At 46.2% G+C, this 144,179-nt stretch overlaps 2 protein-coding genes across 3 annotated transcripts; both read right to left on the bottom strand.

The window, feature by feature from the left end:
• Positions 1–10,295: 10,295 nt before the first annotated feature.
• On the bottom strand, positions 10,296–18,417 carry LOC142774411 (uncharacterized). Its single transcript, XM_075874772.1, has 4 exons — positions 18,269–18,417; positions 16,754–16,825; positions 15,735–15,845; positions 10,296–12,651 (listed from the first exon to the last, which is right to left on the bottom strand). The coding sequence occupies exons 1-4, from the start codon at positions 18,361–18,363 to the stop codon at positions 12,231–12,233; spliced, it is 699 nt and encodes a 232-aa protein (XP_075730887.1). The 5' UTR covers positions 18,364–18,417; the 3' UTR covers positions 10,296–12,230.
• A 47,494-nt stretch (positions 18,418–65,911) lies between these two features.
• Positions 65,912–143,962, bottom strand: LOC119180764 (uncharacterized). 2 transcript variants are annotated; one of them, XM_075875688.1, is made up of 14 exons: positions 143,673–143,962; positions 139,016–139,077; positions 130,144–130,267; positions 128,661–128,704; positions 127,182–127,311; positions 126,189–126,250; positions 123,733–123,841; positions 108,290–108,339; positions 107,624–107,753; positions 106,665–106,726; positions 104,100–104,208; positions 73,530–73,600; positions 69,230–69,344; positions 65,912–66,903 (listed from the first exon to the last, which is right to left on the bottom strand). In XM_075875688.1, the coding sequence occupies exons 1-14, from the start codon at positions 143,780–143,782 to the stop codon at positions 66,483–66,485; spliced, it is 1,599 nt and encodes a 532-aa protein (XP_075731803.1). In that variant the 5' UTR covers positions 143,783–143,962; the 3' UTR covers positions 65,912–66,482. The 2 variants fall into 2 exon arrangements, with proteins under 2 accessions (XP_075731803.1, XP_075731804.1); XM_075875689.1 differs by lacking the exons at positions 65,912–66,903; positions 69,230–69,344; positions 73,530–73,600 and adding an exon at positions 91,519–92,624.
• Between the last annotated feature and the right edge of the window lie 217 nt (positions 143,963–144,179).

Here is a 144,179-nt window from a genome sequence, read left to right as displayed (position 1 = left end):
CCACGCAGAATGCTTGGATTCAATTCCTGCTGAAACTCTGAAATTTATTATTTGCATTCGTCGAGGGGTCAACGCTGCCTATGTCAGGTTTTTTGAACACTGACATTTACTCTATGCCTTCGCAGGGTCGAAGCTAGCGATGACGGGCATTGCTTAACACTCATGCGTTACAATTGCCCATGTGTGTTCTCGTCAGTCACCTGTGGCACCTACCCACATACCAGCGGCACATACTCGCCCGCGGGTATGTGCCACTGTTTGGCGGGAAGCGTTTGACGACGTACGCGGCGACGGGTTTGTGACATTATTCATGCCTTGACTGGTACGTCATACTCGTCAAACCATCTTACCCACCCATGAAAATTTTGGTTCACGCCAAGTAAAGGGGGTGACCACGAGACCACCCAAACGTAAGCGGCTAGATAGATAGATACGCTCAAAGTCGCCAACTTACACTAAGAAATGATTTGCATTAAAAAAAAAAAAAACAGGACAGCAACGCTATAGTCAGTTCTCAGACCAGTTGAGTATACCCTGAACTTTTGGCGGGAATGATTGACCGATATGTGGGGTTTAACATCTCAAAACCACCTTATGATTATGAGAAGCGCGATATTTTTGCTAGAGGTGAAACTATAACTAACCCAATATGCAGGAGCAACTCAGCATTATTTGTGCTAAACTATCGTCACATTGTTTGGGGAGTTGCTCTGTAAGACACTCAACAAGTCACTTTCAAGAGAACAAATTAAATTTGCTACGATAGCAACGTTAGACATTTCAAGTAGGGCATGGTATGTATCTATGCATGACGAAAAACGCTTCTGCCTTTTTCTTTGCGATTGAAAACTCTCGCAGTTTCAAATGTGATGTCACGAAGCCCTTGCAGAAGTGACCGGTGGGCCCGTTTGCATATGTGTCGCTGTAGTGCAGTGTATACCATTATCGGTGTGAACACGTCTCTGTAAACGCCTGTTTAAGCAAATTCGACAAATCCAATTATCCAGGCAGGAATTTGCAGCTGCTTCGACGGAAACATTGTATGAGTAAGTTTTTTATATCGATATTAGTTATACGAACACTCGAGAAGCTTTTGACAAGGTGATGGTTTGTATTAAGTCTAAATAAAACAAAAACATTACCCCAAGTATCGTGTATTTCATATACTTACGAGCGATAGCTTGCAGAGCGTACAGGCTGGCGCGCCAGAAGCAAAGATGAAGCATGCAGGCCTGCTGTCGGGCAAAATAACCTGAAAGGTGTGGTCAGCTGCTGACCCGCAAGTCACAGATTCGATCCCGGTTGCGGCGGTCGGATTTCGAGAAAAAAAATCACATCATATTCAAAGAGTGAATGATGATGAGTGGGGTGAAGTGCTGGATTGTTTCATTGCTAAACCGTGAACTATCCACGAATATCCTCCACTACATTATCAGAGACGGGACAAACACTGTATATAATACAAGAAATTTCATAATTCGTAAGTGGTAGCTATACGTCGCTTCCGTTCCTCCTTCATTATAACGGCTTTTTGTTCCGTTAAGTGGTGGATCGGTGATGAGGCGTAGTGTGATGTTTGCAAGGTCGAAAAAGTGGGCAATTTGCAAAGTTGGAACTACAAGCGGTCACGTACAAACAAGCGATGGAAACAGTGGGACAATCTATGGTTTTTTAACACGCACCTGGATACAAGCACACGACCATCTCGAATTTCATATTGGCTACTTCTCAACAGTAGTTGCTTTATCGTTGGCGAAGGGATGAATCGGTGATGGGGCGTAGTGAGATGTTTGCAAGGATGAAGTAGTGGGCAGTTTGCAAAGCTGGATCTATAAGCGGTGACGTACACACAAGCGATGGAAACAGTGGTACAATCTATGGTTTTTTAACACACACCTGTATACAAAGCACACAACCATCTTGGATTTCATATTGGCTACTTCTCAACAGTATTTGCTTTATCGTTGGCGAAGGGATGGATCGGTGATGGGGCGTAGTGGGATGTTTGCAAGGACGAAGTAGTGGGCAGTTTGCAAAGCTGGAACTATAAGCGGTCGCGTACACACAAGCGATGGAAACAGTGGGACAATCTATGGTTTTTTAAGACACACCTGTATACAAAGCACACGACCATCTTGGATTTCATATTGGCTACTTCCCAACAGTATTTGTTTTATGGTCGGTGAAGGGATGGATCGGTGATGGGGCGTAGTGAGATGTTTGCAAGGACGATGTAGTGGGCAGTTTGCGAAGGTGGAACTATAAGAGGTCACGTACAAACAAGCGATGTAAACAGTGGGCAATCTATGGTTTTTTAACACGCATCTGGATACAAGCACACGACCATCTTGAATTTCATATTGGCTACTTCCCAACAGTATTTCCTTTATGGTCGGTGAAGGGATTGATCGGTGATGGGGCGTAGTGGGATGTTTGCAAGGACATAATAGCGGGCAGTTTTCAAAGGTGGAACTACAGGCTGTTACGTACATGCAAGGGATGGACAGACCCACACCTTTAGGAGCTTCGCCTCTCAAAAATGATGGAAGCTCATATAATCTTCAATGTCATTGTGCGTTAAAGGACGCCACAACAACACTTTCCCGAATAATTTTATTAGGGGTACATCATTTCCGTATTAGAACTTGTGTTTGAAGTGGGACTTGAGTATCTTATCGGCTTATTCGCTTCAACGCCATTCTTTCTCGCTATCGCTCGTTATCATGCGAAGCCGTAAGCGAGCTAGATGCCAGAATTCGACGTAAGGTTAAGACCGGGGGATTGCTGTGTACGCCTCTCACGACTGCCTAGCACCCGCCGTTCAGCCACGTGGTTGACTATAGAGGGATTTCATTTTTTCACTGTCAGAGCACCAAGTCAGTCCAATAAATTCTTTTGCAAGTTATCGCCGACGTGGTCTCTGCTTTCTCTTTCTCGGTGCCTTCCAGCTTGCATTCATCTACGCGACAATATCAGGGCTTTGACACGTAAAGCCACGTGTGTACTGCAGGAGCGTGAAAGGGCGCCAGTGATGGCTATGTCGCAGCTGTTGCTAGCGTAAAGCTTGATGAAAAGGGAGCAATCGCGTACTCTATCGCGACAGACATTAGTAGACTGCTCCCACACTTGCACCTGTCACGCTCACGCCCCTTACTTCAGGTACAGGATTCACGCAGCATAAAAACCACTTTGCTCTTTGGAGCGGTTGCGTTCAAACACAACCTGTGCGCCGCCGGTCTGTTGTGCTCATGCCGCTCGCACCGCCATTATGACTTTTCCTTTAACATGAACGGGAAATCTGGACATGAAATACATCACTCCCCCATGCGAGCTCTTTCGATGTGTTCATGTAAGGCAATTTTCATTTCTCCCTCCGCTGATCGGCGAGAGCATGGCGACGAGCACACCTCTGTTTTCGGTTCTTCTGCAGCGTTACTTTGAAGTCACGAAGCTTTCTAAAGTGTCGACACAAATGAGAGTGACGGAATGCGTATTAACAATGTAGCCGAGGTTTGAATGAGCGTGCCTAGTCTCTACAAGCCAGCGTCCACGGAATCCACTACCTAATAGTGTTCGTGTTCTTATTCCCGCCATACTCCTGTTTCATTTTCTTTGTTTTTTGTAGACTCCCGAAACAAAAAGAATAATTGACCAGCACGCGCGCCCAGTTTCATAGACTTGTGAGGTATTGAACACGGGGAAACGTAGAAAAAACCGACATAAAAAATAACCTTGAACACACTATACGTAGCTGTCAAGCCATCCAGCATATAAGCTATATAAGCTATTGAACGTTTATGATGCGGCAACGAGCAACTAATAGGGGGGGGGGGGGGCACTTGCAAGGGGCATCTCTTCCACTCTGACCACAAGAGTGGTCAGGACGCTCATGAGCACCCATGATGGATGCCCCTGCAAAACAATTCTGTGGAGACGATCAGTGCCATCCGTTGCATACACAATTCAATAACGGAAGGAATCACCCTGCTACTGTGGCAGTATTTGCAGGGTGTTATGCCTGCGAGTCCACACCGAACGTCCATGCCTCTGAAAAATGCAATCTGTGTCAAGGTCAGCACGCGAGCCCGCCTGACGCGAACAACTCAACGGCGTCATCACGCGGCGGCGCCTTTCTGTCGCACAACGCACAGAGAGCCCCATCCGCCCACGAGCCTGTTGCAGCAATAGGCGCCTTCCTGTCTGGCGAGTCTTACGCAATGCGTGGCGACGTCACTCATCCTTGGCTGCAACCACGCGCAGCGGCTCCGGATTCGATGAGAATGACGCGGCCCAGTGGCGACCCCATTGGAGGATTCTGACTTCATGGCCAGGGGCGCTTCTAGTTGGACATTTGGTTACTCAAGGAATCATCTCAGTGCATTTAAAAGAAGCCCTGCGGTGCCTCGCGAGCAGTAGACCTATGAGTCAGAGAAGAGAGTTCGGCTCTTCGAGTCTCGGAAACTGTCGGTCCCAGTGCCGAGTTTGTAACGCCTCTGTATATATGCTGTACATAAACCTTGTTTAACTCACCGTCGTCTCGTCCGCTCGTCTATCAGTTCTGCGCAGATGCAGTCGCGAGCTGAGAAACCTACACTACCAAACGGCTGGTGACCTTCCCGGCGGAGTTAGAAGTAGTGGCGCCTTCGGGACCGTGTTGGCGTCGCCGTCTTTCGTAACAGTGGAGGTCAGCGGTGGGATTCGTAGCACCCTTCGTAACGTAGTCGGAGGCACGCTTCTTAACAGTGGTTAGCAGCTGCGGGATCAGCCGGCGTCAGCGACATCGATGCGGTGAGTGCCTGATGTTTTCCCCGCAGTTCACCAGACTACTCTAGCTCAGGGTATAGTAGTTTAGAGAAGGGATGTGTGAAGCATTGGAGAGTGAGCTTTGATCGTTTCAAGCCAAGTCAGAGCGCTTCGAAACCAAAGTTAATGCGGAGGGTGTAAAACGGCAGTGTTAAAATTGCTTGCGCGTCATGCTAGTAGACTTATATTAGGTACGGCAAGTAAATTCTTAACAGGGGCAAACAGCAAGAGGCTAGTGTGAACGATGGAGAACCTTAAAATGAAGGAAATCATCAAAATTTGTGAGGAACTCGGCATTACTTTGGGCCGTGCGAAACGAAAGCAAGCGATCCTTGAGAACATGAAGGATGAAGGAGCGTCGGCTGAGGAAGTCGATGAGACCTGGGTGGATATCAAAGCACGCCGCGAAGAAGCTGAAAGGCGCGAACGTCGCGAGCGTGAGGAGGCCGAGAGACAGAAGCGCCTCGAGTTGAAACGGATAGAATTGGCAATTCTACAGTGTTCGTATGCACCTAGCGTATCTTCTCCGACAGTTCAGGTCAGCGGTTATAGTATTCGGGACCAACTGCCACCGTTTGTAGTAGGCGAGGACATGGCGAAGTATCTCGTAAAGTTTGAACACGTCTTTGAGCGAAATGCTTTGGAGCGGTCTCTTTGGGCACAGAACCTGTTAGCTTTTCTTCCCGGTGAAGTGTCCGACGCGATAACTTGCTTGTCGAGGGAGCGTTTGAGAGCTATGACAAGGTTAAGGAAGTGCTCTTCAGACGTTATAAGTTGTCACCCGAGGCTTTCAGGCGAAGGTTCCGGTATGCTAAAAAGGGGAATGAGTCACACGTTGACTTCGCGTTTTGTCTTAAAGCCAATTTAATTGAATGGCTCAAGGGCGAAGGTGTTTATGACGACCACGATAAAGTGGTGGAATGCATTGCATTGGAGCAATTCTACCGCTGCATTGAGGAGGATGTCAAGCTTTGGCTGCAGGACAAACTTGATAAAATACAGCTAAACAAGGCAGCAGAGTTAGCTGAGGAGTATTATACTCGCCCAAAGTTGCATAGCAGGGCAGTGCGCGTTGAAAAGGATGAAAGGAAAGAGGGCTTCTCAAAGAAACCTGACCAACGGAAGCCACGAATCTTCTACTACTGCAAAAAGAAATGGCACATCGCGATAAACTGTAAGCAAAAGTTTGCAACTATCTGAGAATCGGAAAAGAACATGCGGTTGTTAGAGCCGTATCTACAAGAAATTAGTGCGAATAGGAAAACGTGTCGAGCACTTCGAGACTCAGCGGCAACCATGGACGTTGTCCATCCTTCATTGGTGTCTCCGGATGACTTTACAGGAGAATGCGCGTGGATCAGGCAAGTCGCCGAGGAGCAGAGTGCTTGCTTACCAAACGCTACGGTTGTCATTGAAGGCCCGTTCGGTAAGCTTCGCACCAAAGCGGCTGTGTCTGCCGCGCTTCCCGATCATTTTCCTTATCTTTTTTCTAACAACTCAGAGCAGCTTCTCAAAGAGCAGGGTAAAAAGTTCTTCCCCAACTTAGCGTACATGGCCCTCACGCGAGCGCAAGCGTGGAAGCTTTCGCAGGAGCTTGATTTTGTTCAATGTGGTGAACTATCAAGTGACCTTGGCGGCCAGTCGACGGAAGCTCAGAGAGGAAATTCTCCGTGTGAGTCATGTGAGCAGTCACTCGAGCGGCCCGTCGCCGAAGCGACTGGCGCGGTTTCCGTAGCAGGGGGAGACGACATGGCGCCATTGAGTCAGAGCGAGAGGGGTGCAACGCTCTCGCCTGTAACGGATAGTTGGAGTGAGCTGTCGAGGGTAGATCGAGAAACGCTCATTCGGGAGCAGCGTGATGACCTCTCGAATAAAGCACTAATGGAAAGCGTAAACTTGGGAAAAGAGAAAAAGAATGTTTCTTTTTTTTTTTGAGAAAACAGGGCTTCTGTATCGGAGCTACACAAGTGCACAAGGTGGCAAGTATGAGCAGCTCTTGGTGCCACAAAAGTATCGTCGCCAACTATTGGAACTGCCGCGTGAAAACGCATGGGCAGGACATCTCGGCATAAAAAAGACCAAGGCTAGAGTTTTCTTGAGTTTTATTGGCCAAAATGCTGGAAGGATATCGAAGACTTTGTACGCTCATGCGACACTTGTCAGAGAGCGGGGAAATCCACGGACAAGTGGAAGGCACCCATGAAGCTTGTGCCAGTTATCACAGAACCTTTTCGGCACCTGGTAATTAATATCGTCGGGCCATTTCCAGAGTCAAGGCAAGGTTGTTGGTACATCCTGACGGCTCCCTGTGTAGCCAGAAAATTTCTGGAAGCGATACCACTTAAGGAGCTCAATTCCACTCATGTCGTGGATGCACTGCTATCCATATTTGCACGCGTCGGATTTCTTTCTGAAATCCAATGCGACAATGGTAGTGTTTCACCAGCTGCTTTACCTCTACTTTTATGGATAAATGTGGAATAAAAGTATTGCACAGCTCGATCCATCACCCGCAATCAAATCCGGTAGAGCGTATGCATTCCGTTCTGAAACGGATACTGAGAGCTCTTTTCTACGAGCCTAAGTGTGACTGGGAAGCGTGTACTCCTCCCGCTATGTTCGCTTTGAGATCAGCTCCTCATGAGAGCACTGGTTTTAGCCCTGCAGAGCTTGTGTATGGCAGGAGTTTCAGAACGAGAACACCATTGCGAATGCTACGCGAGTCCTGGGAGGGATTCGATGAGGACCCTAATGTAATTGCGTATGTTCTAGACCTCCTTCAGAGGCTTGGGAAAACGAAAGATCTTGTGGAAAGCCACATGAAAGCTGCACATGTGTTGTCGAAGGAGTACTACGACAGATCGGTGAAGAAGCGCGCTTTTGAAGTAGGAAGTCAGGTAATGCTGCTGCGGCCGTCCAAAAAGAACAAGCTTGAGGTTCATTGGGAACGGCCCGCCAAAGTAATATCGAAGCTTTCTGATACCAATTATGAAGTGAAATTAGGAAGGTGGCCGAACAAAGTTTACCACAGTAACTTGATGAAACCATACGTTCAACGTCAAGCGGTCGTAAATCTGCTGTTGAATGCTTCAGAGGAAGAGGGAGCAGAAATTTTGAGTTCTAGTGATGTAATCGAAAGGGGATCGGAGGTAATCTTGGAACAGTTGAACCTAGAGCCTAGGTTAAGTGAAGTCCAGAAGAAGGACGTGAGAAGGAATGTTCCTTTTTATGAGAAATCTGGACTCCCCAATTGTAGTTACACAGATGTGCAACGTCGCAAGTACGAGCAGCCCTTAGTACCGCACAGGTATCGTCGCCTTAAAGTGGCCGGTCACTGAGATGGAGCATGATGCTCCAACAGCACAACTTTGACGTTTGCTACAAAAAAATAAAGGAAAGCTAAACGCTAATGTAGACGGATTGAGCCATGCGTTTTATCTAGCACCTTTTTTACCTTTCGGTTTCTCGCTGGCGATTTGGGGCAAAATTTTGTCCTCATCACGGCCTTAGCTGAGCGCCCTCGTCCACAGTGATCTCAAGAGGCCAACTTTATGTTGTATTCTATTTCGTGACGTTGTTGTACGTGAAAGAAATTTGAGTTCTCATTTTGAGAGTCTTGTGTCCACATGTGCCTCTTGATGTAGAGGGACCGAAATTCCGATAGACACGTAGCTAGGTATATGTTGTAATATACTTTGTCTGGTGTTCTGTCGGGTGACCGAGGGCACTTGCTTGTGTCGTGTGCTGTCTGTTGTCGAACCGTTCTTGAAAGTTGCAGAACCATCGACAAGTGCAGAGACCGAAAGTCGTCAGAAGAGACGAGCGAAGCTGGCCGACAAGTTGTGGTGACAAGCCAGTGGAGGTGGGATCTGTCCTCAAGAATTGGATGTGTTCCCGGAACAGAGTCTGGAGCTGCATTCTCCCCATGTCCCTGGAGGCGAACCTGGAGGGACTTGGCGAACGAGCGCGCCTGACATCCGAGCCACGTGGAAGCAGCTCGTCTTTCCGGCGCATTGTCTAGCGGCGTGGGTGCTGTTATGCCTGCGAGTCCACACCGAACGTCTATGCCACTGAAAAAGGCAATCTGTGTCAAGGCCAGCACGCGAGCCCGCCTGACGCGAACAACTTAACGGCGTCATGACGCGGTGGTGCCTTTCTGTCGCGCACGCACAGTTAGCTCCAACAGCCCACGAGCCCGCTGCAGCAATAGACGCCTTCCTGTCTGGCGAGTCTTACGCAATGCGTGGCGACGTCACTGGTCCTTGGCTGCAACCACGCGCAGCGGCTCCGGATTCGATGAGAATGAAGCGGCCCAGCGGCGACCCCATTGGAGGATTCTGACCTAACGGCCAGCGTTGCTTCTGGTCGGACATTTGGTTACTCAAAGAATCCTTTCGGTGCATATAAAGAAAGCCCTGCGGTGCGTAGCGAGCAGTAGACCTATGAGTCAGAGAAGAGAGCTCGGCTCTTCGAGTCTCTAAAACTGTCGGCCCCAGTGCCGAGTTTGTAACGCCTCTGTATATATGCTGCACATAAACCTTGTTTAACTCACCGTCGTCTCGTCCGCTCGTCTATCAGCTCTGCGCAGAAGCAGTCGCGACCTGAGAAACCTACGCTACCAAACGGCTGGTGACCTTCCCGGCGGAGTTAGAAGCAGTGGCGCCTTCGGGACCGTGTTGGCGTCGCCGTCTTTCGTAACAGTGGAGGTCAGGGGTGGGATTTGTGGTGCCCTTCGTAACGTCGTCGGAGGCGCGCTTCTTAACAAGGGCCAACAATTTTCCACTGCTCGGTGCCATTTTTACATGTAAAAGCAGTCGTATTTTATACTTAAGACTGTACAATGTGTTAACCTTTCCTTTCGCGAGTGTGCTTCTCAAAGAAAGCACAAATAAATATGCAGTTGTAGCTTGTAAACCATGTCAGAGGACACGAATGCAAAACCTCAATTGCAAGATAAAATGAAGGTGAGTGTTGGCGATTCGCCGTTTATTCTCGCTTTAAAATCGGCAATTTCGATCATAACTTACACCAGCGAATTTCCCGATATATCTACAAAATTGAACCACAAAAAGGTGTCGCTCAGATTGAACTTCAGCGTTTGTGGTGCCCTGATTTGTATCTTATGCCCGTGTTTGTGAAATTACTGTCAGCCTCTCCTTTTTTTTCTTCTTCTCTTCCTTCTTTCTCATATTTCTTATCCCCTCCCTTAATGCCCAAGTGTAGGTTAAGCAAACCGGAATTCTTTCTGGTTAACTTTCTTCCTTTCTCTCTCTCTTTCTTTCTCTCTCTCTCTTTCTTTCTCTCTCTCTTTCTTTCTCTCTTTCTTTCTTTCTTTCTTTCTGTCTCTCTTTCTTTCTCTCTCTCTTTCTCTCTTTCTCTCTCTCTTTCTCTCTTTCTTTCTCTCTTTCTTTCTCTCTTTCTTTTTTTCTTCCTTTCTTTCCGTGTTTGAACGCCCAGTCATGAATAAGAATGCAATGCATGGAACACATGTATCTGGATCGTAATTGAAGTCCATTTTATTTTTCTGTTTGTACACACTCGGTGTCTGTGTCGAATTAAAAGCGACGTAAAACAGTGTGACGAGACCCAACGACTACAAAATAGAGGCCAGTAACGACAATAGTCCTATGCAATAATGAGCACGGAAAAAATAAAGAGCAGGGAACAAGTACAGGGGGAAATATCACAAGTTACCCCGGCCATTCTCCCAAGTATTCTATTGGAGTGTGGCCTGGAAACTTTTGACAATGACTGCACATGAACAGTGGTTTACACAAAACTCCAGCAATAGATGCAATCGCTCAATAGCAGAAATACAAATACAGCAAATATGCGTTTTTACAATACCTCTAAAGCGAGTATAATCTGGAGGCATTTGCCTACGGTCATGAACACAGCTTAGGTATCCGTACAGCAAAATCTCGGATAGAACTCCGAAACTCCTTTTGCGAAGCACAACTGTAAAAGTGAGGGGGGGGGGATTTGTCTAGAGGCATTTGCCTACGTCCATGAACACAGCTTAGACATTCGCGGAGCAAACACTCAGATAGAACTCTGAAACACATTTAGCAATGCACCATTCTAAAGACTGAGAGGCCTTGCCTAGAGGCATTTTCCTACGTCCATGAACGCAGCGTGGACATCACTACAGCAAACACCGCGGAATGTTACTTCCAAACTCTTTTTGCAATGCACAACTCTAAAACACTGGGGGGGGGGGGGGGGAGGGGGGATTTGTTTATAGACGCAATTTCACACGTCCATGAACGCAGCGTATGCATCGGTACTAGATATAACTCCGAATCTCTAGAATATGACTCCGAATCTCTAGAATATAACTCCGAATCTCTAAGATATAACTGCGAAACACTAGGATATAACTCTGAAACACTAGGATATAACTCCGAAACACCAGGATATAACTCCGAAACCTTTTTTTTGCAATGCACTACCACCACCACTGGATAAAAAAAAGGAAACAAAGTCTAGCGGCCTTGGCACAACTCTGAAAAGAGGGGGGGGGGGAATTCACCTAAAGGCACTTGCATATGTCCACGAACACAGCGTAGGCATCCGTACAGCAAATACCGGGATATAACTCCACAACGTTTTTTCAATGCACCATTTTAAAACAGAGGGGGTTGGGTAGTGTAAAGGTCTCTGCCTTTTACAATGAGCGCCGCGTAGGCATCCGTACAGGAGACACTATAAGATATATTTCCCAAGCCCTTTTTGCAATGCACAACTCTAAGAACTGGGGAGATTTGTTACAGGCATTTGCCCAAATCAGTGTACAATGCTTAGGCATTCGCACAGCAAACGCTTAGATAGAACACCGCATTTTTTTTCAGTAAACATTCTAAAAACTAGAAGGACTTCTTTAGAGGCATTCGCCTACGTCCATGAACTCCGCTTATACATGCATAGAGCTACGAATTTGTTTGCATTAGTCTAAAAAGTGAGGGGGGGGGGGGTGACAATTGAGCCCGTCATTTCAAAAATCGAGGCAATATTGGCTTACTCGGTGCAGCCATTACAGCCGTTTATAAGGCGATGAGAAGTTGTCTTTTCCTACTCGGGCTTTTAAATCGACTTCTGTGTTACTTTAAAGAAAGAAACGCAGTATTCTTGGTTATTCTCCACCGCTTCTTTCTCACGTTCTGAAGTAAAACTCGAGCTATCTAAGGACTATCCACTGTTGCAAGAACCTCCGTATATTCATGGCGCATAATTCAAGAGGCAAGTTGGGAAATAAATAAGAGCACTCTAGAATAATAAATACCTGTCCAAATCACGCATAAAAAGTCAGCGCGCGTGTGACTTCACAGTACGTTTGAAAAAAAGTAAACTGTACTGTACAGGCTGCAAAGGCGGTTCAAAGCGATAACTGTTTTTTTATTTGGGGGAGGGGGGCACTTTTAGTGTTTTCAGTCTCCATGTAAATGTCGGTGCCTTTTCAGAGAAGGCCATGTCACGATCAAATGACGCCATACTTTACATCTAGGCGGCTTCTTGTCTTTATGCGTGCGTTCATGTTTGCGAAGAGTTGCCGACTCTGCGAAGGATTTACTGCATGTCGCGCACCGGTGGGATTTCTCGCCCGAATGAGTACGGCGATGTCGCGCGAAATCGTACTGCCGCGCAAACAATTTGCCACATGCATCGCAATGGTAGGGCTTTTCGCCCGTGTGAATACGGCGATGTTGAACGAGATAACCGTATCGTGCAAAAGATCTCGCGCATATCTCGCAGGTGAGGCCTCGTTCCCGGGGTGGTTTCTCGCCGTGATTGAATTCACTATGGGCACCGCACTTGCACTGTTCTCTTTGCGTGGAGCCAGGGGCATCACTGCGAGTAACCGAACAACGAAATACATGCGTTAATTGTTTGGGAAGACGGTAGTCTTTTTTTTTTTGATAAATCTGGAATCCCGGTCTGTCTGCTGGTCTGTGTCACAGAATCCAGCTACCCGGCAATAGTTTAAGCACACCCTGAATAGCCAGCCATCTTTATATGCTTGCTGCGTTCGTACTTGTGAACACCGTCCATAAAAAAGAAAGTACGATGCACATTTGATGGAAACATCAATGAGCAAGTATTTCGTAGTGCGTTTCTTTCTAAATTACAAGGATACGGAATTCTATAAAGACTGCAATGCTTATTACGCTGCACTGACAAGGCGATGCAATGAACGAAAAGCGGGTGCTTCTCACGCTTCACTAAAACGACACGGTGCTGCCACCTACAGTGGCTGTGTGTTAGAGAAATCACTACCAGATGGTGTTCATATCCCACGCCGCTCAGGTGCCGGCGACCATGGGATCCCGGACTAAAGATCCTACTTACCGATCTTATCACGCAGAACGCACAATTAAGGTTTTATTTTTCTCTCTCTTTTTAGGCACAATACTATAGTCTTTTGACGACCTTTGCTCGCGAAACACGCAAATACGCAGTCAATTCGTTATATATATAGAAATTGTTGGTTCATATGTAGGTTTAACGTCCCAAAACCATAATATGATTACGAGAAACGCCGTAGTAGAGGGCTCTGAAAATTTAAATCACCTAGGGTTCCTTAACCTGTACCCAAAACTGAGTAGATAGCAATTGTATGGACACTCTGGGCGTGTCTTTGCCGTCTCCGTCATTCGTGGTGTAAAGTCAAAATTGGTAGCATCATCCCACACATTGAATGTTCTACCTGCGAATAAAAAGTTCTCAAGCCCTGACGACGAACGCAGTGACAGCAAAGATCGTGAAGTGAGCCGGATATCTACTCTTCTTACCATAGTATTCATAAGCGGACGATTCAGGCACATTTCTTTTTGCCTGAGTAGCCACGTTGTTAGAGCATTTGATAATGCGCAACGCACACCTGTGGTATTCACTAGACTACGGCACAAGAGGCGAGAGGAAAGCACGCCGCTAAAACGAAATCAAAGTAGTTGAATACACTTACTTTGCTTATTTGCGCCAACGCCAGATTTAGGACAGACACCGTTTACGATTACAGCATTGGCAAAAGCATACCTTCGTCTCGGCCCAACTGCACTCTATCCGGTTGAAACGCTACAGAATACCCGAGTATGCTTCATGTAAGGCGTTTACTCATAAATGCCAGCATCGGTTTACTGCTATGCCTTCTTTTGCAGAGACGATCACATCATACGAATAAGAAGTACCTTTACGATAAATGGCAGCGGACACCGGGTTAAGACTCAAACAGGAAACACGAAAAAGACGACGCAAGGGCTGAACTTCGAGTGGTCTTTATTGACGACCATATTTCATTTAACGACATCTGTATGCGCATGCGTACCCGACGGCCCTTCTGGCGTCAGTCGCGAAAACATTGCGTAAAGACTCCAGGAGCGGTTACGCCGCAGAAACCGGTGGCAACGATGCTGGATTTCACCCAGGAAAGGTCCTAGCAAGTCTCTATAGGGTCCATTCGTTTCACCTGCACTTCGTGAACCGGTACACGGAGGCTCTGCACTTCGGCATTCCCTTTACGAGTTCAACATGGCGGCACCGCTGTATTAGTTTCGAAAAAGTGCAGCTGTCGTCAACGAATTCCCTGCACCTGCTCGGGAGGTAGTGCCGAGTCCGTGCAGCACAAGATGGCTGCAGCTGCAGCAGACGACACAGCCGATTGCGTTCGTGTCTGTTTTAGTGGCGTCGAACAAGTACGATAGTTAACACCTTCCAGTAGACACATGCCAAGCAACGTAAGCGGCACCGTCTTTTACGAATCACAGCCTCCACAACCCTCGAGACAGTCTACGAGTATAGCATAGGGCTTGCACATCTGCACTCTCGCATTCGTTTCCGCGTTTCGTCGCTGCTGCACTTGCTGAAACGTCACCTGCACGAAGACAACACCCAGATGGCACTACCGTGAACTAGTCCTAGAAGTGCAGCATGAATTGAATGGACCTTATGTTCACACCGTGTCACAAAGTTCGCAATTCTGGCCAAAAGGTTGGTTTGGATGCGGTGTTCTCTGCACCTGCCACTCCTTCGCAAAAAAAAAAAAAGTGAATTCGCAGAGCAAACAGAAGGAAGCATGTTCGATGAAGCACTGATACGCTTACGTCACCTGCACCGAGTCTGCCGTATATTCGATACCGATGACGTGTAATAAGGTGTACGTAAGTTTAACAGGTTGATGCCTCAATGCGAGCCGTAAAGGGCACAATTATTGCTGCTGCTACAGCAAAGGTGCAGGCCACCTGGCCATACACTGCAGCAATTGCGGCTGCGCACCCATACTGGGTAACACGAGGTTGGTGTAAAAGGGAAAAGGCAAAATCGCTCGTGAATCTTTAGAAGGGGCAGAAATTTTTGAAAGGAAGTAAGACTGCATTAGCAGCCTATTAGTTGCTCTATCATCGAAAGAGAGGAAGTCTTTAAGTTTTAACACGTAATGTGCTTTATCTTTTCGGCGCTTGTTCTAGTTTCCGTATCTATTTGACTTCCAATCTTGCATTGTGAATTGACTGTGGCTTTCGGTGCTCTTGAAATGTTGTATGGATTTCCTTCCAGAGTTTTGACGTACGCATGTTACTTAGGCAAATGTGATGTTACTTCAATGCAAATGCTTCAATGCAATACTTCAAGGCAAATGTAGATGTTACTTAGGCAAATGTGGTATGCAAGAAATATCAGTTAATGTCCGTCGCTTGCGTCGTCCATTTCGTGTTTTATCTTTGTGCCTTTAGCCGGTGTGCACTGCCATTTATTTTAAATACGACCAACCAAGTAGGCCACAAGTTTATCTTATGCAAAAAAATACCTGCCTTCTATAATCACCGGTAGTCTGGAAACTTGTGCTACCACAATCCTTAAATTAGGCGAGACAAAACTAAAAAAATACGTTCAGAAATGTTTATTTGGTAGCACATCTTCGCACTTAGACAAACGCTTACCTGACATTGTCTTGAGACGTGTCTGCCTGGTGTTTATCCTGAACTACTTTGTAGCTCCCGCTATGGAGAGTGGAGTATCGTGGTAATTCTTCATCAGCGACGTCCGATAGCCTGCACGAGCAGTTAGCAGACACATATCGTAGTACCAAAGCTGCCGAAAGAGTATCAGTGTATAGCGCCGCGCCCTGTGCCAAAAATAATTTGTTACGAGGTGACACACTTCGCGCGCATACGCTCTTGCGCATTCGATGGATCAATAAATTTCACGTGACATTATGTTTTGAGAAAAGTTTATTCTGCTCACACGTTCCTGCATTACGTATGATCCTGTTTTGAGCTGTGTTGTCAAATTTCATAGTGGTTTCACACAGTTCGTTTTGAACGAATATGAATAGAGGATATTGAACAAAGTAGTTTTTTTGGATACTATGGCTATTTCCACCCCTTTGCAGGTGGTGCAGTTAAAAGACAGTGGTGCTGGATGAATCGGAAGTTATCAGGATGTTCATTCGTGGCCCTGAAGCTACGTACATCTACGGGCTACCATTTAACAGTGCGCATTCCTGTAGTTTGAGTCGCTTTAGACATAATTCATTTAAACGAAGTTGAACCTCATGACAAGCCCTTGTTGACGAGCTGTGAGCAAGCAAAACGATGACTGATTGCAACTTAAACTGTAGAAATCATCCTAAGTATTAAATCTGGCAGACGTAAGGCCTCGTGATATGTGTGCATGCGTTAAGGTCGGAAACATTCTCTGATGTACCTCAGAGGGACGCTGCAACGCTGCTTTTGCTAGGAGGGGTGATATCCTCTGAACCACGCCATCGCATTCTTCAGAGACAATGCATCTATGCGGTTTACGTGACAGTACAATGTATTTGCCCATGATTGTGCTAGTATCGCTGAGGAGACGAATCTCTTGCACACGTTACACGGTATTTTAATTGAATGATAATATTACTGGCTTATGTAATTCAAGATATGGTGAGAGTGTCCGAAAGACATGTGACACATACTGCGGACTTGGAGGGTAGCCAAAGGTTATTTTGTACAAATCCTTCAGTATATCTGTCCAGTCTGCGTCGGAACTGCAAAATAGAGAGAGAAAGAACATAACAAAGGTAAGAAGGTAAGTAGAAGTCCTGTTTTCTACCCTAAATGTGGGGAGAGAGGAACTGCAAAAATTTAACATAAGTATACAATGCGAAAAAGTTTACCAAGCACTCTATTGTAACATTTCAGAGAATGTTTCTGAAACTGAACATTTAAAGCAGAAAACAGCTTCATTATTCAGGATTGCACTACTTTTATGGCGTTCTTTTCTCAAAAGTTGCATAATTCTGCCTGGCAACCGGCTATTGACACACATGAAGCACCCCCTGTACGAAAAAGGACTGTAACTCTGTGCGTTAGGTTACAAATATGATTAGTCTGAAGATCAGTGATCAGTGTGGAAGAACCACCGCACGTGTGACTTCATGAAACAAGTTTCGTAATAGCTAGACAATCACCCCACACTCGCACTCTGCTGCAGAAGCGCTTCCCTGCATGTACTAGGTTGTGCTGTGTCACCGCTGTCAGCTGGCGCCATACTACATGGGCTATCTGCTTTCAAAGTTACTCTCACTCACAGTTGGCTGTGATAACGGCAGAATACATTACCGTGTAATGAGGAAACTAAAAACATAGCACACACAACATCGAAAATTTGGCGCATAAGGGGATGTTTGATTCACAGCAGGCAACTGTCGACGCGAGTACAAACTGTTTGCTTTGTCTTAGATAGTTGATTGCTAAAACCACATTGCCGATGCACTGCATACTTACTTCACTCGATTCGCTTCAAATTGTTCAGAAGTTTATTGAATATGCTGAGGTATTCTCCATTGAAGGATGCAAAAAGGTCAGCAATCAGGATTTCTTTCATATAACAAGTACATGACGAGTGTCATTGCAATAAGCCGGCATTCTCGTCCCTAATTTCGTTAAACGAAGCACGTTGTACTCCTATGAACATGCATGTTATTTGTATTTATTTTTGTAGTGGTCATGTGCTGTTTCAACACATTCCTAGCATTCCATCTCTATGAAAATGTTACCACCGTGGCCAACACCAAAAGCGTAATGTTCGTATCACCAAGGCGGACGCTGTCATTCCTTCCTTTGCAAAATCGATGCCGTAATATTTAGTAAGATCAGCAGCACCAGCCACAGTAACGCGCCAGAGGCCTCGTAAGGCCGAAAGTGAGTGCTGCCACATTCTCACAAAAACAAACGAGCCAGAGGCTAGCGCGTCTTGGCTAGCGTTTTAGGCAGCATTATTGATTGCTAGTGTTCGGCAAGAAGATTACCTTACGTTATCTTGAGTCGGGCTTCAACTTTTTGTTTCCTTAACTATTTTGTAGCTGCCAACAGCATTCGCTAAATGTCGCCCCAGCTAATTTTCTTTGTCCATGCTCGTTCTAAGTGGAAGCTTTCGAGAAACTTCGGGGGCGTACAAATAAATGAAAATTTTCTGACAAGAAGCTCACCTGGCATTGTCTTGACATGCGCTTGCCTGGTATGTTTGCGAGTAGCTACCGCTATCAAAAGTAAAATGCAGCATTTCTTCGTCAGCCATGTCCATTGTTCAAATTGGGCACCCTGCCGACAGAGGCCACGGTTACAAATGCAATGCAAGACATCGACTGAAATTGAGTAGCTATGCAACCTGTGCCTAAACCAACGCATGGTGTCGAGACATGTCACGGCGCAAGCGCGTCCTTGCATGCCCTGTGCGTTGGAAAATTACTATCACGAAGCTCTCTTTTTTATTAACAAGCGTAACCTAAAGTACTAATCTACTGCTATATCACGTACATGTCATGTATGCGCACGGTGCTTTATTCGATGATCAATTTGTATAACTATATCGTACATCATTGCAATGCAGGTAGAAAAACGAATGCGTTTGAGGAGCGCTGCTGAGGTGACGCTGGCCGATACGATTGGCGATGATCATGCGCGATAAATTTAAATACAAAACGCTAACATGACGTGATAGATAAAGACAAATTCGATACACCCATAGAGCGAAACTCAGGGACTTCATCGGCACCTTCAAGATTATTTTTCCAGCACTGCGAAAGTTGACAAGAAAGCTTAGATTATGATTAGGTGAAATGCAGCACTAAATCGCCAAACTGGAATGCTAAGTGCTCTCAAAGAAAATGGAAATCTGTTTTCCAGTGGCAAAATACAACTATACCAGGAAGTGCAGGCGAGGTGCCACGTTTTGTAATTAAGTGTTAAGTCATAAGCAGGTGTGTGCGAAATGCGCAGAGAGACACCCTCGTAAGCAATCCACAACTTAATCCGCGTTATTCACACATTATACTTGAAGTTAAGCGGCTGCACAATTCGTACGGTGACGTAACAACGGCTGAGGAATAGTCACCTCCACGACGGGCCGGGAACTTCGCAATGGTTGACGACAACGACAGGTGAGTGGCTTCGCTTTGAATACGGCATCTTGAGAGCATAAACAACATGCACGACACCGATTATTTATCTTATATCTCAGCGCTTCTTAAGAAAGTGGTAATACGCACTTTCCCCGTTATAGATTTATGCATATATCGAGCGCGAGTTAGCAACTCTAATGTCACCACGTGTGTTAAGTCTGATTGAAGCAAGCAAAGAACTTGAGGAAACGAAGGAAATACGAAGAAAACTAGACAGTATAGCTAAGGCTTAGACAGCTGCAGTGACGAAGTTATTGTGACGTGTGAGTTGCAGATTAAAAAAAAAGTGATGATTGATTGATATGGGGGTTTAACGTTCCAAAACTACCATATGATTATGAGAGACGCCGTTGCGAACGGCTCCGAAAATGTCGACCTCCTGGGATTCTTTAACGTGCGCCCAAATCTGAGCACACGGGCCTACAACATTTCCGCCTCCATCGAAAATGCAGCCGCCGCAGCCGAGAGGATTTCATCCCATGACCTGCGGGCCAGCAACCGAGTACCTTAGCCACTAGACCACCGCGGTGGGACAGATTAAAAGGGGCATCAGCTGTAGCTCATTGTCAAGGCTTCACTACAAGAAGTATGCGCAAGTGTTACAATAAAGACAGACAGAACTTTGCACTGTATCCGCGCTGCGCACAGACGGCGTCTATACTAGCGCAAATCTATGTCGAACTTTCTTGAAACGTTTGCCCGCACTGTTCCGTGGGCTAGATTGAGAGCGCTGTACTAGTTACGCTGCATATTCGAAGGAATGAAGCCAGAGGATGAGCTCATTTGGCTCGGAATTTTCTTGTAAGACTTTGCGCATGAATACGCGCAAAGTGTTGCGCTTAACACTGCACATGCACTGCGATAAGGAAGTGCACTCGGGAAAAAATGTTGGGCGAGAAACTGTTGTAAAAAAAAATGAAAGGTGTACAAACTGAGGTAACGGCACTGAAAAAACTACACTGGTCTAGTGATTTCGGGGGAAGCCTAGAGTGCGTTTTTTGCCCATATACATAAAAAAATGATTCAATAATGAATATCGTTTGCTTGTTACCTGCGCTTGGCAACCGACTTTGTGTGCTCCTAGATTTTAGGTTTGCTTTTGGACGTCAGTTTTTAGGTCTAGATGAGCTATCAATCACGCCATCATACAATCCACTAAGTCATTTAACAGGGCTTTCTTAAACCACGTAGTGACAAACAACGCTGCTGTCCGGCAAATACGGCTTTCATTGTAAAAAGTATACAGCTTGTTTGCATCTTTATAGCATTTATACCAGAGGTGCATTGCGCTGAGAGAATTCGCATGTGATTTAAGCGCCCATCGTTTGACTGCTATGAAATGAACAGATTTTTATTATCGCCTTATTTTACTGCAGTGTTAAGGTCACAGTAGGAAGAGCCATTAGATTGTCGAAATTCAGAACAGAACATGAAGCATCTGTTTCTTAAGACAAAAAAAAAAGGATTTTTTTGGGTGAGTAATATTTCCACATCAGACAGGTGGTCTTTCGCAAGAAAGTCCATAAGGTTGGCGCATGGTGTCTGCACATATTCAAGCAATCTGAACTTCAACAACCCTTCTGTTCTTTGGAAAAGAAAAAAAAAAAGACGCGTAGTTGCGTTTCACTTCTTTGAAGAAAACCCAACGCAACACGAAGTACGCACCACGATTATTGCTGCGATAATAACAGCGCGCGAGGCAGAACCTTTAAAAGGCGTGAAATTTCTATATCTTATCGGAATAATTTTTTCTTTGATACAATCTTCAACTTCCTCGTGACGTCGCAACTTTTTAAATGTGACAACGTTAAAAAGCTAGTTTCGCGGAAATTCCGTTACTGGCGGCGGTGTCGTTAGTTGTGAGCAAAAAATCATCTTATGCATCATTAAAAAATTGAGAAAGATGCAGATAAAATAAAATAATGATAAAAATTATGTTGCAGAGGGGGATCGAATTACAGTTATTGGGGTCGAACCGGGGTCATTTGCGTGGTAAGCGGGTGTTCTACCACACGGTCATGCCTTTTTTTTCTTTACTGAATAAAATTATCACCAGTAAATTACACAGAACATACTTCATCAGAATTCAGGCAAACACACACAAGCGTCAAGAACTGGAAGCCACTGCGGAACGGGGTCAAAAGTCTCGACAACACTGCGCACTTGAGCAGCTGCTTCTCGGAAGACAGATGTCGTCGACCGTGGTGGCCCGGCGTGTCTATCGATCATGCGACTTTTCCATAATGAATAAAATCCTAACAACATAAACAGGTCGTAAAGAGTACTATCAGTCAGACTCTTTTTGAACAGAAGGAACCTTATACCATGGGCTGCGATTGGAAGTTCTTTTCTTAACGTTATTTTTAGAATGTCCCAAAAATAAAAAAGCATCACGACAATGAATAAAACAATGCTCTATAGTCTCAAATTGGTTGCAAAGTCTACAAGTCACTGTCCAGGGTACGTATATTGATTTCTCATTCAGCCACGTTTTCACTGGCAGCGTGGAAGAGTGCAGTTTAAAGAAAAATGTTTTCGCTGAAGGAGATATACAAATTCTACGTACACGAAATAATACATCGTGACCAGACAGAAGTGAATATGGCTTTCGATAAACAGGTTCGGGGAAAAGATTATTCACAAGTGCAGTGGTTAAATTTGTTCTGTCAATAGTATACAAATACTCTAAGGTAAACCTGGCTTTCAAAAAACTGACAGTATCAACAATTTCTTTTAGGAATCCCCGCCACGGCAATTCCTTAGCAACGCTTGTTGTGACATGAATAAAAGGGAGGTGGTAACATAGACGGTTACGAATAACCCCTAATAAAAGTGGGTGGCACACATCCTTGAGGTAAACAAATCGCAACATCAACTGTCACACGAACAAATGCACAAGGCCGAGGCCACCCTTTTTAAGTGGAAGAAAAAGATTGTCTCTTCTCATTAGTTCTCAGGAAGAGTTCCAAATAAAGCAGGCAAATATCCTATGAAAGGCTTGTTTGATTGATTTGTGGGGTTTAACGTCCCAAAACCACCATATGATTATGAGAGACGCTGTAGTGGAGGGCTCCGGAAGTTTCGACCACCTGGGGTTCTTAAACGTGCACCCAAATCTGAGTACACGGGCCTACAACATTTACGCCTCCATCGGAAATGCAGCCGCCACAGCCGGGATTTGATCCCGCGACCTGTGGGTCAGCAGCCGAGTACCTTAGCCACTAGACAACCGTGGCGGGGCCCTATGAAAGGCTTGAATGTGCACCTGAGAGCAATGCAACACCTGCAGAATATAAATAAGCTTTGATACAAGGAATATAATGCACGCTTTCGCTCTGGCAAAAATAGAAAGCTCCCGTCCGTGTCATGCTGCTACCTTTCGGCGGATCTTATAGCAGCGGTCCAGTGTAGGTCGCTGTTACGATAGTTATCGAGAGGCACACCAAGATATTTCATAGGAGTCGCATTCCAATGAATATTTGCGAACACCGAAGGAGTTTGGGCCCACATGCCTAGCCAGAATCCACTACTTTATCAAAATTTATGCTGGCGCCAGCGACTTCACAGAAACGCAAAGTAGTGTTGACTGCTTCTTGAACGCTGGGTTTATCAGCGCAAAAGAAGGCAATGTCATCTGCATAAGCTAGAACTTTAACTTCCTCAGCATCATATTGGTAGCCTCTTATGCTAGACTTTAGAAGCACACTTAAACATAATGGTTCCAGATAAATTGCAAAACAAAAGGTGACAGTGGACATCCCTGACGTGCAGATGAATTTAACTCTATTATATTGGAAAGTGTGTGATTTACAATTAGCCTAGTTGTGCACATCTTATAACATAGTGACTTCTTCTTCACAGGCCTATATTCGTTAACTCTCTTTAATTGCGTCAGGATCAGCACTTTTTGGAATGAGTGTTGTATAGCCCTGATAGAAAGAAGGAAGTTCACCACGGCCATAATCCTCTTTAAAAAGTTGCTCAAGGAAAGGTATCAGAAGTTCCTGAAAAGCTATGTAAAATTCGCAACTAAGGCCATCTGGGCCAGGAGTTTTGTTTTTCTGCAACGTTGTTATTGCAAATCTAATTTCCTCTCTGGTTATTGGCCCATCTACAGTGAGACTATCATCATCTTGTAACTGAGGCACAAGGGCAATGAAGTGGTCAGCTTCTTCCTCAAAGTTCTCCTGAAGCTCAGCCACGGTGAACAAACATTTGTAATCATCTTCAAATGCGGCTCTTATTTCACATGTCTCTGTGCAAAGGGAACCCCGCGACTCAATTTGCAGTATCTGTTTAGAAAGTGCATATCTCTTTTCAGCCCCGAGGGATTTTTTAGTGGGTTCCTCTTCAGGAAAATGAGTAACACGGGAACGAATCTTTGCTCCTCTGTATAATTCTGTATCATGTTTATGTATCTGTGCTTGAATCAAATCTATCTCATCCACGTACAATGCCGGCTGTTGACTTTCAAACGTATGAGGCTTATGAAGTAAATCAGAAAGATAGCGTTTTTCAGCTTTTTTTCTTTGCGCTATTTCGCATGAAATACTAATTGCCTGATACTTGACTCTTTCTTTGAACCTTTTCCATTGAGCGAAAATCGGCAGCTGTCGACACTGTGTTACCTCTTGTACCGATTCTTTTACTATTTTAACAAAACCATCTTCGCGCAACAACTGTACGTTAAGCTTCTGTAGCTCTCAGTTTAGAGGGGTTTTACGAAAACTTTCAGGACCCCAAGAAACAGTGACCAAGCAATGGTCTGCAAAAAATAGGGGCTTTACAGCATAATTATGAATGTGCGACCATAAGCTTAGACATACATATACATAGTCAAACCGAGCATAAGAGATGCCTTGAAAGTGCGTGAACCTCACTGAGGAAGGTGCATGCGCTCCCACATCTATAAAATTGTGGTCATTCAATAATTTCTGCAGTATAGCTGCACTTGCATCATAACGATTTGTTATATATGAATGATCTCTCGCGTCACAAACACAATTAATGTCTCCAAAAACTATCAAAGTCCTGTCAGTGTTTATCAGCGAAGTTAAAGAGAGGAAAAAAAGAATTCTTTTCATTCACTTTGGGGGGAGCATAGACACAGATAAACCTTCAATTATGGGAATGAAAAGATAAGTCGCAACAAAGGAGGCATCCTTCCCCATCAGCATGTAATGACGTCAAAATATAATTCAAGTGCTTTATAACTAATAAAAAGCATCCAGCGGATGCACCACGTGCTGGGCTGATGTATAAATTGTAATCTCGGAAAACTTCCAGTGCAAGACCGGGGTCATGAGCAGCGGAAATCTTAATCTCTTGCACTGCAAGTACATCAATGTTGTACTGCTGAAGCACGTGGGGCAACTGCCACTGACGCCTTACATTCCTCAAGCCACGTACGTTGAGTGTCGCTACACAGATGGGAAACGTTAGCGCGGTCGCCATTTTGCTATCTTAGAACTTTTGTAAGTAACCTTTAGCCACAGGGCAACCTGTGGCTTTACCTCCTTTGCACTTTTTTAGGAGCACTTTCCTGAGAACGCTGGCATAGGCGGCGCGTCTCTCGGTCCCCAAAGAAGGTGACACGTGGACCACATGAAGACACTTGCTCTGTCGTGCCTGGCACACTCGTTGTTGCTTCATCGGCGACCGGTGCCTGACGCTTCCTTGGCTGACCGCTATCCATTCCTACTTGTTCCTCATTGTCAGGAGGCTTGCCTTTAAGGTCTTCCAAGTGGTGTTCTTCTGCAGCATTGTATTCATTTATGCTTTCACTGGCGTCGTTAGTGGTGTTAATTTGCGTGCCAAGGGTATCCATGGACAAATGTTCAGCGTCCTTTGAGGCCCCTTCTGCTCCTCCCACTGCTTCTCCTATCGCATCAACTACCTCAGTGAAATCCATAAGATGATCCAGATGTTGCTCTTCTGTGCCTTGGCCAGAACGGAGTTTGTTGGCATGAGTCGACACGCAGGCATCCGACGAGTGACCAAAACGCTGGCACTGCAAGAACCTCGGTGTTTTGCATTGTCGACGTACATGCCCCACTCGCTTGCACCGAAGACACAGTGGAGGCCTACCGGGAATAAGTATGAGGCATTGGTATCCATAGATTAACATAAGGTGTGGTATTGAGCTCACAGTGATGGTGTCCTTGAGCTCCAAGGCAACGTCCCTATTTGTTGTCATCCATTGTTCCATTCCTGCACATCTACATGCCTCTCTTTCAACGGACTTCACAACGCCGTAAGCTTGGAACGCCTCTTCAACACGTCGCAATTCAAGATGAGGCGGAACCCAAAGAAGTTTCAGTCTAATATTCTTGGTCTCCAGATCTAGCACCATGCACTTCAGCCCTTTTACATGGAGCTCACCACAAGTGACGAGTTTCTGTTTCGCCATGCTGCTTACACACGTAACCATCCATACATGGTTCATTTGATACTGGCCAACTCCTATAATGTCTGCTGTGCTCACCACTTTAAGCAGTGCGTCACGGAAGTCTGGGGCACGGTATGGCCTACCCCTTAAGTCGGCATGAAGGAAAACGGAATTCAAAACGTCGTTATCAGTTGGAAGACGTGGCAGGACGACTTTATAGCTTGAGTCTTCATGAAACGAAGTCGATGATCCTCGGCCATTGGCCGATACGTTGTTACCAGCAGAGAGCATTTTAGAACGCAGCCGATGGGTGCGGCTTCTTCTTCCTCTTCCACGCCATCCCTTTTTTTCCTTGCATGGTATTTAACTAAAGTCCTTGTGAAAACAACGAAGAGAACTTCCTCTGCTTGGAAATGCAGCGAAAGTAGCTTTCATCCTTCACAAACACCGGCGTTCGGTATACATACCTCACAATGCAACGTTGAATACTGCAGCAATATGCGTGGTCAAGCGTCCTATGATTGCTATGCGGGGTTTAACGTTCAAAAACCACCATATGATTGTGTGAGAGGCCATGGTGAAGGGCTCCGGAAATTTCGTCCACCTGCGGTTCTTTAACGTGCGCCCAAATCTGAGCACACGGGCCTACAGCATTTCCGCCTTCATCGAAAATGCAATCACTGCAGCCGGGATCAAATCCTGCGACCTGCGGGTCAGCAGCCGAGTACCTTAGCCACTAGACCACCGCAGCGGGGCATCGCTCTTGCCGAAGTCGCTCTTAAATCCAGCAAATCTTTCAAATGAAGTCTGCTGTTTTATCTAGCCGTGTTCTCGCTAGCCAGTGTTGAAGGTGGCGCCGACGGTGTTTTAGAGGCTTGAAAACATGGCAACTTTATGGGATCACAGAAAAAAAAAATGTTCCATTATAGTATAGAAGAGCTGTGACACTACCTTACAGGTGCTTTGTGGCGATTGTGTTGTCAACCACTGATTTTCTAGGTCAAAGTTTCACGCCTCACATGTATTGTCGGTCATGGAACACAATTCGTGTTAAGAAACTAAGCGAAGGGTGGCTAAAGTGACTACACTTCCCCAATACCCAAACATTTTGACACACGAATGTTTTCATGGTATTTGCATCATTGGCGGTACAACTGTGACATGCTATGTTTTGTTCCAGCGAGATTGTGATGGCCTCCTGGACGAAGAATATGCCGATTCAACCCCGCTTCGATTTTCAATCAATCAATCAATCAATCAATCAATCAATCAATCAATCAATCAATCAATCAATCAATCAATCAATCAATCAATCAATCAATCAATCAATCAATCAATCCGTCTCCATGTCTAGTCACCTACATCTGGTAGCTATTGTGTTCGCCTGCTAAACTACATGCATAACAAAATTTGCAGCATTAGTGTAAACGAACACCATGAAAAGGACATGACATGAATATTGTGAGATGCTTGTGGTGTAAGTTTTGACACCCTTTTATTGAGTCACGTGCGGTGGTGTTGGTGGAACATTTCTTTCAACTATTTACAAGTGAGCGTCAGAGGTGGCCTTAAGAGCCGACCTTGTACGAACTATAGGAAGAGTCCCTCGTGCGGGACCTCATTGACTTCCGCGGCGACACGCAGCCTGGCCAAGAGGGCTCTTTGACGCTCCAAGGCCGAGCAGGGCAGCCTCCCAGCTCTTCAAGGTTGGGGTTGAAGGAAAAATGATAGGCCGACCACCGGGTTAGATGAGCGTTCCTACAACACGTGGAAAGTATCCGCAAGTGCGGTGCATACGTACATGTGACGGCTTATGGAATATGGGAATGAGCCACAGGTTATTGAAAGTTTTTATCAGTGAGGGAGTGGTGCTAACGCACTCGATAACGGAAATGTTGGAATGGTTGAACAGTGACAACGGGAATGCGGGACGTACAGGGCCGTCCACTCTTAGTACGAACACCGCGCCGCGTGGCTTTGCTCCACGGGGCGCCAGCGCTAGCAGTGCGGCCGCGCATCGAAGCTTATCGACGCAGGCGCACAAGAGCCAAGAGGCGGGGCTTCTTTTCGAATAAAAGCGCGGGAGTGCACCGTGCCCGTTATGCCGTGAAGCAAACTAAAAGCACCTGAAAAACCACGAAAGTTGCAGGAAAGCGGGCTTATCTCAGCGCAACGTGTTGTGTAGTCACCATATTTGAGACGTGGGTGATCCCTCTTGTTTCAGTATCAAAATACCGGTTCAGTGTATACATTGTTGCAAACTCTTGGGGTATTAGTTTTGCTTTGTTTGTAGTGTTTTAGTCCGTGAAAAAATTTCGCCACTGAGCGGTGCTCTGAGAAGTTTTTATTACTTGGAAATATTTACCGTGGCCTGAAATTACGTGCGCAATAGTTTCTGCAATTCTCCCGCATTTAAACACGGCACATGCTGCCACCATCAAACTTGTGTGTCCCAACTAATTTTAGCTGATCTGTAGACCAGTAAGCCTCTGCAGCTTGGCATTCTGGCGGCTTTGCACACTCTGCAAGTATTTAAATTCATAAATCAAAGACATTTTGTTTTTGTATGCTTTTTCTGGAGCATTGGAATGCTGTACAGTTAAAAAACACAAAGAAAATTTCATACTGTATGATACCAAGTTCATTGCTTGTGTTCTGCGTTTTCCAAAAGTTAGCAACTCTCAGTAGCGGGTAGGATCCTCTCCAGCCCCAATAACCACATTCATTCTATTGGGGATGCTGCTTAGGGACCGCCCAATGTTTGTGTTGGCCTTGATTTGCTGCCACTCCTCCTGAATGGACAATGGCCCAAAGTGCATCCACTGAGACTGCACGTAGTCGCCGGTGGGTCAATGCAAGTTATATGTTTCCCCACGCATTTTCAACGATGCTTAAGTAAGCGACTGTGGAGGCCACTTAAGAACTGCCACATCGTGACTCTTTGAATACCGAGCAATTTTTTTTATAGCGCATAGGGGAGTTATCATGCTGAAGGATGGAATCCTTCTCTGGGAACTGTCCCCCAACTAGATAAGGGAGCAGCACGTCGTTTAAGAGCCCACAGTAGGTGTCTGTCGTGAAACGACTTTCAATTCTGACAAGGAGTCCCAGCCATCGAGCGGTGACGGCGTGATGCAAGGCCAGCCAATCAAAATACTCTCAGTAAAACAACGTCTTGTGACTTGAGCTTATACAGCTTTTTGATCGGGCAGACGGCACAGATAACTGGAGAATCATGTCATCCCTGCGTCATTACCGCCTGGAGATAAGAATGCCCATTCGAACCGCAAGCGACCCGCTCAGGGTGATCTTGGCAGACCCGAGAAACGGCCCAGCGGAGCTTTTTGGCCGAGTTTTTTTTTTATTTTTAACGTGTACAGAAAATCAAGGTGAAAAAAAAAATGAACTGGACACCGAATGCAAGCGCCGTCCTGTCAATTTTCTGTTTGGGTTCCTTTGAGTGGCTTAGGCTTTGGTAACGTGCACGCGGGTGAGACGGCAGGCTTCTTTCGCAGGTTGATTGATTGATATGTGGGGCTTAACGTCCCAAAACCACCATATGATTATGAGAGACGCCGTAGTGAAGGGCTCCGGAAATTTCGACCACCTGGGGTTCTTTAACGTGCACCCAAATCTGAGCACACGGGCCTACAACATTTCCGCCTCCATCGAAAATGCAGTCGCCGCAGCCGGGATACGAACCCGCGACCTATGGGTCAGCAGCCGAGTACCTTAGCCACTAGACCACCGCGGCGGGGCGTTCTTTCGCAGGGGCTCAAAGAGTATTGTAAGATATGGTACAAAAATATGCTGTTAAACTTATGGCGGAGTCGCGTAAGACACTCCCCGAAAAAATAACCCCACGTATACATGCGCTCTCTGTGCCATGTAAGGATTGTAAGCTGAGTGTACAGAAGAATGAAATTAAATCAGGAGAATAGGGCAATAAAGTACGGAGGAGGAGGTGAAGAACGTCAAGGCGCGGACGTAGTACTTAGGATTTTATCATATATTGAAAACTTATTAATAGTTGCGTTCCTTGCGTTTGGCTTGGGGGTAAAAAAGAGAAGCCGTCAGAAGATGTGAACCTCAAAGAAGGACAAGCTCTTATCCATCGGTCAGGCATTTCAGTAGTGACCACAGCATCATTACACGCGCAGGCATATTGCAATGCATTACGTGTTTTGGCAAAAAAGAGTGGGGCCCCTGTTTCCCAATGAAAATCTAGACGGCTGGAGAATACGAAGCTATTTGTATAAGGCAGCTAGCAGAAAGAAGAGGTCAAGTGCAGGTCTGCGACGAGTAGGGCGATTGTGCCTGCATGCTACTATAAACGCCCCAATGCTACGTGATGTTCATATCTTTGAAAAAAAGAATATGACCTCAGGACCAACGTCAGGTAATGAATAATCAGATGGTGTTTCTATATTTACGTGGAAATAAAATGAAACATTGCCCGTGCGCACGTAATTTCAGGCCATGGTAAATATTTCCCGGATGTAGAAACTTGTGAGAGCACCGCTCAGTGGCGTATTTTTCTCATGGACTAAAAGGCCAAAAACCAATCGAAACCAATACACAAGAGTTTGCAACAACTTATGCATTGAACTGGAATAGTAATACTGAAGCAAGAGAAATCACCCACTTCTCAAAATTACCGTAACTACACAACACGTGGTGCTGAGCTAAGCCCGTTTTCCTGCAACGTTCGTGGTTTCTCAGGTGCTTTAAGCATGCTTCACAGCAAAACAGGCACGGCGCGCTCCCGCGCTCTCAATCGAAACGAAGCCCCGCCTCCACGCTCTAGTGCGCCTGCGCCGGTAAGCTTCGATGCGCGGCCGCATCGCTAGCGCTGGCGCCCCGCGGAGCGAAGCCACGCGGCGCAGTGTTCTTACTAAGAGTGGACGACCCTGTACATCAGCTGCACTGTTAGTGATGGAAAACTAAGTGGGACGCAGCGATTGAAAATGATGCCTAATGTTGCAAGCGAATGAAATTTATCCCATCCACAGAGATACATGATACTTCAAGCTTCTCACAAAAAAAAAAACGTCCTATATTGGCTTCTTATCACGGCAACGTCGACTGTGGCTGTAGTGCAACAATGCAATAATCATAATAGATTATATCCATGAAGCGAATGAAGGATTGGTATTTTAGGAAGCTATAGGAATCACTTCAAGTCGAGATCACAGATTCGTGCAACCCGACAGACAGACGTGGATGCTGTGAGTGCGCAAATTATATACCTTAAGCTGTTTTATTGCGATTAAACAATTAAACTGACACTCTCGACTGGATTTCGCCGTCGGCGTCGAAATCATGCGTCGCATATGTATACGTATCTATATATGTGAAAACGCAAGAAAGAAAAAAAAATCCAGAAAAAACCCACTCTGGCGCGTGAAATCGAACGAGGGATCACTGCGTCATGAAAGCGAGGCATTAACCACTAATCCACCCCAGAGAACGCTCTTCGCCGATCAAACGACAAGCTCTTTAGATCTATCGCTTACCGCTGCTGTGTTTTCGGCATTACCAGAAAGATGGCACAATGAGCGCACGTCGCTAGATCGCGCAGCGGCGCCCGCTCTTATCTCCTACGCGTACTTTGCCCGGCTCAGAGAAGGGCGGCTACGCTCCTCATGCGCCCTTATCTCGCGGTGGCGAGGAGGGGAGGATGGTACGCCTTGGTTGGCGTCGGGCTTTACGTGCAATGATTCTGCTGTAGTTACAGGGTGCACAAAGGTGACTGCGATCATTGCAGTCTCCGTTGGCGAAAAGCGCACGCTTTTCAGACTCAGTGAAGTAGCAAACGAGACGCTTATTTGCGTGCATCCGTACCTGTGAGTACGTTTCGTGCGTAATTTTTTTTTAAATCAGCGCTGATTTTTTAGAACCTGATAGCGAACGGAAGAGGCCCGATAAGAGTTATCATGCAGTCATCTTGCCAATACACCACCTTCAGGTGAGCGGAAGTGATCATATCGGCTCCAACCCTATAGTGACAATGACTTGCTTTGTAGTATTCCCCATCCATTGGGTGAAACCAAGCGGTGCGAAACCACTGCGAACATTAATCAGACAGGTAGAAATCTGATTATATGTGGTATAGGTGCATATTGGCCGCTTAGAATATTACGCTTTATGATAAAAATTACAGGTATTCATGCTAGAGGTATCCCAAATGCACGGAGTATGATAAAAAACGCATGCATCGTGTCATGTCTCGACACCAAGCGTTACTTTGCACAGGTGCACACTGATGCTCGGTGGATGTCTGTTCGTGCCTTTCCAACCATTGCTATAGTGTCTGCAAGGTGCTCAAGTTGATCGAGGAGAATGACCGACAAAGAAAAACTTCCGGAATATTCTGTTGTTATAGTAGCAGCCCCTACTCGCAAACACACCAGACACGCGTGGGTCAAGACAATACCCGGTGAGATTCTTGTATTTCAGTTTCATTCTTACGTCCCCTAAGTTTCTTCGAAGTGCTCAGTTAGAACAATGCGCATGGCCAATGAAATCATCTACAGTGATATTTAGAGGACGGTGGTGGCAGCTTCGCAATAGTTAACTATAATAAAAAAGGAAAGCTTCAACGCAAAATGAACTTTTCGTCAGACACTTCGAATTCTTTATGCTACAGAAATGCTAGTGATATACAACGGGCCACTCTTTGAATGCACAGCGCTTTTTATTCTTCTGAGAAAATCGGAGCGCTCATTTTTGGCATGCGAGGTCTACGGCACGTTTTTCCGGTAGCTGAAGCACATTTTTCTGGATGTTACACGATCGCTATTGCAAAGGAACAAATGGCAGCGTCTGTGTCGGTGGCACAGTGGTGAAGTTGCTTGCGGTATGCCCCAAACGTCATCGGTTCAATTCCCGCCGCTGCTGCCATTTGGAATGAAGGCGAAATGCTAGTGCCCCGCCGCGGTGGTCTAGTGGCTAAGGTACTCGGCTGCTGACCCGCAAGTCGCGGGAGCAAATCCCGGCTGCGGCGGCTGCATTTCCGATGGAGGCGGAAATGTTGGCCCGTGTGCTCAGATTTGGGTGCACGTTATATAACCCCAGGTGGTCAAAATTTCCGGAGCCCTCCACCACGGCGTCTCTCATAATCATATGGTGGTTTTGGGACGTTGAACCCCACATATCATTCAATCAAATGCAAGTGGCCCGTAGACTGTGTGATAATTCTTCAGGCAAACCAGAGATCATCCAAATTTACGCAGCCCTTCCCTAAGACCTGCCTCATCTCAACATTGCTTATTTGGGAAGACCAGTGCCGAGTATTTCAATTAATATTGAATGGCAGGAATTTAATCATGTTACGAAATGTAATAATCTTAAGAAAGCGCACAGAAGCATGCTGTGCTGTTTTAGAGTGGATGAGCCAGAGTTAGGCAACGCACGAGGACGCTTTTGTCAGTGCCGTAACCTGAATCCTGTGTACTCGCTTGTCGCAAAACGAGCATAGGCAGCATAAATACGAAGTGCCTGCATCGCCGGGGAGGTAGATGGTGTTTTATGTATTGAATACTGGTATCATAGAAAGAGAGATAACGGAGTGAGACTAACGCACGGAGTTAACCGAAATGCCAGCATCCGGTTTGGTACTCTACAATAAGGGTAGGAAAAAAAAGATGAAAAAGCAAGGATGGAAGCTGACGTGTGAAAAGGACAAACATTTAGACAAAGTGAACGTGTAGAGAGGCAATACTTGAGATTATTCAATTGAGCACTGCCGCTCAGAAAGTTCACTAGCACTTCAGCTGATTTCCTGGTTAAGACAGTTTAGGTCAGTGGGTCGGATGGCTGGCCTGTAGCGATGAAGACTACTGTGTATTCGTTACGTCTCAATGCATGCGTGATAAATGGTACTTGGTACCAGTTTTGGATGTTTTGTCAAACGTTCGTTACGATAGCCGTCGAACGCTCTGAACAAATATTCACTGACGCGAAGCGAGTGCACTAATTATATAATGCACTGGTAATGAAGATTCCTCAAATAATTGCCTAAGACAAATTTACTATCTGGTTGTCACTTCGACAGTCATCTGCACTGTCAAATATTTCCTTGTGCGGTGAGTCACCGGCATAGTACCCAGTGTGTGTTTATTCTTTTTTGGATGTTTTATTTGGCAAAAAGCAAAGTGGAGTACTCCTAAAATGTAATATTGGAAGTAGAAAGACCACGCCTTATGACGTCGGCTGACAGCAGTGACACAACCCAACCGAGTACAAGCAGTGAAGCAGTTTTGCAGCAGAAAGGAGGATGAGCCCCTAACTATTACGTACCCCATTCAAAGAAGCCGCACGGGTGATGAATATCATATACACATCAGTGATTGTCAGACATATCAAGACATCTTTGCTAGTTCCGTGATCGGAATACTCTGTACTCAAGCATGCGCACCGTAAAAGCAAAGTGGAGCACAATGCATCGTCATGGGGATAGATAGCGCTTTCTCTATCGAAGGCCAGGACCTCAGCAAGGAAGATCATAAAATGAGGGAATTGATTGATTGATATGTGGGGTTTAACGTCTCAAAAACCACCATATGATTATGAAAGATGCCGTAGTAGAGAACTCCGGAAATTTCGACCACCTGAGGTTCTTTAACGTGCACCCAAGTCTGAGTACACGGGCGTACATTTCCGCCTCCATCGGAAATGCAGCAGCTGCAGCCGGGATTAGATCTCGCGGCCTGCGGGTCAGCAGCCGAGTACTTTAGCCACTGAGGGAAAATGAGGGAAAAGCGAGGAGACAACCGGTATGTTGGCATTTTGGTCCGTTCGTCTGTCCATCCGTCCATCTGTCCATCCGTCTGTCTGTCTGTGTGGCTGGCTGGCTGGCTGTCCATTCGTCCGTCCGTCCGTCAACCATACAAAATCGTCAACTGTATGAACACGACTTACGCCATTTAGTGACATTACTTCCAAGGACATACATAGGATGCATCTAGTGAGCATTTCCTAAGGATAACTAGAAGTGGTTACCAAGAGGGACACGACCGAAACCCTAGGGAACCTCGTCCTTAAAAGAACAATCTGGTTGTCCCGTCGACGCTCACTTGCACTGTGTCAAACAGCTTGCTTTTTGGAGAACCACCGATATAGGGGACATTGTGGGTTGAAACCTTTTCATTGCATGTTTTTGTATTTAGCAGTGAGCGAAGTCGACTACTGTTCAGAGTGACATTGGAAGCAGAGAGACCATGTGCTATGACGTCAGCTGACAACATTGACACAGCAGAACAGAGTACAAGCAGTGAAGCAGCTGTGCAGCAGACTGCGAGGTGAGTGCCTTGTTATTACGCACTTCATTCAATGAAGCCACACGTGACATGATTATAACATACGCATCAGTGATTGTAAGATCTAGTCCTCTCTATTGCCCATTCTGCAGTGGTAAATGGTCATTTTCTCATTGAGTTGTGCTACAAATGGATCATTGATCTGTTGTCAGACAAAATTACGTAAATGTTCTGAAAAGAACATCATTGCCGTTGCACTTTGCTGAACAAGAAAGCAGTCTTCTCTTTCGAATTTGAAGGAAACAGTCCATCAAATGCTATATTACAGCTCGGAGCAAACGTTATCGATTTGTAGTAGTACTAGTAGTGGTAGTAGTAGTGATAGACTTTTATTTTTCATGTTAAACTATTGCAGTTACAACGGGGGCAGAAATGGCATTCTGAAGTATTTGTACGAGACAACAATTGCCAACACTCCAAGTCCACAGTATGTATCAGATGACCTTCGGACATTGTTACCCTATCTGAAATAAGTTTAGCAAGGAATAATATCTTTCCAGTCTAACACCACGTTATAAATTGAAAGGTCTCAGCTTCATTTCGAGACTAGCAAATTTATCTTCAGAATACATTACTTTGTCGCGTAATCGCCTTAGAAGTAGTGTCTTAGACGTATGTCATTGCGTATGTTTAAAATTTCTGATAATCCTCGCAAGAACAACGTTACAGCACCCCTCTAAGTGATGCCCTGGAATGTTTCCGACCGCAATAGCAATGCAAAGGTATCGCATCAGTTTATAATTGATTTGTTTATTTATTGATTTTTGGGGTTTAACATCCCAAAACCACCATATGTATAAGAGAGACGCCGTAGTGGACTGCTCCGGAAATTTCAACCACCTGGGATTCTTTAACGTGCACCCAAATCTAAGTACGCGGGCCCACAACATTTCCGCCTCCATTGAAAATGCAGCCGTCACAGCCTCAGTTTATAATTCCCAGACGGATGATTTCCAACTTTTGAAACGGTTCAAGGCACACTGAGTTAACCGAACACTTGATAAGATGCTGTCAAATAAAGCTTGTCCCAAGAGCAACCTGCCCTCAAAATTATGGCGGGCCCACAGTCGCAAGCTCGCCAGTTGAAAATTACTTCTATGAGACAAAAAATATTCCCAAGATCTTGTGAAACTTTTGATGAGCATCCAACGATTCTGCCAGAGTTGGGCTATTGATCATGCATATTGACTACAGACATAATTAGTTAGACCGACAACAGTGGTAGGGTTGACAGTGAGAGACAGGGCGCTGCGCTAAACTTCAACTATTCATTTACTTGCAGAAAAAAAAAATCACAAGTTGCGTAGCAGGCTGTCCTACTCGAAAAACGTCCCTTGAAAAACACCCCCTCGCCCCATTTACGCCTGTGAATATTCCTCATTCTTCACAAGCCTACGCAACGTACCCGTATCCTACTTAGCCAAGCAGTTTTAAGCGCAGATTGGCTTCTATATAGTATGCTCATCATTGTTCATGGAGTTTTTTGAACAAGCGTGGCCTTCGCGCCATAAAAAACACATATAATCTTCATCTCCTTGGTATGCTCATTATTCGTTTCTAGCAGCAAACGACGAAGGACTCATGCACCAGTTACTCACTTTTCTGATAAAAAGATCCACCAACAGAGAGGGAAATTTGTTAGGCTTTATGTGAAAAAAAAAAAAAGCAGCGATCGGTGTACGTAAGTGCTCCAACCAGGTCTGCCGGCAATAAATATTGCGCATACCTAAAAAAAGCTGCCTAGGTATGCACATTTTGAAGTTCAATTTCTTGGTACGTCAAGTCCATCCATTATTCGATCAGTGCAGCAGTGATGTGTCCAAGGCGAACACAATATATTGAGAAACAAGAATAGGGAGCCGCACAACGGAGAATGGGTTACAAGCGACTTTACTGGTACCATATTAATGCAAAATGGGCGCGATATAAAGGAGAAGGAGCCTATTTTATTCGTGGTATAGTCTGCTCCAACGCCTCAGTACAATTCAGAGTAGCTTTCTTGAGTGCTTGGCTGGAGCAGCGCTTGGATGCTAGCCACAGCTCTCGACGCCTGTACTAAGGTCACGAGGGGAGCGTACATGACATTGCCATATTATGCGGATTCGATCCGCTATATCGATGCGAATCATGCGGGCCAAACGAATATGGTGGTACCGTATTGCAGGCAAAATGGTTGCGATAAGGAGGGGAGGAAGCCTATTCTGCTCTACCACCTCAGTAAAACTCGGGGTAGCTTTACGGAGTACTAGGTTGGAGTAGCGCCAGTGCAACTCGGGTAGAGTGTTCTAGTACACTCTAACTCGGGGTAGCTTTAGGGAGTATGAGGTTGGAGCAGCGCTTGGACACCACGCACAGCTCTCGACTACTCAGAACTATACTAAAGTTACGAGGGGAGCAGTCATGATACGCCATCTCATGTGATTTCAATCCGCTGTATCAACGCAAATCAAGCGGGCCAGTGATAAGGAAGATATGATGTGTGTCTCGCTCACGATACATATTGTTTTCAATAAGCAGTGTTTAGATATATGTTCCAAAGACGTTTGATCTGTTTCCCCTGTAAACAACTTATTCTATCTTTTACAGCAAAGCCCTTAAGGCAATGGGGCGAGGTTATGACGTCAACGAAGCTCAGTTTCTAATGCATATTGAACTGTATAGCTTCACATACCCTCGGATGTAGTGGATTTGGGTGTAGTGTTAGTGCTTTGTCTTTTATTGTTCCATAGTTGTGTGACCGTGTTATCATTGGCAGTGCGTCACCCAGGAATAAAATGTTTTCTACCTCCTGGGGTCTCACTGCCAACTCCTCTGCAGGAATAAAAGCTGCAAACGACCAGGATCGTGGCATAGCAGTCTGCTATGGTGCGTGCAGAAACTTTTTTTTCATTCGCTCACCCTGCACGTCATCGAAGAAGCTAATTTGACAGTGCTATTACTTTATTCGTAAATACAGCTGTTTATCAAGTAGATGAGAATCCGAGCATTCGCATTTTAACCTGTGTTGGGCCGATATGATGGGACAAGAATGTCTCTCTGTCCAAACTTACTAAATTTTTCCGTCTACATTACGGATAATTGCATATCTTCTGAGCGAAACGGTCAGATAAAAACTAGTTTCTTTCTCCTAGTGATTGTGGCTTTGGTATTATGTAAAAAAACATGAGCGTCTTCGTAAATTTTGTTCAGGATTCTGAAACACTCCTAACCAAACATCGTCTTTTACGCAGAAGCAAAGAACCTTCAGCTCATAATATATACATGGTACGTACCGGTGGCTTGTAGTGAGGTATACTCGTTTTTTTTGTGATGCGTATCTGTTTATGATAAATTATGACGACGACAATGCACGCCCACTACCGCACGCTATGATGACAAGGTGACATGACCACAGACCGACACCGTCAGGTACTTCGGCCCTATATGTACAGAGCACACATATGTTGTACCCGTGTACATTTTCTCGACAATTTTCGAATAATTCATATAGCCGTCAGAAAGGCCTATAACATGCTTAATTAGAGGAAATTTGCAACATAACGCGACGAAAAAGGAAACAGAAGACTGCACTGCGACGTGAACAAATTAACAGGATTTCGAAGAGAATACTAAAAGCGATACACTGCAGGAACTTCAGTACCGCGAGCTGGTCATTTTCGAAAACTACAATTTCTGTTTTATTGCACCATATATTTCATGTTTCAAAAAGACGTCATAAGTTGGCGGTATTTACGTTGGATTCTTTTATCTCAAAGAGTTCTTTACAACAATCTCCCTTCAATGGTTTCTTTCTATTGAGTGCTGAAGCCAAATCAATCAGCCTAACAGAGTGACAAACGACTTTTAATTTCAAATTGCCCACAGGCGGTGGAAAACAACGACGTTTTGTTGCTTTGCACGTACAGCAGCGTTCCTTACGATGACGTGGTCCCCAGAACAAGCCGTGCCGGCCTAGAGGCAGCTGCATCCGCGGGAAAAAACGTAAGGTAAAACAAACATGAGACGTGTTACTTTCGTTGATGTTGCTTGCATGGCCGAAAACGTACGTGAGATCTTTGGTAGTAATTTCTAAAACAAAGAAGTAGAGAGAGAGTGAGAATTTATTAGAAGGCAGAGAGGTCGGCCTGAGCTAGTTCGCTCTAGCCTGCTACTCTACACAGGGGATAAGGGAAAGGGGAAGGAAAGAGGGATGAAGGGTGATGATGGGGACAAGAAGAGGTGGTGCGTATGTACAGTAGCCACCTAGCATAGTACCCTACAGTAGAGTTTCTAGTGCAGTGCTTTTTATAAAGTCTAGAACAGCCTTTGTAGCAGTTTTTGACACTGTTTGGTCGCTCATTGCTGACAATATGTGGCTTTCACTTAATGGTGTTCGTCCAATGCTTGCCAACGTTGCAGTTAGCAATTTTCTTCGCGCCACGTATAATGCACAGTCACAAAATATGTGAGCTATCGTTTCGCGCACTTGGCAGCGTTCACGATTCGGGCTGTCCGCACGGCCTATTAGGTGGGTGTAGTGGCGAGTGAAGGCGACGCCCAGGCGAATTCGTTGCAGTATATTAGCATGTCTTCGGCTGATTTTATCTGGAAGACGAAAAGTCCTACCGGGGTCTGTTTCCCACAGGCGCTTGTTCCGGTGATCTGGTAGCGACCAGTAAGTGGCAGCGCATTCGCGCATGAGTGATCTCAACACTGTGTTGACGTCACTTCGCGAGTACGGTACTTTGACGTACATAGGAGCGTTGTATATTGCCGCTCTTGCTTCGCTATCAGCTGTTTCGTTGCCAACCAGGCCGCAAAGTCCAGGAATCCATTGGAGTGTAATCAAGTGACCGCTCCTGTGTGTTAGGTCAAATGCTTGGACGACTTCTAACGCTAACTGGTAAAATTGGCCTCTTCTTGAGCAAGAATGGATAGCTTGAAGCGCTGATTTTGAATCGGACAGAATCGTCCATTTACGCGGTGCTTGGTCGTTCACAAATTTTATGGCTTCTTGTATAGCAACAAGTTCTGCAGCTGTCGAAGATGACCTATGATCTAATTTGTACTGTCGGGAAATACTGAGTTGAGGGATCACGAAGGCTGCAGCTGAGGCGGGTGAAGTTACGGATCCATCGGTGTAAATGTGCACAGAGTCGCTGTATCGGTCATCTAAATGTGCCAAGGTGAGTTGCTTAAGGGCAATATAAGAAACACGCGAATTATACGAAATTCCACGTATGTGAAGGCACACCAGCAGTTTAGTCAATGTCCATGGAGGCACTGCAGGGATTACGGCAGGTGCAAAGCCCGAAGGGATCATGAGCCTATGCGTATCGAGGCACCGCGAATAGGTACAGCCTGGTCGGTCCACTTGTAGCGAAGACAACGGGGGCTGTGCATGTCGGGTCAGCAGACGAAGGTGCACTTGAAGAGGCTCACAGGACGTGTAAGTCTGTATAGGGTAGGTGCGTGACTCCTCTATAGTGCCAGAGGTGGACGTGCACCGTGGCAGCCAAGACATATTCTCAGTGCTCGTGCCTGAAGGCTCTCTAAAGTACGAAGGCACGTTGCCCACATGCTGGAAAGCACAGGTGAGCTGTACCTTACATAGTCCACAAACAATGCCTTGTATAACTGCAGAAGACTTTTCTCCGAAGAGCCCCATCTCAGTCCTGCTATAACACGAAGAACATACACAAAACTGATTAGTTTGTTTCGCAGCAAAGTCACATGCTTCGACCAGGACAGGTTGCGATCAATGACGACCCCTAAATAGCGGTGGTGCTTGACCACGGGAATCACTGCTCCGTGAGCGAAGATTGCGTACCACGACATTGATTTCTTCGTAAATGCCAATGCAGCACATTTTTCTATTGAAAGTTCCAGGCCCTGACGACGTAAGTACTTAGATGCTATTGATGTGCCTTGTTGTAGCCTTGCTCGCAGTTGTGGTCGCGTTGCTCCAAATGCCCATATGCATATGTCGTCCGCATACGCACTGATTCTGACAACGTCGGGAAGCTCAGCTTCAAGGCCAATGAGTGGTATGATAAAAAGCATGGGGCTCGGGACGGCGCCTTGCGGAATTCCACGGCTTACGAGGTGCCTGGCCGTGTCAGCGTCGGATGTCGACATAAAAATGGTACGTCCTCTGAGATAGCTCCCTATCCATGCGTGTAGTCGACCACCTACGCCGATGTCTTCAAGTGCGTTAAGAATGGCCTCATGGTAGACGCTATCGTACGCGCCCTTTATATCTAGAAAATGGCCCCTAACATTCTCTGACGTTGTCTTTCCTTTTCAACAGAAGAAACTAGATCTACAACACCATCTATAGATGATCGACCTCTACGGAAGCCATTTATAAAATCTGGTAAGCCGACATTATTCTCCAGCAGCCATTCCAATCTTGCCAGCACCATGCGTTCCATCACCTTACCGATGCAACTGGCTAGGGCAATGGGTCTATAAGAAGACAACTCGTTTAAACACTTGCCTGGTTTCAGTAAGGCCACTATGCGGCTGCACTTCCAACTCTCTGGGACGGTCGCTGTTTCTCACGTAGAGTTGTAGAACAACAAGAGAGCATGCCTTGGTTCCTGGCTGAGGTGATATAGAGCCAAATAAGTAATTCCGCCAGGCCCTGGTGCGGACGACCGTCGGGTCGAAGAAATCGCAGCGTCGAGTTCGTGCATTGTTAATGGTAAGTCGAGGCAATCGTCGCTGCAAGGTGGTGAGGCTAAACACGAAGGTGATATTGATGAGGAGGACATACCTACGAGTAAGTGGCAGTAATCTTCTGCAACCTTCACTTCAGGTCGACCTTGCTTGAGAGCCAAAGATCGGAAAGGGAACAACTGTTGAGGGGGCGTCCGAAGGCTTCGGACAGTTTGCCATATTCGAAACAGGGGTTTTCTGGGATCAAGAGAGCTACAAAATACCCTCCACCGTTGCCTATCGAGCATATCGAGGTGTCGCAATACTTGTCGTTGTGCTTGGCGTGCTGTAGATAGGTCAGATGGTGATTTCTTCCTCCTGTATTTTCTCTCTGCCCGGCGACGGATTGCACGAAGGTATTCTTACTGTGCGTCAAGTTGTGATCTTGGTAGCGACACATTCACAAGTTTCGTATGCGTTGTTAAGGCTGATGCAATTAGGCTTTCTATTTCAGATATAGATTGAATGTTCCCGCACTGAGCATTTACAGAAGCTTGGAATCCTGGCCAGTCTACGCTTTTCACAGGCAGGGGAGTCGAACGACGGAATCCTTTTAGCTGTACATATGTAGGGAGATGGTCACTCCATGTGTTTCAACGTCTACGAACCAACGGGTGGTAGGCTAGAGACTTCTGCTCACAAAACATACGTCTAGATAGCTGCTGTATGATGCGCCACGGAGGTAAGTAGGTGAGCCATCGTTAATGGACATCAGGGCCTGATTGAGCACAAAATCGGCAATGTCCCTACCGCGGGTGTTCATTGAGGCAGAACCCCACATGGGATGATGTGCATTAAAATCCCCAACTAATACATGTGGTCCAGGAAAGCATGGAGCACAGACAAGGGATGGGAACAGTCCACGTGGCTTCTAGGAGGAATGCATCCACCAATCATTGAGATTGAACGTCGCTTGTGCTTTATAAATAGGCGAATATAGTCGTTAGAAGCGTCAGGAGCCACGGCATGTCTCACGTACGTTAAATCTTGACGTAAGCATATAATTACTTTGCTCGCATTTCGATCATCACGTGACGACAAAGTGACGTATCCGGAAATACGAAACGACGACATCATATTCGGCTCACATATTACAACCAACGGAAATTTGTATTTAAACATCCATTGTCGAAAGTCAGACAATCGGCTTCGCAAACCTCGTGCGTTCCACTGTATTATAGCAGAGGTGCGCACAAGTTCATCGAAGAAATTCGCCATATTGTTTATGGAAGGGTCAGCAGTCGCGGTTCTAGCACGTTGAGGTTCTGCACTGCTGTTCTCGCTCCTGGTGTGTGTAGCTCGTTGAGAATCGCACGAATAGATTTTAGTAGATGCTTCAGCATAGTTTGGCTCTTCTCAGTGTCTTGCCTATCATTTTCCGCCCTCTTTAAAGTTGCAGCCCACGATGTGGTCTTTTTTATTGCTCCGGTCGGTAGCCAAGGCCACTCAGTATCTGAAGCATCGGCGTGCAACGCGGGCGTTGGTCCACTTTCTGCATCCCTGGGACATGGTGCGTACAACATGGGTGTAGCGGCCTGATAATGCGCACGTGTATGTTCATCTGTTGCTGATGGTGATGAATCACTCTTATGTCCACTATGCTTTCGCTGGTGCCTACGTTTTGGACGACGTCTGTGTCGGCGGATGGACGTGACAGCCTCTCTGTGTGCCGAGTTGTCTCTGACCATCTTCCGTAGGACGCGAATTTCTTCTTTGATCTTCGGGCACTCCTTCGACGTTGCTTCATGTGCACCAGAGCAGTTTGGGCATTTCAATGGAACAGCAGTATCGCAGTTTTCCACCTTATGAGACTCGCCGCACCGCTGGCAAGTTTTCTTACTTTTGCATACTGTGCTGACGTGTCCCAACTTGCAGCACTTGTGACACTGCAAAGGCCGTGGCACGTAAGGGCGCACGGGATGTCTCACGTATCCAACCTTCACGCTAGGGGGCAGAGTCTCAGAATCAAATACTAGTTTGATGCAGCGAGACTGCCCGAAGCGGCGTATGGTCACGATTCTGACCGTCGACGTCACAAGATTCTGCAGGTCAGCGTCTGTGATGTGAGCGTCGACGTCATTTATCACGCCAGTAGTTGTTCCTTTCCCGTGAGCGAGAAACACGCGAACTGAAATACTTCCGAGCTGCGTGACGGCGTTCAGTCTGTCAAGAATGGTTTTGTTTGTCACATCAACTGACAATATCTTTTTCCTGCTATTTATGCGAATTTCATTCACTTGAGCACGTGCTACTCGCTCGAAATAATTAGTCAATGACTGCTTGTTTAGTGAGTTCAGGTTGTCTGATGTAGACATGGGTACATACGAGATGGTGAAACATCGCTTGCCTTTGTCTAGCGCCAGTTGTGGCTCCACCGTTGATGACGTCCTGCGAAGCTTCCTTTTCAACCGGCGGGTATCGAATGTCCTGAAGTCGGCTTCCGATTCCATCTCTTCCACTGATGAGCTCTCGGTAGAATCATCACAAGGAGCAGATGCGCCAACGCGGTCACCCACAGTCGGTCCATCCTTATGCAAACGGCTAGGGCCCGCTGTCTCGTTGGATGAATGGTCCCCCGTCCCGGGGGGTGTCTTCCGTTCCGCTTGTTCAGAGAAAGTCAGGAATTCTGACAGTATAAGAAAAAAAAACGATAGTTGTTCAAGGCAGAATTATGCCCGAACGCACTTCACTAAAGAAGTAGTCTACAAACTAAGTATTGGCACTGGTGCCTGCCAGCAAGAAAAAAGGAGGATAATAGACTGGGGCTCGCCTATGCTCGTCGGCAGAGCCATCCGGTGGCGCGTAAGGTCATGACTGCCGATCTTCTGGTTGGCCCTTGTGTTCTTGCTTAAGGCTCTCGCCGACCACAAACACTGATTATACATATATATAGTTAGTTAAAAATGCCACATCCGCGACCGATTTTTGCATTATGTGATTTTGTGTCCGAAACGGTAGCATGAGCTATTACGCTTAAGTATATACACAGAAAGCCTCTCGAAATTTTCCTATTATTCTCTGACCTGCACTGAATAAGGAGTCATAAGGGACAAAAGTGACGCAGTGTATCACTAATGTATTAGTTGGGCTTGTGTGGAGTGACATATTCACAGCCTTCTTTTGCAAAGGTGTCATTGAACTCAAGAGAACTACTATTGCAGCCTGTGAAAACATTGAAGTCAAATCCCGCTTTTGTTGGCCCTTCGTTGTAATTATTATAGTTCATACGGAATATCTTCTTTTGCATACACAAATTTTCGGACGCCTAAGCTTACTACAGAAATGCCCTAAGGAGCGTTTTCGAGATACTATAAATCGGTACGATTTTACAAACGTATAGCAGATACACGGGTCATAAGTAGCTCCAGAATAATCTTTCTTGTGCATGGCGGAAACCAGCCAGGGTGAACGATGCGAATGCACTAACATTGGCTGCGATAAAGTGCAGCAAATAGCCACGATCCTTAGAATGTGCTTGCACTGTGATATGAACAAAAATAGCCATTCACAACTTGTAAACTTCATTAGCATATAAAACCCTCAAATTTATTACTGCGTGCTGCGTGCAGAACTACAACATACTAAAAACGTGGCTGTAAGAGCGCATGGTCTGTTATAAAGATTTACTATTATTAATTGGTCGTAGAAAGGTCGGTTAAAAGTTTGAAACAGAGAAAGCTCTTTGTGAGCGCCTTGGTAGCTGCTGCCAAGCATGCAGTAAATGCCCATCGTTTTACGTCGGACAGCTTCTTGACACATTATGCTCGAGGCTTTTGATTATCATATTTAAAATGCACGATAATATTCCTTCACATTTTTCACTGAAAAGAAGTATTTATCGTGATTCCTATTGCGCATTGCTCCATGCGGGTTGCTCCTGGAATGAAGAGAACCAGATTTTTAGTATACATACATTCAGAAAGAGCGCTGTGTTCTGACCTCAGGTTAGCGTGTCGCGTGGCCAAATGCACCAGTCTTCAATTGCTTCCGAATAAGGCGAATGGCTGATGAATACTAATTACCATTGTTTTCAAAGAGAATAATTGATTATGTCTTGGCACGAAAGCTGTGATTTTGTCAGTGGTGTTTGTCAAGAACAACAAGCTGCTGTGCTTCTACAGAATATTCTATTCACAGTGTTTCCTTTTGTTGTCTGATTACTCGCAGGGATGCTTTGGGCTCCACACAAAGGGTCAAGCGAAGAGGGACCACCACTGTATATGGAAAAAACAACCACGGCGAGAAAACATCAGGGGAACGGTGGCACAACTGCGAAATATGCCGCTATTCTTCTAAAAGTGAGGCGAGTCTCGCAATACACCACCGCATACGTACAGGCGAGAAGCCTTTGCATTTCAGCAAATGTGCTGAATCATTATTGCAAAAGGGCAATCTGGAGACTCATCCTCACACGCATACAGGGTACAAGCGCTTTCATTGCGCAATCTGTAGTCGATCATTTACGAAGAAGTGTACTCTCGTGGTGCATCAACGCATTCACACGGGTGAGAAGCCCTTCAAGTGCACTTCATGCACAATGTTTTTCAAAAGCACCTCACATCTTCGTTTACATGAACGCACGCATACGGACGAGAAGCCGTATATATGCGAAATGTGTGATTATTCATCGGTGCGATTGTCCAATCTCAAGAGGCATCAACGCACGCACAAAAACAACGAAAACACGAGTCTGCCAACAAAAAGAAACAAAATTAGTTGTATACGAGTGATCTGTGAATGAGTGGTGGTGCCTATTGTGAATTTAACTGGGCTCATACGCCACGACAAACCCACGTGGGCACCTCATTTTTAACAAGCCTCAACACCCTTCCTTCATCTAGCGAATTATACAAGCCCCGCCGCGGTGGTCTAGTGGCTAAGGTACTCGGCTGCTGACCCGCAGGTCGCTGGATTGAATCCCGGATGCGGCGGCTGCATTTCCGAAGGAGGCAGAAACGCTTTAGGCCCATTTGCTCAGATTGGGGTGCACGTTAAAAAAATGGCAGCATATCCACGGAGTGAATGATGGGGAGTGGGGCGAAGCACTCGTCCGTCCATTTGTTCTTGCTTCCACCCGTCCGTGCGTGCGTCTGTGTAACCGTCCATGCGTCCATCCACCCGTTCGTGCGTGCGTCTGTTCGTGCGTCCGTCCCTGCGTTCGTCCATGCATCCGCGCCTGCGTCCGTTCATGCGTCCATCCGTGCATCTGTCTGTGTGTCCGTTCGTCCATCTATTCAGCACTCCAAGTACCACCATCTCGCATCTTTTCATCATATATTCTCCATATAGAAGCACCGCCATCCAGCGGACATTTCAAGAGCTAAACGGGAGGTGGCACATGCACACTTTCTTACGGCTTGCGCTTCGGGTTTACTTCCCACCTTTAACCACCTCAAGTTCATGGTATATACTAGTTCACTGTATTCATGGCTATGCGGCCCAACGCTCGCTAAACCTTTCTAAAACCAAGGAGGTGACACCCAGCGAGTATAACGTAGCAACCCTTTCTTGTCATATCGTGCTCAATGTACATGCCAATAGCTGATAATGGAGATCGCAGCGTGCGCGTTACCTAAAGGCCGAATGCTCCTGTCTCTCATTCCCCCTCAGCAGCCATTAACATGTGCATTGAGCACTATCTTTTATTGTTCAACAACGCACAGAAGAAATCTCTCACCGGAACCACCTTGGAGGTGAAAATCGTAAGGACCGCTATCTCGGGTATGTGCCACTGGTGGTTACGTACTACGAGGGATGCACAAGCCACGCCATAAAGAGCTTCGCCCCTAAAACCCAGGTGGTCGAAATTTCCGGAGCCCTTCACTATGGCGTCTCTCATAATCATATGGGGGTTTTGGGGCGTTAAACCCCACATAGCAATCATATCAATCAATCAGTGAATTATGCCATCAATCATTGGTGTACAAAAAGTTTCAATGCGGAACCGCCGATGAAGACTAGTGTTCAATTTCGACGAGCTCTTTGTGTTATCGACTGGGAAGGAAAATCCGGCTTTCGCCTCCAAGTCATCTTAGATGAGTTCGTGAGGGACGGTGTCGGTTGTTTAGTTCGAGTTTCGAAGTGAGGTTGCCTTAGTGACTATATATACGATGCGTAAAAGGGAGGACTGGGAGGCCTGTCGATCAAAATGCTGACTCCTAAAGTGTGACACAAGTGTGACATGAAAGTGCGAACAAGACCACATCATCGCTAAGGCTACTACAAACAATGCGTCATATTTGTTGTCGTGCTTCTTTTAAATATGGTTTGTTTTTGCACGTGCAGTATAGAACAACGCAGAGTGTTTTGTTGACCTGAAAGTGTCTATTCAATACTTTTAGGAAATGTAATGGCTTTCTGGTTCAGCAGCGCACTTGGATAATTTTCTTTTTGCACAAGAGGTGCACCACAATAACTTGATTGGGTTTAATAAATGTTTTCAATATGAAGAGTACATATGTTGCGTACGCGGATGCTACATGATTTGTGTCGTCAGAAATACTCTTCCCACAAAAATAAAAGCTGCTCGGCGGCAGTGATCGTAGGCCCGATGAAACTGCTGAGATGCGTTGTCTTGTTTGTTTCACTTTAGTTTTTTATTTATTGCTATTTTTTCCAGTTTTCGTTTTTGTTTCTTTTCTATCTTTACATTTGTTCATTTATGTCTCTATAAATGGGTTTATATTTCTTGCACTTTTGATTTTCCTTTCCAGTTCTTTCCATTCCCACACACTTTATTTCTTTGATTCTATCTATTTCCGTTAGCGTTTCTCTTTCTACACTTGTCTCTCTCCAGTTCTTTCTCGCCCGTTCTGTCTGTGGCATTCTTTACACTATCCCATCATCCTCTCCCATTTCCTAACGTTCACACCTATCGTTGTTATCCCACTCCATTTTCTCACTTTCTTTAATGTTTGCCAGCCTTTTTTTCTTTCTTGATCTTTATACGTTTTCTTCTATCTCATCGTCTCTTGCTTCCTCGTGATTTGTCTTTATACTCCTTTTTCTTTTCCTTACTTTCTCTTTATTGATTTCTCTCTTTCTAATTCTTTTTATTGTTCCCACTCTTCCGTCCTTTCTCTCCTATTCTTCGTCGCATCTCTCCTGGTACCACCCTTTCCCTTCTCCTTGCTGTATCATACTGCACGAGACTATGCCATGCTGTACTAGTAAGCTTCGATAGCCCAAATTTTTGTCTCGACGCATCAGAAAGCTTCGATTAAAGTACATGCATCCTTAGGGCACACAGATTCAAGACTCTTTTGTCGTGACAGTTCTCACGACACTATTTGTGCATTGTTTGCACATTACATTTGTTAATTACTTACGTGCCCTGGTTGCTTCTTCAAACTTAACGGCACGCACATGCTTGTGGTAATTTGTACAGGGTTTCCCTTCCAGATCGGTTTATTGAATCCCACTATTAGATGCGAAGCACCTCTTCGACTAATCTGCGTAATGCTGTACGTACGTCTTTACGAACGCACCACAACGTGTTCTCCTCTCCGCAAGTGTTGGAGCGGTGTCAAGTAGGTCAAGTCGCAGCTGCAAGTTGACGTCACTCTTCTCCCTCACCCGCAGTATCTGCCGGCTCCTCCACCCACAACACACTTCCCTCTCGCATCACCCTCTCCACAGCCCACAACGCCGGACGGTACTTCGAGTGGAAACACTCTTTCGGCTCATTTATCTGCGATAAAACTTGCACGAAACCCTACCCGCCACCTCTCGTGTCTTGGCGTTTCAAACAGACGTTTACTCTAGTAAACGCTACACCGAAGTTAGCTTGAAACCGTTCTTCCAACGCCCGCGTCAATGCCGGTTTCAACCGGGTCAATGCCATACGCACCGCTGTTGCTTCGCATCGCTCCTTTAACAGAATGCTTGTCCACAGTATATCTTCCCTCTCTTTCTTCCTTGATTCCTTCTCCTCCTACTCGTCTGCAGTTATTCATGCAATACACTATCCCAACCAATCCTATCCCACTCTGTAGTACCGCACATTTCACTTTGATTTTCCAGGCCATGGCGTGTAGAAACAAGGGCGTGAAATGCATGTCTCTCCTAACCCAACAACATGCTTCTCCAAACCCCAATATGAAACACTACCTGTAAAATCCTGGTTGTAATAAAATATATATCTGTGCTATCGGAAAGTGCCTTTCTTGTGATCTACCCGCAGCACCAGAACATTGATAGGAGAGCTGCAAAGATGCTGTTTTATTCTGAGATGTCCTTCAACGAGCTTTACAGAAAAAAAAAATTGCCCGCAGCTTCCCTCGGGGGAACACTGAGGAGGATGCGGACCATATAATTGGTTAACGGGGTGTTAAAGTGCGACTTACTTGGGTCGATGGCTAAATTGGTTAACGTGGTTGTGAAATGGGGTGTTAAATTGCGACTTACTTGGGTCGATGGCTAAATTGGTTAACGTGGTTGTAGGAGGGGGTGTTAAATGAGTGAACACGTACACACGTATGCGAAAGGGCGGCGCTGGTCGAAGGGACGTCGATCATTGTGTTTGTGGATTCGTTGGAATTCATTTCACCGCGACCTTGGACGTCGACGCGCCGTACAAACCAACCGACAAACGGCAACTGAGCGAGCGAGCGCCGACCTTGAGTATATATACAGCACGACGGCGCATGCACTGTCAGCTGTTGAATGTTCTCGAAGCGCGACGCCACATGCGCGTCCACTGGAGAATCAGGAGAATTGTAGATGTCGAACGCGGTGTGTAGAGGAGGAAGGGTGCACAGATGGTGGAGGAGTGAAGCGCGCGCGGTGTGTAGAGGAGGAAGGGATGCACAGATGGTGGAAGAGTGGGCGACGGCGCGACGGCGCATGCGCGCGCGTCAGCTGTCGAATGTTCGAGAAGCGGTGCGGACGGCGCACTACAAGGCGCGAGTATAAGATGCTCCGCATCTAAAATATTTATAATTAGGTCGTACAATGTTCATTATCATATTCCAGCATCTTTTGATAAAGTGCCGTACGATTTTTTTTCGTGTTGGAATATGCAGTATTTAGAGAATAAGTATGTAAGACCACTACGCTTAGGCGATCCTCTCCTCAAGGCCACATTTTATTTGAATTTAGAGGGCACGTACACCGGTCTTGGCGAGGAGCCTTGCCTCTATACCCGTGGTTTCTCAGCGTCCGTCTCATTTGGCGCGTTCTTAATAGAAGGCTGCGTGGTTTTGCCAACTCCGAACACAGCCGGAGGTTGTGATCTTGCCCCAAGCGTCAATGTCACTCATAGAAATCATCCATACCAAAAGCCGCCCGGGGAGATTAATTTATCCGCCGCTCAGACGTTCGATCACCGAATAAATTTCGAAGTGATGGGCTTCCTTGAAAGTGAGCCGAACTGGAGGATAAGGTTATTACTCGAGTCATGGCACATAGAGTACAGCTTATAACATCAACCGCTCTCTCGGAACCGTTACCCCACATGGACTGCGCTCCACGGCAAAACGAGAGAGAGAGAGGGGAGCCATTATCCGCCCCGCGAGTGTTTTGAAGACGCCGCTGCTACGTAGACTCACAGTCACCCCTGAGGAAAGAACCAAGTCGGTTTCGAAACGTCGGGCATCTTCAAAACTTTTGGTTGGAGTCTAAATCATCTCCCAGTTTCATACCTAACCAGAGAGACTTCTGTCAAATGTTTACATTCAAAAGCCGCCCGCATTTTCCCAAAAAGAGAACTCGAGTAAGTGCGTCGCAGATTGGTGAGGTATCGCGTGAATGTTGCTTCATTGTTATTTCGTCTTTATTATTCGTGTTTATTGAATCAAGGAGAAGCGTTGCCTTCCACGAGTGGTGGGACGCTAACGTTTGGTTGTGCCGCACTACTGGTTGAAGGTACTGTCACTTCTATTGCATCCACTCGAGTCAAGCAAAGCGTCAAGTCAAGCGAAATTCAAGTAAAGACGCCTTAGACTGAATTCCGAACGCGTGCTCCGCCGCTTACGCAAACAATAAGCTGCGTTTGAGGGCGAGAAGTCGGGCGGAGAGGTCCACAATATACACTGGAGGGAACTCTAGCGCTAGTGCCTATGGGAGCTGCAACGCACGGCGCTTCAGCGATCATGGGAATGATGGGTAGTACACTAATTTGTCTACTCTTCGTACTTCTGGCTCAATGTGTGTTTGTGTGGCTTGGAGTTGCTTTCTTATGAAACAACAATCGGTAATTGTTCAGCAGTTTCACTTCACACACTTTTTCTTTTAGACTTACTATTTCAAATAGGTTCCCGAAGTTCTAATGGGTTCGTTCGTTCGTTCGAAACACAACCAAAACACAGCAATAAACGAAGCCACAAGTGCGATTTGCCATCCACAAGCACGAAGACTAGGCAAATTCCTGTACTGCCAATCATTCCCATAGCTGCTGAATGATCGCCGTGGCAGAGTCCTCTCAAGTTAATTTCAGGAAACTCTATGCGCACTCCCACTACTTATGCTCGGCTTGCTGAACACCCGGTGGTTTTGATTGATTGATGTGTGGGGTTTAACGTCTCAAAACCACCATATGATTATGAGAGACACCGTAGTGCACCTCGCATGCGTATTCTAGTTTCATCCCTAACTCTATAAAAAGGTTCAGTATGTGTTTACTTTTCCTTTCTTGCAGGGCATGAGTTGTAAAAAGAAAAAAAATATAGCTGTAACACTTTTCTGCAGTCTTATGTTAACAGCCCAATCAAACCGCGATGGTATTAAAAGCCATGGCGCTTATGAGCAGTTTATCGTTTAATAACCTTAATATCAGTGTTCGAGCTCACATTCGTCACGATAGCATATTTTGAGCACATGTTCAGTAAGTTTCCTTGCAGCACGCGTAAATAACTGGAAGCAGTGAAGGCACATGTAGATGAGCTGAAGATGAGCTACCAACAAGCCAACATCGCATATCTCTTGTCCACATAAATCAGTGCGCAACAACTCGCACGCCACTCATCTTGTACGTTCGATGTACACCCGTCCAGTGATATTTACACTGAATGCGTTATTCGTTTCTCATTTCATGCGTAGATATACTTGCAGGTGTGTTTGGACCCTATTCAACAAGCTGTGGAATGTCCTTTTCACTTTGTCTTCGCACGGCGCCAACGTGCAGCAGGCGGAGGAAGAGCTGGTTCTCTCGGCGTACCAGCTTTTCCCATAGGGCTCGGCGCGCCCGCGGGGGGTTGTGGGATTGCTTGAAAAAGGTCTATTGGAGCAATCGGTGATGTGGTGTACCATGGCCAGCTTCGTGCCGGGTAAACACATAACAGCCTAACAACCAGTTTTATAAGGCAAACCATTGTGCTCGTGCACATCACCTTACAACTTAATTAACAATTCCATTTTGGTAAAAAAAAAGTGGCATTGTTACCACAGAACTAGGACTATACGAAAAAATTTATTTTTGTGGCTTGCATTCCTTGCTACAGAGTGGTCGTTTGCAACATTCCCACAAAAGCTACGTTCTCGTTTCTTTTTTTTTTATGTAACCGGAACATTAGACGTGCCACCACTACCATGGCAAAGTGGACCCGAACAGCTGGGAACATTCCAGATTGGAATTTCAGACTCCTGCAATAACATTATGAGCCAACCCGAAAACAAGAATTCACTGTGGAACTTTTCTGGGCACCGACAATAATTGTGGAAAAATTTCACTTCCCACTTATGACTGCGGTGCTCTTCAGGGCTCCGTTCAATGTCCGACGGATCAGTTCAGTTTTCGAGATACTGTCCGACGGATCAGTCCAGGCCAAAAAAAACCGACGTCGTACTCGATCATACGTGCGAGAAACGCCCAAATGGCTCGTTATGGGAGCGTCATGGAGTTGATGCAGGACAGAGGAACGCAGGTGCGCTGGGATGACAGGAAGTAAGTCTGATCCGAAGGAATCAAGATTTCGGCGATATAGAATCCCGTCTTTCACCAAAAACATTCGTAGGGACGGGTCGCGTTGCGTTGACTCCAGTTTGTCAATGATGGCTCGTAAAGAAGCATCCCGACGTTGCTCTTCGCCAATGTCTAACAGCTGCGACACGGAAAAAACGTCCGTGATAGCGTCGGTATCGGTTGCTTCGTCAACAGGGTAGCGGGATAAACAATCCGCATCCTGATGTAATCGCCCTGTTTCGTACATTACAGAGAACGTGTACTCTTGAAGGCGTAGAGCCCAACGGGCGAGACGTCCCGTGGGGTCCTTCAGGGAGGCTAGCCAGCAGAGCGCGTGATGATCCGTGACAACACGGAATGAGCGCCCGTACAGGTATGGGCGAAACTTGGCGACTGCCCATACAAGGGCGAGGCACTCGTGCTCCGTGATGGAATAGTTGCGCTCGGCTGGAGATAGTAGTCGACTTGCGTAGGCTATAACACGGTCGTGTCCGCGTTGTTGCTGCAATAGCACAGCTCCTATGCCGTGTCCACTGGCGTCCGTGTGAACCTCGGTTGGGGCTAATGGATCAAAGTGAGCCAAGATTGGTGGCGTTGTAAGCAGTGTCGTAAGTTGCGAAAACGATGACGCTTGATCATGGCCCCAGGTAAACGAGGCGTCTTTCTTCAAGAGGTCTGTGAGTGGGCGTGCAATGGTTGCAAAGTCCTTAACAAAGCGTCTGAACTGCAGACATCCTTTGTGGTCCTCGGAACGGGAACTGCGGACATCCTTTGTGGTCCTCGGAACGGGAAAGTTCGTGACTGCACGAATTTTCTCTGGGTCTGGACGCACGCCTTGGGCATCGACAAGGTGACCAAGCGCAGAAATTTGGCGACGAGCGAAGTGGCACTTGGAGGCGTTAAGCTGGAGTCCGGCTCGACGAAAAACGTCCAAAACTGGACGTTTCAATGTCCGACGACTGCAATATTCGCTATCAGTCTACACTCTGTGTCACGTTTGCTGAAAACTCAATGCCATGGCGCTAAGTTTGCTTGATAAAATAGTTTCGTATTTTTAACAGAACGTCTACCATTGTCTTCGCTGTCGCGATTACTTGACAATTAAAAGACGTGTAAAATTCTAGAAACTCGTGTGCCAAAACGAAGGTATGAACATGAAGCTTTGGTAAGGGTACCAAAATTTGTCGAATGTTTTGCTAGCAACGTGGTGCTGTAGTCTGTTTTCATATTAACAATATGTGGGGTTTAACGTTTCAGAACCAACATATCATTATGAGAGACGTCGTAGTAGAGTGCTCCGGAAATTTAGACCACCTGGTGTTCTTTAAAGGCCAACTACGGTGACTTTTAGACCATGTTAGGATAATGGTGCTTTTATGTTTTTAGACACTCTTTTCACGCGCCTGATAACTGACATGCTATATAAATTCTAAAATAATTTATACTTACCGAAAAACCGCAATACCAAAACCCAACTAAGTGCAGTTCTACGTGTGACGTAAAGATTTGCCTGACACTGCCGGAACCTACCTGATTGAACTAAAGCCCGCCAGATGGCACTACCTGTCCACGCCGTCCGCGGCGATCGGCTAAAACGCCCACGCTGTTATCAACGTTTCTAGACTATGTAAGTTGCAAAACTTCCGGTGTCAGACTACTCGTCAGTCGTCACTCGGCGCCGGGACAGCTTCCGGTTTGGTGGCACTGGCGGCGCAACAAGCTTCCGCTAGCAGACGAAAACGCGTACTCGTCGTGTCAAGACTTCGTGGCGGCCGTTCTGAAAGAGCTCTGCCAACAGTATATTATCGAGATTTGTCGTGCTGCCGCAGAAACTTAGTACTGCATAATATTTAGCGGCGTAAGGCAAATACAGTATAATTATGGTTTTCTGAACTGCCCACAATAAACAATGCTTGATATATATTGCATAACATACGAGTCTGTCGGTTAGTGGCTAGTTTGTGTATGTTCGCAATATATATTTAGATGCGAAAACCCCAATTACAATGTCTGGCATCCTCTTTTTGTGGCTGTGTTTTTCAGGCTTGAAAATAAACTACAACTATGTGACGAAATCTCGTGGCTTTTGTCTGGTTATGTAGTCAGCTTTTTTTTTCATGTCAGTCACATTCTTTAGGAACTTATACCGTCGAGAAGCTACGCGTGCGGCCATTTTCTTGAGCATGTCTTCCCTCTGCTTCTTCTGGATTTCCTCTAATGAAACCTGTTAACACAGCTGCAGCCGAACCTTCGAGCAGAGACCGCACTTTGGGGTATCGGTGAGCACTTCGTAGTCATTACTCACGAGTCTGCCTGCTGACGCACTGGAGCAACTTGAACACACTTCCAGATTTTCTATGTACTCCAGAAGTTCGGCTGATTGGGCGATGGTAACTGCATTGCCAGGCGACTTGGCTAAGCGATGGTGACGGCTGCTAATGGTGACTGTCATGTCTTCTGCGACGACAACGCATTTCTCCACAAATAGCGCTCTTTTTTTTCTTTGAGCTCTAGAAACTCCACAAGACGTCTTGTCTCATCATTCTCAACAACTTTCCGCCAGCATGCAAACAAACGTTTTCTATGTCTTGAAGCGATATGACGCCACTAGTTGACGGCATGTCGGGACTTATTTCACTGTCTTCGAGCTCAGTGCTCGGAGATAGTCTATTCTTTTTCGCCGATGATATTCTGGAAAATACCCCACTCCTATCAGGCAGCTTTCGCTTCTTTGTCGCGGGCCCCACGACAAAGCTAAGTGGGCAAGGTAAGCGGGCGAATTCGCGAATATTCGTGGAACGCACCCTTCGACAAGGTCCCACTTTCATCTTGCGATTTGTACCTTTTTACTATGTGACGTGAGTGAAAGTCTTCAGGATGTACTTCTCATGAAAGTGCATATCACACATACGTGAGGTGCTGGGCAGTTTCTTACCTGCACGAGGAATAGCGTGGTTCCATACCTCTCGCTGCTCAGGTACACGTGGGCACAAAAGAAATGTCGTGGTGTCTCTCATTTCCTGTAGCTACTGTAGCTAATCAGGGAGCTACTTTAGCTACTGTAGCTAATCAGGGAGTACAAGGTGATATGAGATGGACATAATTTGAGGGCAGGGAAGCTAGCAGCAAGATAAAATTTGAGAAGCGATTGAGAGAAATGGGGGAGGAGCGTTGGGCTAGGAAGGTTTTAAGCTACTTGTACATGAAGAATGTCGATACAAAATGGAGGAAGCGAACCAGGAAATTGACTGGTAAATACTTAGAAAACAGCAGGTGGCCAAACCAAAAAGAACTATCGGTTAAGAAGAAAGTGAAGGAAACGGAGACTGACATGTGGAGAATGGGCATGATTAAGAAGTCCGCACTAGAGATCTATCGAACTTTTAAGCAGGAAATTGCCAAGGAAAGGATCTATGATAATACTCGGGGTAGTTCTCTACTGTTTGAGGCCAGGACGGGAGTACTGCGAACCAAGACATATCGGGCCAAATACGAAGGAGTAGACACAGTATGCAGTGCGTGTGGAGAGGAAGAAGAAACTGCCGAACACTTGATAATGTTCTGTAAAGGGCTTCACCCTATAGTTCAGGATGACGGCGCAGAGTTTTTCAAAGCACTGGGGTTTAGGGACCGGGAGGACAAAATAGACTTTAAGCGGGTAGACTTAACTAGAAGGAGGTTATCTGATTGGTGGCAAAAGTCAAGGCACAAGTGAAAATTGAACTCTTCACTGCAAAATACGAATCCTCAAACTCACTTTTTAAAGAAAAAACTAAATCTAGTTTTTGGTTCATTAAGTATTACGGCTTGGTGGCGCTAGCCACCACCCGTTCTAAAGGGTACAACCATATTCATCCATCCATCCATACTGTACAGGCGAGAACGCAACATCTGCAGGGGCATGTTGAAAACACGCAACACATACAAAACAGAACAGGGCACGCTGAAGCACAAAACTGTTCACGCAGAAAGAAGCCTCCACAGATATCGACGCACTGCAAGATGCACAGGCGATGGAGGTTACGGGAGTGACACAAGTGAGCTAGGTGTTCTGTGAGCGAGCATACAGTAAGTGAATCCGGATGCGACAGCAGCGCCACATTTGTCGCTGGCAGCGGCGGTGCCGCGCAACATCGCTCAGTTTTGCAACTTACCTAGTCTAGAAACGTTGGCTGTTATGGTGAATATATGGCGAATCATGTGTGGCTCACAATGCCACACCACTTGGCACCTATCGCACGCCCACTATCAAGGAAAAGGAAACCGCGAGCTCAACCAATGAAGCGCCGGCCAGACCCACACAATCCGTAGCAGACAAACAGACGCTGCAGTGCCACATCCGTTCGTCACTTCCGCCAGGTAAAATTTAACGTCACAGACACAATGTCGCTATTAATTCTGGAAAATGAGGTGAGCATTTCGAGGAAAGCTATGAAATTCATTTGAAAAGAATCTGCGAAACTCTAAAGCCTGTAATTTGGCATGAATGGCGCAAACGTGCTAGTGAACGTACCCAGTGAATTTCATTGCGGTCCACTGACCTCAAAAAATCGCCGGAGTTGGCCTTTAACGTGAAGCCAAATCTGAGCACACGCGCCTAAAGCATTTTCACCTCCAGTAAAAGTGCACCCGCCGCAGTCGGGATTCGATCCCGCGACTAGCTGGTCAGCCGCAGAGTGCCTTAGCCGCTAGACCACCGCAGCTGGGTTGTAGCCTGTTTTCTACCAGTCAGTGTGATATAATCAGGCACTCGAAAGCAATTTGGAAATATCCCACGTGGAAGCAAATTTGCTCAGGAAGAGCCAATGCGAAGGAATAGTGTCGGTTCGAATAGTGTCATTCGAGTTCTGCGCCACCGATACGTAATTTTTTGACGTTCCTTGAGATTTACCAAACTCCTGACATTATTTTTTTATATTTTCATAGACCAAATGATACTGCGATTTTGAAGCATCCCCAATGACTTTTAATTATTAAAGTGATACGACGGTATTTAAAAGTGTTAGCTACGACCGAAGGCATCAAAATAATCGAACGTGTGAAAAACAAACTGAATTACGCTTTTTAACTATATCAGGTGATGATATTGTTAAACGTACCGGGCGAGGAAGCTATGACGAGGCGGGGCCAATTAGCCAATTCATCACCCAACACGCCATCTGCAGCATTGCTGCAAGGAAACACTGGTGTCAGGTGTACTACCACTACATGAAGTGAAGATAGTTATTGCGCGAGAACAGAACGACGCCACAGAGTTGTCTCTGTGTCGTCGTTCTGTTCTCGCGCTAAAATAACCCTATGTCCTACCAACAAGTACAAGCTGCCACACACGAAGTGAAGGCCACGCAAATATTCCTATGTGCAAATGTCGCGCTATTAGCGCGTAGGTAGAGGAATCAAAGGTCGTCTTAGGGTGTAGTGAATTAAGGAATTCAAAAATTACTGACAGCTTACGTAATGAAACAGAGAAACACATACAGCCGTGCCCACGCCCATGTACAGCGCATGAGAAGCCTGCATTGCTTCGCGACTTGTCTGTTAGCCGCAATAGGTGGCTCTGATGCGGTGGGGCCAGGAGCATGTGCGGCTAACTAGACAAGCCGAGATGCATTGCTATAGTGACAACGTTAATATGTGAGGTTTTTGACCAAAGATTACAATTGATGGTGCTCTCTGGCCGATAAACGAGTACAGTCAAGCACTTGTTATCAGTCTGAACGCCCTGAGGAAATTTGAAATCCCCCGGAGGGAGTATGCATCTTCGGTTCAACAAGCGCCCCTTTCAGCAAGGTCATTTGCGCGGTCTTGTCAGCATGTCCACGGAGTCACGCATGAACCGGAGCAAGTCGCCTGAGAGCCCAGAACACACCGCCAATTTTCCCCGGCAGGGCAAAGCCAGCTGCTCGCGTGCTCAACACAGACGTGGGCGTGCCTGTGCGAACTCTTAATAAAAGCTGAAGTAGAACTGAATGGTTGATAGCTATAAACATGATCATTTCCCAAACGGTAACGGGAATGTTTTTTTCTTCATTCGTGTATTTTATGAGTAAACGAATAAATAACAAACGCACCAAACATCCTCAATACTTCGGCAATTCATTTTGCCCTGTACTTGTCACCCAGAACTTGTTACGCCGAGCGTTGCAGTCAGAGTGCGCTATTACTCATTAAAGCCGCTCGTCTGAATCGACAGCAAAAGTAGGGCAGCATCAGAACACCTGTTGTGGAAAAGACGTTCTTTCGATGCCAGCGTGAGTTGACCTCAGCCTCTTAAAACACTGAAAAATGTGTTTGTAGGGTACCCGTAGTTCGGCCGTGGATTACTTCAATTAAATGCGTAGTTCGGCCGTGGATTACTTCAATTACATTCGCATACTAGTCAGTATTTACGTTAAGAAACCCTGCAGCCACTCAATGTCTGACGCCTTTCGCCCTCAAAACTAAAACGCGGTGCCACAATTTTCTCTGACCACCATGACATGACAAAAAGAAAACTGCCCATCCAGAGATTTTCACTTTGAAACGTGAACTCAAGCACCATTATAAAAGAAAAAAAAAGTTCGACAGAAGCTCACCTGACATTGCTTTGAGACGGGCCTGCCCGCTTTCTTTCGTGAAGTACTTCGTTCAGGCTGCCAAGAATATTTAAATATTCGCGCCGTTCTTCTTTGTCAACCATATCTGCTGGTATGCATGTACAGGTCAGTCCACTGTTAAGAGGGAACAGGCGAGCACGTGGCCTGAACTCTGCGGCGGCTGCATCATCAACAGCATACAGCATCATCGACCGACAACTGAAGATACGTGTTCGCTTTCGGCGTCATCTATTGCCAAAGAGGATAACGAGTCATGGCTGGTAGGCAAGCGCTGCTAGATTGCGCTGCCTCTCCGCTTACGCAAAGGGTGATGGCCGCAGTGCGTAGTCTGCTGCCAACAAATCGAACGTTGCGTGCGAGCACGGCGAAAGCTGCAGGCATCACCGAGCACCGCTAATTGCGTGAACGGTGAGGGAATGTAATCTGTACTCGGCGACAACTTTCTGTGGCAGCACAGCCAAAGCTATAGTGGGTGGAGCTTCTGCAAATGTGTTACTACGCCAACTAGTCGGTTTTCGTGCGATTTCGGTTTCGCAAGTGCATCCAACATGTACTGTTTTGCACGACCACCATGCAATAAATGTTAAATTTATTTGAGAGGAAGTAAATGAAATGTTCATTTTTAAGGGAAAGAACACGAAGCTTCTTTCATTTCAATTCATTTATTTACTCTCAAGGCACAGGGCATTACAAAGAGGAGTGGGACAACAAATGTCAACAAGAAGTAAAACAAAAAATCAGGATTAGAATAAATTATAATGCACTTTCAGAAATGATTGATTTGAACGCGTTGGCATCTGTGATTGAAGCGATCGATGCGGGAAGGTGGTTCCAGTCAGTACATGTTCTAGGGATGAAAGGGGTGAAGTGCTGGTTCGTATGGCAGAAGGGATCCACAACCTTGTATTGATGGTCATTGTGTGCTGATATGTAGGCTGGTGGAAAAAACAGTGAATCAGAGAAGGTTCTGTTAGTGTGATAGATAAGCGTTCAGATATATTAAAAAAAAAACTTACGGCTCAATATACAATGGGTGATTTGAACGTAAAACCGAGAAACCATTTCCTAAATTTCAGTGCAAACTTGGTCGACATCATTCTTTTTTTTTAAACGCAATAACTTTCTGCAGACTCCCACGTTATTTTTTTCTGAGCGTGATGGCAACGCTGGGAAGCAGAAATCTTGGCCACGACCGGTCATGAGCGAGTGTCGGTCGTCCGTAAATCCAGGTGGCTGAAACGCAATCCTTACTCGGCCAAGAAGGCTGTTTTTGCACAGTCAACAGGGTAATATGCAAGAACGCGTCTGTTACGCAAGCAAAGTGCCAGGAGCGACTCGCTACGTAGACGCCGACGGGAGAGGTGCTACGATAGGCGATCTCCAGCGTTATTGTATCGACAATAGGGTTTTTTTAGCAAGCTGCGGAAACGCGTTACGGAAGTACGACACGGTTCCTTTCCGTATGAGCGTACAATGGTGGCGCATGCACACTCATCAGCCGGTTCCATGCTACCACCTTTCCGTAACGTGTTTCCGTAGCTTGCTAAAAACCTCTAATATTAGGCAGACGAAACACCGACCACGTAGGCAACGCAATTTAAGAAAATGGTTTTTGGTTGTACTATCGGCGTCAAATGAAACCCGAACAGCGGAGAGCGTGTTTCAAGCATTACAAAGAGTAAAGTGTTGGTCGTCCAGTCATCACCATTGACAGGCGTGCACATCCGGTTGGGCAGCATGGCGCGATCCCCCTACAGTGCGTTATCTCCGTTTCTGCTCTAGTTTTAGTACGATGATAAGGGTGGCCATCGTGGGCCTGCCAAACGCTTTTGATCGCATGAGTCGCGATTCCTTGCTTTTACTTCAGCGTCGCAGTGCTATCGGTGACTTGGCACGATAAAACAAAAAGAGAAATATAATCGGTTTGCGGTTGATCTTCAAACGATCGTCTCATCTTGTTCGCCAGCGCTGCTTCACCTGCGCCCTTCTTTCAGAGACAGACCCGAAAACGCGTCTCTTTAACTGGAACGCCCTTGTTCCCGGAGTGCAAGGAAAACGGTGATATAGAACACTATTTGCTTAAATGTTGTGCGCTTAAGAAGGAACGGCAAGGTTTATTTGAGGAACTACAACAGTTAGGCTCACTATGCGACAGCGTGACTGATATTGTGTTTCCGCGTGGTTCTTTGTTCTTCAGGAAACAAGTGTCGCGACTTCTCTTGAAATTTTTGATTGCTACAGACCTCGCATGTGACTGGTGATAAGTGACAATTCTGTTTCGTGTATAATTCAGCGAGATAGAGTACCGGCACAGTACTGCACGTGGAATAGCACAAAGGCCGCTGTCTTATGCAGGCTTACGTCGCGCTATGAACGATTTTTATTTTAAGAGCCTGCTCGTGATTAGTTAAAAAAGAAACAAAGGACACAGCTTCATTTAGCAAAGAGGAAACCGGGCGGGGCAACTGCTTGCAAATTATGCAAGGCTAGATCCGCCGGCTACCTACAACATCCTTAACCTTAACCTTAAAGGCTTAACTGGAAATGCCGAGCAATTGTTCGTAAGAGAGAGCGCAAATTATTTCGCTTTACCGGCACGAAGTTAAACAGCGTGAAATTGCCAGCATTAGGAACCGACGTTTGTCTTCCATAAACAGAGTTAGCAAGAAATTCCATGATGATGGACTCCGTGGTGACAAACCGTGCTACAATACTCGGCCTCGGCTGCAGTAGTATAACCTCTGTTATTTTTTATTTTGTTCCTTTCAAATACCATACCTGGAACACAGCCCCGCCGTGGTGGTCTAGTGGCTAAGGTACTCGGCTGCTGACACGCAGGTCGCGGGATCAAATCCCGGCTGCGGCGGCTGCGTTTCCGATGGAGGCGGAAACGTTGTAGGCCCGTGTGCTCAGATTTGGGCGCACGTTAAAGAACCCCAGGTGGTCAAAATTTCCGGAGTCCTCCACTACGGCGTCTCTCATAATCATATGGTGGTTTTGGAACGTTAAACCCCACATACCAATACCTGGAACACAAGCAGAAATATTACACTATAGGGGGATCGCGCAGTGCTGCCACACCAGATATGCGGGCCTGTCTGTGCCAATGAATGGTCGACGGCACGCACTATGCCATTGATAAGGCTTGTGCCATGCGCTCCGCTGTTCGCGTTTCATTTGACGCCGATAGTATGTACAGTTTCATATCGCGCTTTTTATTCCAAGCAGCCGGTGTTGCTGAAGACTGGCAGGCCGCCCGTGTCACTTTCAAGGCAATGAGAGTCCCATTTTCGCTGACGATATCACTCGCACACAAATTCTCGGCGCTTACTTGTGCGGGAAACAAAATATTTCACGACGCACCGCTGTCTTCATTTTTCCCTGCTCGATTAATACAGATCACTAGATGAACACGCACTCATTCTCGCTCACAAGCTTTGATGTGAACTTGCTGCAATTGAGCGACGCCATCTGTGTTTTAGCGGGCAGTGAAAAGGTGAAACGGCACCAGAAAACTAGAAACAGCAAGGAACGAAAAACCTACACGGGCGATGCTTCCAAAAAGTATTGTGAATAATCTTGAACTTAATAATTACATCTTTTTTCTATATTTTCCAGTATGCTACGCTGTGTACAAAAGTTAGCGTTCGTGAACTACATGCAGAAGCGTAGCAGAAAAGAGCGTGCGCGGGCTTCGTAGCCTTGGCTGTGCTGTCACAGGAAGTTGTCGCCGAGTACAGTTGCACTTTGCAACCGGCCATGGATCGCTATCTTGGCTGGCAATAGATGAGGCTCTAAAGCGAACGTGTTTTCTTTTGATGCCGGCTGATGGTGCTGTATACGGCAGCCGCTGCAGAGCGCAGACCACGTGCTCGCCTGTTCCCTCTAACAGTGGACTGACCTGTACGTGCGCACTTCGCAGAAACTTGACAGGATATGGTGAAAGCGTCGACAGACATCAACCAATCACTAGTAATGTAATGCTGCATTTTGTGCCCAAAAAAAAGCAGGTTGCGGAGACGTCACACGACGCGTGTGCGTAGTTGCGCACTTTGCGCATTAAATGATCGCCACATAAAGTGCTTTCTTTCTCTTTCACCACAACGACTGATACTCGGACCCGACCACGAGCGTGCTACTATCGTGGTTAGCAATCCTTCTGCCAACCCGGTCGCCGTCTCTTCGCATTGACAGCGCAACATGTAGAGCAGTCCACGAGCTATCCACGCTGATGCCTGCCGTGATCGCGCGCGCATAGTGATCGCGATCAAATTTCACGGCTGTACCTGGATCGATTTTTATAAAGGGCCACTCGACAGGCTCCGACTTTTAAAGACGACAGTCTTTCTTTGGAACCTTCGACGCAAAAAAATTTTTGTCTGTCTGTCTGTCTGTCTGTCTGTCTGTCTGTCTGTCTGTCTGTCTGTCTGTCTGTCTGTCTGTCGGTCTGTCTGTGTGTCCATTTGTCTGTTTTTGTACTCTTAACAGCATCGGGTATTTGAAACGGCTGACCCAATTTGCAGCACCCACCTATATTGGTCAAGATTCAGCGTTCATACTTGTGCGATTGTCGATCAAAAAGCAATTATTGTGCGTGTCTGGGGCACGATAACAACACGTATATATTCTGCATGTGCGTCTTTTACTAGAAAAAGCATACATAAGTAATTTTAATGACCGTAGCCCTTATCACACTGCGCTGACCCTCCAACGCTTGCACGGAAAGGCGAGTGTTTGCAACGCTTTGCTAAAACGAGACGGTGGTGGCACCTACCCGTCGCCTTGCGTTCTACACCCTATCACCTCTGAGGCGGTTCCGCACACCCATCTCAAAACCATGCGCTTTGTTTTTGAAAAAAAAAAAACTGCCAGATGGCGCTCAAGTCTCACGTGTAACGTGACTTGATGCGCTCGTTCGCCTCCGCTGCACGCTCGAGGCACTCTAACGCAGCGCCTCCAGAATATCATTCACCGACTTTCTTGAGCAGAACATGAAATAAATGTTTTGTTCACTCTCTCCACACGCAAGACTATCGTCTTTCGATGACATTTGCAGAATAAATGCTGATACGGGGCCAATTTTGTTTACACCCTCCAAACAAGCTCGCGCATCTTGCGTATGACTGAGCAACCTCCTTCCATGCGCTGTGGCGTCAACTCGGCGATCGGTGACGTTGACTTCATTACTGTTTGTTCAGAACTGGTTTAGACCAATCGACGAGCTGCGTGCTACGTCACGTCGTCGATCGCCAAAGAGACATCACTGCGCGTGGAAGGAGGTTGTCACGTACAGGAAAAATCGCGAGCTCCTCCCTGCACCTTTTGGAGCTTGTTAACTGGTGCTTTCAAATTATACACAAAATTTCCCAGACGACAATTCAATTCGCATAAAGTTTACTCTTTCATATAGCTACTCTCCGACACTGGGAAATCGAAGCATGCGTGACGACGACTTCATTCATTTATGCTTGAAAACTCTTACACGGCACAGAGCTGACAGACCTCTGTATGCACTCCCGTTATCAGAATGCAGTGAACACCCAATCTTACTAGATTTAGGCGTAACACTTGTCATCCATATAGTAGCTTATGTAAAGGACTTGCCAGTTTGAGCGCAACGCTAAAGTTTGGGGAAATTATATTGACGCCTGTGCTAGGATAACTCATTTTCACCACACTATTCTGCTCACTAAACTAAGGGCTTCACTGGTAAAGCAGGGGACAAGTAATGGCAAGCCACATAGATTAGGTTTCAAGAGTGAATTCGCATTTCATGCGCAGGAGTAATATACTTTATTAGAGATGACGTACAAGTGCGATTATCACAAAAGATATCGATTTATTTTGGAGAAAAACACCTGTCATCTTGTGTACGGAACTTTTGTGCAAATTGAAGTAACAACAGTGTGACTGGGATCCTACCGGCGACCTCGACCCCAGTGGTGCTATGTCATAACCGCTAAACTACAACTCTTACTCACACGGGTCGGCAGCAATCAATAAAATGTAAAAACCTTAGCTGCGATTCGCCTTATGTTACGTCAAGGGTAAAAAGTGGTGCCAGTACTCCAAGGTTCCTCAGAGAGGCATATAATACTAAAAAAAGAACTACCTAAAATGAAAGATGAGGTTTGCATTGCAAGTAGATCGAACACAGAGCGGCAGATTCTTTCTTGAGAAAATCCAGGTAAATGTTTTTTTTCCACCCACCGTTCAGCTGTTCTTTGAAGGAGGCAGTTAACCATACAAGTGTTTGTCATGACGGTCGAAGTTATTTCCAAGCATTTAGCCAAGCTCAGAGGTAGAGCGGCAAATATTACGCATTACGTAGTTCGGGACACTATTTGGTTGCAGTGGTTCCATGTACAGGGTGTTTTTTGCGAACGTGGGTCGATAGGGCTTTCGCATACTTGTAATCGGCCCCGCATTGCCGGCAACGAAACGGTCTTCTGTCCGAATGCTTTCCTGCCTCGTGAACGTTTAAGTCGGGCTTGCGGGCAAATTTTTGTCTGCACACACGACACTCAAAAGGCTTTTCGCCGGAGTGACGTACGTAATGACTTCTCAATAATGAAGCGTACTTGAAGCACCTCTCACATTTAGGGCACTTATGTTTTCCATCGATCATGGTGACCTCCTTGTGTTTCTTGAGGCCAGCTTCACTAGCGAATTGCGCCATGCAGAAGGAACACACCCAGGGTTTTTCAATGGCCGTAACTTCCTGCCGCTGGTTGGATACTTCGGCACCTTCTCCAGGCCGGCTGCGAGAGAGTGTTTGAAAAACAGAAACAGTAGTAATGATCGTTAGGACAAAGTTAAATAAATAAATAAATAAATATATATATATATATATATATATATATATATATATATATATATATATCTGTGTGTGTGTGTGTGTGAACACGTGTGCTGCGAAAAGAAAATTCAGTAGGTAGTCAGCGCTTGTGTTGTCCCTCTTAGCCTTCCATACGCTTTTCTTCCAGCACTTTGGTGCTTGTACTGCAACCCCTATTAACATGTCCTTTTTCTCAGTTTATTGAAACGCTTGGCTAATCATAAGAACGTTAACATAAGCGTTTGCGCCTGCCTGTTGTTCATCAAGAAAATTTCTTACACAGTGGCTGTATAAGAGGCAGTGGCCTCTCCCCTTTACGCTCTCTCAGCAATCGCGTGATGGTGTCGGGGGACGATATTGTGCAGACAAGCGATGAAACAACGCCTTGTATCATAGTAACAACGCACTGTCACATGCTAGCACGTTCAGACCCGCGTACGTGCCTGTGTAAGAGGCTGAGCTTGCTCCCCCTTTTCACGTGATGGCGTCGAGGAACGAGAATTTGCAGACAAGCGATGAACCAACGCGCTGTATTCTAGTTTCAACGCACTGTCACATGCTAGCGCGTTCGGTCCTGCGTAAGTGTCTGTGTAAGAGCCTCAACTTGCTCCCCTTTACTCTCTCTCAGCAATAATGTGATGGTGTCGAGTAACGAAATTCCACAAACGCGCAATGAAATTGCGTGGTGTGCACCAACAACTGCATTAATGACAAATATACATAGACAAAATTACATAGGAGGCATAAACAAGGATACTTACGTAAAGACACATTTTTATATTTCTAAACGTAAAAACTTCCAACTGAAAATCCGTAAATCCAGGACACGTTTTTACTCAAGTGTGTAGGGAAATAGATAAGCTTCTTGAAAAAAGAATTATGTTGTGCAAATGAATACTTATTTCAACATGTTGTAAACTCCTCCTGTTGTAAAGCGTATACGGCAATACAGGGTAATTCTTGCATAAAAATTAAAAAAAAAACTATTTCAAGACGAGTATCAGCAACAGGAACTAAAGTGAATTCAAGGTGTTCTCCATTTGTAAGACTATCTTAAAGGGTCAGTTGGTTCGTGATACTGAGAGGGAAGCAGTGCGTAATTGGCACAACAGAAAAAAAAGACCGCGCAATTTTTCCCTTTTCAGTCATTCTCGATTCATTCCGGTTTTGCGCTGTTTCCTCCTCAGTATCATGTACTAAAATCAGGCTCCAGGTGTTTTGTGTTTAAAGATGCACTCAAGTGTAGTTCGCCATTATCCAGTCTAATCGCCCCGTTGTAAATGCTTCCCTTAACCCCATATATTGATGCAGGAATAATACGACATATACGTCACTTTAGGCGGAAAGGTTATCCCAACAGGTTTTTGTTAATTAGCATCAGAACTGTTCGTGCCAGTGGTGATGCGCATGCCCAACCCGAAAACTATCATCCTTATAAACGTGCTCGTTCTCTCTTTGCCCTCTTCCGCTCCGCTCTAGGGAAACTTGCGCCAATTTTTTACGATTCGAAGAATTATGATGCGAGAATGAGTCAAGATAAGTATAAAAAAAACGACACGACAAATAAAAAGGGAAGAAAACAAAATGTGGGACAACGAGAAAGAAACAGAGATAAAAATTGTGAAAGAAATTGAATAAAAAAAGAAGAAAGAGGGGAACAAGCGGAAAGAGAGGAGAGAAAAAGCAGAAATAGATAAGGCTTGAACGAGAAAGAAAGCAATAGACAGGACTAAAAAGATCCAACAACAACGAAAAAAAGAAGGCAAGCATAGCCAAGTAAAGTGTTTTGTAAGAAGGGGTGACCAATAGAAGTGAGGTTTAGATGGAAGCAATGGAGCAGGACATGGCGTGAAGTAGATGGCAATCTTACATAGCATAGTAAACAGAAGTGATGGTGAAAAAGAAGTAAAGGAGCTGGGCATGAGGTGAGGTAGAGTGCAGTCTTGTGTATCATAGTATATCCAGAGGTGAGAGAGCAGTGAGGCTGAGGAGGAGGGCAACATCGCCAGCTACGACGCTTCAGCAGACTAGGCACCACCATTGTGAAGAAGCGCCAATTTTTTTTCATTCTTGCATATTTCACGATGAGCTACCCCTGACGACAATTCCATACGGTGGAAAAGAAACAAGCAATATCACGCCATGTTAGGGCAACAGCGGTTCCAAGCATGGTTAGTGGCAGCGAGCATTCTCTGAAAGCATGTGTCAGCCACTTAAAGACATTGAACGGTTCTTTTAAAAACCCTTACTTCATGTCGGCTGCCGAGGAGACTTCAACGTGGCCGCCGCTTGTACTCGGCATTGCTTCCTCCACGTTCCAGGACAATGGAGGCTGGATGTCGGGGCTACTACGCTCGTCATTCTCTATACATGTGGGAAAGCGAACGTAGGTAGCAAACAGTTAGAATAGTTGATGATGCAGGACGTAATGTTCAAGAGAACAGAAACCGATCTCTGACAGATCGTGAAGTTGTATTGTCGTATGTTTTTAGCTACCTAGACAGAGGTATTGTTGACGCTACGAAGCATAATGCCCCCTTTTCTGAATCTCTCGCCAGGATTTCAAGGCTGTCTTGCTATCCAACTAGCTATTTGGCGTAGTCGCGGGTCCTATACATGCATGTGTGTTTGCTCGCATTTCTATGGCGGCTAAATGCTGTCGCCTTTTGTTGTCACCACTTGCTTTTGACTATTTTCTTGTTATTTTTCAACAGTGAGTATTACCATTATGTTGTGTATTGATCGTATTTTTATTGTTAATCAAGCTTATTCATTATTACTCACAAGTCCGTATACTATTGCTGTATTTTTTGTAATTACCCCATTTATGTAGCCATAAGAGGTACCCCTGTCAGTTTCTCTGAAACTTTGGGGCCTCCTGCTGTAATAACGCTAACCATGTAACTCAACTGAACTATTTAATAAACTTGACTTGACCTCGTGCACTGCGCACTGTAAGGGCATTTTTGAAGAAGACCAGATGGCCAACATTTCTGTAAGGCTCTTATTCAGCGTCCCTTCTATTGTTACAATAACTCCAAATTATTAGTATTATTATTATTATCATTGTTATCATTTTATTGCGATGGCATTTATGTGGACAGTCGTGGCTGGTTCTTGGCGTCGTCACGTCAATCACATTCACGTATATATATATATATATATATATATATATATATATATATATATATATATATATATATATATATATATATATATATATATATATATATATATATATATATATATATATATTTATATATACATATATATATACACATCTTTACCTCTTTAGCCAGAGTTTAAAGATATGCCGGCATATGCAATTACAACGCAACCAAATGAATGTTCCTAACTTCGTTGCTTGTAGTTAGTCGAACTATTTCTTTCATTGTAAAATATTTTTAATTACATATGTTTGATTGACTAACGTTTGAGAGAACAATGATGCATAGAAAAATTTACCGAGAAAGTTGTAGACTGATTTGAGAAACGGCTGGTTAAAGAGTTTAAAACTTTATATCTGTTAATTGGTAGTGTTTTTCTGCTAACTGCAAATGACCGCAAAATACACAAAAAATACCTCGTGACAAACCCACTCGCATGCCAGTGCGCAAGATGATTCTAACGCTCCCTACCGTTACGCGTACGAATGACCATTGCATTTGCTCGATTGTTCTGTCTCGACAGGGCTGCAACAATGGTGATGGCTTTGCGAAGAACACGTTTCGCTATCAGCTACAAAATCGATAACCGCGTTGCGACTGCTTATCGCTACCATGAACTGTTGCGAGGGAAGCATATCGTTCGCAAGTGGAACGTTATAGAGCACCAGAATCACGGCGTGCGTGGGAACGCCAGTGGGTTTGTCACGTCACGTGCTATTTTGTTGCATTTCCTGGGCAACGGCCACTAACTCGAGGCAATGGTCAGCAACACGCATTTGGTCGCGTCGTAAGTCGTTATTGGGTGTGTCGGTATATTTTTAACCTCTGGTTAAATATAGCTGGGACACCCTGTATACACACACACACACACACACACATAATATATATATATATATATATATATATATATATATATATATATATATATATATATATATTGTGCCATGGCACGCACTCTGACAGCTTCTTTGGTGCGAGCGTAGAACCAATGCACATAAACTGCGTGAAGAAGAATGTGTTGGTTCTAACAGACAGTAATTCCAAGGAATGTACAGGGGAAGTTATTAGAACTAATGTAATGTAAATAAAAAGAAAGAAAAGTTGGTCAAAAAGTCACCTGCCGTGAGCAGGAACCCACTTTTCTTTCAAAAAGAGGATGCGCTAGCCTCCTCTTTTTGGGGGGCGAACATCGCCTTTCTGGCTGGGGTCACCTGTGCGCGTGCGCTTCTCGTGAGCGAAAAATGGAGAGGGGGGCAACACGCTATCGCGGCAACTATCAGCGCGCGGTTCCCCCCTCCGCTAAGCAGGCGGGAGCTTCTACAGGCTGCGCTCTCAACACAAAAACGGTGTCAAAAGTGTACCTGGAACGGCCGTCCACATATAGATGTGCTCTAAACATAACAAACTACCACCAGCGGCGACACATGACCTATAGCTTTTAGTACCAGCATGCGCTGCCCACGGGAGGCGCTTCTCATCAACGCCGTCACTACGCATGAGCCTTGTTGTAGCCATTTACTGAGGCTGCGCAGCAGGAAACTTCGTTACTTAGCAAGCGCATGTTTACTACAAATAGTATTGCTCCTAACACTGCTAGCCTTGCTTAGTAAAACATTTGAATATGTTGCTATCGCATTCATTGCTTCGCACCTTTGGCGAAAATGTGGCATTCGTGGTAATATTATTATTATAGTTTATTATTAATATTATTATTAATATTAGTAGTAGTAGTAGTAGTAGTACTAGTGCAAGGAGTATGTTTTGGCCCTGTATGCCTTATATAAAACACCCAAAAATACACGATCTTACAGCTAAATTATAGATTACAGTAATAAATATCCGCTGAACTGAAACCGACGATGTTGACATGTAGTTTGTAATCAAAAGTTTCACGACCGTTACTCGAACATCGTTGTTTGTGGCCGCAAATATTCACAACCCAACGCCTTTATAACGGATACCAATTTTCAACTTGAGTCTTTTTTTTTATTAGAAAGCACCTTATTATAATATAAAAGTGGCCCTTCAGTCACTGTGCGTTGATGAGACTAAGCGACAAAGTTTCATGTCATCTGTTTAGTGGCTTCTGAAAACAATGGACAACTGAATTAGAGCAATCAGTGATATAACTTGTGCCAAATTCGCACAGGTAAACAAATATATCAGGAACAACCAATTTATAAGGTAAAACATTATGTTCGTGCACAATGCCTTACAATTCAAGAAAAAGTGCCAGCCTGGTTCACTAAGTGACATTGTTGGAACAGAACTAGAGCTATGTGCAATAGTCTGTATTTTTGTGGCTTTCATACTTTACTCAATACAGGTTGTTTAGGATATTCCGATGAGCACTATTTTAATGTGAGCAGATCATTACACTTATAAATGCTGTCATGGCAAAGCGCACCAGAAGAGCTAGAAACATTCCAGATTATTTTAGGATCCTGCAATAGGATTGTGCGTCCAAACCGAAAACAACAGATCACTGCGGAAGTTCTCCGGGCCCAAACAATAATGCTGGAATATACGATTTCGCATGCATAATAGCCGACTCCCTTTATTGTGTATCAGTTCACCTATGACCGGTGGCTGTGATATCCGCTATCTGTCTCTACCGTTCATCTTATCACATAAGTTCACCTGACTAAATAGTTTCGAGTTTAACAGCAGGACTTGCGTTTGCATTGCTGTCATGACCAGCCAGAATATACAAACTTGTAAAATTTTAAACATTCATGTGCCAAAACGAAGGTATGAACATAAATTATTGGGTTAGGTTATTCGCACTGGTTTAATGTTTTGCTAGAAACGTGAGGCTCTAGCCTGTTTTCAGCCAGCGACTGTGCAATAAACAGGCACGAACAGCCTATTAGGAATCTCGCATGTGCAAGCATATTTGTTCAGGGTCGACCAACGCTGAAGAACAGTGTAAATAGTCATTGTTGAAGGTCTGCGCCACCGTTGGCGGAGCTATCGAATCCTCATGTGACGTGTAGCTGCTTAATCCACATCAATGCGGCATCTCTGAACGCAGTGCTAATAACCTCAAGTAGTAGTATATAATACTTCGTGGGTTTTAACTTCTCAAAACCACCATAGGACTATGAGAGACACCATAATGCACGTCCGGAAATTTCGACCACCTGGAGTTGATAACCTCAAATTAACCGACATTTTGATAAGATAATTATTTATAATTTTTTTCATCGAGAAATGGATATTGCGACTTCAAAGCACCCTCGAAGCACTTCATTGCATAAAAAGAAACGACGGGGGTTGAAAATGTTGGCTACCACTGAAAGCATAGACGTATTTGAAACTGTGCAAAAACGATCTATATAATTCGGTTTGAATCAGGATGTGATGATGATGTTACACGTACCGGGCGACAAATCTATGACGAGGCGGGGCGAATTCGACGATTCATCATCCGTCTGGCCATCAACAGCATTGCTGGAACAAAGCATTCCTGTCAGATATAGCGCCAATGTTACGCGAAGGGCACTAAAGCAGTCTTAGTCGAAAGGTCGTGGTATTACAGCATAGGCAAAGAAACCACAGGCAGTCGTAGTTTAGGAAGCAGTTAATTTAGGAAGAACTGACATCTTGAAACAATAAAACGTACAGCCGTGCTCTCGTCTGTGTAGAGCACGCGAGCAGCCTGCATTGCTTCGCGGCGTGATCCTTAGCGGTAATAGCTGACTCTGACGTGGTGTGGCTGGAGCATGCGTAGCCTAATAGACATGCTGACCTGCTATGCGTGAGTGACAATGTTTAAACGTGCACCGGTTCAGCCGAAGATTCCAAACGATGAGTTGTCCTAAAAGGATAACGATGCGCCCACTCAGGCATGTTTTATCAGTCAAAATGCAGCTTCTTTTGGAATCTAGATGGCGAAAGCGCCCGCATAGAGCACGTATCTTCGGTTGAACAAGCGCTCCTTTGGACTATCATTCGCGCAAATAAGTTAAGCCCTGGATGTTCCTAGACACACCACGTCAGCGGCCGCAAATAATGCAAGCTGTTGACCTGCCAAGCAATGCAGTACAACCAAATAGTTGACAGAACAAAAGATGGGACAATGACAATATATTTTTTTCTTCCACGAATTGTACCAATAAATGAATCAATAGAAATTACACCGTTTCCAACTAAAGGGAATCGCTAGTAGCATGCGAAGGAGCACATGGGCCGACTAAAACTTTCTTGGATCATGGGCTCCTTGCCCGGTGTTAACACGTCCTTGCAAGTGGAGGGACCATGCACTCACTGCAGTCTCTTTTGTTGTTACTCGTCTTGAACACTTATAAAAACACGTCACGCGGGTTTGTCGCTAAGGGGGAGGACTTGTGTTTTTCGCGCGTTTGCAGAGTATCGTCCTCCGATGCCAACACGTGATTGTTGGTAGAGTAAGCAAGATGCACCAGAGCCCCTTACACAGCCATTTACGCAGCACCGAACGCGCTAGCACGAGCCAGCGCGTTCTGGCTATAGCATTTCATCCGCAGGGTCTTGCCCCGCTCTTACACGCACGAACACGCTAGCTCTTTTGTGCGCTCTGGCAGTGATTTGACCATAGCTGGGATGCATGCCCAGTAAGGGTCGCCGCACAGACCTGATTCGCATTTAAAAACAAACCGACCAGGCAGTTTATTTTATTTACCAAATACGTCCGCCTAATGTGACGTTGTTTACTGACGTCGCAATTCTGGGAAAGTCGAAAAACGTCAAGGGTTGATTGTCAAAGAGCGGCGAACGGCAAAAAGGCGAACATATGGCCAAGTGCGCTCTCGTAACCAGTGATACTACTGACCCTGAGGTTCGCTGGCTTGGTCATGTGCTTCGACGTCGTCCTTTATTAAAGCTTTAAGAAATGTATATTGAACTTTCCCTTGAAAAAGGATAACGCATTTACATTAAAACACGGAACCGTCGTGAGTTGTACATGGGGATAGTCTCAATCAATATCACCCTTCCCTGTGAAGAAATACACTTCAACACTTATTTTAGTAGAATCGTATGCATCCCTGCCTTCACAATTATGTGATAGATGGCAGTGCACATGCTTCTGTTCTAGGGGCAACGCGCCACAGTCGTGAAAGTGCTTGCAGCGCTGGAGTGTTGATCCGTAAGTCGAGATATCAAATCCCAGCCACAGGGGCCGCCTTTTTCGATGCTAAATGTGAGCCACCTGAGCGCTTTATTGCGGGTGCGTAAAGGTTCTAAAGGAAAAAGAAAGAAATAAGCAGCGCGGTGTCGTTACTGTCTCTTTTTTTGGAAGACACCTTCACAACACCGCGTCGGGGAAGGGGGAATGGGAGTGAAAAATATAGGAGGGAAGAGTATTAACGTGGGTGCCCGTTAAAGTACCCCAGCTTTTTTATAATATCGGAGCTTCTCAAAATCGTACGGTTAAGTTTTTTTGGGATCATACGGCTGTTTTGAAACGTAGAAGCCAAATAGTTATTACCTATTGAAATTTCAAGATAGTGCGACCAATCATATGCACTACTTTTGAAGCTAACACCTACCCCAATGGCGGTGAAAGTTAGCATTTCGTGTTTTATTGAAACTTGAATGTTCCATGCGAGTGCCGCTAGATATTCAATAGAGCGCTGTTGCTCCTTTTCAAAACAAACTAACGTGATTAGCCTTGGTGCTGCAAATATAACTCCTTGATACCCCATTAGAATTGTGCGTAGCACACCTGTTGTGCTCGTCGTGCCAACTACACCGCCAAGTGGACCAAAAATACTGCACCGCAGTTGTGCGTTATTAGGGGCGAAGCTCCTTAAAGCGGCACTCGTTCATCCCTCATCGTAGTGCGTAACCAGTCTTACATTTCGACCTTCAAAGTGGTGCCGGTGGGAAATTTCTCCTGTGCGTTGTTGAAAAAAAATTGCAGTGTGCGTGTTGACTAAAAGCCGAATATTCCTGTCTCTCAATCCCCATTAGCAGCCATTGGCATGTACATTGAGCACTATCTGACAAAAAAGGGTTGGTACGTTATACTCGCTGGGCGTAAACTCTTTGGTTTTAGAAAGGTTTAGCGAGCGTTTTGCCACAGTGCCATGAATACAGTGAACTAGTATATACCATGAATTCGAGGTGGTAAAAGGTGGGACGTAGACACGAAGCGCAAGCCGTAAGAGAGTGTGCGTGTACCAGCTCTCCTTTAGTCCTTGGAATGTCCGCTGAATGGCGGTGCTTCTATATGCGGAATATATGATGAAAAGATGCGAGATTGTGGTACTTGGAGTGTTGACTAGATGGACGAACGCACACACAGCCAGATGCATGCATGGACGGACGCACGGATGGCTACACGGACGGTTGGGCACATGGATGGACGCAGGGGCGCATGCATGGACGAATGCAGGGACGGACGTACGGATGGACGTTCGGACGCACGAACAGACGCACGCAAGGCCGGGCGGATGGACGCATGGACGGTCACACAGACGGACGCATGGATGGACGGAAGCAAGATCGAATGGACGGACGGACGCTTCGCCCCACTCTCCATTATTCACCCTTTGGATATGCTGCCATTTTTTTGATGGAGCGAAAGGTAGCAAGAAATGCCTCCTTTTGTAAGGATGGGGCACGTATAAGTGTCCCAGCATAGTCTTTACATCTACCTTGAACGAGCAACATGCACTAATACAACTACGAATAATGGCATAACCGGCATTATGTGCCTTAAAACGCTGAACTTCAAGTAAAATATTGATACGCAGAAGTTCTGACACTCAGCGTTGCATGAAGAGTGCTCTTGTACTCATTCAATTAAGTTGCTCATATAAATTGACAGCAAACATAGGGCTATCTCTGAATTTGTGAAATTATTATTAAAACCATTTTACAATGCGTCACATGTACAATAAATTGGTGATCCTTTCTATGAAAACATTCGTTTCTAGGGCAATCTCGCAAAGTGATTGTGAGCCATATTTACAGGCCACCACAACCACCACCACCACCACCATCATCATCATCATTCGTTTACGTCAGATCGCTTGCTCCTTTACCTACAGAAAGTTCGGCTTGATTCTTGCCGATTATATTTAACGTCACGTAATCAATGAGCTTAATTTCCTTTGTTCACCAATGTAAAAAAAAAAACAGACTGCGCTGGTGTTTGGACTTCCCATCCATTCAAGTACTAGCAAGTTCGTTACGAATAGTCAGCTAGCATTGTATCGCAAAATTAAAAACGGCTTGGCGAGTAATTGTGATAATACGTCTTACTGTCCTCTAATATTTCACTTTCTGCGGCGCAGTTTATTAACCAACTTAAAAAGCGATTATTATTTATCCGTCTCGCTACAACTTTATCAGTGAAGAAATACTTGAGCATCGCTAGAGTTCGCATGACAAGACGTCATCTCCCTGTGAAAACATCATTTATATAAAAATCTATTCCTTTAAAGAGAACACTCGGTGTACCTAAATGAAAAACTCGTAAGAAAAAAAAAAGACAAGTGTTTAGGAAGACTTTATCTCCATCTTCATTGCTGTGGTGACACATGCGTAATCATTACGCATTCTCATATCAGTGGCATGATAAAGATTAAACGCGGAAAGCTTACCCTCAAGCTTAACCTCAATCTCAAGCTTAAGCGTTCTCTCCTTGTTACAGTATTAGGCAGGCATCACGTTTTAGTACCAAAACACAGGGTTGGGGATAGTCCAGTAGCTAATTTTTGGCACTCAAGTACTTTAACGCGTCGCTGTGTGCTTCTCTCTATAAGGGAAAAATACCTAGTGTGCTCAGAAATGGCTTCGTGCGTCGCAGAAATGTATCCTGCAAAGCTTTAGCTCTCATGCCTAAGACCACACAGCTAGCTACACAATAGCTTCAGCCACAAAAATAAAAGGTACGCCTATAGATATTGACAATAACGCATAAGCACTGACCAGCAATGATAGGTAACCCAAGGACGCAATTAATAAGATGCGAAACTGGCCTTATCACTGGCGTTTACGTTTTCGAGCTGCTTCCGCATAGAGTTTTCTAAAGATACACTCGAGCGAACTCTGACGCTAGTGTCTATGGGAGCTGCAATGCACGGCGCTTCAGCGAGCGTGGGAATTACGGGTATGACCTGGATTCGCCTAGTCTTTGTACATTACGTTCGTTCTGGCATCACGTGGATCGAAGCTGCTTTGTCACGAAACAAGCGGCAAATGTCCGGCAGTTACGCTTCACCATTTTAATCATTTAGGCTTACCACTTGAAACCGGGTCACGCAAAGATTATTTGGTCAAAACAACACACTCACAAACAAAGTGCTCTTATATTACCTTGGAACCTATGGTTTTACTGTCGGACTTAGCTTCGCAGAGCTCTTCTTCGAACGACTTTTTTTTACATTGGGGTATAAGGGTACTCGCTTAGCAGCACTGATCCACACTGTCGTCGTGCCCTTAACACCGTGCCGTAATACTGCGCTTCTAAAACATTTGAAGGAAAACATATGCAGTTATCCAGAGATCATTTATAGCAAGCAAGCTATAATAATCATGCCGTTATGGTGAATATTTCGCTTATTTGATTACTTCCAGCCCTTGCGAAATCATGAAAGAAGCCGGAAAACTGAGATAATGTACGTGGACACAATGTCTACCAGGTTAACTGCGTTTCGGTACACAATAATGTAGTTACGCCTCGCCCAGCATCTCAAGTAATCGCTACAGATATCCTTATTTAATGAAGATTCGACAGACGAAAAGACTTACATGGGGACGTCCAACGAAACGGACTTATCATCCTCGGCGTGGACAAGTTTTGAGGTCGGTGGCATTCCGCTGGGGTGAAATTCGAAAGCCGAGCGGCTATCGTCTCTCGTGTCGGACATGTCTGGAGCGGCGACTCGGGAGCACTGCAGGTACAGTCTTCTGTGCAATGCACTGAATCGCAACGCATGTGCTTTACGATTTCAAATAGATAATGAAAACGATGATGGCGTAAGAGACACGTGTACCGTTGCAGTGTATCATACAAATCACAAGACGCTGTGTGCGCCTCTATTTTTGCAATGAACGGCTAGAAATACGATATCGGTGAATGCAGGTTTACTAAAAACTTTTCGATCGTTGTGTACCCAGGGAGAAGATAACACAGCGAAGCATTGCGATTTGTCCGTCATTGTGAACAGTCGCTTGAATGTGTCGTGCAAGGAAAGTGTGGCACTACATTATGAATCACCTGATTTGTCTTTTGCAGAGAGGCTGTATTAGTTGACCATGTACCGTCGTGGAGTTTGCCACACTTGGCGACAACTTGTCTTGCAAGACAAGCGAAGGCTACGAAGGCGGGCCCTCCGCATGTTTGTATTACGACGCAAGTAGTCCGGCAGCCTATGTCCAGATGATTTTGGTGTCGCTATCCGTTCAGCTTGCTAACTACATTCGTCGGTAATCCAAGATGATGGCACTTTACCCTGGCAAAGACTTACGTTGCAGTTAATTCGCTTGATCTGTTTGACAGCCACTTTCAATCAAATTTCAAGCATGCCTCTCTCGAATGACAAAACGACAAGTTTGCGGCCGCACATTGTTCAGCCGGCATGGAGAACGCCATGTTTTCTGTGAAGAACAAGTGTGTAGAAAACATAGGGCTGGCTAATAATTGAAGAAAAGAAAAATTAAACTAAACAACAGCTTTTACTACCAATGGCTTACGATACTTGCCTTATTTAAAAATGAAGAAAGAAAGAAAACGTGTTTATTTGGACTAGAGGTACCATGAAAATCAAAAAGTAAAAATGGGCACTATTTTCTGACACGCACGCAAACAAGCGTTTTAGTTCTTTAGCCTCCACAGTGGTGGCAAGAAAAAAATATCACTGAGCAAAGATTGGGGTTTCAGGGGTCAAAGTGAGGCTTGACCGAAAGAGCAAGAAGTTGCACCGACTTGAGTAAAGTGAGAATGGCTCGAATTTGAAAGAGGCCAGAAGCACTGTATAACGCTCGCTTGAGAGGGGTTGAGGGTGTAGAGGACAAACAGAGTTTAATGCAGAAAAAAATGAATTAGCGGGGTTTTGCAACACGTCTTTGAAATGGTCGAAAATTGCTGCCAGTTGGAAGTCCAGAAACTTTACGACAAGCGTGCTAAATAATATAGTGCAGAACGTGGCCTAAAATTTGCAGTCGATTCTAAAAGTCCGTTAGAAATCGTTCTCTTACTTCTGCGAACATTGTGACATACCCAACTGATCCCGCCATGCACCAAAATTTGAGACCATTGACTGATTTGAGCTTTGCAGGTAGCATAGTGACCGGCGCAGCCGCGCGAGGCCGCCACGTGCTTTTCTATACAACTTTCAGTGCCTCGCTACCCATCTCAAAGCCTGTGCCGAGACTGTTGTCCTGTCTATCTCTCCCGAAACGGTTCTCGAAGGTATAGGGAGAGAAATCGATATCTGTCATAATCTTGAAGCTGACACTCGTGAACGGTGAATAATGCTGTTAAATCGTTGCACTAAGATATTACTGCCATAGTTACAAGTAACTACACGTTATAAAACGTGTAGGTGGGTTGGGTGTGCTGGCATCATCTCAGTTTCTTACAGAAGCAATAGTTGGGCGGAAAAGTGTTGCCAAAAAATAATATTCGAAGTTTGCTTATCTCCCTGTGTGTACTGAATGTACAAAGCGGCTCATGAGTTCAGTAGCATAGGCGAATACTTGAGACTTGACCAGCGAGAGGCTATAAAAGGAAGTGCCGTAGCTTGCAAAAAGGAGCTTGCCCCTACTTTAGGGGTGAAGCTCCTCTTAGTCTTGGGAGAAGAGACGAGAAAAAAAAAACAGGGCAGTATCTCCCGAATAGTATAATAGATGGCGCAAATAAAAATGTAGTTGAGCGAGAATATTCCAGATGGCGCTGTACCGCTACTTACCGATTGGCTGGTGCGTGGGCTGCGCCTGGGTACACGAACAAGTGCCTTTCTCAGTCTCCTAGATAGTGGTTGGCTTCCTTGACTAGCGGTTCGTCGGTGTTACGCGCGCGCCATTTCCATTTTCGAACGCGATCGGACGCATGCACGGACGGACGGACACATTGACGGACGGCTGCTTCGCTTCACTTATCATCGTTCACTGCTTGGATATGCTGTCTTATTTTAAGAGTTATCTTTGCGGTCCACCCACTTCGTTTTGCTAGGCATTCCTATTAGTAGGAACATTATTATGTGTCAGAGTGTAACGCCAAGAACCACGATATCACTACGATGAACGCCGTAGTGAAGAGCATCGGAAGCTTGACCCACCGGGGATCTCTAACTGGCTATTAAATCTTAGTGAACGGGCTTGGAGCATCAACACCATCGAAATGTGGCTGCCACGGTACTGACGTCATCGGCAATGACGTCATTGATATGCCCACGAATGACTCAAAACTAGAAATGCTTTAAAAGCTTTATTGCAGCATATGACTTCAATTCGTCCGTGTTCTAGAGCGTACATGAAAGGGAACAAAAACATGTTGAGAAAATAAGCAAGAAAATTGTATAGTCCAAAAATATTAGGAGCGAACTTGCGAAAATTCAGGTAACGTTCACCTGAACCTTTAAAGAAAGACAAGAGCAGTGTTCTTTGTGCGGAACACAGATTCACATTAAAGCGCACTTCTCTGTGGGGTTCGTAAGAGTACCCGGCGTGCAGCCAATATGTCCGCAAAGCCTTGGACGTTGCGGAATGGCTCGTCACATTCGTCACCGATGAAGGGCTGCAAGCTGTCACTGCCACGGCAGTGCGCATAGCAGGAGGCAATGAAGAACAGTGCCTACCCACTGGTGTACTGCTGGAAGCCTTGAAGATGCACGCCGCCTTCCAGCGACTGGGAAACGAGAAAGGCGTCGCAAGACACCTCTATGGCAAGCGTGCGTAGAAGGTGCAGGGTCCTGTAGATTGCGGGGTCATCTCGGGGTCGGCTCATGTTCCGGGCCCACTCGAGTGACCGAAGCAGAGGTAGGCCGTTTGTGCTATGACGGTAGCTTCGCGAGTGAATGAAACGAAAAAAAAAGTCCTCAGCTTTGTGAATTCGCCTCAGACGACTTTAAGGTGAAAGCCGCTTTCTTTTTCTTTTAGGTCGATTATATTCATCTTCCGGAATTTCCGTAAAGCGAGCACTTTAACGCTATTGCGTTAAAACCGTAAAGCCAGGTGTGTGTCGTTGCAGGCTCCAGCAACACCCCTTTTTCATGAATAAGCGTTCATATTCTGCTCTGTCACCTGTACAGAGTGAAGTCTTAAGCATGCAAGGGTACGTGACTGGATTGCGAGACCCCACGGTTCCATATGTCTGGAGCTGGGACTTGAAATACGCGTGTTTCCCATTCATTGCGGAAACGAGATCACATGACCAGACTGCTCATGCAATGGCATTTCAGCACCCGCCTCCCGTCAGGTGGTTTCCAGCTGGCGTAGCCGCATTTACTTGACATTTCCGAGAAGCGTCCACTCCATGTTACCACAGATTTGTACTACTTGGTGGAAACTGATTCTTTGAATTTCAGCAAGCGGAAAGCAACTGTACTCAGAATTTACAATTAAGCACGTGCGGTTTGCGCCTAGCCTTCTTCTGGTATTGTTTCTTGGCGCTTGTTCAGTTGTCTACACGAAGCTATTACGAGCCCAGGTGGCATGCCTTCGTTCATTACCATTATTGCGTCTCCCTAAATGAAGTAATTAACCAAAGTGAGAAATTACTGGTATTTATACCGAAAGTAAAGTTGTCCCTAGTATTATGGTCATTTTTTATCATGGTCAGTTTATTTGTATTTTTTACGCACACTCTTCTGGCATTTCAACAGCGTGACGCCTACTGCTACTACTACCACTACTACTGCTGCTGCTACCACTACCACTACTGCTGCTGCTGCTACTACTACTGCCGCTGCTGCTGCTAGTACTACTGCCGCTGCTGCTACTACTGCCGCCACTACTGCTACTACTACCGCTACTACTGCCGCTGCTGCTACTACTACCGCCACTACTGCCGCTACCACCACTACTGCTGCTCGTCCGTCCGTTCGTCCGTCCGTCCGTCCGTCCCTCTGTCTTGACTTCCACCGGACGTCAGTGAGATTGATTGATTTGTGGTGTTTAACGTTCCAAAACCACCATACGATTATGAGAGACGCCGTAGTGGAGGGCTCCGGAAATTTTGACCACCAAGGGTTCTTCAACGTGCACACAAATCTGAGCGCACGGGCCTACAACATTTCCGCCTCCATCGGAAATGCAGCCGCCCCAGCCGGGATTTGATCCCGCGACCTACGGGTCAGCAGCAGAGTACCTTAGCCACTAGACCACCGCGGCGGGGCAGTCGTTGAGTTTGAGCAGTGTATAGGATGTGCTCAAGCGTCTCCTCGCCTTACTGACGTTGGCAGTGAGGCGAGGTTTATAGTACATTTCTTGTATATTCGCGAGCGTGCGGGAAAACTCAAGGTGTCCAGCTATCGAGTCGTCATGTACGGCTTCCGTAACATGTGGACGCAATGTTCAAAGTATAACAAGCAGGCAGTTCACTGGAAGCGGCATGAAGTTCTTTAAGGAAACGCCCATTCTCAATAACAACGACGCCAGTACTCGTTTGACAACCTTTACTCGTTTGACCACCTTTGGAAAAATGGCGGCCTTGTTCTGCAGTATTTCGCAAGGGCTTTGAGTTCTGCGTCGTCTAGTTCTCATTTGGCGAAGTCGTTGGTACTTAAGCTCCCAGAGAAGGACTTATTGTCTCAGTCAACCTGCTGTGGTGGGCAAAGCCGCATGAGACGGGCAACCGGTGTCAGAGCACTTTCACCCGGTCTTGTAAACAATGATGATGAAGTCACGGACTCCACCGTGTCAGGTGGCTTGAATGATCCTTCAAGTTAGCTAGCCAACACGAGGCATGGATGTCACTCCCAACGATGAAAGACCTGCCGTTGAGTCAAGGACGAAACATTGGTATAGCTAAAATGATAGCAAAATACTCCTTTTCTGTTTTTGAACAGCTGGCTTACGCCTGAGGTTTCAGCAGAAACATGGAAAATAAAACACCGAATAAGGCAGACAGAACACACAGGAGCGCTTCTGGTAATATAGACGTTGTGCCGGAACTGCTTTCCGCCGTGTAGCGTCCTATGCGCAACCACCCACCACAACCTTCTCGTTTATCTTTCCCTTTAACCACTAAACGCAAGAGGAGAGGGTGAAGTCACACATGATTATGATTATATATACTGGAATAATCCCCTAACTCCCCTCTTCTCAGGACTGTTTCACGCGTTCTGAAAGAAAAAAAATATTACTACCTTTATTATAAAAATGTTCATTTTAAAATCGAATGCAGTGAGCATGGTGTGCAGTGTTCTATATACGCGAATTCACCTGACCATTGCTAACCGAAGAAACCAATGGAACAATAAATTTGGAGTGAGCATGAAATCGTAAACCCTGCGTTCGTGTTGGTCTTGGAAATATTGCCATCTTGTGTCCCGACTCCCCAGTCAACAGCAGACAATATTTGAGACAAGGCAATTGGTAAACATGGCTAGCTGATTCTTCAGGTGAAGTTCTAGCAGCAAATTAATTGGTTCACATAAAACATCGCCAATAACGGGGGACAAGAAAAGAAGGAGACAGACAGCGGCACTCCTGTGACCCAATTCATTGGGTCACGGAATTCTAATAGCATACCTGTGACAGCCCAAAACCTGAATCTTCACCCGATCTTTCCCGACGAAAGTTGCTCGACATCTGTTGCGACCGGGGTTTCCAGACACCGGAGGTCCGGGATGAAGTTGTCGAGGCAGGAGGAAGAGAGACTTGAAGAGGGTTTATTTACAATATGTACATTGCGAACTCCCTACACGGTGAGCTCTCAAACGTGGCAGGCCTCTACATGTCTCCTAACATAGCGCTACATGGTGCTTGGTTCTACATGGTTCTGCTCGGTTCTGCTCTCGAAAAAAAAGCACACACGAATGAGCCGTGGGGCTCATTATAAAGGGTCTGTCCTCCCCAGATCCCTAGATCGGGGACCGCGTACAGAGGGCACCGTCCAACCACGGATCACACATTACCCGCGAGGGTGACGAGCACGCACGGTCCACGTGAACGTTCAAAATTGAAGCGTGGTCACTGCACGGCCATGTGGCACGAACGTGGCTCCTCCTCGTCAAGGGGTGTCGCTGGGCGAGGGGTCTGAAGTTGATGACTGCATCCATCGAAAGGGCCGCCGTAAACAAGCTTCAAATGGTCGCCGAACGACTCGTTCAATTAGCGGGACGATTTCCGGCCGCCGCCGCCGCCGTCATATTCCAAAGAAGAAGCGGCACTTGTGGTCTCCCGAACTGCTCACGGTGTCGTGGCGGCAAGACGCCGCACCCTCCGGCCAGGGGGGGAACAATACATGGCGGACACAGGCCGCCAACCCGTTTGGCGACTAAAAAGGAACATCAAAAGGAACGCCGATCCATTGTCAGACCTGGCGCCGGTCCTAACAGTAGGCAGCCGGTCGTTCGGTTACTTGTTTGAAGATTAAAGGAGCGCCGCTCCCTCTTCCGCTCTGGCGCCGGTCACAACAGCTCGTCCGCCGGCGGGAGAAGCGACCTGAGGGTGACCAGCTGCACAGGTTGCCCGAAGTGTCGCTGTGTAGTGCTGTCTTCCAGGCCACTGCTGATGACGCTCAGCCAAGGACTCTTTCCCTCTCGCTCCTTGTGGCTCCCCTCTGGGAAAAGCATTCATACACACCACCACAGGCACGGGAGAGCACCCTGCCCGCACTGAGACACGTCGAGTCCGACAAATTATCCAAAAGCAACCTTACTTAAGCGGTATTACCAAACACAAAGCAGCAATCGGGACGTTTCTCTGAGGTTTCACCAAAACTCCTAATCCCGATCCGATAATAATCTTCCCATCAAACTGCTTTCAAGAAAACTAACTGGCAAGTGATGCGCTCACCGTGGCATACCCGAGTGCTTGCGTGAGCAATCCGCCGTAACCCACCAGGTATCATACTCATAAAATAAAGCATTTTACTTCACGCTATCTTTTAGTTCCCGAAATTTAGTGCCGCCAAAGCCAGTCGTCAATTCCTTTTGAGAAGACGAAAGCATAACTGCCGTGCTGCACCTGCATTAGGAACATCTTTATTATATATCCGCAAACGCACATCACAGTGCTCCTGCCTGGATGAGATACCACCTAACCGTTCCCTTGCTGTTGCCACTTTCACAAAGCATACATATAAACTCACGAGCTAGCTTTTCTTACGCACCGGACACATGCGAACAAAACATTAAATGAACAACAAAAAAAGTTTCGCATGAATCCTGAAAAATCTCGCAAGCAATAACTTTGCGTCTCTACGCTCAGTCATAATTAGTTCATAACGTTGCTCCTGCTCATTTACACGTATCTACCAGGACGCAGGCTCCTATGCGTGTCGTTTATGCAATCGCACAACGCTTACCTTAGCTAAACGTACAACGCCCAAGAAATGAACAAAACCAAAATTGTGTTACCTAAACACTATTTGGTAGACGAGATTCTTAAAAAACACATTAAAATCCAAAACAACTTAAACAGTCAAAAGCAAATTTCAAAACAAAATAAATCCACTAATGACCATCGTCAAAAGCTCACGGATGTCTACTCCTTTTTGGGACTAACGCGCGGTGTCGCGTCCTGTGGGTCTTTCTAGGCGAACGGGAAATGGAACAATGGCAAAACCCATTCGCTTTGCCTCCGACCCCCGCAAAGCTCTGCGCTGACAACCTGCGTTCTTACTCTCGCTGAGTACCTCGCACTCCCGCAGTCCATCAAACATGCCGTCGATAGAGCGACGAAAGGGTCTGCCTTTCTACCCAACGTGCTTTTTTTTTTTTTTTCGTTTTGTCCGGCGGCTCGGACGCATACAAACCAACTCCGGTGCCGATGACAAACGCCTAATTCTGTACGCTCTAATGCGTGTCACTATCCTTCCAATAGATCTATACAACGTATATAGGCTACCAAAATGATAGAGCGCTAACGAAAACAAAGTACAAACGAGTTATTTACAAAATCACAAAAACAAACAAAATGTTCCTTTCAACAGTCCCGAGTCGACGCTTTCCGAGAGGCTAACAGCTGTTCGCAACAACTCTGAGTCGAACTCGCGGTGGTCGCGCCCGGAACGATTTTCTCGAGAAACGGGGTCTACAACACGCGTCAATCGCCCTGCTACCGAACCCCGCGACGTTCCTCGAAGCCGACTTGCTGTCGCTTCCTGCCTCTCGAAAACCACCGACTCTTTTGCCCCGCACCCCGTCCAATGCACCGCGAGAACAACGGAAGGGTCTCTTGCCCTTCGACCACTTACGCACACCATGCGCTTCTCTTTTCTTTGTTCTCTGGCCGCTTGGACGCTTGCGATACGGCAACTTTCTTGAAATTTCGCTCCGCCATTTGAATACATTCCTCAAACGCGTCGCGATTTTTGCCTGCCTGTTTTTACGGCGCTTTCTCCGTTTTGCACGTCTCTTGGTGCCGTCTACGGAGCCTTTCGCCCATCTCTGATGCTCACCAGCACCCACATGCTCATCTGATTTTTCGCGCGGACTGTCTGGATAATTGCCTAGCAATCTATCCTTCAAACACTGCCGCGTACGATGCGCTTTTCTTTTCCGGCGGTTCGGACGCACACGATACAGACCCGTCAGAGATGACAACGGCACTTTTCCCGCGATTTTACCACGCCGTTTGAAACCCTTACTCAAACGCGTTGTGCTCATCTCGAGCTTTGCCTTATTGTTGCCCTTCGGACGCTTTCTCCCCTGTGCACGCTTCTTTGTGCGGACCTGGGAGCCTTTCGTCCTACTCTGACGTTCTTCATCACCGATATGCTCCTCCGCCATCTCGCGCGCCCGGTCCTGATGATTGCCTATCAGTTCATCGTAAGACCGCGGCCGCGTAGATTGCGCACTTCTGTTCCTTACTCTCCGGCCGCTCAGACGCCTGCGATTTAAGCCAGTCAGAGAAGACAACGGGCCTTTTCTCGCAAATCCGCCACGCCGTTTGAAGGTCCTCGTCAAACGCGCCGCGCTGATCGCGAGCCTTGCCGCGCTTCTGTTTTTCGGACGCTTTCTCCGTTTGGCACATTCCTTGGTGCCAAACCTGGAGCCTTTCGTCCGCCTCTGACGCTCATCAACATGGTCTACAGGGCTGCAAGGTTCGATGGAACACTCTGTTAATCTTAACTTCGTTTCCCCCACCACGGAACCCTCACACCCTGCTGTGACCGCGAGCTCTTTTCCCTCAGAATGGGTTAAAACCTGTTCCATTCCCTTACAGGCACTAGCCTTCTCTTTGGCCTCAAACGGCACCGCCGCTATATCTACAGATATCAGACCCGCAGCACTCTCTTCGGCCCTAAACGGCACCGCTGCTGAAACGCACCGTTCGTGCGGTACATCTGCAAATTTCTGACCTGTAGCCCTCTCTTCGGCCTTAATCGGCACCGCCGCTACGTCGCACCGTTCGTGCACTTCATCTACAGATGTCTGACCTGTAGCCTTCGCTTCGGTCTTAAACGGCACCGCCGCTACATCGCACCGTTCGTGCGCTACATCTACAGATGTCTGACCTGTAGCCTTCGCTTCGGTCTTAAACGGCACCGCCGCTACATCGCACCGTTCGTGCGCTACATCTATGGATTGACCACTCTGCTGCAATGCCACCAATTCACAATTAAGCCTTTCTATCTCTTCATCTAATTCCTGCATCCTTTTTATATGTTCTTCATGCCTGCGCTCAGCTTCCAATTCCTCCTGGCGCCATCTTTCCTTTCTTTGCGCCCTTTGTACTTCCTCCTTCTGGTCCAATAAGTACATATTCCCGAAGTGCTCGATTTCCTCATTGTCACTATTGCTTTCGAGAATCACTTCGCGGAGTTTAGAAGCAGGCATATCATCATTAAAATCTAGCTCCAGATCCCAACACAGGTTCAGCAGGTTCTCTCTCGTCAATCTCGTAAGATCCATGGCGACTACTTTGCTTTGGCTCAGCTGTGACAAAACACAAACCCACCAGCGCTTCAATTCTGGGTCTAGAGAAATTGAAGCCTGGCAAATCTCACAGCGGAGACCACAAGCTTAAGCACCCAAGTAGCACTACGTGGCCAACATCCCTCTCTACTTTTTCTTGTTAATTTTTCACTCCTGCTTTTTACAACATCCTAAAATTTAACCCGCAACGTACCCTTAGAAATTTTGAAACATTACCCCTTGTTCCTATTGAATCATCTAAGCTTTCCTGCTTTAGCGTACTTGCTCAGATAATCATCCAGTGCTGCCTTGTGCTGAGATAACAACCACAGTGGCCAGGCAGTTGTTGGTTATATCTATCTTTTAACGAATTTAGGCTAAAAGACTCGATATATCTCAAGCACAAAGCCAGGCACTCACCCCATTACGTGCGGTGGTGGTACGCTGCTTCGATCCCGCCGAGTTCCAGGGCTTTCGGCTGGCCTCCGGTACATGTCGCTCTCCGTCGCAGACTCGTATCCCACCGCTGCCAACCAGTTGTTGCGACCGGGGTTTCCAGACACCGGAGGTCCGGGATGAAGTTGTCGAGGCAGGAGGAAGAGAGACTTGAAGAGGGTTTATTTACAATATGTACATTGCGAACTCCCTACACGGTGAGCTCTCAAACGTGGCAGGCCTCTACATGTCTCCTAACATAGCGCTACATGGTGCTTGGTTCTACATGGTTCTGCTCGGTTCTGCTCTCGAAAAAAAAGCACACACGAATGAGCCGTGGGGCTCATTATAAAGGGTCTGTCCTCCCCAGATCCCTAGATCGGGGACCGCGTACAGAGGGCACCGTCCAACCACGGATCACACATTACCCGCGAGGGTGACGAGCACGCACGGTCCACGTGAACGTTCAAAATTGAAGCGTGGTCACTGCACGGCCATGTGGCACGAACGTGGCTCCTCCTCGTCAAGGGGTGTCGCTGGGCGAGGGGTCTGAAGTTGATGACTGCATCCATCGAAAGGGCCGCCGTAAACAAGCTTCAAATGGTCGCCGAACGACTCGTTCAATTAGCGGGACGATTTCCGGCCGCCGCCGCCGCCGTCATATTCCAAAGAAGAAGCGGCACTTGTGGTCTCCCGAACTGCTCACGGTGTCGTGGCGGCAAGACGCCGCACCCTCCGGCCAGGGGGGGAACAATACATGGCGGACACAGGCCGCCAACCCGTTTGGCGACTAAAAAGGAACATCAAAAGGAACGCCGATCCATTGTCAGACCTGGCGCCGGTCCTAACAGTAGGCAGCCGGTCGTTCGGTTACTTGTTTGAAGATTAAAGGAGCGCCGCTCCCTCTTCCGCTCTGGCGCCGGTCACAACACATCCTAATGCAAGAACAGGCAGCGGAATTGGCACAGCACACACAGCCTCTCCAATCCTTCGTTTCCCTTCTCCCATTTGCAGTCACTGAAGGAATGTAATTTCATAACTCTAAATAAAAGCATTCGCACGGTCACTCAGAGTGGGTACTTCAAGAAAAAAAAAAACGTTTTGCTAAAGAAATCACAATGCACGCTACAATAGCGTACTAAAGCTTTTGTTGTATGCGAATGATTGATTGGAAAGTACTCAACTCGCATGTCTATAACGACGGAGCGTTGTGCGGGAAACTGCACGGGCGACATCTGGAGTGGCAAATACACCGCATATGAGCATGCGTGGCGCCAGCGATGTGCTTGCCTTGCAATACTGATCCCTGTTTGTCGCGGCGGATGCAACAACCGATTTTGCCGTCGAAAGCGCTTTGAACAATTCACAAAAAAAAACAAAAAGCATGAAAAAAGACGAAGGTAAACCGTTGTCGCTGGTATGATATCACGAAGCGAGAATATTTTTATCTTTTGTTTTATTTTGGTTTTGTAATGTTGACAGCGCTGCAAAGCAGTCATCGCGGCCGCGCAGATATAGAAGGGTAGAAACTGCAGGGCAGGCACATCATTGGCGCCACGCATGCTCAGATGTGGCGTATTTGCGACTGCAGATGTCGCGCGTGCTGTTCCGCGTGCGACGCTGCGTCGTTATAGACGTGTGGGTTGAGCACTGTACATACTTGTAGCTGCAGATACACTGCGCCGTGAATGCAGAGGCGCACATGCGTCCGCCTCATGAGGCTGGTTGAACTTTCAAAAACTCCGTCACACAACTTACGACAAATTCACCCCACATGTTCATCGATTGTTCGGTATTAAAACTTTTTTGTGCGTTTATATTCAAAGGCAGATTTTTCTAGTGACAGCTCATGGGCGCCCGCGCGTGGCGTCGAGCGGCGTCGTCTTCGCCATTGTCGTCGCTGTCCATGGCAATCTCCGCCACATTATCGTGTCGGTGTCCACAAATGCTTGTCAGGATGGGTCTATTTATTGAAACGTCTTTAAACACTGGCCTCGCCATTCAATGTCATGTATAAATTCAAAAATCACGTTCATGAATTGTTGCGTGTTAAAACACTTTATTTATACACGAAAGATTGCTTGCAAATAACGCTAGTGCACGGACACACGTATGTGGTTGTGATATTGGCGCCATGTGCTCCGCATGAGGTTTGAGGTACGTTAAGCGTATGAAAACATCGACTCGTCAATAGTAATAAAATTCAGCACGAATGCTGTTCGATACGTCTGTAGTAAGACAATTATTTGGGCTTTCGTAATTGATGGTACGTTTTGTTAACGAAGGGATAGACATCCAGGTGAATGTGCAGGTGCCGAAGTGCGCTTGTCGTGAGGTGTGAGGTTAGTTATACTACGTCAAAAAACACCGCCGCTCATTGATACACCGCCTGTATTAGTGATTCTCATTTTCTTTCATGCCCACGTTGTCTTGTTTCAGTGCGTGCGTCGTTGCCTTTTCAGATTTGACGATGTGTTCAATGATTGATCCCAATTCGCACTTATACAGCCATCCACCACTATGAGTGCGTTGGTGCGCACGAAAGGCGTTCAGTTGTGCGAAGGACTTCATGCATGCCAGGCACTTCAAGGTCTTGTCGCCTGTGAATGTGACGATGTGTCTCGAGATGATGCTTTTGTGCAAATGATTGACCACATCTGTTGCAACGATGGGGCTTCTCGCCTGTGTGAATGCGCCCGTGTGTATTAAGGTTACTCTTCTGTGAAAACGATTTGCCACATATCTTGCAGCGATAGGGCTTCTCGCCTGTGTGAATGCGCCCGTGTTTCATGAGATTACGCTTACCTGAAAATGTTTTATCGCATATGCCGCAATGATGAGGCTTGTTAGCTGTGTGCTCAAGGCGATGGCTCGCGAGAACGTGCTTCCATTTGAATGATTTCTGGCTAATTTCGAAAACGTGGCATTGTTCCCCTGACGGCTGCTTGCAGTGGTGGGCATTGCCGTAGTCGACGGGTTGCATGTCTTCGCATTGTTCCTTTCTGGAACCAGCGGCAACCCTGCGAGTCAGCACGCGACAAAATATATACTTTACAATAGAATGTTGTCTGGAAAGACAGTAGCTTGTTTTTGTTCATAGACTGCTTGGGGAGCATAACATAGCTTTTTATGAGTGACCTATTCATTTATGACTTCTCCTAACTTCGAGAATTCATGCTTAGCCATCATTTGCCTTTATAACGTGCAACTCAAAACTAGTGAAATTATGGTCGGGCACGCTTGAAGCCAGGAAAAACACACTTTTTTCCCTCGACAAACGTATGCGAAATATCTCAAAGTGGTGCTTTGGTTTTTAAAGCAATGCCAAGTTGTACAGTGCCAAATTGTACTGGCTATGTAGTAGAGATGCGTGGTTGATATACGCCATACGTATAGATGAATTTAAAATGAATTTGTTAGAAGTGTTCAGAGTGAATCGCGAGTTTTCATTTCGCAAGTAAAATTGTTAGCCTTGAGAGAGATGGCATGTTCAGCGATATTTGTGGACCAGCATTCAAAGTGGTTCTTCGCTAATTATTTCTCAGCGACATTTTCACGACTAATTGTTTATATCAAGTGTTTCTTTTCATTGAAAAAGAGTTTCAACATGAGTGTTTTGGTACAAATACAGCGTCCTAATTTAGTTCTGCATGCTCTTCAAAACAATATGTGGAATAGTTTCATACAGGAAACAAATTCACCAGGTTTAGGTGTCTAATTTTTTCAGCTGACATGAAAGACAGGTAAACGATCACGACAATCAGCTCTGCTTCCGTACAGGCAAGATAATTATGTATATTTTTTCTCCCATAAGTGCGGCTTGTTGAGGTAGCACACTACGAAATATTCGAAAAAGAAACGAAAGGTGAGAAGATAAACGGGCGCGAACTCACAACTCAGTTTTTTTTCAAGAAAATGACCGACATATATAACCTAGGGCGCTCAAGAATGCATGTGCATAAAACGGTATCAAAGAAAGAGACAGGCAAAAACTAAAAAAACAAAAAACAGAAAGAAAACACACAATGGCAGTAGTTTTTACATAGGTGGCATCTACAAAGTGCAGCAGAATGGCTTGAAAAGGTAAAATACTTGTAACTTAGTACAATCGATGAGCCGCCAACGCATTATTCAGTGCACCTTGGACATCGTTGCCCCATATAAGGTGAACTTAGTGAGATAAAGTGTATATAGAAGTGTAGACCTATTCAGCCTTCCAGTCGTCTTAGGCAATTCGTGAAAGATTTCGAAAATTGCCGAAGTAGACCACGCTACTAGAAGGTGAATACAAGAGCCTGCAATCTTACCGGTGGCAAGATATCATTACAATATGAGCAATTTGTTGGGATGTATAGTCCACGGTGTGTGCCTTTCTTAAGGAGCCTCAATATATACAGGGTGTCCCACGTAACTTTAGACAGAGTTTAAAAGTATGCCGGAACACGTAGTTAGTATGCGAACTAATTTTTGCAGTAACGAAGACAGTTAAAATTTTCAATGACAAAGGTGTGGATCAGTTCGCAAAACGTTCGATTAGACAGTTTCAATCTTTATATCTGTTAATCATTAGTGTTTTTCTGCAAACAAGAAATGTTTGCAAATTACAAAAAAATACCACGTGACAAACCACTGGCGCGCCCACACGCCCCGGGATTGCGGTGCTCTTTACGTTCCTTGGCGGAACGATACGCTTCCCCCGCACCAGTTCATGACAGCGATAAGCAGTCACAGTGGTTATCGCTTTTGTGGCCGATAGCAAAGCGTGTTCATCGCACAGCCACCACCATCGTTGCGGCCTTGTCGACACAGCAGAATCGGGCAAATGCTATGGTCATTCGTACGCGGAGCGTTAAGGACACTAGAATCATTGTTTGCACTAACGCGGAAGCGGGTTTGTCACGTGCTATTTTTTAATATTTCGTGGGCATTTATAGTTATCAGTAAAACAGTAATAATTAACAGATGTGAAGGTAAAAGCTATCTAATCACTCGTTTTGCAAAGTAATCTACAAATTTCTCATTGTAATTTTCTTATCTATCTTCGTTCTTTCAAAGGTAAGTTAAGTAAACGTATCTAATTAAACAATATTTTAGAACACAAAAAATAGTCTCACTAACTTCAGGCAACGGTCAGCAGCATGCATTTGGCCACGTCATAATTGCATGTGTTGTCATATTTTAAAACTTTGGCTAAAGATATCTGGGGCACCCAGTAGAGTGATAGATCGCGCTTGAATTTCCATTTATAATGGCATCACTAACTCACCCAATAAACCATTTCGACAACCTATAGCGTTGAAGTCTACTGAGAAAACTTTTTTTGTGTGTCTCAGATGTTTAGACTACAGAAAAGGTTTTATACCGTGACCACAATAGAAGACAAGGCTAGGTCTTGGGGATGAAGAAGAGGACGTGTACGGTTCATGATGACGATACTGTTTCCTCTACGGAACATGAAGAACCTACAGGATAACATGCTTCGCTGTAACAAACTAAAGAAGCTTCGGCTTGAGTGAGCACCGAATGCAGGTCTTTTTCGCGGCAAGCAGGTGCTCTACCACAGAGCGAATCCATTTATTGTAGCAGCTTCCGAAAAAGGATATAAAAACTTGTTTTATCCCTCTTTTTAGAAATCGTTGTAAAACAAAAGTGAAACGTGTCCTAGCAGAGAAAGTACAGCATTCATTGTGCATTTTTTTTGCCCCATGGGCGAAGGAATAAATGCTGAAGGAAAAAAAAAACTGCAATGTCACGCGGAGAAAGCCAAGATGCTTACGCACACCTTATTCAGAGAGCACGCACAAAATGAGCATACGCTGGACGAGCACGGAAAAACAACTGTCACAATTCATATTTCGTGCGTGGGCAGCGCACTTACTTTGTAAACGCGGCCGCAGCAGTGAGCGAATTCACGTTATTGCTCACTTTGACCCGCGTAACTTCAAAGCAAACTTGTGTAGGAAACGCGAGAGGTACGAAGCACCCGAATCCCGATATAAGCACGCGCGCAACTGAGCCACCACACCAGAGGACATCTCTACGCACTTTGACCACGCCATGTGGAGGCGCGCGTATACAGCAACGCGTGTGGTGGCGCGGGACGACGTCCTTGATAGCGCGCGCGCCTGATGGGCGCTCGTCGTGCCATATCCCTACTGATAACTAAACCGTGTGCGATGATGTTTATACGAACAGAGGAGTCGTAACGTGGTCGCGGCGGAAAATGGGCGAACAGCAAGTCTGGCAAAGGCGGCACAGGTTCTCGCGCAATCAGAGCACGGGCTTTTCGTTGTCTTCCGAAGGCGCATACGCGTTGGTGCGTATGCTCCACTACAATACCCCCGGGGTGAAGGGTAGCCATCCTGGCGACTCAGGGAGTAGGCACAATGAGGGGGTCGTAGTAGGGCTTGAGACGGTCGACGTGTACGGTCTCGCGTCCTCGACGGCGCAAATCTGGCGATTGTGTTAATGGCTCGATGACGTAATTCACCGGGGAGGTCACGTCAATGACACGGTAGGGACCATGGTACCGGGCCAGAAGTTTAGAACACAGGCCAGGAACGTGCGGGGGCACCCAAGGCCATACAAGGGAGCCAGCACGAAATGTAGGAGCTATGCGGTGAGCGTCGTCGTGTCGAGTCTTTTGTAGAGCTTGAGCCTCGCTTGTGAGAGACCGAGCCAACTGACGGCAGTCTTCAGCGTATCTGGCGACTTCCGAAAGCGGGGAGCACTCAGATGCATCAGGGCGGCATGGTAGTATAGTGTCGAGTGGGTGGGAAGGTTCGCGACCGTACAATAGAAAGAACGGGAAAAAACCGGTAGTCGCTTGCGTCGCGGTGTTATAAGCGAAGGTAACAAAGGGCAATACAGCGTCCCAGTTAGTGTGGTCGGAGGAGGTGTACATCCTCAGCATGTCGCCAAGTGTGCGGTTGAACCGCTCAGTAAGACCATTTGTCTGCGGATGGTATGCGGTAGATTTCCGGTGGATAATGTTGCATTCAGCGAGGATAGCTTAGATTACCTCCGACAGGAACACTCGACCTCTTTCACTGAGTAATTCCCGCTGAGCACCATGGCGTAGAATGAAGCTGCGGAGAATGAAGAGTGCAACTTCGTGGGTGGTCGCTGCCGGTAGAGCTGCAGTCTCAGCGTAGCGTGTCAGATGATCGACTCCGACAATAATCCACCGGTTTCCAGAGCTACTATATGGGAGGGGGCCATAGAGGTCTATACCCACGCGGTCGAATGGGCGAGCCTGGCACGGGAGCGGCTGTAACATGCCAGTAAGCTGCCACGGAGGTGTCTTGTTCTGTTGGCAAGTGGTGCAAGATTGAACGTATTTCTGCACAAAGCGATACATTCCTCGCCAGTAATAGCGTTGGCGCAGCCTTTCGTAGGTTTTCAGGACACCTGCGTGAGCACTTTGAGGATCTGCATGGAAATTCATGCAGATGTCAGAGCGCATATGAGTTGGGACAGCAAGGAGCCACTTCCGACCACCAGGCATGTAGTTGCGGCGGTACAGAATGTTGTCTCGTAAGGAAAAGTGGGCTGCTTGCCGGAGTAGCGCTGTCGTGGAAGGGACCGCAGACGGATCGGTAAGGTAGTCGACTAACAAGGCAAGGTATGAGTCTTTACGCTGCTCCGAAAGCATGTCAGTTGTGTCGAGTGGTGACAAGGTGGTAAAAGGGAGAGACAGAGAAGCCACATCTGGTGTTAATGGCGATCGCGAAAGTGCATCGGCATCCGCATGCTTGCGACCGGAACGATATACGACACGGATGTCGTATTCTTGCAATCGAAGTGCCCAACGCCCCAGGCGTCCGGACGGGTCTTTCAAGGTGGACAGCCAACATAGAGCGTGGTGGTGTGTGACCACGTCGAAAGGACGGCCGTAAAGGTACGGGCGAAACTTCGTCAACGCCCAGATTATGGCCAAACACTCTTTCTCTGTCGCGGAGTAATTCAATTCAGCCTTCTTGAGAGCGCGACTTGCATAGGCGACTAGGTATTCAGCTTGGGTGCCTTTCCGTTGTGCCAAAGCTGCACCAAGGCCGATGCCACTTGCATCGGTGTGAATTTCTGTGGCCGCAGCAGGGTCGAAGTGACGAAGAATAGGTGGTGAGGTCAGCAGGCGGCGCAGCTGGCGAAATGCGTCGTCACATGCAGGTGACCATGCAGATATGCCTTTGCTGTTGGAAAGCAGACTCATGAGAGGTGCGATGATGGACGCGAAGTTACGCACGAAGCGACGAAAGTAGGAGCAGAGACCGACGAAACTTCTTAGGGCTTTCAGTGATGTGGGCAATGGAAAATCAGCGACAGCTCGAAGCTTATCGGGATCCGGAAGAACACCGTCTCTTGTGATGACATGTCCCAAGATGGTTAGTTTTCGTGCTGCGAAGTGGCACTTCTTGGAGTTAAGTTGTAGGCCTGCAGAAGTTAGACAGGTCAGAATCTCGTGGAGGCGAGGAAGATGTGTCGGGAAATCAGATGAAGATACTACGATGTCGTCCAGGTAACATAAGCAGGTTTTCCACTTGTGGGCACGCAAGATGGTGTCGATCATGCGCTCAAATGTGGCAGGCGCGTTGCAGAGCCCAAATGGCATGACTTTGAACTCATATAGGCCATCCGGCGTTACAAAGGCTGTTTTAGGGCGATCACATTCAGCCATTGGCACCTGCCAATACCCACAACGCAGATCCAAAGATGTAAAGTACTCGGCGCCTTGTAAACAGTCAAGAGCATCGTCTATTCGTGTTAGCGGGTAGACATCTTTTCTCGTAATATTGTTTAAGTGGCGATAGTCCACGCAAAATCGTACGGTGCCATCTTTTTTCCTGACCAGAACCACAGGTGATGACCAAGCGCTTTGAGAAGGCTGTATGACTCCACGTTTAAGCATGTCATCTACTTGCTCCGTAACGACGCGGCGCTCTTCGGCGGAAACGCAGTAAGGACGCTGTCGCAGAGGCGAATGTGAGCCGGTGTCAGTAGTATGAGTGATAGGCGTGGTGCGGCCCAAAGCAGGTTCTTGAAAGTCGAAAGAAGAACGAAACTTGTTAAGGAGAGCAACAAGTTGGCGGCGATGCGAGAGGGGAAGGTCTGCGTCAATAGCATTGTCGAAGGCTGACGAACTTGATGGCTCAGACGCATGAGTGATTGCAGCAATGTGACATGGCGTTTCGTCGGGAAGAATAATATCATCGATATGGTCGACAGGTTGCACATATCCTAACGTTTCACCACGAAGTAAGCCAATGAGGTAGTTGCAGTGGTTGGTGACGAGCATTACGGTTAAACCAGACGCAATTGTAAGAACAGCAAATGGGAGAACGATGCCCTTGCGTTCAGTAAAAACCGGAGATGGCGTAAACACCACCGTACTGTCAGGTTGCGCCACACATGAAAGGCTAATAGGGACCGAAGCTCCAGGAGGCAAGGTGATGTCGTCATCAGCGATGAGTTTGCAGAGCAGAGGAGAGCGGTCGGGTGGTGGAAATTCACATGTTGGCACAAGGGACACTTCGGCACAGGAACAATCTATGCTAGTTTCATGACGTGATAAGAAATCCCAACCCAGGATAAGGTCATGAGAGCAAGATGGTAGAACAAAAACTGTACGACGTGCAAAACGTCTCGGATGACGACGCGCGCCGTACACACAGCCGAGGGATGAATGCGTTGCGCGCTAGCCATGGACAGCACCAAGCCACTGAGAGATGTGGTCACTTTTTTCAGTTTCCTACAAAATTTTGCGTTCATCAGAGAAACGGCGGCCCCGGTATCAATTAACGCTAATGTGGCGACTCCCTCAACATCGACATCAACAACATTTTGCGGCGAAAATGGAGGCCTTGGGAATCGCGCACAAGGTGCAGTTCTTGCCTCCGGAACTGCACTGATTAGTTTCCCTCCTCAGGAGGTGATCGACGACGCATAGGCGATGGCGATCGGCGACGAGGTGATGGGAAACGAGCAGTCGATGGGTGGCGATCCGAGTCGGAGTGCCTCTGTTCATATGCAGACGTGGTGGTCTGCTGCGGTGCGTAGGTAGGAGCTCCGAAGTATGCGTGCGCAGGTGTGGGAAGGTGGCGGCAAAAGCGTGCAATGTGGCCAGCGATGCCACACGCGAAGCAGATGGGACGATTGTCTCGGGTGCGCCACTCATTAGCTGGACGGAAAAATCGAGGTGGGGGCCTGTAAGCTGGAGGCGAGGCCGGAGGAGGTGGAGCCGATAAGGCGACTGGATGCGGTGGGGGCCGCGCGACCACAGCTGCGTAACTGAGAGGTGAAGGCGGCGCAGTTGGTGCGTAGCCAGCAGTTGAGAGATCAGATGGCACCGAAGTGCATGGGTAAGAGGCCGGAACTGTAGGTAGGGCATTGCAAATTTCAGTGCGTATGGCCTGCTGCATATTCGAAGGGAGGCTTGTCGTGGGCGCGTCGCTATGCGGCAGCAGGGAGAGCTGTCGGGCGACTTCCCCCCTGATGAAGTCTTTAATCTGGTTCGACAGAGTTCCTTGGTGAACGTTGCCATTTGCGAGTGCGACGGCCGAGATCGAATCTTGTGATGGGACACTCTGTCGGGCGATGGAACGCTGACGACGCAATTCATCGAAGCTTTGGCACAGGCTTACGAGGACTGCAACCGTGGTCGGGCTTTTCGCCAGCAACATCTGGAATGCGCCATCCTCGATGCCTTTGAGAATATGTCGAATTTTCTCTTCTTCAGGCATGGATGAGTTAACACGCCTGCAGAGGTCGAGCACATCCTCAATATAGCTAGTAAAGGTCTCGCCAGGCTGCTGGGCTCGGTGGCGGAGACGCTGGTCAGCGCGGAGCTTGCGGACCTCTGGTTGGCCGAACGCTTCGGTCACGAGGGTCTTAAAGGTGGACCAGCTGGCGATGGCGGTTTCGCGGTTGGTGAACCATAGCTTGGCGACGTCAGCCAAGTAAAAGATAACATAGGCAAGCTTAGAGTCATTGTCCCATTTGTTGCTGGCACTCACGCGTTCGTACAAGGAGAGCCAGTCTTCGACGTCTTGCTCACCACTGCCGCTGAAGATTAGTGGGTCTCGCTGACGGGTAGCACCGGGGTAGGTCGACGGGGCAGCCGATGGTGCTGGGTGTGCTGGGATGGGCTGGTTGGCGACTGCGTCAGTCATGTTGTACGGTGGTCTTTCGGCCAACTTGCGAGAGCGGAGCTCAAGGTCTGCTTAGGGATCTCAGCAGCCTCCACCAAATGCGATGATGTTTATACGAACAGAGGAGTCGCAACGAGGTCGCGACAGAAAATGGGCGAACAGCAAGTCTGGCATAGGCGGCACAGGTTCTCGCGCAATCAGAGCACGGGCTTTTCGTTGTCTTCCGAAGGCGCATACGCGTTGGTGCGTATGCTCCACTACACGTGCTTAAGTTTCCAAGCTCTGAAGGCCGCTAGCGGTACATGGTGTATATGAACGGCACGTCGTTAACATACTGGAGAAAGGTCCCTTTTGGGTGCAGTAGTTAGCGTGACCCACTAGGTAGCGTGAGGTCACCGATTCGATGCCCAGCTGCCAAATCTCTTCTTGTAGTTTCGTTTCTTTGCAATCTGTTGAATAATTTACAACGTCATATCCGTGACGGAAATACGTCACAGAGTCGTGGTTGACCCTGGCAGAAAACACTTTCGTGTTAAAAGAACATTCAAATCAGCGCGGCTCACAAAGGACTATCCCAAAGAAAGCTGGAATGGAAACAGAGCAGCCTTTCTAGAGCCTCTTCTAAACACTCTTGGGGCAACTGCTACAAGTAAGCGTAAATGGGGCTCATTACACTATAAATAATTGAAATTTTTGCATAGCATAAGAATGAAGGGGAAGAAAAAAGGGAGGACAGGGAGGTTAGCTAGTAGCTAGCCGGTCTGCGAGGAAAGGGTGTGAGGGGAATTGTCATTTATAGTACCATTGCGCAGTTTGTTTAAAACTTTTCCATGTTCTTCTCTTGCAACATATTTTACCTGTGACCTTGTGTAGTAATAAATGATTGACATGCAACTTATCGTCATCCTTCGGAGAAGCCGGGTGACCGCTACATACTTAGAATTCATTATGTGCTCTTTGGTGATGCTCTGGCTGACCACAATAAAGATTTATGCTCACACTTTTGTGATGGGTTGGTGCATTGTACGCCCACTCGTTACGCAATCGACGCATGCTAACGCAGTCTTTTACCTGAAAATAAACTTGCACAGAGTCAGTTTGCATTAGAAATGCAAGCATCGGCACAGCTCAGTGGAAGCATAGCGCACTGTCAAGCAGAGGGCCCGAGTTTGAATCCCGTTATATCCTGGGTATAACTAATTTATTTAGTTTCTCTACTTTTTTTCATGCGTTAATGTTAACGAATACTGGTAGTGGTGGACAACTACGGTGCCAAAACCAGCGATTGTTGGTATCAGATAACAGCTTTCGCTGTAAAAGCTCTACGAGCGGAATTTTGAGCGAGGGTTCTCCTCAACCGAAGTCTAGTTTCGTGACAAAAGCGTTGAGCTGTAGCAGGCGTTAAGACTTTAGAATTGCACAATTGCACAATTGCAAGTGGTTTAGAGGCCCATTCATTGCAAAGCTCTGGCAAATATTTAACCATGAACATTAGCAAAAGCATAAACAAAGTAAGCAGCTGCCTAGGTTCGCTTGTTTTGTGGACGTGTGGTGGGCCCTTCGCTGATTCGCAAAAGGAAGTATTATGGCATGCTTCACAACTGTACTTAGAGCAAGCAGCCCAGGACAGTGTCACTCGTACATACGCTCAGTTTTTTTTGCGTCATGGTTCAAATGTCCGATGAGTTCCGAAGAGAGACTAGCGTTTGCGAAGCGGATGTGATGGGTCCAATCGCTTTACCAAATTTTAGATTCGATGTCAAGCTCAAAACTCCTCCAATATTTAGTGTATTTTTGATCGTGTGAACGGAGATCAAAAAGTGAAGCCTAGAAGTGTGAATTGCTGAAGAGCCCAATGCTTTGTGCTGTTATTTTCTACGTGTTTAATGAAGTCAAATATGACCTAGAGGAAAACGAGACTGCAGAAGTGTAGAGAAGGCGATAATGAAGTCATACTCTCGTATTTTAGTTCGTAGGTAAGCCCCTTAAGAGCTACAAAGCTCATGAACGCGTTCTGAAAATTCACTGGTTTAGGCGATCCCTAGTATGCGTGCAATGTACACACGTACCTGTACCACGATATTACCTTCCTCCATGTTTCCTTCTTTTCATATCGTTTATCCTTGTCTCTTTGTTTACTTCCGATTTGGAAAGGGACGACAAATAAAGAACCCGCCCCTTGGTTTGCCTACTTGATAGTGCATGTCTGTGTTGCAGTCGCACGCAAGTAATGAATTACAAAGTTTCCGAAAGTACTGCCCTCATCAATCTCCTCTTCGTTCACGCGGCATGAATTTGTCGACCAAAAATATTTCTTTAGTTCTGGCTTAACTTCCTGCTACCTGATAGCCGCGTCGATTATTTAGAACTTCCCTGCCTGGGAATGCCACTATGTGAAAACCATTGCGGCCGTTAGGCGAGGCCTCCGAGTAGCTCCATTGAAGACGTCCTAACAATGCAAACCTTCTTGGGCACCATGTAGGCTTCAAGGCGAAAAGGAAATCTTTCAACAAGGGGTGTCGCTGGACCGAACGTTTCGACTGGTCTTCGTTAGAGCGATCTTGTCGATGACACGGCTACATGTCATAGAGTTGGCTCCAGCCACAACCGTTGTTCGAGTATTCTTCCTTTCTCAATTCAAAAAAAGAAAAAGAGAGTCCACACGAAGTGAATCACACCGAGTGGGCGAGGCAAGGGGCAGCTAAACTACCAACCAGCTGGCGCATGTAAATGAGTGACAACGCGTGTGTACAGCATATACCATGTTTTATTAATAATAACTTTTACAATGTCCAGTTCCACATTGCGTCTGTCCTCCATTACTACTTCTGTGTGGTAAGTGAAATGTACAGACAATGATTTTTCGATGGGATCTAACCTTAAATCAGCAAATTCGAGGTAGCTTCCTGTATTTGTAGACGTTGAGCTACCAGCGTTCTCACCTCAGGAGTACCAACTTATGGTCAGCGTTGCAGCTGCTTCTAGAAGTCCGGCCATTAGGCTAGCTTGATTTCTGTGCCGTCGTTGCCTTTCATGGACGAGAACGCGTTCATGATTGTTTTCATCAATGGCAGAAAGAGAATGTTCAGTTTGGAAAACTCTCGATCGTCATCAGGCACAGCACAATGTGAACCGATTGCATCACCGATGTGTATTGGGTACCTCGCAGATCAGCAGAATGACGAATGGCATGGTGGCACTGTGGGGGTTGCTTTAATACTTCTTACGGTGGGGTATAGTGGAAAACTTGCATGTGCTGTGCGGGACAACGCGACAACGCACAAGAGACAACGGATTAGCTGAGATACTAAGGTGCCCCCAAAAAGAGTATTCAACACTTAGGCTCACCTCGGGTTGTATTCTCGTAATGCTGAATCCATGGCCACGAGCGATGTGTCGAGGGAGAACGGCGGAGCTGGGAAAGGGCTACTTCCTGTTTGCGTAGCGTTTGCAAAGACTGAAATAGAAGAGTTGAGTCGACACTTTCCAGGGCAGTAGGAAGCATGTTCACCTACTTAACGATGCCATTGAATCCTTCCTTGTGGTTAACTGGTTAACGTTGTATATTTTTTGGAAGAGTGAGTGCCATACATACGTTGAACGTAACGAAACTGATGAACAATTAGGTCAAGAAAAGCAGAAAAGACATTATTTGTGATGTATTTATAATAAACTCATGATTTCCACCTCAAATTTAATTCGTTGAAAGCAGGGGGTACCCTGCATTGATGTTTAATGGTAGAGCTCCAAACGCGCAATTTGACCGTTCTGAGTTTGTATCCCAACTTGTGAGAGGGCGTTTCGTTCATTTAAATAATAATAATAATAATAATAATAATAATAATAATAATAATAATAATAATAATAATAATAAACAATCAACTAACAATAATGAAGACTATATTCAAGAGTATATCTCGCAAGACATCCATCTTGTCATTTCCGTACTCTGCTATTACCATGTTATGTAACGTTTATGAATTCAGTGATTTAGGTGTTCTTTTTGATACCATGTTAAATTTGTGTGCTCACGCTAACTGTGCTGCCTGGCGTGACCTTCGTTCTCTCGGCGCCGTTAGCAGAATCTCTCGAGAATTTAGCTCTCCTACAGCCTTCCACGAATTGTACAGTGCAACATGTCTTCCTCAACTTAAATATCCATCGGTGCCTTGAAATTTCATCGCTAAATCTGGCAGTCACGCCGTTGAGAGAGTCCAGAAAAAAATTAATAAGCATTTAGAACAATCGTTTTGCTGTAAATCATTCTGGATTGCCATCGCTATACTGCCGACGTAACCGCGCTGACCTGTCATTTTCTTACAAACCAGTTCACGCTATGATATCCTGCTTTTAAATTCTCAGTTTTGTAAATTTTCGGATTCCGTGTAAGTTAACCAGAGAAAACCAGTCATTTCATGTACCTGCCAAGTTCTTTCGACATACCACCGTACACAGAATACAAAGTCTCTAACGTTAACTTTCATGATCTTGATGTATTGCACAGTTCACTGTCATTGTTTCTATCTCAGCTCTACACTGTCTTAACATAGTTTTTCACAATATTATTCAGGAAGGTTTCTACATAGTTGCGTGTATTCGTCTTTATTTTTAACTCTAATTCCGGTATATTCTTGTCTCTTCATTCTTCCATTTGGCGCTGATTTTCTAATGAGCGTTTTCATTTTTTATTTTAATTTTTTCGCAAGACTATTGTTTTGTTTATTTTAAATGTTTATTTTTAAGTGCACATGCAATAGGACCTGATGGTTGTTAGGAGGCAATCCTAATGAATGATTGATTGATTGCCTATTATTTAGAGTTTTCATCCTTAAACCACAAAATATGATTGATTGATATGTGATGTTTAACGCCCCAAAACCACCATATTATTATGAGAGACGCCGTAGTAAAGGGCTCCGGAAATTTGGACCACCTGGGGTTCTTTAGCGTGCGCTCAAATCTGTGTACACGGGCCACAACGTTACCGCCCACATCAAAAATGCAGCCGCCGCCAACGGGCCTCCATCCCGCGACCTGTGAGTCAGCAGCCGAATACCTTGGCAACTAGACCACCACGACGGGGCAAAAAAAAAACCCGAAATAAATATAAAAGACACCGTAATAAATGAATCCAGAAAGCTCAACCATCCGATGTTCTTCAGGGTGCACTGTCATCGTGCAAAACATGAATCTATAGCATTTCGTCGCCATCAGTAAATAACCACTGTGTGGCCGGATATCCAACTGCGACTACGGGTCGGCAGCCGCGTACGATGACCACTGTTGAGACTATAAGGGACACAGCTTCGTGTCATTCAATTTAGGTGAGACTCATTGTACTGCAGTTAAACCACAAACAGTGTCTTTTCTGCTTGCTTTGCTTTCGTCATACATATTGGACGTATATTTTCGGGGGGGGGGGGCAGTTTTTTCAGTGTTCGGTGGTTTCCACCAGGTCGCGAAAGGCACCTATCTTCCATGGCATTTTATCGAATAGTGTCGATAAGATATTCATTGGAAAACACTTTTGTGATCTTGTCATCAATACAATATAATATTTTAAGGGCTGCCGGACGTTCGTTCAGTGCAAATGATGCGCAGTGGTTATAAGTTGCGGGTAAGAACTTTGCTTGCGAACCTTCTAAAGGTACCATAATCTAATACTCATAGACATTCCAGTGTCTTTAACTTGCATTCACTGATGCTGGATATATCGACATCTGTAGGCAAACGCTTTCCTAAATGCCAGCATAAGGCAGCCTGAACTGAAGAGATCGCATTGCTTTTTTTTGTGTGAAGGAATGCACTGTTTCTATCAAGGCTTCGTGTTCCATAAGCCATGGTAGACTAATTCTACATTTGCTTATGCCGTCAATACAAATATAAATAGGGTAAAAATCTCCCTGCACGTACCATTAGAGCGAGATGCGTCTTCATATGGGCGCCATTGGGCTGTCAGTGAGGCAGATGGCGTCCTGCAGGGAAACGAGCGATACTATCAGGCTACGTGCTTGCAGCACAGACGCAATATCACCATTGCCACAGGTGTTAAACATTGAATGCGTGAGCCTCTTGGAGTGTTATGCAAAGAAAGGAGTGCGGCTCACTAGCCTTACCGGAGCAGAACGTTGACGCAAAGTACGAAGGCATTGCAGTGAGCTAAGCGGTCATTGCACTCAAGTATGGCTTCTACACAAACTTTCCAAATATGCATCAGCTATTGGCGGTTCCCCTCTTAAGAGAGGCAGCACGCATGACCACGCCTATCTGTTCAAAGTGAGCTTTTTTTTTTTGCCAGGGACATGCATACTATTTTGCCCTCTTGCGACCTTTGTATAAATATCGCAAGAAGAGATGGGCGGTGTGATTAATCTCAGCTTGGTCCACGTCCATCGGGAGCCCCCGCAGGATTTCCCTTGGACATGTAGCATACAATGTGCTGGGCTATGTTACGGAGTCATACTTTATACGAAACGTGAAGGGGACACCAGAAAGGACTAAAAGGCGTCCATACAATAAGCCCAGGAAAACGGGTAAGTATTGCTCAGGTACTTACCGCACTATTGCACAAAGTTCTGCTGGTGATCTCGCTACTCAGTGAAGGCAAAATTAGGAAGCGAATATAATGCCGAGTTCTACTGGCGCATAATTTCACGGCTTTGTCATAGGTGTGGAGACTGCAGTCGGCTCACATGGAGCTCCTTGGTTTTTGAAATAAATCAAAGTGCACGTGTTTGCTTCAGTTTCAAACAACGTAGAAGAATGTCGTTATTGGCGCGAGCAAACGAGTGCTTGTCCAAAGGAACCACCCAAACTGCTACGTGCTTCGAGTTAATACAAAGAACCTTGTTTTAATCTAAGCTTAAACTCACCAAGCTCTCTTTGTCGGTGCTTGTTCGTTGTCCGGACGTCTTCCACCTTGAAGAGCAGTCATAGAGTGACGGCTATTGTAGCCCAGAAGTGGGGCACTGGGGACTCCGTACTGATTCATACTCGCGTAATCTGAAAAGCAAGGAATGTCTAATGTAGACTACCTGTACTAAAGACAACGCTGGTTGGTACTTAGCGGTCCACAAGACAGTTGTGTTCAAAGAGTGCTAGGCGGGTGAATAGAGAAGAATTTTTAGAGCAATAGGTTATATAGGTTGCCAACCTGGGCGCCGCTAATATGACCCCATCTCTCTATATACGAAGTGTGATGCATAAATTGAAGGGACTATTCTTACTGCCTCAATTTGAAATTTTCGCTGTGGCCGGCGACCACTGACAGTTTCATTCTCAAGCAAATATAGTTCTTCTCAACCGCTTGCTTGGGAAATGTATCCCGATTTATACTTGCAGTGGAGAAACTCTGAAAACGTAGAAAAGAGGAAAAAGTCGAATAGAAGTAAAGGCAGGGAGGTTATCCAGGTCAGCAAAGACGAGAGAAGGGAAGGGGGAGATTATAATATAGGTAAAACAATGGAAAAAATTAGGACACCTAACGCAGCACACACACACACACATAAAAATGCTTATAGAGAAGAAGACCTTCGTACCATATCCGTAAGCAGTGTTTGATTCCTGACTCAGTGTACCAAGTGGTGTCCTGGACAATAGAATAAACACATTGGTATAATGCGATGCGCATCCGGCAATGAAAATTCGTTCATGAAACAAATGGCCCCATATCTGCATGTTTCACTGCGAATGTCATCGAAAGCCGACAGTTCTTTGTCTGAAGAGACTGAATATCACGTTGATTTGATGTCTGCGCGAGAAAATTGGTGAATAGGAGTCTGGAGGCGCTGCGTTAGAGTGCCTCAACGCGCAGCGAATGCAAACGAGCACGTCGAGGGGCTCGAGGCTGCATGAGACATGAGCGCCATCTGGCAGTCATCTTGAAAAACGAGAGGATGCCCTTTGATATAGAGCAGAGCACGCCTAGCTCGTACCCAGGCGCATTCAGCGGTATACCCTCACTCCAAGAGACGCCATCATTTGTTTGGAACTGCCAAGGCGCGCATCTCTAGCATGGATTGCAGTGGCTCTGGGAGTTTAAAATGCGAAAAAGCACCTGTTCACGCTTCGCCCGCTAATAAAATGTCATCTGGGTACCACTGCACTTAGTCTGATGCGACAATAACCAGCGTAAGAGGAAGAGATTGTTGGGCACTGCCTGTGAAGTTTACAGCGCATTGCGAGAATTGTGCTGGTGAGGCGTTTTGCGATTGCAAAGATTTCTGTCCACAACAAAAACGCTGAGCTCCGCCGCCTTAGGATACAATCGCAATCAACAGGAAAAACTACGAGCCCTGTGAAGTGTACGAGTAAGTCTACTTATTGCGTTTATTCAAGCGCGACTCCAGCTTTTCCACTTTACAGCAGCGATTTGAGTGCAGTATGCCTGTAGTATGCGGGACAAACTATTGCCGTGCTCTTTCTCAGGCCGCATGTCAATAATAGGGTATACGTATTTCGACTCATGCGTGGATGCACGCACCGCGCATGTTTAGTACAACTGTACCGACCTACTATCGCGATGCAAAGAAATGTGAACGAGGCGGAAAGTACGGCTTTCGACGCGGTCGAACTGCAGAAATACCTTGACTGTCACTAGGCGAATCTACATGTGCTTTCGGCTGGCGTCACCGAAGTATTTCAAAATCTTGTTCTGGCTGGCACTTTTGCACCACGTGTTCCGAGTGCCTGGCAGTACTGGCAGTTGATAGTAGTAGTAATAGACTTTTATTCAGCCAAATTTACAGGCCGAGCAATTCGATACACATGCGGTGCGTAAGTTGGAGCCAGATTCTAGCGCGATGTTTACGCCGGCATACAGCACAAATTCTGCCTTGTCAGAGCCAAGGCACGCCGCAGTTAACACTTCCTGCTATTCACATTTCTTTCAGTTGGATAATACGTACCTGATGAAGTCACTTCCGCAGTCTGCAATGCACGCGCTGCAGACATCTCAGACTGTCGAGGACGGTCTCCTCGACGTTTCACACGAAATCGGCAAAAAATTTTAGTAGAAGAATAACGCTAATCATGCTTACAGCCGGCCTCGGGTTGTGAAGTTTCGCGTTTGATTAGCAGAACGTCTGCTCGCGTGGCAGTTGAAAGTGTTGCTTTGCCGCGCATGCAACAGATGGCGCCACGCATTTTTTTATATGGCGGCGAGCACTGAGTTCGCTGTGTTCCGGTGTATAGCAAGCGCGCGGCGTGCACGCGCAATATTGGAGGTCATAATGTGTAGAATGCAAGGTGACGGATAGGCGCCACCACCGTATTGTCTTTGCAAAGCGTAGCACACACTTACTTCTTCGTGCATAGAGTTGCTGTGTCAGCGCAACGCAATAAACCCCGTGGTCCTCAGAATTACGTATGCCTTATTTAATACAATGAAACATGCTACAGTATACTGACATGTTGATGCTGTGCCTCAGATATGCGCCACGTTAGCTTTTTAATCGATTATACGCACAAGTATTTATGCAAAAACCAGAGCAATATTCGCGGGATCGAGCTGCCGATCTGGTTGTACTTTAGCCGTTTCGGGTGACAGAAGTCCACCGACCGGCAGACAGCCAGACCAAAATTCTTTAGCCAAGAAAGGCCTTTAAACAGTTCTTTAAAACAGTTCTTTAAAAAGGTCTTTAAAAGAGTTATACTGTTATGGACCACTGCAATTTTCGCCAATAGTCGAAGCCTCAGATACCTTGAATTTCTAGAGGGGCTCGGCCATTGTTAGCCTCAACTAGTCTCAGGATGACAGATCAGGCGCGGTCACGGCAGAAACGGAAATAATAAACCTTTGTGTCAGTGTAAAGAGGCCTTCGAAGAAAGCAGCTTCAGCGTTTATTTCAGCATATGCGTGATTTCAATTTGTGCACTATTTAAATAGATCATGTATACACAAAAATACTACATTTTATGTTTCATGTAAGTTGTGTCCTTGTTATTTTCTGTAGTCACCCTGTATTCACTTTTCTGTACTCTCTTGCCGAGGTGCCTGCATGTGATGTGCCTGCATGTGAGGTTTGAAATGCGTGATGTTCCGAAAGTTGCACCAGATTGCACCAATGTTTCCTTGAAAACAGAATGATTTTGTTGCATCTTACGCGCAACCGACACCACTCGCTTCAGAAATACAATAAGGCACGGAATCAATCGGACTCGCCTTAACCTAGTTAACACCCTTGGTGCAGAGATGCTTGTTCACATAGTGGAGGAGTGAGGCCGCTGTAGTGTGCTTAATCGGCTAAGTTTACCTTCTACTAAAAACCTTGCAGGAGGGTAATTTTGATTTGCCTTCCTCAGAATTAATTAATAATAAATTGTTTTATGTCGGAGTTCAGCACGGCTGCGCTGACGTATTTCTGCCATGGGTATGTCTTAGTAAAGTAGGGGCTAAGAGATTGCAAAGAAAAAAATGCGTAAACGAATATTCCCGCAACGCAGCGTTGAACAAATGAACTTTCGCTTAGCATCACGAACCACTAAGCAACGGAGCACACTTTGACAAGCTTGCTAACGGCAAGATATTTATATGCGCTATATACCGTTGGCGAACCTCGGAGATTCTCAGCTCTACAACATTTTCGTTATATGTAGCAAGATTGCTCAATGGGCTCACGTTGGTTGGGCGCCTACCGCATTTCTTTGAGCGCGCTCCTCCACGGGGCATGGTCTCTTCTGCGCGCGCTTATCAGATAAGACTCGTGACTCAAGAGAGCACGAAGGTCACTTCGCTCGATGCCGCGGCTGCGTTCATGAAAGGGGCATGCTGCTCACACACTATGAAGTATGAATTATGACACTTGTTCGCGCTCGTTCTGTGTATAATTGTGCGTTCGTTCCGTGCATTTTTTTGCTGTTCGAGTAGCGTGTCGAGCGGAGACAGTCGTTTGCTCACGCTCGTTCTGTGTATGCTCATTTCATGCGTCTGTTTTGTATGAGCTGAGGGTAATGAGGAGTGCTTGTTACGAGTTGAATCCTATATGACCGTGCGAAAGCAGCGTTTCCGTTTGTGTGAGGCAAATGGTAGTTCATTGTTAAATCTGATTATCCTGGGCATGCCTCACCGAGCAAGAAGGTTCTTGAGGATCTGCGCACTATGATTCGAGCTGCATGTCGTTCTTCGCATGGAACAAATTTGTTGCTGTAACGTTCACTCCTTTGCCCTTGTGGCAAAACAATGCGAAACGAACGCTCAAATATCTCGGTGAAGATACGTTCGTCTTTTGTCAGTTTATACCAATTTCTAAAGAAAGGAATCAGCCATGCTTTTTTTGTTCTGGTTGATCATCTTCTCCTTTTGTAACATCCCTTATCTGCCATTTTGAGTCGAAGAGAAGCGTGCTCTACCTTATTATTTGTCATTCTTTGGAGAAACCTGGTAGCAGCTGCACACATAAAGTAGGGGTTACTTTGTTGATGCCGTGGCTGAATATTAAAAGGTATGCTGAGTCTCCAACGATGGCTTGAAGTATTGATCGACCCACTCGATAAGCGATTTGTGTAAAAAAAGGCTGTTTTTCTATTCACTATCAACTGTCAATTTAGACACGTCACTTCGAGGCTGCATATAGACACTCGCTACTTCTTCTCTCCCAATGCGAGGGAAACGGTCGTCATTCAGGGTGCTGTCGAAGTGAATGGTAGATGCGCTCTTTGGTGCGTCGGTTTCGATTTCGCCAGCTAAATTGGCCACATTGCATCGCTCCGCGGTGATTACCAGTGGCCGCTTTTCCAAAACTTCAAAGTTGCTATGGACTATTCGTAGGAAGGGCTTGAATATGCCCATTCGACTCGAGTGGCTATTACTACCGGTTAAAAAGGTAATCGCGTTAATTTCTATAATTACTGCCGTGATTAATGTTTGTACCCATCCGAAGATGCCTTCTGCCACAGAAAGGCAACCCCGCAAGTAGCACGCAAATACCTGCTTTCTGTAATTTTCAAAGAATATTGGACAAATTTCCTGAAATACCCTGTATAGTGGATACCTTGCATGGTCTGGGCCGGACAATGGACAACGCACAACGGGCAAGCCTAAACCCTAAATAGACTATCAGATAGTTGGGCTTACCTCGGGTCGTACGCCCGCATTGCTTCGTCCATGGCCCGGCGTGACGTGCTGTGACAAAATGATGAGACTGGGAGACGGATACTTCCGGATAGGGCGTGCAGTAACTTAAACAGGAGCGTTGAGTGGGCTCATCCCTGGGTCGCAGGAAACGTGCTTTCGTACTTGACGATGTCCTTAAAACGTTTCATGTTTCATTTGCAGGTTTCATAACAGTGCGCTCCATACATGCGTGAATGTAATTAAACTGGCGGACAATCGAGTCCAGGAAAGCAGAGAGAGAGCCGAGTGAGATATAAAGCAAGCAGGACGTGTGTGTCTTTTTTTAGCACTCCCATTGTTTCGTCCATCGTAACTCTGTGCTCTTTCGCGTGCAGACCCTTTAAGGCTTATAAATGGTGCGTCAGAGAGGCCACCGGAAGAAAACGCAGGAGCAGGACACCATCGCGGCAACCCCGGCATCTACATCAGTTTCCACGCAGCAGGAGCAACAGGCACAGCTGAATTCTGCACGCTCTAAGAAGAAATTCCGTCCTCAGGGGGACAGCAGCCATGACATTGCGACCTTCTCCCAGGCTCCGAGTGAAGAGAGAGAGTGAACGCTGGATCTTGCGCCTCTCCTGCCACGGCCTTGGCTTCCTGCGAAGAACTCCCACTCGCAGAACCACCCTCTTATTCTCTCTCCCAACCGAAACGGCGGCCATGCAAACAGCGTTCTTCCCAAGTGCGCTCATGCCCTCACTACGTGTCCTCATCTGATCCATCAAGATCTCCAAGCAGTTAGAGGTTTCAATTCTAAGTGACCGGGCAGCCATAATCTTTCGACTTGTCAGGAAGAAGGCCAACTTTCTGGCGGTATCAAAAACACGATCGACGCTTTTGTCTTGAGATTACCTGCCACCCAACGTGTACGCGTGAACTTCAAGCGCAACTTGGTTGCAGTTGACATGCAACTCACTGCCAATCTGACCGTCCTGTTCTAAGTTAAGACGATCTGCGAGACTGAAGTCTGGGCTATGCAACTGGACCTGTACTCCTCTGTTGACGTGATGTTCGGAATGGACCAGTCGATCCTGTTCTAAAACCTAGCCACCAACATCGCTTCATCAGAACCTCTTGTGACCGATGTTCGCAGAGGCAATTGCCTCAACCTAAATTCTGCGGGAACCAATATCCCCTTTTGAAATCCTGTTTTATAACGAAAGGCGCCGTGTTTGTTTACGCCAGCCCCGGTCTTTAAAGTGTTTCTGTAGCGGCCACGTCAGGCACGCAACTGCCACCTGCTCGCGAGACGAACGGTACCTGCGCTGTGGCGTCAAGCACACCCCAGGACCATCTGCAACTGAACACCATGCTACATCTACTGTAGCGGAAAACATTCAGCAAATGAGCCGCGCTGCTCTTCATGGCACCTCCAGCGCAAGACCCTGGTGATCATGACCTCATCTTACGGCACCATGATTCGTCGCCAAGCCACGGATCATGCCAGGACCCCTGGGAGCAGTGCGACGATAGCGAAGGGCCACTCTTTCTGGATGCGCTCGCAAGAACTGGCGGTACGGCCTCAGAAGCCACCCTGCCAGCTATATTGAGTGCCCCCGTCATCTCCACAAACACGACAACGACATCGCTCTCTTCCATGACTCAGCCGGCGTCTGCCACCGTCACCACAAACTCGATGGTGACACAGACACCGCGTGCTTCCTCGCAACCGCCGGCTTCTGCTGCTGTCTCCAAGAGTGCGACGATGACACCACCCGCTTCTTCAACCCCGCCGGGCCTGCTGGCCTTTTGACGTTGATGGGCAAAATGATAACCGTACTCGTTGCGGCACTTCGTTAGGTGGTCAAGAGCATCCCAAACGACTGCCCGGAACGGCAGTATTGTGATGCGTCTCTGCTCGCATACAATTCCATGACACCTTAGGATTAGTCTTTTGAAGCGGTGCCACCACCGAGGCCAATAATATCTTCATTGTGAGTTCCGAAGATCTCATTCTTCTTACCGCCCGTGTTAAATCACGCGTCTCACTGTGCCTTGGTTTTCTTGGTGGCTTTCCCAGTCGGCTGCGCGTTGCGTTGGTTGAAGCACGTCCTGAGAGAGGCAGATCGATGTAGTCATGTTTTCCAATCTTTCGTCTATTACCTTCTTCTTATCGATTCTATTTCCGCTACCTCATTACTGTGCCGACCTGTTGAGGTGTCATCTTAAGAACAGACAGTTGCCGGCGGAATTTTTTTCTTTCATAGCGACTTAAGAGAAAAGTAAAAGGGACATTATGTTTGATTTTTATAGTGATGTTATGGTTTGCCCCTCAATTCAAGTTATTCCTGCGAACAGCTGAAACGGTAGAGCATCGGACTCGTAATTCAAGAGCTGCGAGTTTGTATCCCACCGATGGAGAAGGCATTTTTCGCCCACTTCAATAGGAAAAATACACTAACCGTGATACTAACTTTAATAAATTTATTTTATTGTATATTTAATAATAATAATAATAATAATAATAATAATAATAATAATAATAATAATAATAATAATAATAATAATAATAATAATAATAATAATAATAATAATAATAATAATAATAATAATAATAATAATATTATTATGTTTGTAATTATTATTAAAATAAATTATACATAAAAATATAATTAAAATATTTAAATTATTATTATAATTAAATTATAATTCAAATATAATTATAATATTTATTATTATTATCATTATTATTATTATTATTATTATTATTATTATTATTATTATTATTGTTATTATTATTACTATTATTATTATTGTTATTATTATTACTATTATTATTATTTGAACGCTCTGCGGCTTCCGCCAGGCCACAAGGGATCCAGAATCCTCAACATCATTTTTTTGGGGAGTGTCAACGAGGTTGCAATCGATATGATTATGAGGGGCCATGGAGTGAAGGGATCCAAGAAGGTCGATCACTTGGTGTTTGTCAATGTGCTCGGACATCGCATGGAACGCAGGCCCCTAGCGTTTTGCTTCTGGCGCCTTGCCACTGCGTGGCCGGTATCTGAATCACGATTGTGGGTCAGTCTCTAAGTACCATGACTACTGTTCCACCAAGAGAGACGCACCTCCATTCTTTTCGATGTGGGTGAGAACAATCACACCACACTTAAGAAATCACAAAAAGTACACCTTCTCCTAAAAGAGAAAACCATGTGGGGATGTGAAGCAGTGCTCGAAAGCGCATGTGTTTCCATTTGTACGTTTCCGTGTGTTTCATTTGTGTTTGGAGTTGTGCATATGTTGTGTACAACAAATTTGATGCCCCTCCCACTTGGGTGAAGTATCACGTGTGCGCGCGCTGCAAAGTAAATACCCAATGCTGCTAGGAGACTGCAACGGTGCGAGCGCGCGCAACATTATAAATATACGAGCACACAGCTGTGGCGAAAAAAAATGTGGTAGGGGGAACGGGAGAGGTAAAACGAAGTAGTGGCAGCGCTTCGCCGGCTTCCGCCTCTCACCTCCTCACGGTCACACGAGGAGGACAGCGCTCTCCAACCTCTTCTCCCTCAATCGAGGTGAAGTAGATATCTGACGCATGCGCAGTGAAGAACGGACAGTCGTCGAGAGACGGACACAGCCCCGAGCAAAAGCTGCTCAGCATCTAAAAATGTTTCTTCTGGTTTCCTTGACTTCATTACCGGTGGTTTCATTAGTTGTGCGCTGCAGGGTTCGCATGGTCTTTCTGCTGAGGAAATGATGCCGGCTGGTCGAACTTCAAAAACTTAATATTAACACTAAAATAACGCAAAAGCTACATGATACACCAGTGCGGGAACGCGCACTGCCCATATTACCTTCACCTCCACGGGGCACACCATTCCCGAACGCACAGTGGTCAGTTGCCGACTGACCAGGCCGCACCACGGCTGCTGCTCTTGAAGCCCGCGAGTGGTCCATGCGCATCACTGGTGCGCAGCAGGTGTTACGCAAGCCGTTTGATAGGCGTGATTCCCACAGTACATAACAGAAACCAAGTGCCTCAGAGAATTTCCCTCCCTTCATGTATATTGAACGGGTAATACACGGAAGACACGCGATCAGACGTGCTCCGACGTGTTTCGAATGTGTATTTCCCGGGAAGGCAACCATTTCACATGAGGTTACGAGAGACACCTAACCACAATGCCATTTCATTGGGTAGCGTAGACGGATTTTCATTGCAAAAACACTTCATTGGCTTTTTCATCGATACTATATATTGTCGCGGTTCAACGTAAGCAGTGCACCGAGACGTTGAGCCGAGAACTGATGGCGTGTGTTTTTATGCTGGAGCCAAGAGCGGGCGAGCAAAACAAAAGCACGTCGTCTTCTTCAGTCCCCCTTTTCACGAGCTGTTGGCGCGCACATCGTCTTCGTTCTTTGTTTCGGGTGCGGCATTTGCCTCCCCTTAAAAGAGCATCGCCCCGATGCTATAGCTGAGAAAGTAATTCGCGCATGAAGTCACTTTGTAGAAGCGATGGTGCCTCGCGGAGTCACTCGCCGACGTATGGCTTAATGCGCACTACGTGCACAAGCTCAGGTCGGTGCTGACAACGCCTTGAACAGTTTGATCTATCCGGGACGACTTCATAGGTAACGTCACTTAGTCGTCGCACCATTCGATAAGGTCCGAAATGCCTTCTGTGCAATTTCTCGGATAGTCCCCGTCTTCGTACAGGCGTCCACACCCATACCCTGTCCCCGGTTTCGTACGTTACAGGTGTATGACGTTGGTTATAGCGGCCTGCGTCGTACTCTTGCTGTTGGTATATTCGCAGACATGCGAGCTGCCTGGCTTCCTCTGCGCGTTGAGTAAACGCGTCAGCACTCGTTTCGTGTTCATCGCATTCGTGTGGCAGCATCGCGTCTAACATCGTTCTTACTTCTCGTCAATGAACAAGGCTGAATGGGGTCATCCGTGTGGTTTCTTGTTTCGCAGTATTGTATGCGAACGTTATGTAAAGGAGAATCTCGTCCCAGTTTTTGTGATCGATGTACACATACATTGAATGCATGTCTTCCAGAGTTTGGTTGAGCAGCTCGGTCACCTCGTTGGTTTGTGGACGGTAGGCTGTGGACTTAGGTACGATGAAGAGTACCGCTGAGCACCAACACATTATCTAGAAGCGTGGCCGTGATTTCGGTTCCGCGAACTGTTATAACAATCGATGGCACACCGTGTCACAGCACAATGTTCTCTATGAAGAATCGGGCCACCTCCTCTGCTGTGCCTCTTTGGAAGGTTTTTGTCGTGGCGTAGCGAGTAAGGTAGTCGGTCGCCACTATAACTCAGCGGTTACCAGCAGTAGAGGTGGTAACAGCGCCCAAAAGGTCCATTCCGATCTGGTCAAATGGCGTTGTCGGGATCTGGACAGGGTGTAGCTAACCGGCTCGTTTCGTTGGAGGTGACTTGCACCGCTGGCAATCGAGGCAGGTCCGAACATGAATGCTCACGGCAGCGGTGAGTCTAGGCCAGTAATATCTCCCTCGAACTCTGCTCAGTGTGCACGTGAAGTCTGAATGTCCAGATGTTACCTCGTTGAAGCACGCTTGCAACACCTCAGAACGAAGAGTGGTAGGGACGACAAGCAGGTAGGTGGACCCGTCTGACGAGAAGTTCATTTTGTAAAGGACATTGTTTCGCAGACAGAACGACGATAGTCCTCTTGTAAAGGCTTTGGGTGCATTCTGGCTTCGTCCTTCTAAATAATTAATTAAGCCAAGTAGCTCAGGATTGTCATGCTGGTGATCTGCGATGGTTGACGTGTCGAGGATTCCGAGGAACGCTGTCTCTTCATCAAAAGCAGCAGCCGACTCTATTGGTGATCGAGATAGGCAGTCGGCGTCCGTGTGTCGTTTCCCCGACTTATACACCATCGTTATATCAAACTCCTGTAGTCTAAGGCTCCAGCGTGCCAATCGCCCGGAAGGATCTTTCAGACTTGTTAACCAACACAACGAATGGTGGTCACTGATAACCTTGAATGGGCGGCCGCACAGGTGTGGGCGAAATTTCATAACTACCCACACCACGGCGAGGCATTCCTTTTCAGTGGTCGAGTAATTTGCTTCTGTGCGTGACAAAGTTCTGCATGCGTAAGCGATCACTCTTTCCTCGTCGTCCTGGTGCTGCACAAGCACAGCTCCGAGGCCAACATTGCTGGCGTCAGTATGGAGCCCTGTTGGGGCTGTGTCATCAAAATGGGCAAGCACGGGGGTCGTCTGTAGACGTTGCCGCAAGTCATTGAAAGCATCTTCCTGTTCGTCGCCCCAAACAAATGCAACGTCATTCCTCGTGAGACAAGTTAAAGGTGACGCAATGCGCGCAAAATCTGGAATAAACCGCCGATAATATGCACAGAGACCCAGAAAACGCCTCATTGCCTTTTTATCTGATGGTGTTGGAAACTGTTCGACGGCGGCAACTTTTTCGCGGTCTGGACAAACTCCTGCGTAACTGACGACATGGCCAAGAAACTGCAGTTCCTCAAAGCAGAAGTGACATTTCTCCGGCTTGAGCGTCAGGACTGCGTCTCGTATGGCCTGCAAGACCATTTGCAATTGTTCAAGGTGTTCGTCAAACGTTGTAGAAAACACAATGACGTCGTCATGGTATACTAGGCAGGTTCTTCATTTAAGGCCAGAGAGAACGGTATCCATGAGATGCTGGAAGGTAGCAGGCGCGGAGCACAAGCCAAATGGTAAAATCTTAAATTCGTACAGTCCGTCTGGCGTCACGAAAGCGGTGTTTTCACGATCCCTGGGGTCTACTTCAATTTGCCAATATCCGCTCTTTAAGTCCATGGAAGAGAAGTAACGTGCGGGGAAGCGGGTATAAGTCCTTTTTTGTAACCTGATTTAGCTTTCGATAGTCCACACAGAAACGCAGGCTGCCGTCCTTCTTTTTCACCAGAACAACAGGTGATGCCCAGGGGCTTTTCGACGGTTGAATGACGTCGTCTTCAAGCATTTTTGTTACCTGCTGTTCTATCGCTTCTCGTTTTTTTGAAGCCACACGGTACGGATTTTGATGGATTGGTCAAGCCGTGTCCTCTGTGATGTTTCGGTGCTTGGTAAAGGACGTCCGGCCAACTTTCGAGGTCGATGCAAAACAGTCGTGGAACTCGTCTAGCAGCACAAGCAGGCGTTTCCGCTGTTGCTGAGTTAAAGTAGGGCTGACGTCAAGGTTAGGTGCTAGGTCACGTGGGTCTTGTGCACGTGTTGCTTCGAGTGCTGAAAAGCAGTCACAAACATCTGCGATCTCATCGAAATGTGCCAACGTTGTGCCTTTTGGAAGGTGCCGTCGCTCGGAGGTAAAATTGGTCAACAGCAAGTTCCTTCGGCCATCGGTGACATTGACTATTCCTTGTGCTACGGAAATGCGGTGTGTGAAAAGCAGCCAGGTTAGTTGGTCGGCGACTCCTTCACCGTCGAACGGTACGTCACATGCTACTGAAACGAGGCAACATGATCGAGGCGGCACGACTATATTGTGGTATTTGAGACGAAAGGATTTGTGCTCTGGTGATGTAGGATCAGTCAGACGAGCACTCTCGTAAAATGAAACCACGCGGTCCGGGATCTTGATTATTGCACCATGCTCACTGAGAAAGTCCGTTCCTATAATTAAATCTTTGCAGCACTCTGGGAGAACAATGAAAGTCGCGACGAAAGAAGAATTTCCTATGCTGATTCTTGCTGTGCATCTTTCAGTAGGGAGCAGCAATTGACCACCCGCTGTTCTTATATGTGGTCCTGTCCATGGCGTTTTTACTTTTCTAAGATGATCAGTCAGCTTGTGACTTATTATGGAAAAATCAGCACCCGTATCGACTAGGGCTGTCACTTGCTCTCCATCAATAATTACATTGAGGTTGGCGCTCACCATTTCGTCGTTGTTAATATTCGTCGGCGTCGAGTCGTTCTGTAGCGGCAGTACTGGGGACCTTCTATCGTCTTGTGGTCGGGCTGCGACCTTACCCCAAGAGGTCGCCGCCTTTAGTTTCCCCGGCAAGGGCTGGGCGACCTTGTTCCCCGAAGGCCAGCAAAATTACGTCGATTCGGTGACGATGTCTGAGCAGGGGATGGAGAGCGTGATCTGTGGGCGGAATTGGGCTGGCGATTAGGAGGCGACTCGTGATAGGGAGACCACGTTGTGGAAGGTCCTCGAAAACCAGGGTCGTCAAGGCGAACAATGTAGTCGTCGTTGGCACGGCGACCGTCGTGCCCTGGCCGAGACGGGCGAAGCGATGTGTCGCGGTACCAACAATAGCGAGCTATATGGCCGGCACCACCACACTTGAAGCAGAGAGGGCGCTGATTGACGGTGCGCCAAGCGTCCGTTCTGCGAAATTGTGGGCGTCTTATGTCCTCTCGTGGTGGCGAGTAAGGCGCGGCAAGTGATGGCTGGTGGCATGGAGACATAGGAAACATGGGCCGACGTCTGAAAGCCTCCTGCAATGGTTGCGACGAAGGTGCGGCTGTAAGTGGCTGGTAGTATGATGTAATAGGCGGGACGGGTGGTGGACGGCGTACAGCGTCGGCGTAACTCAGTTGACGCTGATCGCGGCCGAGATCAGCTGCTGAAAAAGCGTGCCTAAGTTCGTCACGAACGACTGCGGCAACGGCGGTCACTGGTGTATCCACTGGAGGGGTCCAAAGCTTCTGAATTTCTTCTCGGACTCTGATCAGGTCACGTAGGGAGCCCTGATTGTCCAGAGTGACTGAAGCGGCGTTGATTGGGGTGGTATTGGATGAGCGATCATATTGCCTCAATCTTTGGTGCAGAGCACGCTCAATGGCAGTGGCTTCTCTTATAAAATCGGCCATGGTAGTTGGGGCATTGCGCACAAGTCCAGTGAACAGTTTTCACGCCGCGCATAAGGTAGCGCAACTTCTTCTCCTCGGACATGTTGGGATCAGCCCGACGACAGAGGCGCGTCACGTCTTCAGCAAACATTGCCACAGTTTCATTCTGTTTTTGAAGCCTTAACTAGAGCAACTGCTGAGCCCGCTCTCGACGGTCGACGCTAGCAAAGGCGTCAATAAGCTGCTGACGAAACTCATCCCATGTGGATATACGGCCTTTTCGATTCTCAAGCCACGTGTGAGCGGTGCCATCGAGAGTGAAGTACGTGCGGGCGAGCTTCTGTTGAGCATTCCACTGGTTGATGTCGGCAACGCGTTCGTAATGCTCAAGCCAATCTTCAACATCTTCATGTGGGGCACCACAGAAGCGATCAGGCACAAGCGGCTGAAGAAGTGTTACCTGGGCTGGATTGGAAACGAGGCTGCCTTGTATCCCTTGGACCAACTGTGGCTGGCTAGCGGAGGCCATTGATAGAGGTACGTAATGCCTGGTAGAATGTTCGTCGAAGGAGGTCAGCTCAGGAGATAGGCCTAGCAACCACCGACTGAAGCGGTGCACGGGTGTCGTAACAGGTGGCTGCGTGTCGGGACTTGATGAACGGCTCCCAGATGGGGTGTTGAGCACCGGCAGGCTTGCAACTCAGTGCCTCCACCAGTGTCGCGGTTCAACGTAAGCAGTGCACCGAGACGTTGAGTCCGAGAACTGACAGCGTGTGTTTTTATGCAGGAGCCAAGAGCAGGCGAGCAAAACAAAAGAACATCGTCTTCTTCAGTCCCCTTTTTCACGAGCTGTTGGCGCGCACATCGTCTTCGTTTTTCGTTTCAGGTGCGGCAATATTATTTGCAAAACTGCCTATTGTTCTATTAGTGCAGTAATTCTCACAATATGGCTGCTAATGATGCGCAGCTTTTACAAGTGAAAGGCTAGAACTTTTTTCCGGTTACCTCCGAAGGGCAACATGATGCGATACAAATAGACAATCAATTCTCGTAAACTTCCATTCCCTGATAACAAATATATATATACCTGTACGCAAGTACGGTCTTATACATGCCAGTAAAAAGAAGCTTGAATAAAAAAAGATTGCACTGCTTTTTTTTTTGTGAAGCAACATAAGGTTCTTGTTAAGGCTTCATGTTCCGTAAAACGTAGAATACTGATTCTAAGGTTATTTACTGTGTCACTACAGGTCTAAATAAATCTTTCTCCACGCACCGTTAAAGCAAGATGTGCCTTCACAAGGCTGCCATAGGGCAGTCACTGAGGCAGATGGAGTCCTGTAGGCAAATAAGCAAAATTGCCAGGCTGCGTGCTTGCAGCACAGACGAAAATCTGCTTTGTATCAGAAGGTAAACATTGAGTTTCTTAGCCCATTGTTATGTCGTGTGAAGGATTAGTGGCACTAACTAGCCGTAACAGGGCAGAATGGTGGCGCAAACTACACGGCCGCAGCAGCGAGATAAGCGACCTTCGTGCTTTATGTATTGCTTCAACGCAATCTTTCGGCAAGACAACGCATACTAATGCATCAGCTAAGAGCTCATATTGCCTAAAGAGGCAGCCCACATAATAACGATTAGTTGTTCAAATTGGTGAATTTTTTTACTGAGCCACGCAGACTCCCTCCCCCTCTCACCCTTTGTAAGAATTTTGCATGAAGGAGACGGCTGTGCGCTTCATCTCAGATTCAACCGTGACCGATAGGAGCTCACACAGGCTTTTCCTGAATGTGGTGGACTATGTTACGGAGTCAGACTTTAAACAGAACATGACGGCAACTTCGATGGCAAAGAGTGCCTGAAGCTGTCCACTGATTCTTGGATGCTCCAAGGCGAAGCATATCTGTCAACAGAACATGTCGCTGGATGTAAGGTTTGCACATGCGGAGTTGTCTTCGTTATTGCTGCCTCTACAATGACACGTCTACCTGTCGCAGAGTTCGCTCCAGCCACAGCTCCTCTTCAAGGGTTGCTTCTTTTTGAAAACAAAGACTATTCGACGGTTGGGCTTACCTCGACCCGTATGCCTGCATTGTTTCCGCCATGGCCACCCGAGACGTGCTGGGCAACGACTGTGGGACTTGGAGGTGGCCACTCCCGGTCAATGTAGGGTGTGCAGTCACTGAAAGAGGAACTTTGAGTCGACACTTCACTTGGCAACGGAAAACGTATTTGCGCACTGAACAATGTGCTTAAACCTTTATGTGTTGTTTCAGCACTAGGTTTAATACAAGTGTAGGCGCAGCACACACATTGAGCATAATATATGTACTGTACATACATTATGTATTTACAAAATGTATGTACTACATTCAGTCTTCTCAAAAGGGTGACTGGCATATGCAGTTACACGATCAGTGCCCCAGTCAGTATGAGTCAAAACTGTGGCAATGACGTGACCGATAGCGTCTGTGTGCACATCTGTAGGAGCATCTGGGTCAAAATGTGCAAGTATCGGTGGAGCCGTTAGAGCGATGACTAGCAGAGAGAATACTGCAGATTCGATATGCCCACAACACAAAGTGACGTTGTCTTTTAGAAGGTCAGTGAGTGGGCATGCGAGAGCCGCAAAGTCTCTCACGAACCGGCGAAATCAAGAACATAGGCTCACAAAACTGTGAACATCCTGGATAGAGCGTGGGGCGGGACAGCTTGTTACTGCGAGTAATTTTGTTGTTCTATTCGATATATTTTTTAAAGAGAGCATTTCATTACGCTTAATTCTGAATGCAGCAGTGAATGTTGGAGTACTTATTTAACTGCGGTAACAAGAAAGTGAACAGTGTTGTTGTGTTTCTCACTCAACTAAAATAAATTAATGTAAGGACAACCCTTCATCGAAGCTCGAGAGTTTGCGTATCAGACGCGTAGTTTCAAAGTTGTGGGATCAGATCTGCGAATGATAAATAAACTTATCGTGCACCTAATAAATAAATAACAATAGTATTATAATGAAAATAATAATATATAAATATAAATAATAAATATTCAAGCTTTGTATTTAGGAAACGAACGTGATAGCGATATTCTGTGTCTATAGTGCGTATTTAAACCACCAATGAATACTTATAGCTCTATGATGTTTTTCGAGCAGTTTGAACTGCATAGACTACTACATTGTAATCGATAAAGTTGAAAGTGGCTTGTGATAATGAAGGTTTCGCATGTCTTCACTCTGTAATGGGTAGCATTCTTCAAACCACGAGCAATTCAGCGCGTGAAATGCTTTCGTACTTGCTATGCCCCTACTACGCGAGCTTAAGGGAGTAGGCGCAGGCACTTCTGCGTCTTTTGCAATTGGTGGCCTACGTTAGGCCATGAAGCCCTTATGATATTAAGATGTTCTGGCACCCGATGGCATTGAACGCTTGAAGTTCACAATACTACTAGTATACAACTTGTTGTACTGTGAAGCCTGTATATAGGAGGTGTGTGTTTGCGAAGCATTAAAGTCGTTTTCACTGTGTTTTCAAGCAAACGCGTGGCTGTGTGGTAGAACACCTGTTTGTACGCAGACGGCCTGGAATTGGTCCTCAGTTGGAGCGAAAAATTTTATTCCTTTGAATCTATCTTATTTTTTTTGCATTCTTTCCGGCTATCTATTTTATCTTTGCACTTATTTTATTTGCATCTATCCAGATTTTTCCTCCATAAACAAGATAATTTATCGCTCACAGCAATGACGCCCACATCGATGCAAGAACTTTCACGCAACAAGCTGTTTAAGGCTATTACGTTAACAACGCCACCACGAACAACGACGACAACGTCTACAACTGATGTTGATAGCCCTAAAACTAGGATAAGACTACGAGAAACGCTATGGCGGAGGGATCCAGAAAGGTCGACCGTCCAATGTTCTTTAACGTGCAGTGACATGGCACAGAACATGTGCCGCCACAATTCCTTTGGTGGCTAATATCCAATGTGTGCTTTAGAAAATTTCCTTCTTTTGTGTATGAATTCAATGTGCATGGGTTCTTCCACAGCCTTCGCCGGTATCCGTCGGGTGGCAAAGAACATCCATCTTATAGTGCAGACAATAGAATAGGTTCATTGCAAAAACACTTGTGACCTTGCCACCATTACTACCTATAATTTGAAAAACTGCCTAATGTTCATTCAGAGCATAAACTTCAGTCATACGATTGGGAATGATGTGCAGTGGTTACAAGGCGAGGGTTAGGACTCTCGTTTGGTTACCTCGAAAAGCGTTCATGATCCAATAGTGATAGACATTGAAAGATCTAACTTGCATTCCCTGGTAGTGGACATAGATAGACATGTACACGAATGCTATTTTAAATTACAGCTTCAGGCAACTTGAACTCAGGAGATCTCGTTGTTTGTCATTGTCAGCAAAACAGTACTTTAACTAAGGCTTCGTGTTCCATAAGGCATGGTGTATTCTACGATTCTTCAAGCTGCCAATAAAGTTCTAAATTATGTAAAAATCTCTCTCCACTCACCATTACTGCTAGAGGCGTCTTCAGAAGAGTGCCATGAAGCAGACTTCACCGCAGATGAAGTGCTGCATGCAAAGGAACGAATTTATCAGGCCACGTGCTTCCAGCAGAGACTAAAACCAACTTTTCCGCAGATGTGAAGGACTCATCGTACTAGCTTATTGGCTTATAATGTGAAGGAAGGGGTGTCACTCATGAGCCTTAACTAAGCAGAATGACGACGCAAAATCTATAGTCGCTGCAGCGAGAGAATCCATCTTTGTGCAATATGCATTGCTTCAACGCAAACTTCTCCACGAAACAACGCGTATACTAAAGCACCAGCTGTGAGCTAATCCTCTCTAAAGGGGCAACAAACATTATAACGCTTAACTGGTGAAAGTGAAAATTTCTTTTTTGTCGAAGCCATGCAACTCCCAGCCCACCTGTTGCAGCATTTGTACAAATTTCGCACGAAGGAGATGGCCGGAAAGCTTCATCTAATCTTGAACCACTAGTATCAGGAGCCCACGCAGGCTTTTCCTCGCGCATATGACATGCGATGTGTAGGACCATGTAAACCATTCAGACTTTTTACGGAACATGACGGCGACGCCAACGGTAAAAAGTGCCTGAAGCAGTCCACAGAATCGTTGCAGAAAAACTTAATTATTATGCAGGTACTTCATCGGTCATCGTATCGCAGGACTTCCGACTAGTGTTCTTGCTACTGAGCGCAAGGTATTTGGGAGGGAAATATATTGCTGAGCTTTACATGAGCATAATTGCATGGCCGTACTATTGGCGTGGAGCTAGCAGTTGTCTCGCATGGGGTTCCAAGTTTCGGAATTGAATCAAAGTGCGCTTGTGTGCTTGGGTTTCAAACGACATAGAGAACTGCCGGAAGTGGCGTGAGCAAATGCGGTGCTTGACTAAGAGCACCATGCTAAATAACCAGTTCCTTTAGCTGATACAGTCTCTTTCGTCGCAATGATGTTTATAGAATGTGACGCTCACCTCAGTCTCTGCATCGAGGCTCCTTCGTTGTCTGGACGTCTTTCACCTTGTAAAGCAGCCATGGAGTGACGACTATTGTAGCGCGGAGGCGCGGCGCTGGTGGCTTCAAATTGAGACCTACTCTCGTACCCTGCAAACCAAGGAACGTATAATAGTGTAGTGCAGCTCACATGTACTAAAGATAACTCTAGTGTTTAATTGTGCCTTCGTCAGGTACATAGAAAGATTGGCAGGAAGTTGGATAGAGAGTAATGAATGGCGTAGTAAGTTGGATAGATGAATGCAATGAGGTCGCTATTTGAGTGATTAAATCAATGCGATCATCACACGGTTTTTTAGAAGTTTTCTCAGTGTTTAGGCTAAAACATCATCAAAACATTCACAGGACAAATTTCGCGACACCGCTCGCACCAAAGCCGCTACCGACAATAATATCATATCCTTCTTTACACCCAAGCCGTGATTACTCCACTCGTGGGACACGCTGGCGTCGCTGGCAATCGCAGAGCTCTCCTGAGAGCACTCGACGATTTGAGCTTTGCCCAGTCTAGGCCTCCGACATTGCGCACCGACAAGTTGCTCCAATATCGGAGGTCACCCCCCAGGGCACCCCTGCCGCACGCACGCAGTATGGCAACAGAGGCAATGATCGTGGTATGGTTGATATCTGCTCCGAGTTATGTCACCACCCAACAGCCGATTTCCCGCGCATTCGAAAGCCAATCAGACCAGCAGCCTAAGTTATGCCACCTTACCAGAGCAGCGCTCTTCAGCGATTCGCAGCTTTGAAGCGTTGCAATAAGTGCACTGCTTAAGGCCGTTTATCTTTACTCAAAAAGTGGCCATTTTCAGGCTGCGAATTTGCTTGCAGCGCAAACATAACAATGTAAACTTAACAATATTATATAGCGCAAATCAATAATTTACATATGGATATTTATGATGTGCCTTCTACAAAGAGCGGTTGCAGAAACGTTGCTCGCCGTGCCATTCGCAGAGCAAAAATCGCAGAGCATTTTCAGTTCATGTTCGTGGCAGTGCCGAACAGAGCGAATGGTGCGAATAAAACAATATTTTTTCCTGTAATCCTGGCACGTGAAACTGCCTTTACGCAGAGATCTCAAGCCAGTCTGTAAAGAACCCTTAGGACTGGGTCTAGTGGCGCAATGTGTGCCTAAGAAGCCGTCAAAATTGTTTGAGGGTCTCTTTAAATCTCCATGTTCAAGAATCATGAGGAGCGTACATGGTCGCATTGAGTTGACTCCCCTTAATGTTTTCTCTCTGCCTTAGTTTAGAATGTTTGCTTGACCTACGATCACTGGAGTCCCGGCACATATTGTTTCCTCACTGAATAAATGGTGATTGTTTCCTTGCGAAGTCGGCAATACACTTACCTTTTCAAACGGCGAGGCGAAGTGTATTCCCGACTTTTATACGCATTGCCTGAAAGCAGTGAGAAAGTAAAGAAGCCATCCGTACCATGTGGGGTGCAGGGTTGAGGAGCCCGTATACCAAAATGGTTCCTGCAGAATAAAAATTAACCACATTGATTACATATGATAAGTTGCCGACGATAAAAAAATCGTTAATAAAAGCGATTATGTCTTGGTGCTCAATTGCAATCTACGCCAAAAGCCGAACCCTCGGACCCCCTAATTCTCTAGAAATCCACTGATAGCCTAAATTTGTCTCACGACCGCGAAAAAGGGAACATGGTTAGTGCATAAAGAGTGTTATTAGACGCATGCATCACCGTATAGAGGATATCACATTGAGCAGCATCAGAGCCAGCCACTGCTTGAGCATATGCGCAATTTCAGCTTGTGTGCTATGAAAATCGGTTATGCTACGCACAAAAAATACTCATTTCTTAGTTTCATGCAAGTAGTGTTGTCGCTATTTCCTTTACTCATAGTGTATTAACTTTTCCAAACTCTGACGTCTTGATTGTCGGTGCGTGCTCGTGATGAGATTTGATAGGGCTGAAGTTCCGAATGGTTGCACCAGATTGCACTATAGTTTTCACGGAACCGGAATCAGTGTCTTATGCGCAACCCATGCCCCTCGTTTTGGGAAAACAACACGTGGAATCAATCTGGATCGCGTTAACCAGATTAAACAGTGATAGTGCGGGGATGCTTGCCCATATTATGGATGAGTGAGGCGGCGCTACTCTCCTCAATCGGCTAAGTTAACAAGCTGCTAAGGAGCCTGCAGGAAGTTCATTTTTGTTTTGTGCACTCAGTATCAAAAGGAAGTGGTCACTTTTGCAGGAAACTTGGAAAACCTAATTAAGGTAAGTTTGAAGCATAAATCAGCAATAATGATATAGAGAAAATTCAAGAATAGAATAAATAATGAAGCGGGTGTAATATGTTAAATTCTTTGCTCATGAGTGCGTCAGTCTCAAACATTACTTCACGTGCAACCCCGCACAGACAGGATTCTAACTGTGTGGGCTTCAATGAAACGCATTGTTCTTTAGCGGACACGCTTTGGCAATACCCCGCATTACGTAATGGCCCTCTAACGGCCCAACAAGGAAGAAGCCTCCTGGAACTCATTGCTCTATACTGAACTCCAGGCGATCGAGAGGGCCAAAGAAGTGCGGAACATCGCTGTCACCGACCCGACCTGACCCGACCTGAGCGACCGACCGACCAACCGACCGACCGTGCTTGTTTTTTTTTAATAAATGTATGTAAGGAGAGGTTGCTTGTTCTAAAGAAAGTATTCTGAGACTTCTACAGCACTCCGATTGCTCGAGAAATTTGCCGAAATAAACAGACCTCCATACTTACTTTATGTATCACAAAGAAAAGCACATAGTGGCCTTCATGTCACCATTTATCTAGGTACATTGTAACACAGCCTTAACCACTGAGTAGGAAAATTGTAGCAAAACCTTCAGAACCGCCTTTCAGTTGCTCTATTTAACTATTAGAAACGTCCGAGCTCTCACCGATCGTTCTGCCATATGGCAGGCACCCGCTCCATGTTGACCCGGCTTGCGCTGGCTGTTGGGTACCAGCCACTCCTGCTGGTGAGAGGGTACTGCATGTTGACGCTGCTGTCGAAATTCTCGTCTGCGTGTAAAAAAACACCGGCGTTGATACGCCAGTGCACGGCCAAAACTTCGTGACATTATAACAGAGTACGCAGAATTTATGGCTGGACCGAAAAGATAAGCCGAGCTTTCCTTAGGAAATCATACAGCTGAGCTGCCAACTGGCTTAATTTACAGTGAAAGCTTTTATGAGATAACAACTCGGGTTTCGCGCAGCGCCGTAGTAGTCCGCCACCGCCGCCACCTCCGGTGTCCATAATCATATCGCGCGAAATTAACAAAAAAAAACCTAGTACCAATGACAGAGTGGGGCTCAAACCCGGGTCAGCTGGGTGCAAGCTAAATATTATTTCAGTGAGAAAACCTGGTGCTTGGGACTTGTTGGAAAAATTGCGTTAGGCAGGCTTGATGTCCGGAAAGCAATCGTGTTATTACGACTTATAAAGCGGTTTAAAACAGCGAAAGAACAACCAGTCGTCGCACAACACAAATAGCATAACGAGTGGGTTGTACAATGTGTAGTGGACGCTGAGTGCTATGCCGATCCTCTAATGGACGGCACTGGCAGTATGCGCGCGCCACTTCATGTGAGGTATATAGCAGGCGGACAGTTTGGAATAAAGGGACTTCCTGCTGTAGCTTTGAGCCGTTCTCGTGTCTTACTCGGCGTCTCCGAACATGGTGTCAGAAGTGGGCGTCTAACGCGGAGTTATGGGCGAGACAACTGGAACAGACGCTGGGACTTCCCAGCTTATGGATGACACAACCGGCACAGATGCCGGGCCTTCACAGCTCACCCTCGTTCACGTCGGTACGCCATGATTTCACCCTCCATCGCCTTTTAACTTCCCCTGCCCTGGAGAAAGGACAACATAGATAACGAGGTACGAAGATTACGCCTTCGCGGCCGGAATTAACACAGCCACCGACGAAGTGCAGGTGCGAACTCTTTTATATTGCAGGGGTTTCCAAGCATGTAGTTTCTTGTCGTCGCTAGGACTGTCTGCTCCGGAAAACCGCCCATTTGCGGAAGACAAGGCTAAGCTCACTTCACATTTTGTTCACCCTAAAACGAGATTTACGAGAGCCGCCAATTTCACCTTCGAGTACAACATGGGGAGTCGGTTGATGAATCTTAGTGGCGAAGCTCCTTATAGCGGCACCCGTTGATCCCTCGTAGTCGTAGTGTGTAACAATTGTTACATTTTGACCTCCAAGGTGGTGCCGGTGGGAGATTTCTTCTGTGGGTTGTTGAAATATAAAAAATAGTACTCAATGTACATGCCAATGGCTGCTAATGGGAATGAAAGACAGGAGCGTTCGGCTTTTAGTTAACGCGCACACTGCGATCCCCAGTAGCAGCCATTGGCATGTACATATAGCACTATTTTACAAGAAATGGTTGCTACGTTATACCATAGCCTCCTATATTTTTTTGTGCCCGCGCATTAGCGCTAAATACATACGCGCCATCCGTCCCTTATAGTTTTGGCGCTCGCCGCCAGATGCCGCACCGATCCCATAATAACAGCAGACGACGCGGCCTATGCACGCTTGCGTTTATGACGGTCTAGAAACCGTCTACATTGTATTGGATTATGCGTATACGTTAAGAAGTGCGCACACACCAAATTTTTAACACAAGCACTGTATGCAGAATGCAATGTGAGCTTTGTTATTTGATTTCGCGCTCAAAGCTTGAGCACTTTTCGAGACAATGGTTTGACATGAAAATCTTTTGCCAAGTCGTGTTTGTCAGTCACACTCGTCGCGAAGTTCAGAAAAAGTGGGCGGAGAAACTTCACGAGCACAACCTCCAAAAGTTTTTTATGATGTCCCGGGGTCGAGCACTTGAGTTTGTCACGTTTCTGTAGTATTTGCGCGGCGTTGTCAACGGCAGCATTCAGTGGCTGATTCATCTTTCTCGCTCTTGCGAGGAAAACTTCCGCGTAATTCTTTAGAGAATTTAGAACCATTACGAGCTCAGTTGACGGATACAGGAGTACACCTGGGTGGATATCTCCACATTCAATCAGAACATGCTCCGCCGTTTCCTTATCTTTCCCGCAGCATGTGCATTGTTCTTCTTCTTTACTGAATCTTGCTTTATAACTACGCGTTCTAAGGCAACCCGATCTCGCTTCAAACAGTAAAGCGCTTCCCCTTGAATTATCGTAAAATGCCTCCCTCCTTATTTCATTTTTGCCCTTTCGGTAGTTACTCAAAGCCGGTTTTTTCTCCATAGCTGCCATCCATTCTCTCGTTTTGCGCCTCGGCGCTCCGCCAGGAGCGCTCGCATCCCATAATAGCTCGGGGGACGGCGCTGAGGGACCGACCGCTCGGGCACAAAGTTATAGAGGAGGCTATGGTTATACTTGCTGGGTGTAACCTCCTGAGTTTTAGAAATGTTTAGCGAGCGTTGAGCCGCAGTGCCATGAATACAATGAACTAGTATGTACCATGAACTCGAGGTGGTTAAAGGTGGGAAGTAGATAGGAAGTGCAAGCTGTAGGAAAGTGAAAGCCAAATTCTCCTGTCTCTCATTTCCCATTAGCAGCCATTGGCATGTACATTGAGCACTACCTGACAGGAAAACGTTGCTACGTTATACTCGCTGGGCGTAAGCTCCTAGGTGTTAGATTTAGCGATCGTCGGGCCGCAGTGCCATGAATACAGTGAACTATAGTATATACCTTGAACTCGAGGTGGTTAAAGGTGGGAAGTAGACCCGAAGCGCAAGTCGTAAGAAAGTGTGCGTGTGCCACCTCTCGTTCAGTCCTTGGAATGTCCGCTGGATGGTGGTGCTTCTATATGGGGAATATATGATGAAAACATGCGAGATGGTGGTACATGAAGTGTTGAATAGATGGGCGAATGGACACACAGACAGATGCATGGATGGACGCATGAATAGACGCAGGGGCGGATGCATGGACGAACGCAGGGACGGACGCATGAACAGACGCACGCACGGACGGGCGGATGGACGCATGGACGGACGGAAGCAAGAACGAATGGACGGACGAATGCTTCGCCCCACTCTCCATCATTCACTCCGTGGATATGCTGCCAATTTTTTTACCGCGCTTAGGAATCTTGTGAAGCGTTATGGTTACAACAACGCCAAAATAGAAGACCACCTCTTACAAAACAAGTTTGTCGTTGGATTGCGGAATGAGAAGATATCAGATAAATTGTGCTGATGTACGAAGCTTACAGCCGAGGAAGCGTTGTGCCAAGCGTGTGTTCACGAAGAAGCCGAAAAAGAGCGTCGATTCCGCGAAACTCCCAATGAGAGAGGGGCCTTCGACAGCTTAAACGTGGATGCGGCACAACGCGCGAAGAACGCGTCATCGCGTCGCAGCAAGTCGGTGGAGCCAACTCAGTCTACTGGCGACTACTGTGGTCACCACTCTCGAAAAGAATGCCCAGCTCGCAAAGCCACATGCAATTTCTGCAAGAAGCAAAGCCACTTCAGTGCTGTTTGCCGGGCCAAGCATCGGGAAGAGCTGTTAGGCTCAGTTGAACTTCACGCGCTCAGTACGCGTGGGGCCCGATATGCCGACTTTCACGTGAATGGTCACCTCGCACGCTTTAAGATAGACTCCGGAGCCGAAGTAACGGTTGTTTCACCTTCTTTTCCGGCATTATCTATTATTTTGTATAAAGTGGACACCGAGGTATCTGGTCCTGGGAATCAAAGGTAGCACGTTCTGGAATCTTTCACTGGTATCTTGCAGTGGCGTAACAAGGTGTCTGTGCAAAGACTGTACGCTATCTAAAACCAAATAACACCCTCCTGGGATTACCGGCAATTGAAGACTTGGGCATCGTTCAGTTTTGGGACTCTGTGGATAGTATTCCGTCACTCCAAGCAAAACGTTTTATTGGACTTGAGGAAATGCAAGAAGAATGCCAAATCCGCGTCACTCAAGATGCTCGTCCTTTTTCATAAAGTGTCCCTCGACGAATACCTCTGCCTCTGCTCGAGCAGGTGAAGAAGGAATTGGATGAAATGGAAACCCAAGGAGTCATTTGCATCTACCGCATGGTGTTCAAGCTTCGTCGTCGTGCCGAAGCCGTCGCGTGGTAACAGGCTCTGTGTCGACTTGGCCAAGCTTAACAAGGTTATCCTGCAGGAACGCTACATTCTATCAACAGTTGAAAACATCTTAGGCCAGCTTGGTGAAGCAGGAGTTTTTTCCAAGCTTGATACAAGATCCAGCTTCCATCAAATCAAACTAACTCGTGAGAGTGAAGAACTGACGACATTCACACCACCTTTTGGCTGCTATTGCTACAAGCGTCTTCCCTTTTGCATTGCGACAGCACCCGAGTATTTCCAACGCTTCATTTAGAGACTGCTCGAAGGCATCACTGCAGTCATCAACGTGATAGACGACATACTCGTCTTTGGTAGGAACCGTCAAGAGCAGGACAAGCGTCTAGCTGACGTCTTGGGGTGTTTAACTCGAGTGGGCTTAACTCTTAACGAAAAGAAGTGTCAGTTCCGAGTTTCTTCTGACAAGTTCTTAAAAGTTGTCATCAGCGGGCTAGAAATTAGTCGAGACCCGGACAAAGCTAAGGCTATCATGGATGTCCCACCACCAATCGATGATAGTGGTGTCAGCTGATTACTTGGAATGGTAAACCCTGTGGCTCGATTCATTCCAAACATGTCCGAGATCTCCGCCCCTATTATCGCACTCTTCAACAAGAACAACGCGTGGAGCTGGAGTTACAACCAAGAGCAAGCGTTCAAGAATATAAAAGCTTTCGCTCAGCTCCGACACATGTATAGCTATGCACAATGCCCATTACCCAACTATAGTATCGGCTGACGCAAGCTCTCATGGCCTTGGCGCCGTGTTACTCCAAGATCAACTGTTAGCAATTCGACGGGCAGTTGCCGATGCTCCTAGACCTCTCACTACTACAGAAAGACGTTGCGGTCAAACAGGAAAGGAGTCTTTGACTGTCACAGGGGCTTTTACCAGGTTCGATCAATACCTACGTGGACTCAGCTTTGAGGTCGAATCCGATCACCTTCCGCTTGTAACTCTTCTATCAAGCAAAGATATAGACGCTTTACCACCTCGAATTCAACGTATGTGGATCATACTAATGTGCTATCAGTTATCCGTCAAGCATGTTTCTGAAAAACTGCTTGCCACAGATGACACACTATCAAGAGCACTCTGCGACTCGTCAACTTTCCAAGCAGTCAGCAGCTTGGAAGTCTATATGGGAGACATTTTGAAGGATCTACCTCCACAACTGGCAAATCAGCTGGACGAGATCCGTCATCTTTACGCTCAAGATAGCGAGTGTTCTTCTAGTATGACTTATTGTGAGAAAGGCTGGTCGTTCAACAAGAGAGTTCTGACCCATTTAGCACCATACTGGAAGGAGCGAGGAAGACTAAGTGTGCACGATGAGTTACTCTTATTGGATTGCCGAAACATCATTCCATCAGATCAACGCAAGGACATTCCCATACTATTGCTTGAAACACATCACGGTGTCCTCCGCTGTCAAGAGCGTGCCCGCGAGTGCATTTGGTGGCCCCATTGCAACCAGCATATCGAGGACCTTGTGGCTCAATGTGCTTAGTGTGCTGAGACCCCAGCCTTGCCTTCTGAGCCACTGATGCCAACGCCAACACCAGAACGACCTTGGCAACGCCTGGGAATCAACTTGTTCCACTTGTAAGGACATGACTACGTCCTCATCGTGGACTACTACTCGAGATTTACAATAGCAGTCACACTCGGAACCTCATCAGCAAAAGTGGTGGTTGCTGCGGTCAAAAGTTTTGTTCGTTTTTGAATACCAGACGTTGTGCGGACGGACAATGGACCTCAATTCTTGCCCAAGGAGTTAGCCGACTTTTCAGCGGCGTATCGATTCTGCCACGAGACTATCAGCCCTCGATAAGCTCAGAGTAACGGAGAGGCAGAGCGCATGGCGCGTACCGTGAAAGATTTCCTGAAGAAAAGCCCGGATTCGTACCTTGCTCTACTTGCATACCGAGAAGAACCTGGAGTTTCGGGCGTCTCTCCAGCTCAGTTACTCATGAGAAAGAAACTACAAACTCGACTCTCGGTTCTGCCTGAACGACTTCTTCCGGCCTTACCAAATCACGAGAAATTTCAAACACAGCACACTGCAGCGAAGTTGCGACCGGTGAAGGACTACAATCGCCGTCACAGTGCTACTCCTCTGATTCCTCTCATTGTGGGGAGGACGTGTGGATAAAGGATTTAGGTTGCAGTGGTCGTGTTCTCAGCCCAGCTCAGCGACCGTGGTCGAACGTGGTCGAGACTCCAAGTGGTGTTTCAAAAGGAACCGTTGCCATCTGGTGCTGTTTGTAGGTGACCAAAATGTCCAAGGACAAGCAGCCATAGCTACATCACCGACACATGGAACCTTGTCATCAAGTCCGCCAGAAGCATCAGCCTCTACCTAAGTGGCGGAAACATAGTTTCCCAGTACTTCGTGCGCATTACCTGTGCCGCCTTTGAGGATGCCACTCTCGCCTGTAGTGCAGACTCTACGTGTGCAAGCAAGTGCGCCTCAGTGTGGTGAACCCAAGCGTACGCGTTCTGGGCGTGCTGTGAAACCACCGCGCAGGTTGAATGTGTAACTATCGCGGGAGGGATGAAGTAGTGGACGCTGAGTGCTACGCTGATCCTCTAATGGATGGCGCAGGGAGCATGCGCGTGCCACCTCAAGTGGGGTATATTCACCTTTTCATAAACGCCTCCCTGGGCGCTGCCATAGCCCTCCTTGAGCGGTGCGAATTGACGCGTCTTCTCGAAAATGCACTGACAACGCTGCATCCTTAGCCTTTGTACTCCCGCGCACAGCCCATCATGGTGTTTTTTTCTCTCCTGTGAAAAGGCGTATAGAAGGGGGTACTTCGGAATAAAGGGGCTTCCTGTTGTTGCTATGAGCCATGCTCGTGCTTTTCTCTGCGTCTCTGAACACAATGTTCCAAGCCTTTACAAAAAGCTTGTTTTCTTTATGCTATTATCTTTGCCGCATACCTATGTCAGGCATGATTACTCATCGTCGTCAGGAACTGTGTGAACAATTGGCAAAAAATTCCTCGCAAGTGTTCAGCGGATATCACGCTTTTTAGAAGAATGACGAAAAATAGCACAGCAAATTCCGGATATGATTTTATTATTTCTAATACTATCTCCTTGGAAGTCCCCTTGTGATGTCTCCTTGGGAGATATCCCCGTGACAATGACCCATTAGGTTATTGTCCCTGGGATATCTGCTCTGCTGTACAAGATTCTTAATCGAATCAAGGTGGTTTTGATTGCAAATCTCTCAATTAGGAAAATTTGATTTTTTTAACCTTTTCCAAATTCAATAGACTTAAAAGTAATATGTGATCCACTATATAAATAATTGTTTCTTGGCCAATCCCCCAGAGTGGGTGTGAGCCATTGGTTTAGGCCATCATCATCATCGAATGCCGGCCTACTACACTAAAAGTTTTCTTAATAATGCTGTAGTGTCAAGCAAGTGTGCTTGCAGCAGTTATCCAATGAGTGTTTAGAATCCCCCAGCGTGGGTGTGCGTCTCATCGTCAAGGGTCTTGACTTGAGTGTTTAGTAAAGGCCCTGAAAAGCCGCTCTTCTAGCTTTCGCTGCGACTGTTCTGGGCCTTCCACGCAGCCCTGGCGTTTTTTTCTTGTCCAGAGACTGCACGTGTAGAGGCCCCACGACAAAATTTGAGCATGTTTTTTTTACTTGGTTCTTCTGGCGCTGCGAAATGCGCCTATGTTGTTGGACAAGTGGCAATGCTGCAATCGGAGCTGCTATTTTACTACACGTGATAAACCACTTGGATTTTGCACTACTGAGACGTACATCACCTATATGTTTTGGTTCTGGGAAGTCACGTGACGTCATGTGACCGTGAAGAGACTGACGACATGCCGTGAGGGGCTTCACATGGCAAGTTTTGTGCAGTACTCGTATGGTGTAGCCAGGTCACACGATTGAAAGCTAAAAAGCATAAAACCCCGTTTCTTTATTTTCTCATACGCACACAAACACAAAATTTCTTTATCTAAACGACGCATCTTCTAAATAATGACTACGATAATTTGTCAACGAATGCGGCTATGGCTTGCTAGCAACTAAATGTGAAAATGGATACAGCTTTTTTCGCGAGTCGAAAATGCCACGTGCTGTAGACACCAGCATTGCCGTTGAACGGTCTTGTATGCAAACTCAGATGTGCCCCCCGCCTACAGATATCTCAACGCCGAGGGGCATTTCTAATGTGTTTGGTCGAATGTAGTTCCGCTTGAAAGCGACCTATTTAAGGACACAAGTATGCGAAATTGAGTAATCAGTCCAGTTACAAGTTCGATGCGTATCTAAAGTGCACCAGCCAATATTAGAGTATAAGTTTGATATCAACGAACCATACAGAAGGCATGAAGGTAAATATAACCTATAAGTAATACTGCTTTACTGCCTGAACTTTAATCTTTACACGACTTGTTACTCCGTACCAGTAGATTCCGTTAGTTGAATAGGTGACAAACCATCATTGGCTATAGCCTTATCCAGATGATGAGGGAGTCAAGATGACTACGATGCACCTTCAACCAGTGATCTAAGAACTTCGCGTATACTGAAACTAGGCCACACTCCGGCTTGTATAATGATTTGATTGATCTTTTGCAATTCCAACTTTACTGTCGCGTTGTACTTAAGGCTGAAGAACTTTTCATACATACTGTGCGACGAATGTGCGCTGTAGGCCACGTTGTGTTGGGGAGTGAATGTGCCAGTAGTATTCCTGCACGTGCAAGAAAAATATTAAAACGAATCAGTGTGCCACCAACATTCGCAATGTTACAATCACAATATCTTAAGGTTAAAGCCTTAAGTTGAACGCTAAAAGTTACCGTTCGCAGGAAAATGAGTGATGCAAAAAGTCAGCATTGTGTGATAACGCTACTCTGATGTGATCACCTGACCGCACATCACCTGATGTCTCGTTACCTGTCCATGCGAGGCAACCTGAATGGTCCTTCAAGTTAGCTAGGCAACACAGGACGTGGTGGTCGCTCACAATTTGGGAAGGCCTCCCAAAGGCGCAAAGCGAAACTTTGACGCTGCCCAGGTGATGGCAAGGTATTGGTTTTTTTCTTGTGAGTGTGGTGATATTGCTACATACTTTAGGTTTTGCGATCACCCCAATACACGTGTAAGTGCCGCCTTGCACAATAGCGCTGATTGATTGAGAACCACGGAAATAATCGTAGAACGTACCGATGTGATTACGAGCACAACGCGAACATTACATAATATTCTGGATTTCACATGGCCGCTAACAATAACACTAGAATATTCGGTAGCACATGTATGCATGCCGACATGCGTCATCATTCGCGAGTTGATAGAGGGCTGACGCACCGTCACCGCTATTAAAGCCTGTTTCTAGTCTGTTTTTTTCGATTCCAGGCCACAAGTTCGGCCAAATAAAGAGTCATTTCGGGCAGACCGCCTGATGCCTTCGTCCACGTCACACCATGTATTCATCCACGTGACAATATGTAAGTGTTATAAAATTGGATAACCAGCTATGCGACCACTATTGAGGTTTCACGAATATTAGGGCCTATTTGAAAAATAGTTCTCGGAAAAGGAGTGGTTCTCTTGTAGAATACTTGAATGTTGGGCTTTGGTTCCAGCTGGGAAATTGACATTCAATCTTTGCATTCGTCAGGTAAACGCTCTTAATAGCAGTTTTTGGGTGATCGCGAAACCACCCAAACGTAAACAGGCTTCATTAGATAGAGATAGATATATAGATAGAGATAGATAGGTAGAGATAGATATATAGATAAAGATATAGGTAGAGATAGATATATATAGATATAGATAGATAGAGATGAATAGGTAGAGATATGTAGAGATAGATAGATAGATATAGACATAGAGATAGATAGGTAGAGATAGATATAGATATAGATAGAGATATAGATATAAATAGATTCTCTAAGTGCCGGCAGTTCGCAAAAAAAAACGCTTCGCGCTTGAAACAGTGTATGTTATTACACCTGCTCGAATATGTTGTGACGCGTAAATTATCAGCAACGTCTGCATGTAAATGTGCCCATATCATAAAAAAGTATGCTATATAAAGAGTGGCCACTGGAGCCTTTTCGCGGCCCAGAAAGAAAAGGTCTGACCAACCGCTATATAACGTACCCATCCTCGCTTTTACTCCTTTGTTAAGACATGTAATAGTCTGATTCAAGTGATTACCCAAGATTATCATCAGTTTTTTGCAAAGAGGAAATTTTATTAATTTGTGCACTTTTTTATATCCGCTCTACATCATGTCCCACTGAGGACATTTAAAGCGTTACGACAAAGAACATGAAAGTATGGCTAGAAAGTGTTGTCTTACTGCATTTGTTTTGTACAAAGGGGCACATTCATCTGGTTTAGATGTGCTGTACATGTATTCTTTTTGTGAAAGCAAGGGTGTGTAGCCCAGTGGTATAGTGCCTAGAATATACATACTGAAGTATATTCTAGGCACTATACTTGTGTTGAAGACACTTGCTTTCGGATCATGAGGATACGGGTTCAAACCCCAGTGTGGGAAAGAAAAAAATTGTTATTTTATTTGTGCTCAAGACATTATAGGGTCTGACCGGCCACTCCTGGCGCTGAAAGAGGCGCAGTAGCTCAGCCGTAGGGCCATACGGGAGTGCCTGCTCTTTGTATAAATATATCATATCATGTAAGCGCCTGGCTCTTTTTCTCAAAACGCAACGCTCAAACGCGTAAAACCTTTTGCGCATCCAGTACACACGCAGTAGGCACGTGTGTTGAGCAAACTGAGGTCTCACGCTGAGTACCACTTATCATTTCGAAGCAACAACGAATCTGTTCTGCGCGTGCGCTTATACCTGCTAAAATATTTTTTTTTGTCGTGTGCTACATTCGACTATTCGTGTTCGAGGGCTTCGAAGCACCCTGGCCGAGCGCACCCCGTTCGGCCGGTCAGCCGGCGCCACGTTCGGCTGGTTATTTCAAATATGAACGCTCGAGCTCGGAGTGCCTCCGAGATCTCATCACGTGACTCCCGCACCTCGTCTGTTGGCAATAGAAGACGTCGCGACGTGTTAACTTTGCCGGTCCCCGATTGCTCTGGCGAGCGTCTGCAAGTTTTACTAGGACACGCATTTTCTTTCTGCGATCAGGATTGGGCACCACATTCTTTCGATCAGAGTTGGATGGAGCCTGCCGTCGTTGAGTCAAATTTCTCGTAATTTTTTGTGCGTTGCCATCAGCGCCACCTACAGCTACGGCTCGCTACTCTGCGACGGGAGCTAGCTTCCTTTGGAGAGATTCAGTCCAGCAGCACTGTACCCAACTAAAAACTCGCATTCGGCGTTCTTCTGTAAGAGATTCGACCGGCTTACGGTATTAGGACCGACTAAAGAGCCAGAGCTAAAACCAAACTTTGTGAATGTAGTCATGCAATTTATTACGTCAAAGCAGAAGCCAAATCGAACACAGGCGGCATTAGGAGGAGAATCTTTGAAATTGGTGAATAAATATGACCATTTCGGTTAGTAAGAGCCCCAAAATAATTACATTTTCTCCTAATTCTTCCTGCCCCGCCGCGGTGGTCTAGGGGCTAAGGTACTCGGCTGCTCACCCACAGGTCGCGGGTTCGATTCCCGGCTGCGGCGGCTGCATTTCCGATGGAGGCGGAAATGTTGTAGGCCCGTGTACTCAGATTTGGGTGCACGTTAAAGAACCCCAGGTGGTCAAAATTTCCGGAGCCCTCCACTACGGCGTCTCTCATAATCAAATGGTGGTTTTGGGACGTTAAAACCCACAAATCAATCAATCAATCCTAATTCTTCCTCTTGAGGCCGCGGATAAGTGGAAAATAAATAAGCAAGCTGGTGGGCAAATCTCCCCAGTGAACGTCTCCGCAGCTTATGGACACCGTAGAGCTAATGGGCGTGCTGGTTCATTTCAATATTTTTTTATATACGACACACAGCAAACCTCGGTGGTAACAGATCTGCAGTAAAACAGATTTCTTGCCAGATGCATACTAAAACTATTGTAACTTACGAATCAGTACGAAACCAAACATCAAAAGATGTTTGTTTCTTGAAGCTGCACATTGAATTGGATTAGTTCACAGAAAATATGGCTAGCGTCATACAGTGGAATCGTGTGAAACAAACCCATATCAACTTCATCTTGCCGCACATCTATCTATCTATCTATCTATCTATCTATCTATCTATCTATCTATCTATCTATCTATCTATCTATCTATCTATCTATCTATCTATCTATCTATCTATCTATCTATCTATCTATCTATCTATCTATCTATCTATCTATCTATCTATCTATCTATCTATCTATCTATCTATCTATCTATCTATCTATCTATCTATCTATCTATCTATCTATCTATCTATCTATCTATCTATCTATCTATCTATCTATCTATCAAGTTTACGTTTGAACATGCTATCTACGTCATAATTACTCGGAGAAACTTGCGTGTAGCATCGTCACAGAAGGTGGGTAGAATAAGCAGCATGGTTGCCATGCGTTTGCCATATCCCACGCAACGTCGCTACTCCATATTTCCAGGTGTGCCAAGCGATACGAAAGGCTGCGTCGACGCGTATCAGTCCGCAGGTGGGTGGAGAACACGCGCGCGCTTCATCTAAACCGACACAAAAGTTAAAAACTATTTTACCGGTGAATAATGATAAATGGGCTACCCATGAAAGTAACCAAAAGTTCCAAAGTAGCCATGAAGCTGAGCGGAAATGTTTGTCCCCATATGGTGCGGCATTGTTGTCGTACTGGTGCAAAGGGGTGAGTAATGAAGCTGTGATACGGGGCCACGCTGAAAACCACTTGGCATTGAAATGCTCGAAATTCAATTTCTGTGCAGTTGTAGTAAAAGTTATAAAGCAGTACTCTGGAAATGACGCAGGCGACAGACACACCCGTGTCCTGTTGACATCGTCTTGCCCGAACACTCCTTTATATTATTTTGCAACTTAAAAACCCCGGTGAAATGTGCTGTTGGAGGAGGTTGCTTTCAGTAGGGCTACGCAAGGAACAAGAATTGCCTGATAGCTTCTTTGATTCTGTTGTTTCCAGCCCAAATACATCCTTGGACGATTCATTCATTACGCTGGGCAATGGGGCCTTTCAACCGCTCACATAGTCATTCTTTTCCGGTGAACCTGCCATTCTGCATGGGATGGCCCAAGTCTTCTGAAAAACATGCCCTGTCACTTTCTGAAAGCGTTAAGAATAAAAGCCAGATTTGGGAGCCCCAGGAGACACTATTTAAGCAAAAAAAAAAGATTATTACAAGCTCACCTAATGAATCCATGAGCCGTCCTTGACTGGTCATTTTCCGGCTCTGAGTTGTGGCTGATGATCCAGTTTTCGAGATCTTCTGGGATTCTGTACCTTTCTTCATCGTTCATATTCGTGCGTTTTCTTCAAGTCTGTCCAGGGGCGTGTGTAATGGGTTTATCCGCATGGCAGTACGATATTCGCACTTGCTTAGCATCAATTTTTGCCTTCCGGAACACCTATGAGCACTATAAGCCCGCCCTAGTGGCCACAAAACAGCGCTGTGCGCACGCGTGGGCAGAGTTGCCTTTCCCTCGGAGGCACAAAGCCATTTGAAAGTTGGTATGCTGTCTTCAAGATTTTCATTTCTTCAGTGGGAGATGGCGAGAGCACATACCAAACACGTGGCTGATAAATACCTCGATGCAGCACAAGTGCAATTTGTTAGAGCTAGTTTCATGCAACGTTTCTTAGCTACATAGACCGACCTGTCATCCTGACGACTTGTCGAGTATGATTGATTGTAAG

The sequence above is a fragment of the Rhipicephalus microplus genome, chromosome 10 (assembly GCF_043290135.1).
Source record: "Rhipicephalus microplus isolate Deutch F79 chromosome 10, USDA_Rmic, whole genome shotgun sequence".
NCBI classification, from domain to species: domain Eukaryota; kingdom Metazoa; phylum Arthropoda; class Arachnida; order Ixodida; family Ixodidae; genus Rhipicephalus; species Rhipicephalus microplus.
This window is presented reverse-complemented; position numbering and strand designations above follow the sequence as displayed.

What these genes read in the sequence shown, in the direction of transcription:
- LOC142774411 (XM_075874772.1), bottom strand. Translation starts at nt 18,363, where the DNA reads ATGGACATGGCTGACGAAGAAATGCTGCATTTTACTTTTGATAGCGGT. An exon ending in GCATGTCAAGACAATGCCAG is followed by an intron (nt 16,826 to 18,268) that starts GTGAGCTTCTTG and finishes TCTATTTTGCAG; the next exon opens with TTCCGACGCAGACTGGACAG. An exon ending in ACGTCTCAAGACAATGTCAG is followed by an intron (nt 12,652 to 15,734) that starts GTAAGCGTTTGT and finishes GGTTACTCGCAG; the next exon opens with TGATGCCCCTGGCTCCACGC.
- LOC119180764 (XM_075875688.1), bottom strand. Translation starts at nt 143,782, where the DNA reads ATGAACGATGAAGAAAGGTACAGAATCCCAGAAGATCTCGAAAACTGG. An exon ending in CAGCGCACATTCGTCGCACA is followed by an intron (nt 130,268 to 139,015) that starts GTATGTATGAAA and finishes TTTTACACGCAG; the next exon opens with ACGAGAATTTCGACAGCAGC. An exon ending in GCCATATGGCAGAACGATCG is followed by an intron (nt 128,705 to 130,143) that starts GTGAGAGCTCGG and finishes TTTATTCTGCAG; the next exon opens with GAACCATTTTGGTATACGGG.